The sequence below is a fragment of the Coptis chinensis genome, chromosome 3, assembly GCF_015680905.1.
Source record: "Coptis chinensis isolate HL-2020 chromosome 3, ASM1568090v1, whole genome shotgun sequence".
Lineage (NCBI taxonomy): Eukaryota > Viridiplantae > Streptophyta > Magnoliopsida > Ranunculales > Ranunculaceae > Coptis > Coptis chinensis.
Window position 1 is genome coordinate 17,543,963 of NC_141458.1, and position 144,179 is coordinate 17,688,141.

Here is a 144,179-nt window from a genome sequence, read left to right on the forward strand (position 1 = left end):
CGATCTGAGCATCGTAACTAGGAAAGAGATGAGTCACTCACAGCTGGAACATTGACGGCAGCTACAGAGGTTTTTTTTCCCCTTCGGCGTTGGCTGAACCTGACGTAGCAAAGGCCAAGGAGACCACTACACCTGACCTATAGATTAGAATGAATCAAGATTCTGAAGAATATAACTTGGCCTCTCCAAATAGGTTTTGGGTTCTTGAGGAACTGATTTTCTGCTATAAGGAAATTGGGCGGATCAGGTGGAACAGGATGAGGCACAAGCCAGTTCAAAGAAAGATATAAGCCTAAGTGGCAAGTGCAGAATCTGTCTGCACCGAGCACCAGGGAGAAGGCTAATTCATCAACCCGCAAATGAATACATTATACTGGAATGCTAGGGGAGTCAAACGACAAGAACCTTGGTACCATATTGAGGAGCTTGTCTTATCTCACCACCCCGACTTTCTCTGTATAGCGGAACCTCTTATCAAGCAACCAAACATGCTTCCGCCATTGTTGAGAAAACATGGTTTCAGTGCGATTTTCTATCACAATAACACCCCTCATAGGGTAGGCAATATATGGTTATTTTGGAGGGAGGGTATGACTCCTATCCTTGTTAATTTATCCCAGCAGCAGATTACAGTAAAAGTGGGAAATTTTCTTCTGACTTTTGTGCATGCAAGCAGTTCTTATGGTATTCGTCGTTAGCTTTGGCAGGAGCTTTCTCTGCTGGGTACAAGCGGACAAGCTTGGGCAGTGATAGGGGACTTCAATATTGTTACTTCAATTTCTGAAAGGAAAGGGGGTGGAACTCCGTGTATATCAGCTATGGATGACTTCAATCATTTTATCCACTCGAATGCTCTCATTGATTCCACCACCCGGGGTTTAAATACTCTTGGTGTAATAAGAGATGGGGTAGCAAACGTAAGCTTCAGAAGATAGATAGAATGTTGGTGAACCAAGATTGGTTGAAAGGAAATGTAGGATGGAGGAGCAAAATTCTCAAATGAAAGCTCTCGGATCATAGTCCAATTATGGGCTGGAACACTTGCATTCCTAAGCCCCACAACATACCATTTTGGTTCAAAAAGGTATGGCTCTCTCATGATACTCTCAGGGAGGTGGTAGCGGACAGCTGGAACGAGCCCCTATATGATGTGCCTATTAGGAAAGTCGTAAAAAAACTGAAAAGGCTGAAGCAAAAGTTGAAAAACTGGAGTTTTGAAGTCTTTGGTAATCAATCCCAGCATCTTAAGCGTCTTGAAAAGGAAATGGATCAGATTCTGCTAGGTCAGGAGCATGACCCTACAGATTCCACCTTACAACAAATGGAATTTGATAAGGCATCGGAAATTGATGAAGTTACAAATGTTCTTACTACCATGGCAAAGGAGAAATCCAGAGTCTCAGATGCTTTACATGGTGAATGAAACTCGGCCTACTTTCACGCCACCATCAAAATGCGACAGGCAAAAGCACAAATCACTGAAATAAAGAACAGAGAAGGTACCTTTCTCACACAACAAGACCATATAAATGGGTTTATTGTGGAGGAATATCAGGAAAAGTACAAGCACCAACTAGTGGAGATGGATGGAGATATGATGAATTTGATTCCAAACCTGGTTACAATGGAAGATAATGCTACACTTTTAGCCATGTCAACCAAAGATGAGATCAGAGATGCTGTGTTCGCTATGGATGCAAATAGTGCTCCGGGGCCTAACGGCTTCCAAGGCATTTTCTTTCACACCTTCTGGAGTATCATTGGATAGGAGGTCAGTCATGCGGTCATTTCTTTCTTTAGAGATAATTTCCTCCCCAAGGGCATGAACTCTAGCTTTCTCGTCCTAGTGCTGAAAGTTCCAAATGTTGTTGAAGTTAATCATTTCCAACCTATTTGCCTTAGTAATTTCTTATTCAAGATTATTACTAAGATTCTTTCCTTGCGGATTAAATTCATAGTGAGTAAGATCATTAGCGGAGAACAGCTGGCTTTTATTCAAGGCAGAACAGGCACAGTGGGCATTGCTCTTGCCTCAGAAATGGTGAATGAATTGGACAAGAAGACTAAAGGTGGCAACGTCGGCATCAATCTTGACATTACTCAAGCTTTTGATTCTATTAGTTGGGAGTTCTTGCTAGAAGTACTTAAAAGGTTTGGCTTCTGTAACCAATGGTGAACCTGGATTTCCACTCTTCTCAAAAGTGCCAATATCTCTGTTATTATCAATGGTGATCCATGTGGTTTCTTTAAGATTGGTAGAGGTCTCAAGCAGGGGGGTCCCCTATCCCCCATCCTCTTTGATATAGCGGAAAATGTCCTCAGTAGAGCATTGAATGGGTTATTTCACTCTAGCAAGATAAAGCATATGGCAGCAGTAGGCAAGTGCCCTAGCCCCACCCACATTTTGTTTGTGGATGACGTTTTCATATTCGCTAATGGAGGCATACGGGGCCTTAGGCTTCTTAAACACTTGCTTAACAGCTATGAATAGTCCGCCGGCCAATATTTCAACCACTCTAAAAGCAAGTTGTTCCTTAGTGCTATGAACAGGGACAAGAAAGCTAAAGTTATAGAACATTTTGATATCTCTGAAGGTTCTCTCCCTGAGAAATACCTGGGCACTCCACTTTTTAAAGGTAGAATAACTCGAGCTAGTATACAACTCTTGGTGGATAAAGTGAAGAGAAAAGCAAGTGGTTGGGCCGGAAGAATGCTTTCTTTTCAGGGCAGGGTGGTTGTGGCCTAATCAATTCTCAATAGTATCCCAGTGTATAACATGTCCGTATACAAATGGCCCTCAAAGTGTATCAAAGACTGTGAAGCAGCTATACGGAATTTTGTTTGGTCGGGGGATCCCACGGTTAGGAAAGGTATTACTCTTAAATGGGAAAAGGTTTGTAACCTCTCAAGGAAGGAGGGCTAGGGCTCAGGAAACTTCGCGAGCTGAATCTAGCCTTACTCATGAAACTTGCTTGGATTTTTCTCACTGGGAAAAGTGAATGGAGCTCGTATATGCAGGCTAAATTCATCATGGCTTCAGGAGAATGACTTTCTTATTTCAAAAGTTCCTCTATATGGCATGGTATTAGATGGGCTCTTAGAGAGATGTCTCCGCATTTGGGGTGGATTGTGGGTTAGGGACAAGGAATTAGGCTGTGGCAGGAGGATTGGGCTGGAATTTCTCTAGTAGATCAGGTTCAAGGCATCAGCTGGAAGCACCTCAAAGCTAAGGTATCCGACATCATTACTGAGGGCGATTGGTCTATCCCTGATCAAGTGAAGCAAGTCTTTGCAAGAGGCGGTATTGATCTTAATTTGTTACCGCCACCTATGGGAGACAATGAAGATGTTAGAATCTGGAAACCTGCGAAAGATGGCAGATTCACTGTAAAAGAGGCATTTGAGGCCGTCAAGAGCAAGGAACAAGTTGTGGGGTGGCACCGTATGGTCTGGAATAAATACTTGCACCCTAAGACCTCAAGTACCGTTTGGAAGCTTATTCACAAGGTTGTCCCCACTGATAATAGGGTCAGGAAGAAAGGAATTCACATGGTATCGAGATGTCGTCTTTGCAAACAAGAGGAGGAGACGACCACCATATCCTATGGGATTGCCTTATTGCTAAGGAGTTATGGGCTTGGCTATTTGGAGTCCACAAGGTAAAGCCAACCATAAGTCTTCAAGGTATCCTTGCTGCCCCCCGAACTCTTAGCCCAATTAGAAAATAGTTATGGAATAATGCAGCTGCCCACCTGATGTCTCAGATTTGGAAGACGAGGAATCGCATATACTTCGAGGACAGGAAGCTAAGCAAGTCGCACATCAAAAATGAAGTCATAAAGGGAGTTTCGACCTCGGGGAAGGTAGCTTCAGGCTACATGTTCAACACTCCAGATGACTTAGCCGTGCTGCATGCCTTCAAAATTAAAGGGAGACAGCATCCAAGCTGCATACAAGAGGTAACTTGGATTCCTCCAGAATCGGGTACTATGAAAGTGAACACCGATGGCTCCTCCATCGAGAATCTAGGGATTGGTGGTGTGGGCATTGTCTTTCGGAACCATGAGGCCCAAGTACTAGGCGTTCAAGCCTACTATCTGCACCACCAATTTTGACGTGGAGTGTTTTGCAATTGTCTTAGCAGCGGAAGTAGCAATTGGCAAGGGATGGTTACACTTATGGATTGAGAGCGATTTAACAGCAGCAATTAAGGCGTACAGTGGAGGCAACATGCCCTGGTTTATTAAAGCTCGTTGGGTTAGACCAACACAAAAGGTTGCACTGGCGCCTGTCCCATACCTTCCGTGGGATCTTCGATGCTATTGCAAAGAGAGGATCTTCTCTGATCCAGGGCGAGACTCTTTGGAGCTCGACCAAATCGAGTTACATCAAGGCCATCGAAATCCCATATAGGCCTTATTAACGGTTTAGCTAGGTTGGATGCATTAACTTAGTCTCTCTATAGTTGTACTCCTTCTCACTCGATGTAGCATTCTTTTTTATAAGTAATAAAATATCCCTACTTGCATGCAAAAAAAAAACCTGGATTTGGTGAGAAAATGGTAAAAAGAAAACGAAAATAAAATTTGATATAGAATAGAAAAATTCTGCCTGAGTGATTTGTATCTCCGTTTAAGAGTTTGCGTCAAATTACAAGTTTAATTCTCTCAATTGACTCATAAACAAGTCGATTTCAAAAATTAAACTCTTTCGATCCCTAATAACCATTCTTCATCTTTGAACGAGCGTTATTAGCATATGGAACCAAGTCAAAACCTCATCTCTGAGCGAACTTTCTTGATTCCTAATCATTATTACTTTAACAATCGAAACACCCTCCATAATGGAGATAATCTCCAATCGAACAGAGTTTCTACACCTAAATCATTTAACTACAGTGCAGGTAAATTAAAAAACAAATTAAAAACATTTAATTGGAAAATGAAATTGGCATATTATCTAGGTGCTAGAATTAAAACTACACTAGAACAGCAGTAAACTACTCTACTCATATGATTGAATGTTAACCATTCAATGAGAAAAACTAAAACTAGACCCTTCTATTTATAGTTGAATGGACGGTTATGATCGAATCTCAGAAATTTGATCCAACGGCTGAGATTCGGTCACTATTCAACTTTTTGACTTTAAGGAATAGTAATCACTATTTGACACTATTCATCTTTTGACTTGACAAAAAGTTAAATAATAAAGAATCTAAAATATATATATGTCGTCTTTGATGAATAGTGACCTACTTGGGTTTTTCTTCCATTGCAAACGTACGTCAATCTGTATATGCCATTTGTAGAAGCAATATACCATTACGTAAAGCTTTCTATGCTGATCATTTTGAGTGGTCATATGCATCCTCGACTTGTTTCATGGCTCTTTCCGTGGTGGGGCCCGTAACTTTTAACAGTGGGACCCAAAAGTTGACTTTTTGCAAAATCTGACATTGGATAGAGCATATCACACTGATCTTCTGGGCAGATCACTTGCAGAATTTGGAGTTCAGAATAAGAAGGTATGAGCTTTGCAAGTTGGTTGACTTTTTGACACTATTGACCTGTTCTGACCCGTTGAATCTATATATTGAGACAGAAGATTTCAAGACCAAGCTTTATTCGACTGTATTATGTGCTAAAACACAGGTTTTGCTTGTATTTGGTCGTTTGAATGTCGAAACCTGTAAAAGCACGAAAATATAATTAATTTACATTTATTAAACACATATTTAACCAAAATGTTATGTCTCTTCGGGGTTTATATTACAGTTTTGGGTGCTTATCACACCACCCCAAAACTAATATTTTGCTTGTCCTCAAGCAAATAAGTGACAAAATGTGTAGTTCTGACTAATTCCCGTTTCGCAGAGTGCGATTGCATTGACCATATGCAACAAGGCCTTCAACCACTATGAATTCCCTAGTAGACAAGTTATAGCCTCGTGAGAGTTTTTCAGAGAAAATACTCACAAGCTTCATCTATATACTACAACAACTCAGTAACAAAGGCTTATTCCCTTAATTAATCTCATATATCTATACATCTCACTAGCGGGGATCGAGGATTAATTCCTTTGAAACTCGTGTTAATATACATACAATAATTAAAACATCTACATAGGAGCATGCATGGGATGAATTTTTGCAATAACTGTACAAGCAAGGCCTTTTCTGGATCCTTTGGAAAGCGTTCTTAAATAGGTTCTCATGGGTATATGTCAAAACACAAATTCTCACTACACCAAAAAAAGCATTTACTAATGGTTATATCCATTACTTATATTTTTACTAACGGTTATATCCGTTAGCTCTGGGGCGTCACTCTCACTTAGGCCAAATTTAGTAACGGATATAACCGTTACTGATAATAATTTTAGTAATGTTATATCCGTTACCAAAATTCTTTGTAATAGATAGCCAACTGTTGATGGCCCAATTAAATTTGTCATTTCTAACGAATATATCCGTTAGTAATGAATGTGTTATGTACTAACTATTGTTTGTAACAAAAATATCCGTTAGTAAACTGTAGCCACTAAAAAAAAAAAAAAAACTAGGTCAAATAATGTCCACCATGCACATCTAGTTCTAGCAAATATGATATAAATATCACATTCCACAAATTTAATCAACAAATGAATAACAAAAAAGGTTTCTTTTCAACATAAGAAAAGAAGGTTGGAAGCAAGACTTGTTCCAATCAAGCAAATATGAAAGTAAGCAAACAAAAATGAAGTAAGCCAAAGTAACAAAATATAATTCATAAGACCAAATAAGAACATACGGGTGTCTTTGATTTATTCTCGAAAATGCTTAACACCTGGACACTTACCAGACTGAAATGTATCATGATGGTGTCTGTTCTACCATATTCATCCTTAATATCTCATACCAAAAATCACTAGAAGCAAAAACCCCAATTACAATTTGCATTATCAGTTTTTTCATTTTGTTCCTAAAACAATGAGGGAAACCTCATCCTCAAGCATCAGCAAACCTGAAAATAAAGCATCTCGTTAGCAGCTTGAAAACAAGATAAAAGTAAAAGTGAACTTTGCAGAGCGATAAACATAACCACAAAGCAATAATTTCCACTCACCCCAGCCCAGAGAGCTTCAAATGGGCTTCAACATAGTCTGCAAAGAAGGCATCCTCATCCTGAAAGTAAACAAAAATCCATTATAAACCCACCTAGAGAATAAAAACACACAAAATATTGATCAGCATAGACCATTCAAAATAATGGAGCACACAGTAGATGGAAAAGAAATAAGCAAAACTCAATCAAAGAAAAAAATTATCTCGAAGCCGAAAAATTCTTACTTGAAATAAGAGTTATCAAAGATTAGGGGGTCGACAGTCCAGGGCCCTTCAAAACCATAGAGCTCCTTGTGGCACCTTCCTTATTGGATACTAATAAGAGCCCAAAATTGTAGTTTAAACCCTTTAATTGTATTTCTATGTAACCAATTATGTTATTAATAATATATATTTATTACTAATTACGTACTTTTGAGTATTTCAGGCTTCGGAGTTGAATAAATGTCAATTCGTTACTAATTAGGCGCTAAAAGGAGCTAAAGTGATTGCTATGGAAGTTCTATGAAGAAAACCCACGTTTCAGTGAGAAAAAGCCCTTAAAAAGCACAAGTCAAAACTGTTAAGTGAAAGTCAAACCGGATTAGAGAGCTGAAGAAAAGTCAATAGAACTTTAAAATGTCATATCTTTGGACTCATGCCTCATATTTGGGCCCATTTTATATCAAAATGACCGGCTCATAAAGCCCTTTCCAATGGTCCAGGTCTTGACTCGGTCAGAGCAACATAAGTCAATGAAAATGCACACTACAGTAACACAACTAGAATTGAAAGTCTTGGATTCAACCAATTGGGTTATGGACTTGATTTTTGGGTCCATAACCTAGCCTAAAAACACATGCACGATTTTGTATCATTATATAAGAGATTAAAACCCCTAAACCCCATATCTCTCCCTACCATTAGCTAGAATAATTTCTCTCTCTCTCTCTCTCTCTCTCTCTCTCTCTCTCTCTCTCTCTCTCTCTCTCTCTCTCTCTCTCTCTCTCTCCCTTTTTAGTATAGTTTAAGTAATTAGGGTTTATATATAATTGTAGCCTTCATTAGAATCTTTTAATAAAATCTTTAGTTTATTCAATTTAATTAATTCTTCTTTACATTATGTCTTCCTTTCATTATTTTAGTTTAATTAATCCAATGATATTAGGCTAATCCCCCCCATTAGAAGGAGTGATTATGAAGCCTAATGAGGAATAGATTGCTTAGTAGAATTATTGAATTGTGTATGTATTTCAATGAGTTTAGGTTATTGTATGACTTCCAAAATAAGCATATAGTAAACTAAACTAGGGATTGTTATAATTAAGTCTAGAGACTCGGTTGTAATAATCCTTTCATGCTAGTAATAATGACTATATATAGAGATGTAGGTTATTGCTAGGGATAATAAAGTTTGAGATTTTAGGTTGGATCATTGTGTGAAAACCTAAAGATGATCTCTTTTCAATGAATAATTCTATTCTTGCTTGAAACTAATCATTAGGTGGATTGATTACTCTTCTCTATAACTTTATCTTCCATCAAAACCCTATTTATATTAGTTTAGTTAATTTAGATTTATTTGAATCTGTAGTATAATCGTAGAATAGAAATCTCTCAACATAATATTACTTTCTTCATTGTTTCTTTGTGATTTAAATTAGTTGAATTTCTTTTATGTCTTGGTAGTTTAGGAGTAGAACGAATCCGTACTCTTTATATTACTTCATTATTACTTGAGAGTATGAATACTGATATAAGCACTTGTTTAGTTGATTGATTATTTGTGTTTACGCATAAATAGTTAGCTAACAAATAAATTTGTGATTATTAGATACATAACATATGTAAACAAAATTCAGGAAGTAACAAACTAATTGTTACAGCACAGGAAGCACAATTGCTTCAATCACCACAGTAGAACTAAACAAGCTAGAAAATAAGAAATAGAGATAAAAAGAGTATATTATCAATGAACCAAGGTGTGGCCACCAAAGAGAGCAACAATATCTTGATCACTAAGACCCATTTGTTTAACGAAAACATCCGTCAGATGATCCAAACTTGAAATGTTAACATATTTCATCAAGGAAACAAACAATTCATCAACTGTAGAAAAACAATATAATAAACAAAACCTAATATAGAAACCAAAAGAAGTCGGGTAACACAAAGTCCCTACAACCATTTAAAACAGGTTGATGCTAAGATGATTCAGAGGACAATGTAGGGAGTGTGGGACTTTGTTCGTCTCTAGATATAAACTTAGTTAACATACTCTTAATAGTAGAAAATGGCTTAGGGACAGTCTATATTAGATTGTAATTTCCTCTGATTAGTTCCTAACCCCAGATCACTTTTTGAAATCAAAACAGAACATACAAACAAACAAACAAACCAATCTTCTAAAATATTCAAATAAAATTAAATAAGAAAGGATTCCCAAATCAGTAAAATGCTACTTAGTACAACCTGTGACATATTTAGAATGGCATCTCAACTCCTCGACAATTGAAGGTGGCTAGGAGACGCTGCAAACTGTCAAGGTTCTGTTAGATGCACCATATGCAAGGAAATCCAAACTCATGCACCCAAACTTCAAGACCGTCACTGAAAATAACACCATATTAGTTTGCATTATTTGAAACAATAACTTGCCCATCACATATGATCCAGCCTTAAGAAAAATCGACAATGAAAGAATTAATAGTTTCCAAATCAATCAAAATAGCACCTGAAGATTTACAGGTACCAAAAATATAGTGCATTCCCACAAAGGAATAAGCTGGTTCAACCTTCCGAAGTAGATGATCAAAATCACTTAAACTCGAGCTGAAACTTGTACGGTGACTAGAAGCTTGGTTGAAGCCACGTAGATCCTGCATTGAGGGGCACAAAATTATTAAATACATGACAGAGGAAAATACAACTACTATCCACAGGTTCAAGGAAGACTAAAACAACATGTTAGTCAAAGTCTTGTCAATGGAAGGATTCTGATGAAAACACACGTACACGTAACAATGCATACATACCCTGCTAGAGCTCCAACTTTCTCACCCCAAATATGTGTCGTACTGGAGTCGGGGTCAGTGTCTGGACTTAAGGGAAATTCCAGCGTACCCAGGCTACGCCCATTGGGTGATACAGGTAAAACTAACCTTTATAACGGATGGTCTTTAGACACCACCCGCCATAGTGTGTTAAAGCCATCTTTGTGTTTAAAAAGAGAAGCTACAAGCAGTAAAAAAGAAATGGACATTTTAAGCCTTAGGGAGTTAGGGGGATGACGTAATGCAACCGCTATTATGCCTTTAGCAACTATTATAACGGTTTCAAATGAGCCTTCTCTAAAACAATGTGTCAAACAGCTGAAAGTAAATCTCAACAACTCAACTAAGCAAATAATGGATACAGATAGAGATGTCTCACAATACATCACAATCCCATTTCAAGCAAACAATAACGAGTAACAAGACGACAATCTATAATAATCAAAATAACAAGCATAATATCTAATAATTACATGTGAGAAGCATTGTTTACACTTTACCTGTGTGCATGTGTCAAAGAAACAAGGGAGATTGTCATACTAGCATTTCTCCCTCTAATAGAGCTTCAATAACTTTAAACTCAGCACCTTTATAGCTTAGTGTACGCCATACATACATACCCCTGAAAAGTGAAAAGGAAAAAAAATCAACACCTTCAACACAATATTCATTTTGTCTACAAATTGTTATCCTTAAAATCACCTAGATCAATCCTATGGCGCCTCTCACAGTCTAAAAAAAAAAAAAAGTTAAACGGCCAACACCACCACATCCTTTGTTCACAAAATCTACGGTAACTTTGATAAGCAAAAGGAAAACTCAAAGTCAGGTTATATATATTCAAGCAAGCACAAAAATCATATCCCTAACTATTCATCATTTTCAGAAATAGGATAAAATTTAAAAGACTTGATTACTTTATAAAACTAAAGCAACAAATTACAGTACTGAAAAAAAAAAACCCCATCTACATCTTCATTACCCTAATTTGTTTTCAAAGCCTGCTGGTAATCAAAAAGAAACTAGAGGCAAATTATACACAATTATTAGAGTCGATATCCTACCAATTGAAAGAGCAAGACCGAAGTCCTCCCCATTATGCCCTTAAAGTAGTGTCAATGAACGCAATGCTGTAATACTTAATTCTTTGTCGTAATACTCTTGGAGATTGAAGAGGAATTCAAATTGAGGGTTTTTTTAGGAAACCCCATTAAACAGATTGGTGCTCCAAGCGCATGGCGGTAGGTTGAATAGCCGAAACTTAATAGAAGTGAAATTAAAAAATATATATATATATATTTAGACAAATGAGATAAAACAGATCGAGCGAGAGCTTACCTTGTCTCCACCATTAAAGCTATATAAAAGAAACGCCTTTTACCTGAAAAATCCCTAAAATCTATGAACATTTTTTTAAGAAAACCGCATGGGATTAAATCTAAGAACAATAAGGAAATCAGAGGGTAGAGTACCTCTGTTCTTCTGAACAAATGATGAGGCTTTCCTCTTCGAGTGATAGATCAGGAAGGAAAACATTGTCTTCCTCGTTAAACTTTACTTTCTTTTTTTGTTCTTTTGTTTTATTTTCTTTTTCTCGCTAAAACATATATTAAAAAATAATTAAAATATCTTATTTGGGATATATACTAACGAAAAACTTGATAAGTAACGGATATATTCGTAAGAAAGCTGGTAACAGATATATCCGTTAGAAATGAAAAAAGTGGTATATTAGGAATTGACCATTATGGTGTAGTGTCTCACATAATTTTTCCACTCAAGTTTCGCTAACTCCAGTGTACAGTGGACACACGTTTCTTCACATTCTCAATGGCATCCAAGGAAGACGAGGTCGATCAATCACATCTACATCTTATTATCACACTAACATATTCCTGTTTGAGCTAAAGGACTTTTATTAGGTATTATGGGGCTTAGGAAGTGGTTTAGAATGAATGGAAGGGATAACAAAATAATGAGTTAGAGAAAATAGGGTCTTCAAATTTAAATACTGGAGAAAACCTAAATACTGGAGAAAACCTAGCTAGTGTTCTTCTGTTCCAAAACTATTCCATACTTTTTTCCTTTTTTGGTTTTTCTACTCCATGTTTTTGGAGTTTATAACATTGATTTTTTCTTCTTTATGGAATTGTCCTTTTTTTTGTTTTGAAATAGTTAACTGGATTCATCAATCGGCGCCAACTGATGGAATAAATTTTCATATTTGTATAGGTCTTTCTCTTTTCTTTTCTACTTTTTATCCTATTTCTCAAACTCATTAGATAGGTGGGATAAAAAATAGGGGTGAACAATGAAATGGCTAATATAAAGGTTCAATGGGAAACACTAAGGAGAATATATTTTTTTGGATTTTTTTTATTTGGCTATATCGGTCCAAAGAATGCCTAAATTCTCTCCTAGGATATGGTATATTAATCAAGCAAGTGGACGATTTCTTTCTACTCGGAATGACTTCATCCTTAGGTCATTACTTAGATTCACTTATGTTGAGGCTTTTTGGCTAGATTCTCACTAGATTTGGAAATTTAAGTATTCTAACTGTGGGTCCCAGAAACTTACTGCTATGCACAGTCAATGACACTCATTATATGAATATTTATGAAAAAATGTAAAAACTATTACGTACGTATTAACCTAAGTTTCTAAGAACAAATCCTAATTCTAATGCTAATGTGAGATTTCTAAACAATTTTCATCACAGAAAAAGACCTTGTCACTAAATATGACTAACTAATTTTTTTTGTTTTGTTTTATTTTTTTTTTTCTTTTAGAGAAAGAAAGAAAATTGCAAATAAAGACCTAAAAATGTCTAATTTTTGCAAAATGTTTCTCTCCCACCCCCCAAATAGATGGATGCTTTGTCCTCAAAGTATCAAAAGAGATGGGGAAAGAAATTACCTGAGAAATGTGAGCAAAAATTCAGCTGAAACTTTATAACAAAAATTACAACATGCACTGAGAAAATTGAAAATAGCACACCAATCAATGAAAATAGCACATATATATACACACATAATAATTTAGGTCGTTTACAATTAGATCCCTAAGACTTTTATCATGCAGAAGGTTTGTAGAAACCCTTGTCATTCGCACCCAGATGGTGGAATGATGTAGCGAATATAGATTATTCGCTAGAAGAAGGAGAAAGAAGCTCGCGTCGTTAATGAACATGACCTTACCAACCACGTACTAACCACCAAATAAGGTTTTTGATTGAAATACGCGAGGTATGTGGACTAAAAGTTTGGCACTTACATCCACACACTCCAAATTGAGGGCCCGATTACCGTAATGGTGCATTTCAATGAGAAAAGAATATAATGGAATACACCGAAGAAAATAATGAGTCTTTTATAGTCAGATACTCGAGACTGTTTAGGATGTATCTCATTATTGAGATTCATCAAACATAAGAGATTGTAAAACCATTGGCATTCACACCCAGATGGTGGAATGATTTAGCGAATACAGATTATTCGCAAATATGTTGAACAAATAAACTCGCGTCGTTGATAAACATTACCCTACCACCCATCAGGTACTAAATTGGAATCCACGAGTTATTTGGATGAAGGAACCGATGCCTATGACTACCTCTCTAAATAGAAGGGCGTGGTTACCTTATTATGGCATTACTTGAATGCAACGAAAAATGAGTTGTTTAAAGTCAGATTCTCGAGAATATATGTTGGGTCTTTTTAAGTCAAATACCCAAGACTTCATGTGTGATCGTTTTAAGTCAGATACCCTAGACTTCATGTGTTGTCGTTTTAAGTCAGATTCCCTAGACTAGGTATGTAGGGTCTTTTTACGTCAGATACCCCAAGACTTTGCACATCCCCAAACAGGATGAAATTGAGATTACATGTTTCTCGACCAACTATTAATAGTTGAAAGATTTGGGGGTTTAGTGAGTACCCCTGAAAAACGGTATTTTTACATACCCGTGTCAAGATAGAAAATGCATAAGAAGTTATCCTTTATGAAGTTTAGATATGTAAAATAAGACAACTAGCATTTTTAAGATGTTCAATTGAAAGATTGTTCTCAACTATGGGAATGATTGAATTATCTCTTGTATGCCGGGTAAAGGTTCGTTACTCTTAGGTTGGTCTACATTTTGATTTACCGTGATGATAGCATTTTTTTTGCATGTAGTAGATTCCCTAAAAGTATGTTTCAGGTACCCGATATAAAAGCATGTGTTTAAAGTTGATAATGTTTGCAAAATTATTAAGCATTCATAAAATTTGAATTCTACTCATGTTTGCTAATCATATGTTATAAACATGCATTAACGTTAAATCACGATTCTAACATCTTGTCATATCATTTCCAAAAGGCTAAGATTGATTTTTGTTTAAGTAGCCTAATCATGCTTAGAAATTGCATATAACCCTTTGACTGAGATTCAAGGAAGAGATAAAAGAAAAGTAGAAAACGTACCTTCCCAAGTTGTACGTGCTTACACGCACTTGGGGTAGAAGATCGATAACTTGAGTGGTCATTGACCTGTTGATAGTTCGAGGTCAATGCCACTGATCTGTTTTAGAAAATTTATTTACAAACATATAGAAGCCCACAAACCAGGCCGAAATGGGGCACAAGGCCAATAAGTTACAATTTGTGCCTTCTTCAGCTTGATTACACGAATATAGTTACAAAATATAAAAACATTTACATAAGAAAAAAAAATCTAACTAAATATTTAACACTTATTAACTTATTAATTAAGTTTATTTTTTATTTTATTTATTTATTTATTTTTAATTGTTTACAAATTATGCAAATAATAAAGACAATTTTTATTATTATTTATTATTATTTTTAAGTTATTTACGAATTACACAAATAATAAAGACAATTTTTTTTATTTTTTATATTTTACTTTTACTTTTTTTTTTTTTTTTTTTTTTTTTTTTAAAAGTTATTTACGAATTATGCAAATAATAAAGACAATTTTATTTATTTTTTTTTTTTTTTTAGGCAGGAAATATATAAGCATGAAAACACAAAGCATGCAATATATCAATAAGTTGAAAATGCTAAAAACAAGTATCACGCAACATGCTATAAACACCCCCACACTAATCATGCAATTAACAGGTTCCTATCACGGATAACAACTTAATATTAACCATGCAATATAAACATTTCCACTAAATATACGACGTATGACAGTCCTAATATAATATTATCCTAGACTATACATGTATTATATAAAAATTTGATTTCGTTAATACTCAATGAGATTACAAATGTCATATAGAGAGCAGCTTCACCCCGAAAGATTTAGAAACAACTTACCAAACTCGGATTTTAACCCTCGTTGGAATGTTCTCCTCTTTCTTGACAAGATCAAATTATTATAAAAAGCATTCCACTCATACTTATATATAAACATAAATATGCAAATCATAATCACTCAAATGTATAAATACATTAATATGTGTACATACGTCATTCATACATAAATCTATCCTAACATATAATTAATAGTCCATATCATGCTATATTATACATACGAGAGAAAACACAGGCAAATCATGCAAATATTATATTTAAAAAAAAATTAGAACCTGTGAGCGCCCCGCAATTCCGCCAAAGAAATTAAACATCCGATCGAACTCCCAAAACGAGTTGAACTCCTTAACGTACTTGTTTTTACGGAATAGTGTTCTCTGTATTGTAATAGTGATCTCTGTACGTTAATAGTATGTTTTGCACACAATAAAATGAGCAACAAATTAGATACTCTAAACACAGTTCGAAAAATCACCAAATTTTTACTGGAGTATCCTGACATATCAAATATGTTTCTGTAAAAAATTTAGATCGATTTGAATTTTGAAGATCCTCTTTATCATTTATTGTTCCAGAAACTTGTGTTATTGAAAAACTGTTGTAATATGCTGGAAACAATCAACTGGTTAGGTGGTAAAAACATGTCCAAAAATCACAAATTTTGAATGGGGAACTCCTGACACATCAATGATCTTCCAATAAAAAAAATTAGCTTATTTGAAGCTTGCCAAGTTGCTCTGCTCGACTGGTTGCTCAGAAGCTTGCGTCCTGAAAACTTAAGCAGTGAACAGGAAAAAGTTGGTGTTAGTTGACTTTGTAAAACAACTAAGAAAAACAAGAAAATATTCCAGTAAATCAACTGATACATTACAGATTGTCCTTGTAAAATTTCAGCTGTGGTTTGGCGTTCCTTAAATCCTTAGGCTGGTAGCAGCGCCATTTGATCTGTTGTAAAAAATCGATCAGGTTTGTCATTTCGTTCACATTTCAATAAAACTACAAAAGTTTATTTATAAACAATAACTAATTCAATCATGTGATGTTTGTGAAAATGGATTTGGTGAGAAAATGGTAAAAAGAAAATGAAAATAGAATTTATATAGAAGAGAGAAATTCTGCCTGAGTGATTCGTATCTCCGTTTAAGAGTTTGCGTCGATTGCAAGTTTAATTCTCTCAATTGACTCATAAACAAGTCGATTTCGAAAATTAAACTCTTTCGATCCCTAATAACCACTCTTCATCTTTGAACAGGCGTTATTAGCATGTGGAACCAAGTCAGAACCTCATCTCTAAGCGAACTTTCTCGATTCCTAATCGTTATTACTTTCACAATCGAAACACCCTCCCTAATGGAGATAATCTCCAATCGGACAGAGTTTTTATGCCTAAATCATTTAACTACAGTGCGGATAGATTAAAAAACAAATTAAAAACATTTGTTTGGAAAATGAAATTGGCATTATCTAGGTGCTAGAATTAAAACTACACTAGAACAGTAGTAAACTACTCTATTCATATGATTGAATGCTAACCGTTCAATGAGAAAAACTAAAACTAGACCCTTCTATTTATAGTTGAATGGACGGTTATGATCGAATCTCAGAAATCTGATCCAACGGCTAAGATTCGATCACTATTCAACTTTTTGACTTTAAGGAATAGTAATCACTATTTGGCACTATTCATCTTTTGACCTTACAAAAAGTTAAATAATAAAGAATCTAAAATATATCTACGTCGTCTTTGATAAATAGTGACATGCTTTGGCTTTTCTTCCATTGCAAACGTACGTCAATCTGTATATGTCATTTGTAGAAGCAATATACCATTGCGTATATGTAGAGCTTTCTATGTTGATCGTCTTGACTGGTCATATGCACCCTCGACTTGTTTCATGGCTCTTTCCGTGGTGGAGCCCGTAACTTTTAACAGTGGGACCCGAAAGTTGACTTTTTGCAAAATATGACATTGGATAAAGCATGTCACACTGATCTTCTGGGTAGGTCACTTACAGAATTTGGTTAACTTTTTGGCACTATTGACCTGTTCTGACCCGTTGAATCCATTAAGACAGAAGATTTCAAGACCAAGCTTTATTCGACTATATTATGTGCTAAAACATAGGTTTTGCTTGCATTTTGTCGTTTGAATGCCAAAACCTGTAAAATCACGAAAATATAATTAATTTATATTTATTAAACACATATTTAACTAAAATGTTATGTCTCTACGGGGTTTAAATTACATCTTTGGATGCTTATCAGAGTACTTCCTAATAGGACAATCATTCAATGAATCACCACTTAAGGCTAACACAAAGAATACTTCTCTAACTCTAAATAACTACACTACTAGAAGAAAAGTAAAGATCAAACACTAGCATGATATTAATATTGCAAAACATAAACCATATTCTTTATTTCCATCCCTTGGTGTGGGCAATAGAACTAATAACTAAAAACATAAAGAACAAACCTGATTGGAGAACCCCATGAACCAAAAGAATCACCAAACCCAAAGCACCGGCTTCATTTCCTCCCTTGAAGGAGAAGATTAGCCTTCTATGAAGAAGGAAGAACACAAAGAACAAGAAAAAGAATAATATAACAAAAGACTAGGGAGATTAATTTATTAAGACTCAACTATTGAAAACGAATCTTTTTTTATTAACCTCTCTTTGCCTCAAGTTCCGGAGACAAGAATGAATATATGTGAATTGGCGAATACAACTGGCACTGAAGTGCTCCTTATATAAGGGTTACAATGAGCTCTAGAAACATCTAAAAGCATGGGCTATTGGACCTAATTTCCTATTACATATCAACCTCATTCCGATTCCAACTTTGTTTCCAAAACTGTAAAAGAGGTGGATTGCACTGTCGGTGGACAGTGCGAATCCATGCGTCCCAGACGCATGACATTGATTTTCCTTTCTTGTGTCATCTTTTGCTCTTCTTTTGCGGGCTTTGGTCCAAGTAACGGGTCCTTTTGCCATGGGCTTCCAAATAAGCTTTAAAACATGTCAAAGTCCTATCTTTTCATAGCTTCAAATCCTTTGGCCTTCTTCATGATTATCTATGAGCTTCCCATGTGATACTTAATGCTCCAAATTGCTCGTTTTTGTCCCTTTAACTCTAATATTCTACAAAACTCTCTTTTTCACCTATAAAGTCATAAAACATAACTTACAAGTACTACTAGTCCACTAAGAGAGCCAAACAAGAGGTATAATCAAGGGTTAAAATACATTTTTTGAACACTTATCAGGTTTGATACTCACTAGCCTAGCAAGGCTTGGGATTTCATTCCATGTAATTCTTAGCTGGTGAAGATTGTCATATCCTACCTAGCTGGTGAAGATTGTCATTATGCATGCCTGGTTTCTCCAGAGTAGGTTTTGGTTTAAAGGACATTGACCTTTCATTCCTCGCGGGTGACGTTAGACTCCGGGCCAATGAAAGATGATGTGCCCCTTAACCACAAGGTGGTAAGTGGTACCTGGTAAGTACATACTCTTTGAGTCTTGTACGTGGTATATGTGGAGAAGGGTAATTAAGTCTACATGGTTGAATTGCCTGGCCTTAGCAACAAAACCTTCAGTCATAGTCTTCATAGACTATCGTATATACTTACCCAAAAAAAAAAACCCCTTCATTATATCTTTGGTTAATTATGAAACCCCTAAGATCATGTTGTTTAATTTGTTTTGGACTTAATTTTAAGCTTAGTTTAGATAAACACAAACAACAATTTTCACATTTTCTTATCTTGAGTAATTTGCATTGAATGATTGGAAACCTAAACCCCCACGACTACTGTGAGGGACTAATATACACAACCAATGTATATTATACACGTGTCCAGCACAACTCATTAGAGAACACTTCCTCCAACGACCTCATTACAGCTCGCTTCATAGCAAACCAACAGTCTCTCCATGAGATCGCCAAGCAGGTCACACGAATGCTTATTCACGAACTGCCTCCACGAAGTGCCATCGTAACAGTCAGTAACGTACGAGACAACTATCTCCATCAAAGAACACTTCCCCCGACGACCTCATTACAGCTCGCTTCATATCGAACCAACAGTCTCTCCGTGAGATCGCCAAGCAGGTCGCACGAATGTTTATTCACGAACTGCCTCCACGAAATGTCATCGTAACAGTCAGTAACGTACGAGACAGCTATCTCCATCAAGACCAGATCTTCAGCCACCACTACAAGAAAAAAGGTTTTATATCACTGTTATAAACGGTGACAAAAAGTCTTTTGTCACTGTTTTTTTTTTTTCCAAAACCGTGACAGAGTGGGGGTCATTGTTTTTTTCCCCAAAACTGTCACAAATATTTCCTCTAGATAAGGCTATATCCACCATATTAAACAGTAACAAATACTTAAAAACCGTCACAAAAAATCATATCTTTTGTGACCGTTTCAACAAAACAGTAACGTAATCATCTTGTAACCGTCACAAAAGAAAAACTAGTCATGACGGTTTGGTTAAAATCGTGATAAACAAGTGTTTTTTTATTAAAAAAAATACTAAATATATGTGAAAACAAAACATCAAATGGAATTGATCATGCAATAAACTACTATACACACCTAAATATTATCCATTAAATTTCAAGTAGCAATAATAAAGTGTTATAACCATTCAAACATTTCAATCCCCTTAGATAACCAATATATATTCTTAAAACATGAAGATATGAAAAATAAATATTCTTAAAACACTAATTCAATTGTAATGGATATAATATTAGGAACAAACTAAGTTTTCTTCTTTTTCTAATCTTCTTTATGTTTCCTCTGCAACTTTGGACTTCAAACCATTAATATATATATGCATCCTTGATCCTCACTTTGGAAGATGAAAATAAGTTATGGGGAATATTCTTTGATCTACTCCACTTCTACCACGACCATAGACACCACAGAACTCAGCAGTACCAAATGTCAAGGGCATGGACGTCATTACAACCCTCGATTTCCATAGGTCCCTCCTCAAAGTGCTTTCTATTAAAAGAAGTAACAGTGATAGTAATACTAAGATCTACCATTTCATCATCAAATATTTATGAAACTACAAGAAAGAAAGCTAATATAATATTTTGGGAAGAAGAGAACATACCTGCCAGCCGGATCGTATAGTATTATGAACCACCATAGTAATTTAAAGACATTGTCGAGCCCATTTGAAGTTACTACGAGAGAGCAAGTAAATAGAGACAGAGACGATACAACCTAGTTGAAGTGATAGCGAGTGAGAGTAAATAAAGATGGAGACGATACACCGACAGCATAGAGATGGAGATGATACACTGGTAACATTGCTACTATCTGAATTGGTTGATGGTGAGCAATCCATGCATATTAACTAAGCCATCCTACACTTCTCATAATAAAACCCTGCCTCAGTTTTTTATTGTTGATACAAGGTACCTAAAAAATCGGTGTCCACTATTTTTCTCTTGGCAAGACAAACTACAAGCAGTTCAAATCCCAACTTTCCAATCATTTGTGTTTTTCAACAACCGCTATCATAATTAAATTGCACTCCTTCCCTTCATCTCCTCCCCATACCAGATAAGCCTCCGTCCTTCACATAAGCAAATCAACATTATAAACGTCATGTTGGAGCAAAATCCTAGATTCCTTGTAATACAATTTACCATTTAAAAGATTCTAAATAGTTGTAATTAGGCACACTAATATCCTAAAAGATACCTTTAAAAAAATAGTCGCATTTAAACTTTAGCATAGAAGAGCAAAAGTGCAGTTAACAGAAAAAGAATTTCATACTAACCATTTATCTACCACAAAGACCTTAGCATACCACGACAAAGCATGAACGCACCTAGTAACCAATTTAGTTTTTCTGGTTTTCTTTAATAAAATTTCCAATTTGTTTTGATGAACGAGAAAATATCCAATTGGTCAACCTGATATCCAAGCTTTGAAGCTTACCTCTAACTAAATTCTCACCTGTTATGGTGGGCATGCCCCAAATGAAAGAAGAGAGCTAAAGTAGCGTTGAGCGTGATGGAATGAGATCCGAATCAAAGAGCTTTAATCAGTCGTCAACTTCGAAATTAACGAACCTGATTAAAGAGAAACCAGCAAGAGAGTTTCTAGATCGAACATCATTGAGGTGGAACTAAAGCTTTCGGGAAGAGAGAGAGCTTGAACAGTTTTGAGAAAGTGTAGATCATGGGGTATGGTGTACTGTTTAAACTTTAAGAACCAACTTACAGTTTCTCAATACGCCTTAATTTTAGTATTTTACTAGTGATAAATAACAAGAAGCTCTCTAATGAAGAAAACCGCGTACCAAGTAGGATCATTCTATCTATCTTTACATGTATTCCTAATATTTAATGTGTATAGTACAATAGATTGACCAACATACATGTACAAAGGATCAAGGAAAGGAATCGATGTACAAAGGATCAAGGAAAGGAATCGATTCCTGATATTAAAGACATTTATGAATGCCCTGCACCATGGATTGATCAAGTACGTGTACACGGAAGTTTAAAAGTCAAAACCATGAAGCTGCAATGCCATTTTTGGGTTTCTAGGGAACTCCTAAATCAGTACAAATTTCGGACTAGTATCATTTGAGCACAAACCAAGATTAAAGCACTGATAAACATCCAAAACTGTAATACTAAACCCTGTAGAGACATAGTATTTTGGTTAATTATGTATTTAATAATCACGAAATAATGATATTTTTGTACTTTCGCAGGTTTTCACAGTTAACGTGAATATGATATTAAAACATGCATCAAAGTACGAGAATATTGTGCATATTTGAAGTCTTCACACTCAGCCCAGTGAAGCCCAACAAAGCCCAGTGAAGCCCAACAAAGCCTGACTAGAGCCGAAGTTTCCAAAGAGACAAAACCAGTACAGAACGGGTCCACATGTAAAGAAGCAGCAAACTTCCGAAGCTCACATCTTTCAAATCTGGACTCCGACTTTGGCTAGTGAACTGCCAGAGCAACCAGGGAGATGAACTCTACGCAAAGATAGAAAGTAGTAAAAATGACAAAATCAGCGCCACCACTGGACACACTACGTGGACCCACTCTGCGGGCCCAAAAGGCATGACGAGTCAGCATAGGCAGGTGGCAAGTGATGGTCACAATTTTGTGCCACCTTCCAAAAGGAAAAGACGGATCAATTCAATATTTGAATTGATTTGGCAAAAGGACAAAACAAAATTAAAACATATCAGGACAAACTTTTACAAAGTTTGGAAGTTATTAAGTAAGTAAAAAACAAAACTATTAAAGGAGTTCAAGGTTTCACGTGAATGGGCTGGAGGCTATATATATGAGAAGTGGTCTTCAACTTATTAGTTTTTAGTTTTAGCATATCGTTTTAGCTTTTCATTTGTTACTGTTTCATTCCAGTACGTAGCTTTCCTTTCCAGTAGCTTTCATACCAGCTTCAGTACTGTAAGTCCTTTTACTTAATAAAAGTAATTTTTTTTCAAGTTTAATTTCTATTATGCATTTACTTATTTATTGGATACAACAAGTTTAATTAATCATCCAATGACCATGAGCTAAAACCCCCCCTCAGGGGGAGGGTTAATAATGCTCGTGTGAGGATCCAGATTGACACTTTGATGTTCCAGAATTACTACTTAGGAATTAGGTGTAGATTATACATCCGGTCCCAAAATGATTGAGACTGTCCAAGTTTGGAGTGCTAATGCCCCAGAACAGTCTCACGAGAGACCCAAAATGTCTCGCGCAAGACTCTATGGTGTCAGACAGCTCTCTGAATTGTCCAGCTGATGTAGAATCGAACCAGGAGCTAAAATGATATTCTAGAGATGGAATATTAGTTCAACTCCTTATGTTTGTGAGATGAGCTCAGAGATGCGTGCATCTCACTAGGGATCAATACTCGACGTCGTCTCGGGTTTGTCTATGAACTCGAGACGGATTAGAGCTGTAGTTATGTGGCCTTATAACTGTGGAAATTGATTCTTACATGAGTACGGTTAACCATTTCCTCTGTTTCTCTATCTCTATTTATTTACGTCGAAATCATCGTTATTAATTTACGTTACTTGCATTACCGTTAATTTACTTAAACCAACTAAATAACCTAAAATTCTACTCACCAAAAATCCTAAATCCAGTTATAAATCTTGTCGAGCCCTAATGTATGGACGATCTCTTACTCGACCTATCCTACAAACCCACGTGAGAAAGGAAACTTGACTAAACGGACGACTAACGGATTTTGGACTTTGGACTTTGAACTTCTTCGGACTTCGGACTTCGGACTTAAGTAAACCAAACAGGAAAATAACATTTTATCAAATGGCTTGTTAATAATGCTCTCAGGTATTGTGATATTAGGACGTTGTTAAATCCGTATTGGTAACACCAGACACCTCTTTTATGAGCAAGTAGTTGCTATGGCTTTGGACCTTTCTCATATTCAGCTAGACACCCCCATTCAATACATCATACAAAACAACTTTAATGACTATTCTTGGAAAGATTTCGCTACCCGTTATGGCAATGGCCTTGCCCAAGTCATTGAACGTGCAGAAGCTGGCCGATGGCCAGACAACACTATTCCACTAGCCAGTATGACCATGAATGTTGGGACTACCTTGTTGTTTATCCTTCTGAATATCATGGGGGATTGTCATTTCTCCACTGCCTCCGAATCAGCTTGTACTACCTTCCATGCTCTGGCCCAGCAACATACCGCTTTCGACATCACAAACCTAGTAATTGAGAACCTTAAACGGGCTCGTTTTTTGGCAAAGACTATATCACTTTGCCGCCATAAAGATGCGGGTTAATGAGGATGTACTTCCCACAGTTTGCAGCCACTTTTCATGACTGGGTACGGGTAGACTCTATGTGTCCAACAAACAAGATAATTCGTTCTTTGCGATTTCGGGTATGGCAGCGCCCTTCAAGGTATCTAAGGAAAGTTCATTGCTTCCCTAATGACGATAACATGATAGCTCATCTGGACACTTCTAGAAAAAGGAAGTGGAGTTAAGTCTGGAAGACTATGATAGATTGGTGTGACGCAAAGGAATGGCATTTCTATAAAGATGAAGCAAGAATAGACCTACCCCCAGTTCGTAATTGGGGCAATGTGAGTTGATGTACACATTTTTTTTACATTTTGATATGAAAAATAAATAACCTAACAGTGTGCTTTCACTTTTATGTTGTATAATATATAGTGTGTTACCATAATTGTCACACCCCGAATTTCAACAAAATTGGAGAAACAATATTTGTTCCCGACTCTTCGACTTTCGAGGTGTGATGCACTCTCAACTTCCAAAAACCCATAACCTGTTTAATTATTCCCATAATTTGAAACCAATAAAAATTTTAAATAAACAAAAATTCTCTTCATTACAACATTTTCATAAATATGATTAAGTTACAAATTTCCTTTCAACAACTTTTTAATTATAATAACCACTCAAAATACAAAAACATTATATCAACTGAAAATCTATTACACCTCAAAGGAAAACAAAGCATATCCTGTAATGAGACGATAATGCAAACCACAAGCAGCAACCAACCTTCTTCAACACTAATCATGTCAAGACTTATCAACTATGTTCATTTAATGAACACACCCGATAAGCAAACATGCAAATCGGGTCAGCATTATAAACAATATTGGTATGAGTAGCCCTAAAATACAAATCATACTAATACATATATATACCCAATAAATAAGGCAGTTAGTTCCTCCACTGAGGCACCTTAACTTGCAACGACTAATACAACATTCTTAATTACAATAATTAAGGCAGGTAGTGTAGGAACCGTTATTTCAGAATATAAATTTCTACAAACCGTGAAAACCATGCGCAGCGAAATTAATGGGGTTCACGATTTTGATTGGAAAACATACATATAGATCGGCTAAGATAACTCTGAGAATCCAATAGCTATGAAATCAACAACATCTTGATCTTCTGTTGTATTCCTATCAATAGATTGGACGTTGTGTGGGCAACGATCTACCAACCTTTTTCTTTCTCTCTTGGCCTATCTCACTCACAAAGCTAGAAATGAATTCAGGTCTACTTTTCTTGCCTCTCTTTTTCAACCAATGAATAGTGAATTTGGCCGAGAGAGAAGGGTTTGTTTTTATAGGCTACACCAGATACCATGAGGAGAAATTAGGGTTGGGCCTCCTGATGGGCTTGGGCCTCCTGATGGGCTTGGGCTTCGCATGTTCGCCCAGAACACACGGCCCAAGTCCGTCAACAAATGGCTTAATTCCACTAAAGGCCATTGTTGCACTACCGCCCTAATCCCAAATTACGTGTTACGTTTATGGGCTCCATATTATATGCTTGTTAATCTCCCCGTGTTTAAGATATCGAATGCCCGTTGATTAAGTCAAGTTACTGACAACTACATTAATCAACTTCTTATGTCCTTGAGTAGTACCACTCAACCTCATTGTCATGTCGGATTAAATCCACCTGTAGGGTTTACATTACAATCCTTATGAGCTCCTCAAGGGGACATCATTAACCCGACTTCTTGCGGGTCACGGATTCCTTCTATAATCAACAGTACACCTTACATACAATGTCATTACCCAATCCATCGAGTTTGTTGATTCACAAATGAATCTCACTCATTGATGATTTAAAGCAATGTACAATGCACGTAGGTACCTGTTATTATATCCGGATTAAGAGAACAAACATCCATAATAATAAAGGTGTTTGTTCTCTTATATAGTCAGTATAAAGAGAAACAACCTCACTTGGTCCTATTCAATACACACAAAGTGTACTAGTGTAATCCTATAGTCAAGATAGACTAATACCAGATTATACTGCAACCATACCAATGGTTTGTCCAAATCCATTTAGGTTGCGAACGTTTACTTATACTTTATAAGGTACTAATGATATAATCTTCTGTGTGTCAACACACACCATATCATCTGCAACATAAAGTATTAGACACATGCATATAACTAATAACATATTTAATATGCATAACATTTGCCCATATGATTCTCATTCAAAATATAAAGAATAGAGTTAATACAAAAGTAATGCTTTTAGTATATAATCCTATCAGGTAGTTCCTCCACTGATGCGCCTTAGCTTCCAATACAATACTAATAAGGCATTTAGTTTCTCCACTGAGGCGCCTTAGCTTCAAACAGTACTAAATCAACTAAATATAATAATAAAACTAAAACTTACTCTATCTCTACACGAGTGTAGGCCTGATCACAGAGTGGGTCACACCTGCATAAATAATCAATTCAACCCACCTTTCTGCAAAACCTTTGTGAATGCAACATAAATTACAATAAAACAAACATATCATATACATAATTCCAATCATCTCATTGAACCAATTTCACAACCACCATCAATCATTTATTATAGATTTAATGGAAACTTTGATATATCATCACAATTATTGTTTAGAGTTTCTTCAAGTGTCTCTTGAATCACGTCGTCTCTATGTCTTACCTAGTTTCCCTGGCCACAATCGCTTCCCAACGCCGAACATGTACATCCACATGCCTCCCCTCACATAATGAACCACTCTATGCGTAGCTACCCTAAGCGGGATATCGCATACCAGGTAACCCTCACACGAAAGTCATTATGTGAGTACTGCCACTATTCGGCATAAAATATCGCGCGTCTCGTTCTAATTTTGTGAACGGAATAATCAAGCCACTATTCGGCTATGCCAGAAAGGCCATTCAGATTTACTGAAACACTAGAAGGGCCATTCAGATTCACTGAAACGCTAGAAGGGCCAATCAAATCACATGCGCCCTTCACATGGGCCAATCACATGAGTTGTGGTAGCTAGGTTCCAGGATTTTCGTTACATAATTTATTCAGGTGTCATACATTTGTATCTCATAACCATCTCAATTTATCACATGCATGCCAAATATATTATTGCACTAAGCCACGATATTTAGAAATGTCTCAATACATCTCATAACAACTTTCATTCTTTTACGTGCCAATATATTATTGCACTAAACCACAATCCCGTGGGAAATATCTACAAATACTATACTACCTCATAGTAGCATCTCACAAATATAATAATGGAGCATTTACATCTATTTCTCCAAAAATATTGCATTTAATATATATATCCCGACATATCCTATAATATCACAAATTCTCCAAACGTACCGCATAACATTTTTATAGCGTTTTAGGAATATTATGTCTCCTAAGATTTCTATTTTGTCACGTGTCAAAATACACAACATCAACGTCAAATCTTTCTTAGATAATGACAAACCAATTTAAACAAGTTTTCACAATATTCTATCATTGGACTTGTCCATACAATTTACAACATAAAACGTAGCACAATTCAATTGGTCAAAAATCCACAATCAAAGCCCAAAACCAAAACCTAAAAGTCCAAATATTTAAAGACCCCATTTGGATCTATATTAAGTTATATGGACCGGACCCAAAACAAACTTGAAACTGGCCCAAAGAAAGCTAATTGGTTTCAGCCCAAGCCAACTAAAAAAATGAAACTTAAACTGGCCCAAAACTTTAATTGGTTCGTGATAAGCACCCAAAACTGTAATACTAAACCCCAAGAGACATAGCATTTTGGCCGATTATGTGTTTAATAATCATGTAATAATTATATTTTTGTACTTTTGCAGGTTTCCACATTTAAAATGAATATAATAATAAAACATGCATCGAAGTACGGGAATACTGGAATTTTTGAAGTTTCTCACTCAACCCTAGTGAAGCCCAACAGAGCCTGACTAGAGCCGAAGTTTCCAAAATAACAAAACAAGTGCAGAACGGGTCCACATATAAAGAAGCAACAAACTTCCGAAGCTCAAACCGAATAAATCGGGGTGCCGACGTTGGCTAGTGAACTGCCAGAGCGACCAGGGCGACAAACTCTACGCAAAGACAGAAAGTTGTAAAAACGCCAAAATCGACGCCGCCACTGGACATACTAAGTGGACCCACTCTGCGGGCCTAGAATGCATGACGAGTCAGCATAGGCAAGTGGCAAGTGATGGTTTTAATTTGGTGCCACCTCGCAATATAGAAGACGCACTAATTCAAACCGTAGTTTGAATTGAAATTAGCTAAAGGATCTAAACCTTAATAAGGTAAAAGACAAAATTAAAAGCGGATAAAACAAAACTTTGATTCTCAAAGTTTTGAACGTTCAATTAGCATAAGGTCAAAACTCAATTAAATCATTCACGCGGACATCACCTTTATATATATGAGGGGGTAGCCTTCATATATTTTCCTTTAGCATTTTATGCTCTAGCTTTTCGCTAGCAAGAGTTAGTTTTAATTCAAAGACTTACATTCCGTCATTTACTTTCCAAAGAGCCTTAAATATTGTAAGTCATTTTACCCTTAATAATATCCATTTCTTTTCTAGTGTAATTCCTGTCCCGCATTTATTTACTTAATGTATACAAAGAAGTTTTATTATTCCTTCAATGACCATGAGCTAATCCCCGGGGGAGGGTTATCTTTTCGTGTGAGAATCGGATTGACTTCGTTAATATTCTAGAATCACTACTTAGGAATTAGGCATAGATTAGACATCCGGTCCCAAAATGATCGGATCGCATAAATTTGGAGTGTTGATGCTCGAAACGTATCAGCCTTAGCGACCAAAAATGTCTCGCTAACTCTATGGTGTCGACATGCTCTCCAATTTGTCCAAATAATGTGGAATCGAGCCAGAGCTGAAATGATATTCCGAGATGAAATATTAGTTCAACTCCTTATGCTAGTGTGATGCGTTTCGAGAGATGTGGGCATCTTATTTGGGATCAATATTTCGGCGCCGCTCCAACACGGGACCAATTAGAGATGTAGTGATGTGGTAATATAAACTGTTAAAAATGATTCTTGCATGAGTATGATTAACTCTCTCCCTGTTTCTCTATTTTGGTTTATCTACATATAATCACCATAGTAATTTACATTATTTGCATTACCGTCAATTTAATTAAAACCAACTAAAAAACCTAAAATCCTACTCACCAAAAGTTTTAATTCCAGTTGTGAACCTTTTCCGAACCCTAAGGTTTGGAAGATCCCTTACTCGACCTATCCTACCAAACCCACGTGAGTAAGGTAACTTGACTAAAACGAACGACTATACGGACGTTGGACTTTGGACTTTGGACTTTGGACTTGGGTCTTTGGACTTCGGACTTTGGACTGTGGACCTCGGACTTAAGAAAATAAGTAACTTAAAACAATAAACGTTCGAATAAATGCGTGTTTATCAAATGGCGTCGCTGCACGCCGAAGGACTCTGGACTTAACGTAATAACTGGAACACATCACGTAAAACCCCCTTTCCTACCTCTTCATTTTTTTAAATTTCCATTTCTTTTACGATACTAACGTGTTACGAATCGTTTTTTAACTTTTTCTACTAACAAATATCTCGTGAACCAAGTTTTGTTTATTTTTATTAAAGACAGCTTTTAAGTATTCCGTAGGAACTTGAAGATCTTGAACTAACAAAAGAGTCTCGGGCCGACTAAATTAGTAGCGAGAGACTAACCCGGAGTATCAACACTCCGATTTTCAGGTACTGAGCCACTTTCCTTTTCAAGATTTTTTTGGACTCTCTTGTCGGTTTTTAGCAAATAAGTTCACAAGCTTCTGAGTTAGTTCGACCGTGATATCTGAGGAATCACGGGACACCGGGTTTCAAATCCTTAAACTCCTCAAACTTTGTCGAGGATATTATTTGGTTATTGCTATAACCCGTTTTACCTTGCATGTTTGTGTGTGGCATAAGAACTCTTTTGCATATAAATGTGGTTCGTCATTACATATTCACGTTAACACGATCAATATGATTCAATATATTTGGATGTATGTGTAGTTTCAAACCACCGCTTAGAATATTTTTGTATGTGTATGTTATATCAATTCACGACGTGTATTCATTTGTATGAGTTAAGTTTCTCGACATTCCCCTAGCTCACATATAACTTACATATAGTTGCACGTATAATAAATAATATAGATTTGCATGTGTAAACTTTCTCGCATAAACTAGTATATGTTAGTTAGTTTCTATTTTGGCATCTATCGCTTTAATTGCATATTTAAATAATCACGCCTCCATAATACATTAATTACGTAAACTAAAAAAATAAAAAAAAAAAAAAAAATAGTAATTAAAAATTTCATCTAAATCATCTTAATGATACCCCGCATAATACACCATCATAAATCATCATCCTATTCCATCAGTACCTAAGAAACTTGAAAAAAAAATTGAGGTTACCTAATTAAGGAACGTGTTAGCAAAAACAACTTTCCTCAATTCTCTCAGGTGACTGTCATTGAATATTCACACGCTATCCTAGCTTACCTTCTCCGAGTTAGCAAATGTAGGAAGACGTGCTTCACCTCCCTCTTTCCTTAATTCTAAAACCTCTAGTCATAACTCGTTCCTTATGAACCTTAAATTAAAATTTATATTTGTATGAGACTACGGTCTGGTAAAAATAAGGAATTAGAACTTACATATCAGCGTCGGAAATACAATAAACAACTGCTTATGCTATCTCCTAGACATAGTTCCTCCTCCGTAAACCAATCTCGTCAAACATCTCCGTTGTCGTCATCTCCCATAATTATGGCCCAGGAAAATCCCACAGTCGAGAAACCCCTTTCAGATTTCTATACTGCCTTAGAAGGACCTGCTTCTTGCATTAAACTCGATGCTATTGTAGGTGATTTTCGAATTCCGCCAAACATTTTCGGTTTGTTACCTATTTACCATGGTCTAGACCATGAAAAACCGTACAATCACCTTCGTCGGATGCAACAAGTAGTCACCACTTTCCGCCATCCAACTGTTACCAACGAACAAGTCTTGCTTAGGTTGTTTCCCTTCACCTTAGCTGATAAAGCTTCAGTTTGGCTACCAGGCGAAGCGCCGCAATCCATTGACACATGGGCCAAACTCATACAAGCATTCATGATAAAGTTATATACTTAGAAGAAAACTATAGAAATGCTTCAAAAGATTCAATTCTTTCGCCAGCACCCCCAAGAATCCTTTTCGGAAGCATGGAGCAGATTTACTGATCTGCTTCTCGAATGTCCCCATCATCAACTCGACACTGCTGTATTAGTCCGTTCATTCTTTAAGGGTCTCTCTGACCATCAAAAGGAAACCTTAGATATCATGAACGGCGGTTGTTTCATGGGCAAGGGCGCTACTAAAGCAAACACGTTTCTTGAGAAACAGGCTTCACGAAGCACCCATTGGGGAAACACTGATTCTTCTAGATCTTCTAAAGACGCCCTACCAAAGTTACGCCTATGTTCGAGGTCAAACCCGATCCGAATTAAAACTCGATCAAGTCCCTAAACAAAAGGTCGATGCTCTTTTCGGTACAAGTAAATGATCAAAACCCAAACAGTCATGGTTGCCAACGCTTCCCCATGTCCTCTTTGCTTAAGTCCCGAACCGCGCCGATTCTTATTGTCTTTTGGTATACGAAAGTGCCCTCCCCAACCTTCAAGAGGCTTGTGTTTTCAACATCCCTAATGCACCTTGGCGACAACATCCGAATTTAGGTTGGCCAACCCCCGCCTAACAACAACAAGCTCCTCCGAGGTGTCAACAACGTTCTGTCATTTTACCACCCACTTAACTACAATTCCTATCGTCAAGGAAATCCTTTTGCAATTCCAAGCAAAGGGCAAAGTAATTTTCCCAACAATGCAAATATTGGGTACCAAAACAACCGCAACCTTGTTCCCGCTTAATCAAAGATATGGCTACCAAAATCAACCCAGAAATAATAACCGTGAACTAGTTTCTCTTTGTTCATTTGTATAATCCCCATCCGAGAAAAGCAAATGAAACTTTTCTTCATACATGAATCAACATAATCAAATCCTAGCTTCTATCCAACAGTCTCTTCAACTGTTAGCTCAGGATAAAAGTCAAAAGGGCGTATTCCCTGGCCAAGCAGTTCCAAACCCTAAGCCTACAAACACTGCCTTTGAACTCAACAATGCACTAGGATCTAGTAATCCAAGCCAGGGTGAGGTAAATGCCATTACCACTCTTCGTTCTGGCCGAACCATCGACAATAAAATACATATGCCAAACGAGGAATCGACGAAAACCACGGCTGACGTCCTTCCAACTCCTACATCGCAACCTATAACAGACGAAGTTGTACCTTCCAATTCTACACCCACGTCCCTAGGGAAAGACGCCACTGATCCTTATGCGCGATTCCGCCCAAAAGCTCCGTTCCCTGCCCGTTTGGTAAAGAACAAACGTGACGAACATTTCGATGAGATCCGTGAAACCTTCAAAAATTTGACCATAAACTTACCTTTCCTAGATGCGCTTAAGCATTTACCCAAGCATGTCAAGTTTTTGAAGGACATGTGCACCACCAAACGACGTACAAATGTTCCTCAACAAGCGTTCCTCACTGAGCAGTTTCTCTCGATTACCACTACCAATGGTGTGGTAAAGTACAAAGACCCAGGTCAACCAACTGTACCATGCACATTGGGCGACAAGTATACCCCTACCGCACTTTTAGACATAGGTGTTAATGTTAACCTACTTCCCTACTACTTATTTAAGCAGTTAGGTCTTCATGAATTAAAACCTACCAATATGACTCTGCAACTCGCATATCGCTCCATCAAGTACCCAAAGGGCATAGTAGAGAACGTCATAGTCAAGGTCCAAGATTTTTACTACCCAGTTGATTTTGTAATTTTAGATACTGAAGTGGCCTGTGACTCCATTCCTATCATCTTGGGACGTCCTTTTCTTGCAACTGCTAACGCTCTCATCAATTGTCGGGACGGTTCAATGACATTGTCTTTTCGAACCTTTACGTCGAACTCAACATATTCAAATTAATGAAACAATTTCCGATCCTATAATGGAGGCGAGATTAGTTTGGTTGATAATCTGAACATGATTATTTCACAAACTCTTTTCCCCATCTGAGATACACCAATTTCTTTCTTTTGATAATCCCGAGTTTTGATGATGACTCATACATAAAGGATGTCCACACATTATTAGAGTCGGTACCACTATTCGATCCTACTATCAAGTTGCAAATTGATTCGTAAGAAACGGATTAAGCTTTTTCCATTGAAGAGATGATCCCTCATGAATCCTTGATCCCCAATCCTCCAACTCCGGTTTAAAACATGTACCCTCCGATTTGAAATGCGTGCATCTCGATCTCGATGGTAGTCACCCTATAATAATTTCTGCTCCACTGACTACCGACGAAGAGGCACGCGTTTGATTCATGTCATTCATGAACAACGCTCGCTATCGGATGGTCCTTAGATGATATCAAGGGAATAGACCACAGCATATCTTGCGCCAGATCGCGACATCTCGATGACGCACAAAAGACATCGCGAGAACCACAATGCCTTTTTAATCCCGCCATGAAGGAGGTGGTGAGAGAGGAAATTTTATGTTTACTTGATGTGGGTATCATATACCCTATCTCTGATAGTGATTGGGTTAGTCCTGTCCACGTTGTTCCCAAAAAGTCATGCATTCAAATTGTACAAAATGAAAATGGTGAGTGCATCTCCACTCGCATTCCATTAAAATGGAGAATTTGCATTGACTATCGCAAACTTAATGCCAGAACACGAAAGATCACTTTCCTCTCCCATTCATTGACCCGGATGCTAGAACATTTAGCCGGTCATGCTTACTACTGTTTTCTTGATGGCTATTCCGGATATTTCCAAATTGTCATCGATTCCGCCGATCAAGAAAAGACAACTTTAACATGTCCCTTAGGAACCTTTGCATATTGATGAATGCCTTTTGGTCTTTGTAATGCCCCAGGCACCTTCCAACGCTGCATGCTTCACATTTTCAGTGATATGGTGGAACGTTATATGGAAGTCTTCATGGACGATTTTTCCATCTACGGAATTCCTTTGACGACCGCCTATCCAACCTTTCTAAAGTATTAACGCCATTACAAGAAGAAAAAATTTGGTACTTAATTGGGAGAAGTGTCATTTCATAGTTACCAAAGGACTTGTTCTTGGTCATATTGTTTCGAAAGACGGGATAGAGGTCGATAAAGCTAAAATTGTTAAAATTTCTTCGCTACCTTTTCCCGCGCATCGGTTAAATGATATCCGCCGTGCTTTCTTAGGCCACTGGTTTTCTGAGGAGATTCATTCAGGATTTTTCTAAAGTTGCTTTCGACCTTTAACCAACCTCCTACTTAAGGATGCGATTCGACTTCAATTTCAATTGCAAACAAGCTTTTGATACTCTAAAACCGCTCGACTACCGCTCCTATCATTCAACCCCTTATTGGTCTCAACCATTCGAACTAATGTGTGACGCTTAGCGATTTTGCTATTGGCGGCGCCGTATTAGGCCAACGACGTGATGACAAACCCATTGTCATTTACTACGCTTAGTAAAACTCTTAATGATGCTCAACGTAATTACACAACAACCGAGAAAGAGTTCCTAGCTGTTGTCTTTTGCCTTGGATAAGTTTAAGCCGCACCTAGTTGGAACATCCACTATCGTGATATATCTTGACCATGCAAAGACTTCGGTACTTCGCTCGCGAAAAGGCGAAAACAACGATTGTTCTCATTGGATCCTTCTCTTGCAAGAATTCACCCCGGAAATCAAAGACAAAAAAGGAACCGAAAATTTAAATGGGGGTCGACCATTTATCAAGGCTAGTTGGTGACATTGATAGTGATTAAAAGCCATCCGTGATTCCTTCCCGCATCGAATATTTGTACTCTATTTTCTCATCTCCATGGTACGCAGATATCGTTAACTACCTAGTTACTGAGGAAGTTCATTCCTCTTGGTCACGCCCCGATCATAAAAAGTTCTTATCCACATAAAATATTATTTTTAGGATGACCCTACCTCTTTAAGTATTGTTCCAACCAACTCATTCGTTCATTTTGCATTCCCCGACCGAGCACAATCGATATTATCCTTTTGCCATGAACAATCTTGCGGAGGTCATTTTAGTGGAAAGAAAACTGCGGCCAAGGTATTACAATGTGGTTTTTACTGGCCTACCCTTTTTCGCGATGCACATGAACATTGCATAACTTGCATTCGTTGTCAGCACCTAGGTCGAATTACCAAACAAAATATGATGCCCCTAAATCCTATCTTGATTGTGGAAATTTTTTATGTTTGAGGCATTGATTTTATGGGACCTTTCCCTATTTCTCAAGGTTTTCTATACATTTTAGTCGGCCAGAGACTATATGTCCAAAATGGATTGAGGCACTCACATGTCGCTCAAATGACCATAAGATCGTGAAATTTGTTAAAGAAAACATTTTCTCGTTTTGGTGTCCCCAAAGCTATCATCGATGATGGGGTACACATTTTTGTAATAAAATTTTTGGGTTTTAATGAAAAATATGGAGTTACTCACAAGGTTGCTACTCCATATCACCCACAAACGAGTGGCCAAGTAGAAGTCTCCAACATAGAGATAAAGTCTATTCGAGAAAAAACTGTCAACCCATCAAGAAAGGATCGGTCTCTCCGCTTCGGATACCTTGTGGGCATACCGAACAGCATTTAAGACGCCTATAAGGATGTCTCCTTACCGCATTATTTTTGGAAAACCTTGTCATCTGCCGGTTGAACTTGAGCATCGTGCCCTTTAGGCCATCAAATGCCTCAATTACAATATCATCAAGGCAGGCGAGAAGCGAAAACTGCAATTAAATGAGCTTGAGGAGATTCGGAGTGATGCTTATGATCTCTCGAAATCCTACAAGGCTAACATGAAAAAAGTGCATGACAAGCACATTTTGCGTAAGGATTTTAAAATTAGCCAAAAAGTTTTACTGTACAACTCCAGATTACACATTTTTCCTGGTAAATTGAAAACACGATGGTCTGGTCCTTTCATTGTGTCAGTTGTGAAACATTATGGGGCAATCTCTTTGCTTAATCCACAAGATAACAGCGAATTTCAAGTTAATGGACAACGCCTAAAATATTACCACAAATTACGCTCACCAGATGTTGAATAGACTCTTCTTCAGGATCCGGTCTACACAGACTAGATGTTTCATTTGGCGTACTCAATCTTGTTTCTATAAAGGGTACGCCATTTTGGTAGCCGGGCCATCTTCTATCTTATGATCTCTGATAAATGTAAAAATGATAGTTTACCTACGAAATGAACGATGAAACTCAAAACGTAAGTAAACTAAAACTTATTACGAGCCTATATTTATCAAGTTTTCTACTCTCAATTATATCGAAATAGAGTGGAGTAACAAATTCGTTCCACTCCTAGTTCTCTAGCATGGAATGTTTTCTAGTCAACTAATCGGTCTTAAGTCTAATGAGAGGTTTACGAGGGAACTCTATACTACTTAGGTGAAATTCAATTAATAAGTTACTTAATAACAAAATGATAGAATGCTAAGGGGTTGAATCTAGATAAAGAATTAAAGGGAATTGAATCTACCTTAACTTGACTTAATCCTACTAACAAAGACTCGTCGTGATCCAAATTGAATGCTTCGCGATATCAAAATAGTAATTATAATCCCTAATTGTACATGGCATTTCTACCAATTCATAACTAAGATGTGAAATGATTAAACCCATTCTCATGGTGAATTAATCGTTTCTAAAGTGGAATAATTATCACGACGATTTCTAAGTTTAACAAAGATCAAAGCGTCATCATCAAGCGCTTCTTCAACCCCTCTAATGGAGGTTTAGCCTTGATTCATACTACTATCATTTTCCATTGATTTAAAACTAGACATCATATAAAAATTCTATTCTTATGCAATTTATCTAAACAATGATTGAAATCTAAGGTAATAATTAGGAAATGAATAACAAGTAATAAAGAAATTTAGATCTAAACAATTGTAAATGACAAAAATCGAAATTGACAAACTAACTATTTTATTTATCAAACTAATGAAGAACAATGATTCTAAGAGTTTAATCTAAAACAAGAATTGAATTTAAACTAAACTTAATTTTATTTAATGAAAAGTAGATCTAGAATTATCTATAGTTTTAGGTCTAACTAGCTACCATTAACAAAGAGCTAAGCTTTTGTTTTTATATGTTCAGATCCAAAAATCGTGCATGGGCTTGGAGCCATGTTTTGGGCCAAGAAATCAGGCCCAAAACCCAATTCTTTTAGTCCAAAAAGGCCTCTTCAGCTGCAGTTGACTTCGATAGACTTTTCGTCCACTTCTGCTCCTCTGATTGGGCCAAGGCTTGGACCATTGGAAAGCTCTTTCCGAGCCGGTCGTTTTGAATTAAGGTAGGCCCAATTCCGAGGTCTGAGTCCAAAGATATGGTCTTTGGAAGTTCTGCCGACTTTGTGCACTGTTTCTGCCCGCGTTAACTTTGACTTTTCAGCTTTGACCGGGCTTTCGAAAGGCTTTGTCTTCTTTAATCTTGGCCTTTAATCACGTAACTCCTTAGCAACCAACCATCGCCCTTTATCTCATCAAAGTGGTACATTTCTCGCACATAATTGACTTTGAAGCTCTAAACGCATAAAACACGTGTCGGTATTAACTCTTAATTATTACTCACATAATTGGTCTAAAAGTATGGTATTCTGCATACGGGTTAAAAACTACAGTTTTGGCTCTTATCAATCTCCATAATTCTTTGAAGTATGTGGTTGCAAAAGCCCGGAACCTTAGTCCACAAAAACTCTATTTCCTAACCGAGTATAAATGTCTTACGCAACACGAAAGCAAACGTGCTTTTCTATTAAACGATGGGTACCTAAAATTTCACCTCCTTCCTTCTCTTCCCTTTTCTACTCTCTACCTCGCTAACTTCAATTTAATCATTTGGTGTAAGTCTCACTCATCCGCGAATAGGGAATGGTTGTAGAACATTTGCTCGTAAACGGCGTCGTGAAGGATGGGGTTTGGTGTATGCATTGTCAAACACCCTTCGCCTCTTGTGGTCTTGACTTCCTATCGATACTAGCCGGTTTAAGGTATACTTTTCAAATCGACACCACCAAGCGGGGATAATCTTCGTCGCCCGCCGCCGTTTCTCCCCACGAGGTTGGGATTTGTCTTGAGAATCGACATTAAAAGACTTCGACTTCGTCTTGAGGATCGGCGTTAAAAGACCCGACTTCGTCTTGAGGATCTGACGTTAAAAGACTCACCTTGTAGATATGTTTATATTGTTGCCTTTTCCCTTTGCATTAAGTTTTGCACATGAGATTAGTGTCCAACCTCGGATGTTGCATACTTGGAACACAAAACGGGCAATGGATTCCACCGCACCAACCCCTAGAATTGGTTACTTTGAGTTCCCTTGGGGTGGTTTGAGGATAGCCGTATGTAATAAGTAAGAATTTTATTAGGCCGTAAGCGCCGCCGCGGTCTAGGATGGTATCGTCCTGCCCCTAACCCCATAATACATAGAGATAAACATGACAGTTGTCTATGATTTAAGATGGTGACTCTTCTGGACATCCAGTGTTTTTCACGTATATCTCCCTTATATATAAATAAAACCCTTGTTTATAAATAAAACACTCTCCTTCTTTTCAAAAACTCTTGTGGCCTTCAAGAATGACTCATACAATTGGATAGCATTTTTCGTGCCAATCGTTTCGACATATCATTCGTCCAATTCGGAGTCCAAACAAGTCGTGGGTAAGCATTTAGATTTTTTATTTTTAAATCGGGATTTAGGCTTGATTTAGGCTTGGGAAAATTTTTTGGCCCAACCAAAATATCGAATTCTCGGTCCATTTAAACACGAAAAACCCGAAAACACGCGTCACCCTTACATCCTTCTTCTTCCAAAAAAACCAGATCTTGCCCCCTTTTGCTTTAGTCTCGCACGAGACAGGCCACATATATCCGTGTCTCGCGTTTTACAACTCGACCCACTTCCGCTTCCGTCGGCAAGTCTCATTTCTCCCCTCATCATTAATCAATATATACCTCTCCCTAAGACCCGGTGATGGCCAAGAATAAAGCGTATTTGTGTGGAGAAATTTTTTGGAAATTTGTTTGAAAACGGGATGTTTGCTCCATTCTTTGATAATGAAATTCACTCTAGAGGATGGGAGTACTTGTTATATGCTAATGGAGGGCTTTATTCCAAGGATTTGGTGATGAAATTCTACGATAATGGGAGCTTTAATGGCGACCATTTTTGGGTTACCGTCGAGGGTGTGCGCCATGAAGTCACACCTATTTTGCTCTCCGGGATCACGGGCATTCCTCTGGTTGACCACGTGCTAACTCAGCAGTAGTCCGTGTACCCACAGAATTACGACCTAATGCTTGACACGCTAATCGAGGGAGAGTACAACATAGACAGGAAATGCGCGTATCAACGCTTCGGTCGAACGGAACCAAATTTGGTCGTGGACGCGAATGGTCGGGGGCCAAGCGTCATCGGCACCTCGAAGCCCTCAAACATCAACAAGACCTTCCTCCACCTTCTCTAGATCCTCCAGGAGCGAAAAGGGTAACTTCGCATCGTTACCTTTCTTTTTTATATTATTACACATGCCACTCTTAGATCGCCCCTCTTTAACGTTACGGTAACACAAGTTATGATTACCTTGGGTTTTCTCGTCCGCCACCCCGCTTACTCCCTATAACCTGATATGAGAATATGCTTGTCTTCAAGAAATGCATACAGGACCCTCGGGAACCCACAACACCTAGGGGCTGCCGAAAGCACGCTTAGCATAAAGCTCCTCTCACTCACCCTACTTTGATGAGATCGCCATGAGTAAGATCACCCACCCCATAGAGGCCTTTACGTGTTTGTGAATGATTAGGTCCGAGAGACATGTACACTTTCGCCGGTATCGATGACGCTGCACCTTGGGCAAGTTAAGGACGAGATATGACCACTTGCCACGAAGTCGATGACGACGGCATGGGAGAATTCCAAAAGAAATGAGAGCTTATATGATGCATTTCAAGATAATATGCTTACTCGCCGTAACCAATTCAATGAATGTTCATGGCGATCCAAAGATCGATTCCGAGCTCGTGTACTCTTGGTGATATCCGGGGAGCGCTTAGCCTCCACTGAGCTCAGATCGCACGACGTCGCAGACTCCCGGTTCTTCTTCGCGACCCGAGGATAATCGATTAGCTAGTTTATTTTTCCAGTCTTGTATAATATTTATGTCAGATATTTGATTTACGTGTTTGCATTTCTAGCTTAATAGTAGGTTATTTCCTAAAACTTCTTGCCTGGATATATTAGTTGTCTAATATTATATTATATAGGTAGGAACATATATAATAATATTAGTAATAATAATTTATATAAATATATATACATATATATTTTTAGATGTCACACTTATCAGCAAATTTTACCGTAAACTAACATTTTACAAAACGGTCAGAAAACGGTCATGAATCACATCTAAAAACTGTCAGAAAACGGCTCAATTTTCTTCTATAAATAAGTTCAACACATTCTTCACATTTCACTCATTTCACTTTCTCCCCTCTCCACTTTTTATTCTAAAAAACGTTTTTAGATCACTCCAAGTTTCAAGATTCATGGATGCACTAGAAAAGTTTGAGCAGCAGCAGATTGAATATGCTACTCAAGTCTTTATGCTCGGTTGTTTTATTATAGTCATGTTGTTAATGTGGCATATAGTTCTATCTAATATTTAGGTTTGTATTTTATTTTCCGTATCATTAGGATGTGTTTCCACACCTCTGTATGTTCTTACATCTTATTGTAATATTATATTTACATCTTCTTTTGCCTTCTACTTACGTTATTTCTTTTTAAAGTTAAAAATAAAAAAAAAAAAAAAAAAAAAAAAAAAACACACACACACACACACACACACACACACACCTAACTGTGTGCTAATCTAACAATGTGCTTTCACTTTGATGATGTATAATATATAGTGTGTTACCAAAAAAATAAAAAAAAAATAAAAAAAAATCTGTGGAAGATGTCAGCTATATTTTTGCTCAAAAGCCTCTCGTGTATACTCTTTTCTTCCTCTTAACAATTTGAGGACCACATTAATACCGACCAATGGGGTGGTGAGAACCTTTTGCAAAAATTAGGCATGCGATAACAGATATAGTTTACTTAATGTCTAAATAAACGTATTTAATGACAAATTCTCGTTTCCCTTTCTATGATGAAAAATATTTAGAAATCTCACCCTAAAGATCGAATTAGAACTTGTTCTTAAACTTAATTTAATACGTTATGCAATAGTTTTTACATCTTTTCATGAGCATTCAATGCGACTATCATTAAATGTACTGCACGCTAGAGAAGTTTAACCCACCGGTTAGACAACTTAGTTTCCATATCCCAGTTAGAATCTAACCAAAAGCCTCAAAATGTGTGATATATGAGTAATGACCGCGGAGAAAGTAGTTCTTCCAAATAGAAAAGTTCACACGCCTACTTACTTGATCACACTACCCAAATTCTGGCGAGAATTTAGGCCTTCTTTGGATCGATATAAGCCAAAAATTCACACCGTAAAAAAAAAAAAAAAAAAATTACTAATCGCCTCCATCCAACCTTTCATTAATCCTTTCTCGCTTCACCAAAAAAAATCATTACCCATCTATTAACCACAAATAACTAAGCTACTAGATGATGAGTATGAGAAAATAGGATGAAGTCTTGAGAAAAAAAGAAGAAAAAACCTTCATCACGATCAAAATCGGTTACCTATTTCGTAGAAAAAAAAAAAGAAAAAATAGAAATATGTTTCAAAAATCAAAAAAAATATAAAGGTTAGAATTCCCCAAAAAAATCAAATCAAAAGGGAATACAAAAAAAGCTTGAAAAATCCAAGTATGGAAACCCATGTTAGAAGCGGGGAAAAACTAAGGATTCTCTAAAGATAAATATCTCAAGACCTTATTCTCTCATACTTATCATTTTTTAATTTTCCATTCCATTTTCTTCTACACTACCACCTAAGCCCCATAACACCTAATAAAGACCTCTAGCTCAATTAGGATTAGAGTGGTATGATAATAAGTAGTAGATGTGAATTTTCGACCTCGGCTCCTCTGACTGTCATTGAGTATGTGAGGAAACGTGTACCCACTGCACACTGGAGTTAGCAAAACTTAAGTGGAAAAATAAGAGAGAAATTGTGTTTCGACACATACCTATGAGAACCTACTTAAGGACGATATCCAAAGGATCCAGAAACGGCCATGCTCGTACATGTCACTGTAAAGATCACTGCATGCATGCTCATATATAGATTTTTTTTTTATTATATGTATATTAACTTGAATTTCAAAAGAATTAGTCCTTGTTTCCTCCGCTAGTGAGATGTATAGATATCTGGGATTAATTAAGAAAACAGGCCTTTGTTACTGAGTCGTTGTAGTATAAATGAAGTTTGTGAGTATCTTCTCTGGAAAACTCTTACAAGGTTATAACTCGTCCACTAGGAAATTCCTAGTGGTTCAAGGCCTTGTTGCATACCTGGTCAATCTGACCGCGACTCTCGCGAAATGAGATTTAGCTTAGACAACACATTTTGACCACTTATCATTTTGATGTCTCTTTTTTTGCTTGAGGACAAGCAAAATGTTTGTTTGGGGTGGTGTGATAAGCACCCAAAACTATAATTTTAAACCCCGGAGACATAGCATTTTGGTCGATTATGTGTTTAATAATCATGTAATAATTATATTTTCGTATTTTTTGCGCGGGTTTCCGCATTTAAAATGAATATAATGATAAAACATGCATCGGTATGGGAATATTGGAATATTTGAAGTTTCCCACTCAACCCTAGTGAAGCCAATGAACAGAGCCCGACCAGAGCCGGTTTCCAAAAGAACAAAACCAAACCAAGCGACGTGTCCACATATAAAGAAGCGTAAAACTTCCGGCTCAAATCGGATAAATCGGGTCCGACGTTGGCTAGTGAATCTGCCAGAATTACCAGAGGCGACAAACTTCTACGCAAAGACAGAAATTTGTAAAACGCCAAAATCGCATACCATCTGGACATACTAAGTGGACCCACTCTCTGGTCCGTAAGGCATGACGAAGTCGGCATAAAGCAGGTGGCAAGTGATGGTTTTAATTTGGTGCCACCTCATGAATATAGAAGACCACATACCAATTCAAACCAGGTGGTTTGAATTGAAATTAGCTAAAGGACGAAACTTTAATAAGGTAAAAGACAAAATTAAAACGGATAAAAACAAAACCTCAAAGTTTTGAACGTTTCAATTAGCATAAGGCCAAAACTCAATTAAATCATTCACGGGACATCAGCCTATATATATGAGGGGTAGCCTTCATATATTTTCCTTCAGCATTTTATGCTCTAGCTTCCTCTTAGCAGTAGTTAGTTTTAATTCAAAGACTTACATTCCGTCATTTACTTTCCAAAGAAATTAAATACTATAAGTCATTTTACCCTTAATAACAAATGATCATTTCTTTTTCTAGTGTAATTCCCCATCCCGTTTTATTTACTTAATGTATCTGAGAAAGTTTTATTATTCCTTCAATGACCATTTAGCTAATCCCCTCGCGGAGGGCTATCTTCGCTTCGTGTGAGAATCCGGATTGACTCGTTAATATTCTAGAATCACTACTTAGGAATTAGGCATAGATTAGACATCCGGTCCCAAAATGACTGAGACTGTATTCCCTTTTGAATTACAGGTGTGAATTTTTGGCTATATCAATCCAAAGAAAGGTCTAAATTCTCTCCTAGGATTCGGGTACTGATCAAGTAAGTAGACTTGTGAACTTCTCTATTCGGAAATACTACTCCTCTGAGTCATTATTCACATATCACACATTTTGAGGCTATTTGGTTAGATTCTCACAGGATATGAAAATTAAGTTGTATAACCATGGGTCCCAAAAACTTACTGCTATGTGCATTTAATGATAGTTAGTGCATTAATGTTCATGAAAAGATGTAAAAACTATTGCATATGTATTAACTTAAGTTTCTAAGAACAAGTCCTAATTCTAATGCTAGGGTGAGATTTCTAAATGTTTTTCATCACAGAAAAGGAAACGAGACTTTGTGACTAAATACACTTATTTAGATATAAAATAAAACTATATACAACTATGAATACTTAATTTTTGCGAAAGGTTCTCACCACCCCCAAACAGTCGGACGATGTGTCCTCAAAGTGTCAAGAGGAAGAAAGAATATACCTGAGAGGCTTTGAGCAAAAATATAGTTGACATCTTCCACAGAAAATTATTGTAACACAATATATATTATACAACACAAAAGTGAAAGCACACTGTTAGGTTATTTATTTTTCATATCAAAACGTAAAATAAATATGTACATTAACTCACATTGCCCCAATTATGGGAACCCACAGCACCTATGGCAGCTAAACACGATAACGTAGGTCCAACTCACCCACCCTTCTTTGATGAGATTGCTATGAGCAAGATGAGCCATCCTATGGATGCCTTACGTGCTATCAACAGTGGCATGAGAGACATGTACACTCGCCAGGTATCAATGAAATATACCATGGGCGAGTTCAGGGAGGATATGACCACTCGCCACGAGTCCCTGACAGACAGCATGGGAGAATTTCAGCAAGAAATGTGAACTTCCATGAATACATTTCAAGATCATATGACTACTCGACAAAACCAGTTCCAGCGAATGCTCATGGCAAACCAACACCAGTTTCAGGCTCAGGTGATAGATACTCTAGGCAATATCCAGGAATAGTTAGCCTCCATGGGAGCTCAGATCTTTGCATCGCCGTCGTAGGACTCCCCGTTCTTCTTCTTCAGCCCCCGAGGATTCTCGATGAGGCGGTTTATTTTCCTGTCTTGTATATTATTTATGTCGGATATTTTATTTACGTGTTTGCATTTTAATTTTCCAACCTAGGATGTCTGTTATTTCCTACATTTTCCAAAACTTCTGCCTTGTCCAATATTATATTATATATAGGTCGAAACATATATAATAATATTAGTAGCAATATAAATATATATATAACGAAAATACCGTATTGTTAAATCTTATTGTGATATTATATTTACATCTTCCTTGTCCTTCTACTTACACTAAAAAAAAAAAAGGCACTCCTTGTAGTCACATGCCCTATTCTTCCCATCCACACTTGATAGAACTATTTTAGAAGATACACATGCTCTAACTACCCTGTGACACCTCGATCCGTATTTTCTACATTTTTGGATTGGTGCCTATTTATAGGTAGGATAGACACCTCTAAAAATCCAATTTTCCCTCTTTCACTAAATTATTTTCACCACTCCTTTTCTTCCATCTTTAATGGCCCTCACTCGAATTTTTGTGCCCGAGCAAAATTTTATGAAAAATTTCCAAAACGGTCTTTTTCATCCATTTTTTTACACAGAAATTTTACGTTAAGGATGGTTCCCTCTATTACATCATAAGCAGGCATTTTATTTCAGAGAATTGGTCATGTTATTCTATACACAGGGTTATTTCCAAAACGGGCAATTCTTTGTCCGTGCAAATGAATGCGAGCGCAAATTGACTCCAGAAATCATCTCCAAGGTCCTTCAAATTCCCATAACAAACCCTGGGGTACATCTTCAGGATTCACCATTCGACAATTTAAGGCATTTAATATTTGCAACTATCCTTCACGGTGAATATAACCGAAAAATCCGCATTGTGTATCAGCGATCCTTGCAAAGGAACCAATTATCTGTGATCCAATGGCTAGCTCATAATGTGCTCGGCACATCCAAGATTTCCAAAATAACAAAACCCCTCCTCCATTTACTCTGGGTCTTGCAGACTAAATGCAATGATTTTTGCATAATTAAATTTCTCTGGAACGCGATCGCACGTGCTAGGAAAAAGTCAGCTCCTTTGCCAACCATTGTGACACTTATCACGATGCTTTGGGGTTTTCTTATTACCACTCCTAATATACCTCTCAGAACAGCTAACATTCTCACCATTCACTCAGTTTGTATGAACGGTTTCTCGACTCCGGACGTTGCAAAGAACCATGCCGGTGCAGAAACCGGCGAAGCTTGTTCTGCTGTCAACATCTTCACTGAAAATGCAATACACAACGTATTTAATCCTATGGAAGGCCTTCGTTTAATTCACCAAGGACTAATGACATTATACAAATGTCAGAACATTATCATCACTAGTTTTCTTGAATTTCACGACCTACGGACAATACAAGAAGAGGAACAAGCACAATTCTTGCATAGCCACAACCAGTTCTTGGCAATTCACACTCTCATAATGGAGAACCAAGCCGAGATTTGCCACACACAGAGCGCCCTATTGCAATGGGATGTTGCACGGATTGACTGTATCGAGAATCTTATAAATGGATTTCTCTCACCAAAGAATCCTTGCCGTTACTTGGGCCCATGACACAAAATAGATTTTGCAAATTTATATTCTTTGTCATTTTCTTTTTAGTTTTTAATATAGTGCAATTTTCCTATGGTAATAAATATAATTTGTTTTTACTTACTTATTCCCATCGTATTCTAATTTTGGTTTATCTTTGTCTACAGGTGGTATCTTTTTTCACACGTCTTATACAATGGCATCTCCAAAGATTATTCCAGAACAATCTTCCCATGCTTTGCTGAATTCTCCTGCATATGGACATTTTTTCAGATACTTCATCACACAAGTTGGTTGGAACTCCTTCATTCTACACCCTGAGCAGACATATTCTCAAGGTTTGGCAACTTATTTTTATGATCATATAGATGATCCACCTGTTGAACATGGCTTCGCGTTGAACGGCTTTTATGAGCCAGCAGTTGCTATCGCTTTGGACCTTCCTTATATTTAACCAGACACCCCCATTCAATACATCATACAAAACAAGTTTAATGACTATTCTTGGGAAGATTTCATTGTCCGTTATGGCGATGGCCTCGCCCAAGTCATTGAATGTGCAGAAGTTGACCGATGGCAAGACAACACTATTCCACTAGCCAGTATGACCATGAACGTAGGGACTGCCATGTTATTTATCCTTCTAAACATCATGGGAGATTGGTATTTCTCCACTACCTCCGAATCAGCTTGTAAGACCTTCCATGCTTTGGCCCAGCAACATACCGCTTTCGACATCACAAACCTAGTAATTGAGAACCTTAAACGAGATCATTTTTTTCGGCAGCACTATATCACTTTGCCAGTTACAGCATGCAGGTTAATGAGGATGTATTTTCCACAGTTTGCGACCACTTTTCATGACTGGGTACGGGTAAACTCTATGTGTCCAACAAACAAGATAATTAGTTCTTTGCGATTTCGGGTATGGCGGAGCCCTTCAAGGTATCTGAGGAAAGATTGTTGCTTCCCTAATGACGATGACATGATAGCTCATCTAGACACTTCTAGAAAGTGGAGCTAAGTCTGAAAGACTATGACAAATTGGTGTGACGCAAAGAAATGACATTTCTATAAAGATGGAGCGAGAATGGACCTACCCCCAGTTCATAATTGGGGCAATGTGAGTTGATGTACATATTTGTTTTACATTTTGATGTGAAAAATAAATAACCTAACAGTGTGCTTTCACTTTTATGTTGTATAATATATACTGTGTTACCATAATTTTCTGTGGAAGATGTCAGCTATATTTTTTCTCAAAGCCTCTAAGGTATATTCTTTCTTCCTCTTGACACTTTGAGGACATAGCGTTTGACTGTTTGGGGGTGGTGAGAACCTTTCGCAAAAATTAAGCATTCATAGTTGTATATAGTTTTATTTTATGTCTAAATAAGTGTATTTAGTGACAAAGTCTCGTTTCCTTTTCTATGATGAAAAAATATTTAAATCTCACCCCAAAGATTAATTAGGACTTGTTCTTAAAACTTAAGTTAATACATACGCAATAGTTTTTACATCTTTTCATGAACATTCGCAAGACCGACTATCATTAAATATACATACATGAGAAGTTTCCTGGACCCACGGTTAGACAACTTAATTTTAATATCCTATGAGAATCTAACTAAATAGCCTCAAAATGTGTGATATGTGAGTAATGACTCGAGGAGTAGTTTTTTTCGAATAGAGAAGTTCACACGCCTACTTACTTGATCACTACCCTAATCCTAAAGCGAGAATTTAGGCCTTCTTTGGATCGATATAGCCAAAAATTCACACCTATAAAAAAAAAACCGCTTAATCGCCTCTAATCGAACTTTCATTAATCCCTTCTATTTCACCAAAATTCATTACCCATCTATTAACCACAAATAAATAAGCCCACCTAGATGATGAGTATGAAAATAGGATGAAGTCTTGAAAAAATGAAGAGAAAAACTTGTCACAAATCAAAATCAGCACCGCATTCTTAAGAAAAAAAAGAAAAAATAGAAATATGTTTCCAAAAATCAAAAGAAATATCAAATTTAGAATTTCCCCAAAATCAAATCAAAAAGAGAATAATAAAAAGCTTAAAAACCAAGTATAGAAACCCATGTTAGAAGCGAAAGAAAATAAGGATTTCTCTAAGTATAAATATCTCAAGACCTTATTCTCTCATATTTATCATTTTTGAATTTTCCATTCCATTTTCTTCTACACTACCACCTAAGCCCCATAAAAACTAATAAATACATCTAGCTCAATTAGGAGTAGGGTGGTTTGAAAATAAGTAGTAGATGTGAATTCTCGACCTCGGCTCCTCTTATTATCATTGAGTATGTAAGGAAACGTGTGCCCACTGCATATTGGATTTAGCAAAACTTGAGTGGAAAAATGAGAGAGAAATTGTGTTTCGACACATACCTGTGAGAACCTACTTAAGGACGCTATCCAAAGGATCCAAAAACGGCCCTGCTCATACATTTCATTATAAAATATCACTGCATGCATGCTCATATGTAGATATTTTGATTATTGTATGTATATTAACTTGAATTTCGAAAGAATTAGTCCTTGTTTCCCCTGCTAGTGAGATGTATAGATATCTGAGATTAATTAAGGAAACAGGCCTTTGTTACTGAGTCGTTGATAAATGAAGTTTGTGAGTATCTTCTCTGGAAAACTCTCACGGGGATATAACTCGTCCACTAGAGAATTCCTAGTGGTTCAAAGCCTTGTTGTATACGTTCAATGCAACCGCACTCTGTGAAATGAGACTTAGCTTAGGACAACACATTTTTGGTCACTTATCATTTTAATGTCTCTTCTTTGCTTGAAGACAAGCAAAGTGTTGTTTGGGGGTGGTGTAATAAACACCCAAAACTGTAATACTAAACCCCGTAGAGACATAGTATTTTAGTTAATTATGTGTTTAATAATCACGAAATAATGATATTTTTGTACTTTCGCAGGTTTCCGCAGCTAACGTGAATATGGTATTAAAATATGCATCAAAGTACGGGAATACTGTGCATATTTGAAGTCTTCACACTCAGCCTAGTGAAACCCAACAAAGTCTGACTAGAGTCGAAGTTTCCAAAAGGATAAAACAAGTGCAGAACGGGTTCACATATAAAGAAGCAGCAAATATCCGTAGCTCACATCTTTCAAACACGGACACCGACTTCGGCTAGTGAACTGCCAGAGCAACCAGGGCGACGAACTCTACGCAAAGACAGAAAGTTGTTAAAATGCCAAAATTGACGCCGCCACTTAACACACCACGTGGACCCACTCTGCGGACCCAAAAAGGCATGACGAGTCAACATAGGCAGGTGGCAAGTGATGGTCACAATTTTGTGCCACCTTGCAAAAGGAAAAGACAGATCAATTCAATGTTTGAATTGATTTGGCAAAAGGACAAAACAAAATTAAAACATATCAGGACAAACTTTTACAAAGTTTGGAAGTTATTAAGTAAGTAAAAAACAAAACTATTAAAGGAGTTCAGGGTTTCACGTGAAGGGGCTGGTGGCTATATATATGAGAAGGGGTATTCAGCTTATTAGTTTTTAGTTTTAGCTTTTCATTTGTTGCTGTTTCATTCCAGTATGTAGCTTTCCTTTCCAGTAGCTTTCATACCAGCTTCAGTACTATAACTCCTTTTACTTAATAATAGTAATTTCTTTTCAAGTTTAATTCATGTTCTGCATTTACTTATTTATTGTTTACAGCAAGTTCAATTAATCATCCAATGACCATGAGCTAAACCCCCCTCCTCAGGGGGAGGGTTAATAATGCTCGTGTGAGGATCCGGATTGACACTTTAATGTTCCAGAATCACTACTTAGGAATTAGATGTAGATTATACATTCGGTCCCAAAATGATTGAGACTATCCAAGTTTGGAGTGATGATGCTCTAAAACAGTCTCGCGAGAGACCCAAAATGTCTCGCACGAGACTCTATGGTGTCAGATAGCTCTCTGAATTGTCCAACTGATGTAGAATGAACAAGGAGCTAAAATAATATTCCTGAGATGGAATATTAGTTCAACTCCTTATGCTGGTGAGATGAGCTCATAGATGCGTGCATCTCACTAGGGATCGATATTCATGTCGTCTCGGGTTTGTCTATGAACTTGAGACGGATTAGAGCTGTAGTGATGCGGCCTTATAACATGGAAACTTATTCTTCCATGAGTATGGTTAACCATTTCCCCTGTTTCTCTATCTCTGTTTATTTACGTCGAAATCATCGTTATTAATTTACATTACTTGTATTACCGTTAATTTACTTAAACCAACTAAATAACCTAAAATCCTACTCACCAAAAGTTGTAAATCCCGTTGTAAACCTTGTCGAGCTCTAAGGTATGGACGATATCTTACTCGACCTATCCTACAAACCCACGTGAGTAAAGTAGCTTGACTGATTTCGGACTTCGAACTTCAAACTTCAGACTTCAGACTTAAGTAAACCAAACCGGAAAATAACGTTTTATCAAGCACCAACTTTAAAAAATAAAAAAATAAATAAATAAAAACTTCACGTACAGTAGAGTCAAACAAACTATATGATGAAAGCCGTATCATCTACCTTCCTAGAGTTAAGTTGAGTGTGTATCTGGCTAAATTCCTCCTTGTAGATTTGTTCTGTTGAGTCAAATAAACCTAAAGAAAAATTAACATATAACTCAAAAATCATCAACCTGACTTTTTTGTTGACACATTCAAGGTTAAAAAAAAATAATAAAAAAAAATATATAATTAAGGAGCGCGAAAGATGCATAGCAAAACAAAATGTGTTCACAACTAACACTAATTTTAGAAGCTGTCACAACTTGAAAGGACTGAAATTTGCTGGCCCAACCACAATTGAGGGAAAGGGAATAGATGGGTTGTTGTGTGAGCGAAATCCAATTCATTTAACATATAAACCCCAACCACAATCGAGTTCATCGACTCTGATTTTCGAAGCCCCAACAGGAATACAAATTAATCAACGCTGACTTTGGGAGCCACCCCATTTCCCCAACTAGAACGGACTTCAAACACAACTAAAACTTGAAGTCCTAATGAGTGTCAGTGGCATTCAAAACCTGTTTCCGTAAGATTCACCAAAATAATTTCAAAGACCCACCCATTAGTTATTCACTTACCATAAATCTTCAAACACTTCAACGCCAACTCAATGAATTCTAAACCATACTTAGTTGTATCCTTCACCCAAAATTCAGTTAGTACGCGAACCAAATTACTTAAAACCACACCAAAAAACATGCCAAGTGCTCACTATAACTAAGGAAAATTTGTGGGCATAAGAGAATCAAAAGATGATTCACGTACAACTGGATACTCATGAAGCTAATAAATAAACTTCAATTTATCAAAAAATAAGTCATACCTGGTCCCCTTTTAATCAGATTCCAAAATCTCAGCAACCCTAGGTTTCTTCGCATCCATCGCCATAATAACCAACAAGATTCTCGGCACATTTCTCAAATTTGAAATTCTAGAAATTAGAAATCAAAAGTGTAATTAATGCAGCAAAGATCATAGAGAAAATCGGCCCTAACCCTTTTGACCCTAAAAAACAAAATAGGGCACTGGGTGAGATGCGACTTAAATCAGGGTTAAGAAGAAGAAGACCGGAGATTTTGTGTTTGAAACATGTGGGAGTTTGTAAGAGGCACGATACATGTTGGTGTTTGCAAGAAGCGAGAGAGTGAGGGAGAGAGAACGTGGGCGAGACCAAAATTAGTTGTGTTTCGGAGTAGTTGTGTTTTAGTGGAGTTGTGCACGTGGGCCTAGACCAAAAACATAGATGGGTAATGTGTGACTGTCACATAAGGTCCCGGAATATGCAACTGTTTTAGTAGAATAGTTACAAATAGTACTTCATACAAATATCTTTTCATAGAAAACCATTTGTGACAGTTTAGAATCCAACAGTCACAAAAAAATTTTAAAACAATCACAAAAACCCTTTTATGCCATTTGTGACCATTTCGAATACGACGGTCACAAATAACATTTTAAAACAGCCACAAAAACCCTTTTTTATACTAGTGCACGCCCATCAATGCTTCGCCATCAATACTCCATAAAATCTCATATCAACGAGACCTGACCTAACGGAAGAGAAGACTAACAGTCACTAAGAAGACTATAAAAGCAAACTTCACTCTCCATCTGAGGGGTGGATGGACTCCATCCGCGAGTCCCCATATCGACTCCATTATCTTCCCCTCACGCTCTCCAGAAGAGAACTCTCTATCTGCCCTAGGCTCTACACCCCACACACCACATCAAATCACTCAACCCAGATATGAACTACGTCTGACTTGATTCAAGTTCCCCCAGAGAGAACCTGATACGTAGGCAGTTATGAACTCAATCAAAATCAATACAAACCCGCATCTCCCCCAAAATTCCCTACACTTGTATGGTTCAACCAAAAAGAGCTTTCACAACTACACTAGTGAAGTAGTGAGTGTGACCACGTCTTTCATGTCAGTTTGAGAGTTTGAGACAGCAAACATAATAGCTTGACTAGCTTCAACATTTCGATTGGGACTTTTTGACCCCTAGCTAAAAAGTAAAGTCATCTTGTAAGATTTAAGAGCGTACTTCTCCAAATGATTGTCATATGATACACAAATGCACTGTTAGTTTGGTACAATCTAAAGTCTAAACTACTTTAGAAATCGCGGCCATGAGCTACAGTCTCAGCAACAGTATTTTATTATTATTTTAATCACTATTTTTGAATAGTTTTGTCCCTATTTTATATCAATAGTATTTTATTATTATTTTTTTGCAAAATCTAGAATACACAAGCTGCATATTTACTCTCCCACAACAGTTGCATGTGACTCTCCTATTTGGGACCCACAGCAGATGCATGATGCATGTGACTCTCTTATTTGGGACCACAGCAGATGCATGTGACTCTCCTATTTGGGACCTCCACCAGCAAAAGATGAGGATCCAACGCACCGGTGCATCCAGCCCACTCTAGAATCGCAATTATTTTTTTACGTAACTCTTCAACCACTTATTTTGACAGTTTTGTCTTTGTTTTATATCAACAGTATTTTATTATTATTTTTATGTTTTATTATTATTTTTATGTAACTCTTCAACCACTTTTTCTGACAGTTTTGTCCCTACCTTATATCATTTATTTATTTCTAGAGCACTATCACATATAACAATTATAATAACTGATTTATTATAGGGTCCAGGGTTCGGTTCGGTCGGCCCGGTTCCAATTCAAAATACAAAACCTGGGTATCCTAAGAACCAGTTACACAAACCGAATCGTGAAATCGGCTCGGTGCAGTTCAGTTTTGGGAATTATTGCTTCACCATTCAAAAAGCAGCAAACGAATCTAATGAAAAAAATTGGATTTGTACAAATTATCAATAACAAAGATCATAGATCAAATTGTTTTGATCTAATAATTCATTTAGAGATGAAAATACAAATGAATATATGGATCATTAATATAAAAGAAAAGAATTAATAAATTTGCAAGGGTTGTCGGATCTAAGACCACCCTTTTGTTTTCTTTCGAGATGGCGACGAACAGAAAAATGAATGAATAAGTGATACTTATTGAAAATGAGTTGTTGGACTGGGAGAGAGACATACAAAAGAGGGCGGCTAAGGGATAAGATCTAATGTTTATAACCAAAATAGTTGGTAGCTGAAATAATATATTTAAATCCAATGGCCAGAAATTTATTTGAAGATCTAATGTTTATAACCAAATCTTAGTACATAGGCTGAGATAGAGAGGGACCCACTAATGTGTCAAAAATCAAAATATAAGAGAGAAGGCCCACACGTGTGCCACGTGCATCTTATACACTTATACATGTCATTGACGATTAAAAACATTAGTATTAGTATAACCAAAATACTAATGATGGCCATATGCAAGATATTTTATTAAAAATTAAATGAATTATTATCAAATTTAAACTATTTTAAACTACTTTAAAAATCCCTGACACTGAGTCCAATAGCTCCCTATCCCTTTAAAAAGTAGAAATTTAAAAGTCAATCAGATTTTTACTTCTATCATCATTAATTTCATCTTATATATATATAGAGAGTAAAATAGATATAGAGTAGAATCTTTTATATATATATACGTAGAAAAATAATGATAGAGAGTAAAATATGTTGACTTTTAAATTTCATTTTTGTTGACTTTTAAAATTTCTTTTATTGACTTTAACACTACTTTTTAAAGGGATAGGGAGCCATTGATTTCGACTCAAATTTCTAAGAACGCTATCGCAAATGGTTTATTATTTGTTTATATGTAACTCTTTAACCTATTTTTATGTATAATGCATGTATTAGAGCATGTGTACCAGACAGAAATAAAACATATTGAGAAGTTAACAAATATATTATCATAGCAGTTATACACTTATACATGTCATTGACGATTAACAACTTTATTTTGTATGTAGATATGCTAATCAAACTTGTTTATAGAGGAAGCCAAGTTTTTTTATTACATCAGGAATTATACTTAAAAAGAGTATACAAAGCCCCAGGTTTAATACCAACAGAAGGTAAAAACATAAAGAAACTTCAAAAACTTGCACATTTTATATCAGAAGGCGGAGAGACTTACTATAATATGCAGTCTCTGATCTAATGATTTAACAGCTATAGTACACATGGTTTACACATAGGTTACCTATATAGAAGTTTGCAACCGTATTAAAACTTGCAACTTTGACCCTTGAATAACTCTTTAGCTTCCTATCATAAACTGATAGCAAACACACTTCAGGAGCTCATAACGAAATGTACATAACTTCCAATATCTCCATGGCGTTTACAGGGATTAAGATGGGCATTGGTTCTAAAAACAAGAACTCCCAACATTTTCTACAGCATGGATCAATACTACAACCCTCAAAATGCGAAAGTTATCAAATCACAAACCTTAAACCCTTTAATAGATCAATACCCATATCTAAAATCATGAAAAAACCCTAGATCTAAATCAATACTCAAATACCCAACATTCCAAATCAACCAACAAATTAGTTCAAAATGATATGATACCATATATCAATAAACAAAATGAACAATTAATAACTGATTACTAATACTACAATAATAAATAAAAGCATTTGAAAGATAAAAATGGGAAAAGAGAATATACCCTTTGGAAATCTCTAGGCGCAACACCAGGTAGGTAGAAGGAATGTGTTGAAGGGGTATGAAGAAGAAGAAGAGGGTTGTAATCCATAGTGAGTTACCCATCATTGCGCAGAGAGAGAGAGAGCAGTTGAAAGACAATGACGCACACTCACAAACATCAATACAAACATAACTACTCAAGCTAGACATTGACATTTCATTGAAAGGCGAGAAAACTAAAAATAGTTTACAAAAGCTCTTCTCACCATTTGGGATAAGCTCTATATGGTGATGATGGGGAGTTGTATTGGGTTCTTCCTAAGCGGTGATAAGGTTTATATAGTTGGGAAGGACCAAAGAACTAACACTTCACCACCTACGTACTACGAAAAATGAATCCTTACCAACCTTAGTAGTGGGGATTCTACTCATATCACTTCTTCATGAAGTCCTTTGAGGACCCCCCCCCGTAGATGTCATAAAATGATATGACAATCAGATGCAAAGAATCACACAAAAATATGGAAGAGAAAAGCTACATTCATTTTGATTTCACAGTCTAGTATCGCTTTTATTACATCATCCTCTTCTTCTTTCCCTATTTATAAATTGTAAATAACTATGAAACGAACTAAATAAAAAATAAATACAATATAAATAGAGGAACAATGCTGGAACATTGATTTTTAAAAAATCTCACTTTCAAGCTCGAGTCCAAACTATTGTAAATCAACTTAAAATTGCTAAATAGCGTTATCTTAAAAAAAAAAAAAAAAAAAAACAAACAAACAAACAAACAAAACAAAAATCCAACATGAACGTCATGAAAATAGTTAGTTATTATAATTACCAGTACTTGTCTGTGCTAGTTGAGATGGGTGTCAAAGGATTATTAGCCAGATCCGTGGCTATGCCAGTCCTTCATAGACCCACATCCATTATTGTCATCCCTTGTGTAATATCCCCTTGCCCCTCGGTAACCATGTAAAAACCAAATGAGACACTAATAGACAAAGACTCGACTACTACCCAATTTTTGGGACTTATACTTGGGAAATATTTAATCTTGTTTGCAATTCAAATTGCTAATCTTACCATTGTTCATCCTAACGTATTGAACAACTATGTCCAAATTCAGTCAACAATGTTATACCGTTAAATAAATTTTTATGAATTAACTCTACTGATTCGTTAGACTCTTACTGCATTACTGAAGGCCATCAACAAAACTGTGACAATAAATTGAGGCAACTAAATATGCTTGAGACCATACACATTCTACTAAAAATCAATTGAATAAAAATGATAAAGGTCCCAATCCCAAGCAAATTACTAAGAACAAAATTGAAATAAACTCCATAGAATAATATATAATTTTGTAGTTAATTAAAAAGACCCGAACACACTAAATTAGAAAATGAATAAATTTTTTTTAAAAATGGCTTTACAATCACCTACAATCAAGGATCAAAGCATTGTAGTTCATCAAACAACTGTCGAATATTTTTAAAAACTATCTACTTGTTTTCATATCCAAATGCTCTATATAATTAACTTACCCGGCACAAAGCAAATGACCACACTTACCCGACACAAAGCAAATGACCAAAAAAAAAAATATATATATATATATATATATATCAATATCATTATGAATAAAAAAAAAAAGTCAATCTGTCGATAAATACGTAAGCCGTTTTCAAGAATAGTTTCACCAAACAACAAAGAGTCTAGAATATGAGGGAAGATGGCTATTTTCAATGATAAAAATTGCACAGTAAACATTAATACTACTTGGCGGAAACTAATCAAAATAAGCAGGAACCTTAGCATAAATATTGTGTTTTCTCTTAAAATAAATAGATAGAAAATAATGCAAAGTGGAAAAAATATAGATTTAAGGAATTGATTTAATTCGAAAAATAAACCAAGTGATTATAGACAATCACAATTCTATGTCAAAGGTTTAAAATTTTGCTAATCTAAATAAATTAGGAATTTTAAATTAAAGAAGTAGATTAGAGAGAGAGATTTACATGTAAATCATTGTTTTTTGTTTATTAGATTATCACCAAAACCAAAATCAGAAGAGAACACAATAATAGTCGATTGTAGTACACCCAGATTGAGAACGGGGAAATAAAACCCTAGGATTTTCAGTTTATATGTGAACAATACTCGAAGATTGAAGATAGAGCAAAAGCAGAAGACGAAGAAGAAGGAGAACTTGCACACACACGGTGAGAAGAATATTCGAGAATGTAGAGATAATACTAAAAACGCCAAAATACCCCCCACAATAAAAAGAGAAAAGACTAATTACACAAATCCAAATAAAAAAATTCAAGTAAATTTAAATTAATATTAAGGATAAGTATGTCATTTAGATTCAACAAAAAAGAAAACACCTGTGCTCGCATCATGCTAGTTATTTAAAGGAGTGCTCACTAATAATGGCATATCCCATATTTCTTTTCTCCCCTATTTCCCCTATTTCTTTTCTCTTACCAGTCTCTTCCATCATTAGCTATTCAGCATATTTGCCACGAACAAGAACATCTGAAAATTAAAATGATAGTCACAGTCCAAGGAACAGCCGTAGTCCAGCCCTTTGAAGAGACACCCAAAGAGACTTTATGGACTTCTAATGTGGATCAGTTATTTAGAGTGCACATTCCAAGTGTGTATTTTTATAGACCAGATGGTTCTTCTAACTTCTTTGATGCTAGTGTGTTAAGAGATGCCCTTAGCAAGGTCCTTGTTCCATTCTACCCTGTAGCTGGAAGGTTAAAGAAGGATAAAAATGGTCGACTTGAGATTGAATGTAGTGGCGAAGGTGTACTATTTTTTGAAGCATATACTGAATCTATTCTCGATGATTTAGGAGACTTTGAACCAAGTATGGAACTCATGCAACTTATACCAAGGATCAGTGAGGGGTATGATATATTTTCGTATCCTCTCATGCTACTTCAGGTTTCTCCTTCAAACCTTAGACTAATGATCTAAGTACTTATTAATGTTTTCTTGTGTTCTGCTTGAAAGGGTTCTCAAAGGTTTTGTTTATTCAAACTCTTTTTTTTTGCTTAAGATAATTGTATTAATATAAAGTAGAAAGATACAAAGAATATTTCGACTTAAAGCTGAATTCAGCATTACAAGTTTTCTTTTTGTTTGGAAAAAGAGGAAACAAGACACCCAAGGATTACTTTTTGTTTGTTTATTTGTTTGTTGTTTAATTTATTTATTTTTAAGATTTGAGCTACCGTATGTAGCACGTACCATTTTTTATTTTTTGAAGAAACTTCCAGTTGGAATCAAATTTCTGTTAGCATCAGGTCCAAATTGGAACTCAACTTCAAGTTCATTATAATCAATTCGTTCTTAGTAGCAAAAATTAAATATATATAGTGAGTGAGCTGTTCAATTATGGATAATAATGAGAGGAGGAAGGCGAGTATCTTCAAGCTTTAATTTTGGTTGACATGACATGAAACGTTCGTGCAATTTAATATCAAGCAATAACTTTGAATGATAGTCCATTTGTTTCATGCAGGTAACATATTTTAAATGTGGTGGGGTTTCTCTTGGTGTGGCTGCCCAACATACTCTTGTTGATGGTGCTTCCGGGACACATTTCTTCAATTCATGGGCTAGAGCTGTACGAGGTCTCGACGTTAAAATCCCACCCTTTGTGGATAGAACACTCTTACTTGCGCGAAAACCACCCACCCCGTCCTTCCCTCATGTTGAGCATCAACCACCACCATGCATAGAAAGCAAAAATCAAAAGCTAGAATGTCAAACTAATCCTAAGTGTGCTGCTGTTGCTACGCTTAAGATATCTCGTCACCAAATCAACCTTCTTAAGGGCCTATGTAGAGATGAATCCAATCTAGTTACGTTCAGCTCGTACGAAGTTTTGGCAGGACACATATGGCGATGCGCATCCAAGGCGCGTGGTCTAAGTTATGAACAAGAGACTACTGTATCCACTGTTGTTGATGGTCGAACACGGCTTAATCCGCCGTTACCGTTTGGGTACGTAGGCAATGCACTTTTCCATGTGACACCAAAGGCAACATCAGGTGACCTAGTATCGAAGCCGCTGATCTATGCAGTCCAAAAAGTACATGAAACGCTTGTAAGGGCTGATGACAAGTATCTTAGATCAGCTATAGATTACTTGGAATTGCAATCGGATTTGTCGGGCCTTGTTCGAGGCCCGCACACTTTTGGAAACCCAAACTTAGGGTTCACTAGCTGGTGTCGGATGCAATTACATGATGCAGATTTTGGGTGGGGGAGGCCTTTTTACGTGGGCCCAGGATCAATTATGCACGAAGGTCTTGCATATTTACTTCCAAGCCCTTCAGATGATGGGAACCTGTCCTTAACCATTTCATTGCAATCGGACACTATTGTCGCGTTCAAAAAATATTTCTATGCTTTTTAGTGAAAGAGGAGAAGCAAAGCTTGTTTTTATCAAATATATGCATGTAGTTTCCTTTTTCAGGGAGTGACTCTTAAGGACAAAATTGTTGAAAAAGTAATTCTCAAGGACACCTTTTTTTTTTCGCAACTCACAAAGACCGGGTAGATGAAAGGTCAAGTATACTCTTGACACGAAATAAAAAACGGATTGGATAGATGAAATGTCAAGTATACCCCTGACGCGAAATAATTAACGGTCTGGCCTAGACGAAACGACCCGGTGTATTTAGTATGAACAATCATTATTCATATATTTAAGCAGATGTGAACACTCATTGCTCATACCCTCAATTACGAACATTAACTATGAACAATGAGTGTTCATACCTATTGAAGCTATGAACAATGATCCAATAGGTATGAACATTGATCCAATTATGAACATGGATTGTTCATACCTATTTGGAAGTATGAAAAATCATTGTTCATACATCAATAATGTTCATATATCAAACATGAACAATCATTGTTCATGACTACTTTTAAATTTTTTTCAATTGGTAGGTATGAACATTGATTGGGTATGAACATTCAATTTTTATACATCAATATATTGTATAAGGTACATTCACCTATTTAGATATGAACAATCATTGTTCATACACCAGCAGAAGGTATGAACACTCATTGTTCATAGTAAAATGATATAAAGGGTAAAATCGAAAAATATTTATTTTAAATCTAGGCTTTTTGTCGTTGAGGGTTATTTTCACGAAATGGTATAACTGGCATTTAAAAAAATGTAAAAAAGCGGGGCCAACTTATTTTGTCCTTGAGGGTTCCTAATTTTGAAATAGTGGGTTCGTGAGTTACTTTTCCCTAAAATTTGTCCTTGTGAGTTACTCACAAAAAGCAGTGTCCTCTAGACTTCATTTTCTCCGAAATTGGACCTTGGAACCAATTTCTTATTCCTTTTTCTCTACTGGTACAATTTATGAATTTCAGACTCGATCAATAAATCAAATAGATCACAATGTTGACTAAGTTTTAGTCCAATTTTTCCTAATCTGGCAAATGTTCATGGCCAAATTCTCAAAACTTTCGAATGCAGAAATGGAACACCTAGATAATGCTTAATGAATAACCACCATTGTAACTTGCAAGTTTTTATTACTCATCAAAAGGCTAGATATATTATTTAAGTTTTTTAGTTAAATTTTACTGTTTACATCACACCATGATTCCTAACGGAATGTCAAAATTCCATTGGATAGGGACATAGGGTCTGGATAGGGACATAGGGTCGAAATATTAATGATTATGAAATTAGTCGAAATCAAAATATGACACGGGTCGAAATATTATCAATTTCGGTTTTCTAGCTTTTTAGAATTCAAAAAATTTTAAAATCCCAAACTATGCTACTACCACAAGATTATTAATCTTGTGAACACCAAATATATATTTGTCTTAAAATGTTTTCTCGAGATGTGTAGACTAGGATATGGGCCATTGGATTTTTTTACCTAAGGCATCTCTACACTATATGATAATTAGTTTGTGTCTTGTAAAACGAACAACCCTTATTTCTTTTGGCTACCACAAATGAACTTTTGCTTAGTTTCCATACCCAATTACCAAACGAGCTTTGGAAATCATCATCATCTAACTTCCCAACATAAATTAGGCTTAGTCAAATGTCAAGGAATTGTTTTACATCCTTGAGTGTCAAGGTGTAGCCAACATTAGTTTCTACATAAACACCACCAATGCCTGTAATTTTCGAGACTCCACTGTTATCCATCTTCACCTCACCAAAATTAATCACCACATCTGTAGGTAGTGAAGAAACTCATGTGCAGTGTGACGTGATAGGACGCTCCGGTATCTATCACCCACTCTATATCCTGACACGAGGTACTAACACAACACTCACCACAATTTGACACAATTCCCATTAAATCATCATCGTCTACTAATGCGGTAGTATCTTCGCTTGTGTTTTTATTCCTCTTTACCATGTCTTCATGTACATAGTTATTCTTTTCATCCCTCTTCAGTGTCCTACACTCATATCTGAAGTGACGACCCTTGGTGGCACAATAGTAATATTGTCTCTCTTTTTTAGGAGTTCTAGATTCACCCCTAGATTTACTTTTGTCATCACTTCTAGAATGAGGTGGTTTTCTACTCCTGCCTCTCCCCCGCTTTTCTGAGTGAAAGGAGCTACTTCGTGAACCCCTTCTTGTCGCCTCATTAAACAATGCACCAGTAACCATTTCCATTGAAATGATTCCATCCTTGCTTAAGAGGCTCCACCAAGAGAAACTGCCAAAGTCTCCCAACTGTCAGGTAGAGAGTTCAATAGTAACAAAGCATCAACTTCGTCACTCATATGAATCTTCATCAAATGCAACTGATTGATAGTATTTTGTACGTCATTAAGATGTTCAGACATTGAAGAACCTTCTTTGTACTTTGAGTTAGCAAACTTCTTAATGAGTAGCACTTTGTTGCCCACATACTTTCTCTAATAGAGATCTTCGAGTTTCTTCCACAAGTTAAATGCGGTAGTTTCTTGGGATACATGGTGAAATACATTTCAATCCACTGTCGATTGTACCCAATAGTTTTTCTATTAAGCGTTTTCCAATTTGCATCGGATAATTCTGTCGGTTTTTCTTCTTCATTCTCAATGGGTTGTGCAAAGTCCTTGCAATAAAGCAAGTCTTCCATTTTGGTTTTTCAAATAGTGTAATTACCTCTATTTAGACTAGTTATGCGAGTGTTTATAGAATGATACATCTCAACAAATTATGTACTATTCCCAAGAGTACATCTGAGTCCTAGACATAAAGTTTCATCAACAAGATTGTCTTCTGTTAAAGACAACAAACTGTCAAAATTTCTAGCTGACCCTTTTCTGCCAACTTTGCTTTTTCTTGCCTTCACTTCCACTTAGGGGTGATAAAAGGGTTGGGCCGGGCTAGCCCGCCCCTCAAACCATAAAAGCCCTCATGATTGAGGGCCGGGTTAGCCCGTCCCTATTTTGTATTGAGGGCCGAGTCGAGTAGGGTCAAACATGAAAACTCAAGCCCTTAACCCACCCCTCGACCCTCATTTTTGAGGGCCAAATGAGGGCCGGGTCGGGCCCGATCTAATTATACTTTATTAGTTTACTTTTTTTTTTTTTGATTTTATATTTATTTTTATCATACTTTGATTATGAATATTAATTTTAACTAAGTATACAAAACTAATTCTTATGTCTTTAGAAAAAAAAAAAATAGATAGAGATGGTGGAAGAGATGATATTCTTAAAACATTTACATTTTTCATATTTAACTATGTTGTTAGGTTAGATTTGCTTTTATGTATGACTTATATACATATCATTAAATCAATTACAAAAGCGCATATGTTATATTATGTTCTAATTTATCCCATATTGAAAACTAATTTAATGATTTTTTTATACAATTTAGATAATTATAATATAATACATAAATATAATGTAAAATAACAAGAAAACGTAGTTTTCTTTTAGAGTTTATACAAATATATATAGTATAATACATAAATTATCACCCCTATATTGAATTTACACAAAATAATCATAGTTCACGTTTCTTTTTATATTTGACCTCTTTTACTCAAATTACAAAATATCTCATATGATATGTGGTAAACTACCATTATTAAATATCATTTGTTGTGAAAATATTTAGTTCAAATATAGATAATTGTAGTACCCTACATATATAATGTAAAAAAATAAAATATATCTTATAAGTACTGAGGGCCAAATGAGGGTTTAGAAGGGCCAAATGAGGGGCGCCCCATGCTCCAGAACCTAGACCCTAATCCGCCCCTAACAAGCACCTCAAATTTGTGAAGGCCAACTTTTAAAAGTTTTGACACGTATTTTTAAGAGCCGGATTGAGCCGGGTTGAGAGCGTGAGGGCCAAATTATTACCCCTACTTCCACTAGTTTGCCAACGAGCTTTCTAGAGTGATGTGACTATATGAGTAAGTAATCCCAATTTCCAAAGTACTAAGGTTCTGCCTAATATTAATATTATGGTAAATTTACTTCTTTGTATTTCCATGTGGAGATTCTCGAAAACACAATTTTATTTTCTGTGCTGTCACAGACGATACACTCTCAAATGACTTTTCCCTGCAAATCTTTCGCATCATACCAAGCCAAGACAATAGTCTCAATTATGACCGTACTGTTACAATTTTTTGACAGACTCACCTGGGTTTAAAAACAAATAACTTCACTGTCGGGTAAGTTAACTCAGGCAAATAAGTACTCTACATTCTAGAATGTCAATCGTCTTCCATATCTAAAATACTTTAAAGAACGCGACTGTTAGCTACAGTCCCGCAACAGTAGTTTATTAATTTTTTATGTAACTCTTGGTTATTTCGTCATTTGTTATTTGCCCCTCTATTTTTTATTTATTTACCTAATTTACCCCTATCTAAAAGAGAGAAAAGTTGTTGGGGGCTTTTGATGGACACGTGGAAGAGAGAGAAATGGTAGGATGAGAGGAGATATAAAAACGTGCATAGCACGTGCACCATTCTAGTATCATTAAAAATGCTTGTGCCACTTGAATTTTTGTAGAACACATCAGTATGAGATCCATACTAACAGTACTACAGTATGCTCGTACGTGATTGCATTCAGAAAGGCCTCTCATCCTACAATCCACGTACTACATATTATGCTGAAAGGTTTTCTTTTTCAGCTTGTCTTAGATTTTAAATATTTAGAAAATCAGAGGCATACAGAAAACACCAATAAACAGAATTTCTCCCACAGTCAATGAAGCAATAAGTGAAGGAACATAGAAGATATTAGATGACACTTAATATTTGGAAATAAGTGAACTTCTGCCCATCTCAAAGTATGAATTATAGGACACGTTGTGGAGAGGAAAAGGGGAATATGTACGAAGAGAAGGAGAGTTGGAAGAAAAGGATAGGGAAACAGTAAGATTGCTCAATATTAACTCTGTTGCAGATTTGAACTTTTCCTTGGATAGCTTCACAGTAGATAGAAATAGGGGATGCTCTCTGGTGCCAAGTGCATATGCAGTAATGCTTGTTTCAAGTTTGATATATATAGTGCAAAGATATGGCTTGTATGCGCAAAAAGAAACAAATCTGAAGCGACCAGTCCACCTTGTCTTTGAATTATTTATCACAAATTTTCTTTCTTCGGAGACACTCTTTCATTAAATCATAGCCTGATATCAGTGTAGTAAAAGCATTAAAGCGCACCTAATGCGCAACACCCTCTTGTGCTTTAGGCGCAAGACGTGAGGTGTGGCGTGCGCCTGATTGAAGTGAGGCGTGTAGTAATAAAAAAAATAGATATATCAAATAAAAAATAAAATAAATATTAAATATGACATGAATTATCACTGATTTGCTTAGCAAAATTTTAAAATTAATTTTATGTCATTGTAAACATAAAACCATTGTAGTCATTTAAAAAAAAAAAATTAAATAATAAGTAAAGAGTAAAATAAAACTCGTATCTCTCAATACAATCTAGCTCAACTTTAATAAACTAAAATAATGAACCAATCGAATTGAGCCAAATGAGTTCTTTATAAAATAGAACACGTGATTCAATTTTAGAATCCCGTAAAATTTTATTTAAAATTTAATACATCTTTGTGTCTTCTCTCAATCCATATAACTTAACAAAAACTAGTCAAAATTAAGTTTAAAGTGTACTCCACAATGAAACTTACTAAAATTGTACAATTTTTTATATCATACAACAATTAGATTGAGTGTAAATGTGTCACGTATAACAAAAATTGTAAAAAAAACGAAAAATTGTAAAAGTTGATAAAACGCGCGCCTTGTGTGCCTCACATCTCGACAAAAAGCGCAAAAAAACACTAAAAACGCACACCTTATGTTACCTCTCGCGCCTTAGTTAAGGCGAGGCACTAAAACTGCGCCTTGCGCTTTAAGCGCGCCCTGACTACACTGCCTGATATGTCTAATACTAAGAAAATGGCGGGAAAATACGAGCCTGATGTTTGAGTTTATCCATGACGTTGTGAAATGACCAGGCTGATTTGTTGGCCATATCAGAGTTGGCAGAAAAACCCATTGAGTGTGCGGTAGTGCTAATCTACCATTTTAGCTCTTCACCTTGAGGGGCCCCATATTTTCACATAACATGTAAGCCATCGGATTTATGTTTGCAGTGTATATCTGTTTCTTAAATAAATTTTCAGGTGTTCAAACTTGCAAGTTCTTTCAATCAAGAGATGCCCAAATGTGAGGGACACATCCATTGCTAAGATAGCTTCTGCTTGCCCGATTCTTTTAGAACTGGACATCAGCTACTGTTATGAAATATCTCATGAATCTCTGGGGCTGATTGGGAGGAAGTGCTTAAACCTTAAGATCCTTAGGCGAAACCTGATGAATTGGCTTGACCCATCTCAACACCTAGCTTGGAATTGTTCCAAAAGAGTATCTAGATGCTTGCCCTCAAAATGGGAACGAAGAGGCTGCTGCAATAGGAAAATTCATGCTGCACCTGAAGCACCTGGAGCTTCGTTTCTCCAAGCTGTCAGCTCATGGTCTCGTTTTGATAACCGAGGGGTGCCCATGCCTTGAATATTTGGATCTGTTTGGGTGTGCGAATTTAACCAGCCGTGATATGGAAACTGCATCAACCAATTTGAAGAACTTAGAGAGGCTTGTGAAACCAAATATTTACATCCCTAGGTCTGTATTCCACACAGAAAGGTACGGTCATTGGAGATTGTATGATGAGCGTTTTCAAACAAATGTCTTCCAGATTTGAGAGACAAAGGTTGTTCCAGGTGAATCCTTACGGCCAATTGTTATGAGGTTATCATTGCAACAAACCGAATGACACTGTCAAGTGCCAAAACTTACTTCATTTGCTGTTCTGTATTGAAAATAAATTATCGCTACTACCATTGTAAATTAATATTGTGCATGGAGGTGGTGAATTTATGTATTGATTTTTGAGGATTCTGAAAATTGTTCTCAGGTCTAAACATTGAATAACTGGGAATTTATTACTATTTAGTACCACGAACTTTCATTTTTTTTGCTATATGGTATTTGAACTTTGAAACTTGACTATTCGTACTACGAACTTTCAATTTGTTTCAATTTAGTACATTAGTTAATTTTCCGTCCAATTCCGTCCAATTTCACTAACGCCAAGAAAGCACTATTCACACAAAGACTATTCACGTTTACACTATTCACATAAAGACTATTCATTGTGAGCGTATTTTTCAAAAATTCAAATTTTGAAAAAACCAAACACACTATTCACGTGAACAGTGTTTTCACTATTAGCGTGAACAGTGATTTTTCAAAAAATCAAATTTTGAAAAAACCAAAAAAATACTATTCATGTGAACAGTGTGTAAGCACTATTCATGTGAACAGTGATTTTTCAAAAATTCAAATTTTGAAAAACCCAAACACACTATTCACGTGAACAGTGTTTTTTTTCAAAAAAAATAAATTTTGAAAAAAAACCAAAAACACTATTCACATGAATAGTGATTTTTTTTTTTTCAAATTTCAAAACTTAAAAATTATTTTTAAGATTGGTTAAAGATAAATTTTTTTTAAATCACTATTCACGTGAATAGTGATTTTAAAAAAAAAAATCATCTTTAACCAATCTTAAAAATAATTTTTAAGTTTTAAGATTTGAAAAAAAAAAAAAAAAAATCACCATTCATGTGAATAGTGAAAACACTGTTCACGTGAATAGTGTTTTTGATTTTTTTTTCAAAATTTGATTTTTTGAAAAATCACTGTTCATGTGAATAGTGAAAACACTGTTCACGTGAACAGTACTTAAACACTGTTCACGTGAATAGTACTTAAACACTGTTCACGTGAACGGTGTGTTTTGGTTTTTTCAAAATTTGAATTTTTGAAAAATTACTGTTCACGTGAATAGTGAAAACACTGTTCACATGAATAGTGCTGTGTGAATAGTGCTAACGGCGTTAGTGAAATTGGACGGAAAATTAACTGATGTACTAAATTGAAATAAATTGAAAGTTCGTGGTACGAATAGTCAAGTTTCAAAGTTCAGGTACCATATAGGAAAAAAAATGAAAGTTCGTGGTACTAAATAGTAATAAACTCAATAACTGGCGTTCTTCATCTTCTCTTATGTTATGATCGCTTTAGATTCTATTTCGGACTGGTACATTTTGAACACCACAAACTCTACCTATATATGTATTTAGTAAAACGCTTAAATACAAACTTGAAACCCTTCCACAGTCCTCTTGTACTCTTGTTACCTATCCATCATTCCATGGTATATTATGGACTAAAGTTGCACCTGTTTTCTCCTGACAATGCCAAATTTATTGGAGAGTTTGAAAATTTTCTCTTAGGCTGAGTCCAATGGCTCTCTATCCATTTAAAAGTAGAGCTAAAGTCAATAGATTTTACTCTCTATCATTAATTTCCTCTTTATATATACAAAAGATTCTACTCTTTATTTCTATTTTACTCTCTATACACTACACCATTTGGGCTATTTTGCAACCATTGGGATTTTTCATTACCAACACATATACATCCGTTACTTAATGGACCAACATTTATTAACCGTTAGTAATACAAATATCCGTTGGTAAATACTATGTAACGTTTCTTGTATATTTTCTAACGCTTCTGTATATGTTACTAAAGATAAACAAAATGGGAAAATAATTAAATTGTCAAAAACAAAAATTACTTTGCCCTAAAAATATAACGAAAACTTAAGCGGGAAATAATGAAAACTTAAGCGGGATTTTTTTTGCTCTAGCCCCTCATCTAAATCCCGATGCCCTAAGAAGGAGAAATCAATAACATGTGAATGAAAAGGAAAACAACAAGAAAAAAAGAGAAAACATTGGAGTGGTGTTGCCGCGCCGACCAAGGTTTCGATTCAGGTAAGTCGTCCTCTCTTCCTCTCTTTTCTATCCTCCCCTTTCAATAATTGATATGGGGTTCTAATTAAAAATTTATCTATGTTCAAGGTAAATTTACTCAGAGATTAACAAGTTGTCGTTGCTTTTGTCATTCGATCTGCTCAAGGTAAATTTACTCATCAATTGTTTTTAAAAAAGTGGTGTTCTTGCTTATGTGTTGTGACTTGATTTACTTAGGCTATGTTTGGTTCGCAGAATTCTCTTTCAACAAGAAATTGCATTCCTGGAATCTGCTTGACCTAAATTTGATTTCCAAAAATTTGTTTTCCAACTATTTTTTTCAAGTTTTCAACGATGAAAGCTATTTTTTTTTATTATAAAACTCATATGAGATGACAAGAGACTGAAGAAAAGAAAACAACTTCTATTCTATTTTTTAGGAAGTTGTTTTCACCCATTCTGAGGTACTTTGAGAATCCATTTTCCACTTTTCTGTTTTCCATGGTTCAGCAAACACTCGTAAGATTTTAGATTCCATGAAAACATTTTCTTTTGCTCATCTTTCCGTGAACCAAACGCAGCCATAGTGTTAGATTGAAGTTTAGATATTTTGTCTTGTTTTAGAAAGCTAATAGATTCTCCAGAATATTCATCTTGAAATGACCAAGGAGAGGGAAAATAGAATTTTATGATTAGCTTCTCAAATTTGGAAAGAAACCATTCCAAATTCCACAATGTACTGGAATAAAAGAAACGAAAAGAACATGAAATCTGTAAATTAAATGTGGTTCGTCGACCTTTCAAAATTATACTCATAACAAAAAAGCGTGCCTAGGTCACAAAGAGAACTCATAAACTAAAAGACCTTGCCTTCCCTGTTTGGTCTTAAAAATGGTCATGTGGTGTTTCCCAAGTGTCCGCCAACACTTGAGAATCAAAGAAAGGACCATAAACAAACAAACGCCATAAGCGCTAGGTTGCTCCATGATGAGAAACAAATAAAAGAAAGTGAGTCTTACGATAACAAGATATTAAGTATCACCATTTTTGTTGAAGCGTAGTTTTGTTGAGCGAAATCTGTATCATGTGCCTAAACGTATAGCCCACGTCCATGTCACAATGAAAGTCTCGCGAACAAATAAATGGTTTCTTACACAAGTTTTCTATTTGACAAAAGCTTGAAAAACAAGTAGTGATTTTAGCCTAGTCTAGTCCCACACCTTGAATCTCGTATTGCGGACTTCAAAATGATCTTGAAATCGTTCCATTCCAAAAACAAAACAACAACCAAAGCTCTTTCATGTAGGAAACCCAGGTGCCTTCAACAGATACCAGTTTGAAGGTAGACAAAAGGTGTTATCATTCAGATTTCAGACTTTATCAACATTTTGGAAAGTGCCCTTAAAATTTGAAGTACAAATCTCATGTAGGAAAGATCAGCTAACTTGAACAGACGCGAGCTTGAAGATAGCCAATGCTTTCATCATTCGTAATGTGTATCAACATTGTGGTTGAACAGTAGCTAGACATACAGACAGACTCCATTGGGAGGCACAAGGTAGAGGAGAACCACTCTGTACAAGGTGTTGATAGAAGCCGCCGCGCACACTGCTATACTTGATTGCTTAGTTCCCTCTCTCGACAGAACTCGGGCGGAGTCAATTGGCTGGTCTATCCTCCCGGGACTTCTTTATTCGTCAATATCTATACCCCGTGACTTTCTTGCTCGAAAGAGATTGCCAGTGGAGCCTCAAAAGTTGCTATGAAAGGGCAGCGTGGCAAGCGATATCTTGTTGGTTATTTATCCCATGGGACACCTCCCCGCAACAACCACGAGTTCATCACCAACCGAGTCAACCTATCCTCGACTTCTCATTTCGAAACTCCCCCCCCTAATCGGGAAGGAGTCCTCCCCATCAATGGGCAACTAGGCTAGGAACATTATCTCTTCCTTGCTGTGAAACCCACCCACGCCTTTGTGCAAAACAAACACTCTCGGAGGCGCGAAATAAATAAAAGGTAAGGCTAAGCTATTTTCATGGCAAAATCCATGGAACCCTTCCAAACTTGTAGTTTCTCTACTTATGATGACGGCAAAGTGAGTTCTCATCAAGAAGGAGTGGAACACTCTCCAATTGATTAGACTACCTTATCCGCATCGAAGAAGAGTATCGAGAAAAGGTTTGGAACCCCGAGTTCTTCTAATTGCCACCCTATTTATTCAGAACGCCGCATTCGATCGATCTTCCTATGAAGTCGTACCTCGAGCACGCGAACACGGCTTGAAGGCCGCTAAATGTAAATTTATATCCTTTCAGGAAGATTACAGATTTGATCCCAAGCTATTAGATGAATTCGATTTAGACCCAAAGGTAGCTTCCTTCTTTGTCAATCTTTAATTGATTCTTGCTCATTGTAGCGTACTGTATCAGTGGCCCGCCCTTTACTTTGATCTTTCATTGCCGGGCGTCAAGTCTTCTTTCTCTTTCTTGATCCTAGATCTCACACGAAGGCAGTCGAATCGGTCGTCTACGATCATGAACGGGCCAAAGGATATCATCGGTCGCCACTGTCCAAGCTCTCTCTTCGGTCTCCTAGTATGCCTCGGTCTACTTGCCTCTTGGCGTGCTCCTACCTTTCCTTCTCGAGGAGTGGCTAGCTCGGTTCGTGAGTCTAGTTTACGTTGAGTAGTTCAGGAAGTCCTTTCGTAGGCTGATCTTCTTTAGTCACAAAACTTCTTCCAATAGATCGAATTGGTGGAATAGGGTTGATGAGTAGCCTACCCCGACCTTCCTTAACGTTATTCCGATCCAGGCCTTTTATCGGGCGATTCAGGTCTTATTTCGAATCACCACAAGAATCAAATTCTCCATCTAGTAGGAGGTTTTATCAAGCAAGAAATGCCCAATCGAGAAGGGATAAGCCCGTAAGACAGTACAAAAAGAGATTTGACACAATGGGGAGAACGCAAGGCCGGCTTGCTTTAGATGCTCCTCCGAGGCAAATACAATTGAGCAGCGGGTGATATACGACATATAGGACCAGCCCCCTTCTCTCCGTTCTCCTAAAGGCGAAAAATGTGGAAGGAAGGCGGTTGGCGTCTAAGTTTTCCCCGGTAATCACTTGGCACCCCTTTCTTCCTTACTATATAGGGTTCGATGCCTTCCGATAAGGTTTGTGTACCAAGAGATCCAGATGCAAGCTCGGCCTTGTCGTTAATGGCTCGCTTGAAAGACCCGTGGAGGCCTCCCCGAAGTAAGTGGTGCATGCGATGCTACTATTCCCAAGCACCCGTGTTTAAATATCCATTAATAACATGGACCTCTTTTCCTTGCCTAAGGTAAGCTTTGCTTCTCAATAGCAAGCCCTCGTTACCAAAGCGATAACGGAGACTCTCTCGAGGGAAAGAAATAATTTCTGTACTAAAAGCTTTCAAGTGGCGAAAAAAGAATTAGTCCAATGCCTTAGTTTCGACGCAGCAAGGAGAAGAGGAGGGAAGCAAGTCACGCCAGCATCCAACCTCGCTTTGGCTTACTCTTCTTTGCCTTCGGCGAGGATACCCTAGTTCCAATCGTTTTAGGAAAGTCGGCATTCTTAGTTGAAAGGACTTATACCATGAACGGACTCTTTGCCTTGAGGCAATCGGTTCCTTTGCTTACTAATGATAATGACCACCGAGAAGAACCTATTTGAAAACAGTCTAATGCCACATCCGACTCAATAGCTCCTTCTTCCTTTTTCTTCTTCATGTGCACAAGCCCTTCTTATATATGCAACCACTTATCTTCCCGAGAAAAAGTAGCCCAAGTAAGGAAGCAAAGAGGAAGAAGAGGCTCGGACATTAAGTAAGTTGCTTTCATTAGCAGCCTTTTTATCCTTGCCCCCTATGTACTTGTAGGCTAAAATGGGGTAATCGGCTTGATGGAAATAGTATATGCCGCTTTGTTGATGCTAATGGAGGCAAATAGGATTCTCCTCCTTTTGATGGCATTCGGTTTCATGTCGACGAATCGGCTTCATAGGGGATTCTCGCTTTCATGGCGGCGTGCCCTTCCTTCCTTTTACCTTTATTCCATCATCATTTATTCCCACGAATTCCATCGACAGACGAGCAACCCGGCACCGTGTTGAATATCTAGAGCCGGACCGAATGGCAACAAGATGTCCAAATTCAAGTCCGGATCTCAACATCTCCCTCTTTTGTGTTGTCGGCGAGCACTATGGTTCTTTCCATAGTCGATATCGCGGACGACTCGACCTTGGGCTTAATCTCAAGGTCAATGGCGACATGAATTGCTTTCGGGAACTTTAGGAATGGATCCAGGGTTACTTCGATCACTCATCCATTAGCGTATACTCTACAAAGCAAAAGAATCGAGGGAAAGGGCAGCGAAAAATGTAAAAGTCTTCCCCCCAAAAATGAGATATCCGGGCTGCTCTCTCATCAACAAGAGCCTTTGTCTTGGTTCAATCCTTTGAGCTCTCCCTCATGCTTGCTTTGTGGTGCCTAGTCGATCGGTCAAAACTCATCTTTGGCGGCCGCTGATCCAAGTCAACCACTTTTTGTAAGGAAGAAAGCCTTTTGCTCATTGGTCGCCTTCGCTTCAAGTACTCTCGTGCACCATCGAATGAAAGCACCTCTTGCCCAATGGCTAGAGCTATGCATAAGAATTTTTCAAATGAAATCACATGAAAGAGCATTTCGAGAGGTCTCAACAAGATAATCGACAACGAAAACTTTTCCAATTTCGTTCTCATTCTACCAAAGAAACCGGTATTTTGGACCTACCATAGAAAGGAAAGGGGATAATATAGTGCACTCTTCGCTTTCCTAGTCAAAGGATATCCCGCTCTGCAAAACAACCCAAAAACTCTTTTTCTACCGAACATATCTCGAGTAACATTTCCATTGACACTAGACGGACTATGGGTACCACAAAGCTCTAACCAGCCCCACCCTACCTCATTGAAAGAAGATTTTCTTCATCTAATGTTGATACCGACGCGAAAGCAAGGAGATGAAGTAAAGGTGTCGACGGATAGACAACTTACTTAACCTTTTTGAGTCGATGGGACTTACCAACCTCTCAAAGGGTGGACTTCCTCGAGAAGGCTTTTTCTCGCAACTAGAAAATGAGAATATGACCTTCCACCGAACGGGGTCGGTGCGGGAAAAAGTGATTTCACGCTTTAAAGATCGGTCCCGTCGAGAAAGTGTTCAATGCTAGGATAAGATAACCAAAGCGGGCATAGTTCCATGTAGTGAATTCTAGTAGTTTTTCTTGCAACTTCTATTGAAACCACTCCCTTTTGTGCTCTTTAAGCCCAGCTAGATATCAAGATCTCAAAGCTGCATTTCCTTTCACGGGCATAGGCTAATGCTCAAAGAAAATCATATGCGCGAAAAGAAAAGATTGACCTCTACCGTAAATAAGATCTCTAGGTTTACCAAATCCTTCTCAACAAAATGTCTTGTGAAAGATGGCATTAAGTCAGTCGGGAATCTTGAAAATGAAAAAAAAGGTGGGGTGATCCCTCCGCTGGAAAGGAGACCTAAAAGTGATATCTGAGGCCATATGCACAATGAAAGGTCAATTTTGATTCTCTACGACACAAGCCGATACTTGATCATCGACGATTTAACTTTCCATTATGTATCGATGACTTGTGAACAAGAATTTGTATAAAAAGTGTTTGAAGTGTATCCCGTTCCCAACTACTTAAGGTCACCGACTTTTTAGTCGATGTTACGCTTCTATATATGAGACTTATAGCCTAATTTTTTTTTGCTACCTAGTTTTGTTTTATTTTTTCGTCTTCTTCTTTGATATATGGATTGTTGGTGGCAAGAATAATCTGATTTGGTAGAACCGTGGGTAGACACATAATGTGGCGTAGCATCACAGGGATTGTCTTTGTCTCACGTTAGAGGTTTTTTTTACTGTGTATAAGCATGTAGGCTATCTGGTTGTACCTTTTTTCCCTTCTCTTTTAACATGCCATTATGTTATCTTTAGAATGAGAAGGCAGTCAACACCAACACATATATCTTAACTTTCCCAATTTGTTATAACCAACTAATACACAATGGTGACATGTTTTAATTTACATCAGATCTTTACGTAAGATATATTATTGATTGTGTCCTTTTAATTTTATATTTATATATTTTGGATTGATATATAATTGTTGTTATTATTGTTAGTATGGGATGTGTTTGCTTGAAGCAAAAAGAGTGCTACTTAGCCAAAATAATTTTTTTACTCGAATCTTTACTTTTTATATGGCCTTTCACTTTTGGGTTATATATGTTGTATCAATGTGCTTTCTTTGCATAGGACAGGGAATGTTAAGAACATATTGCTTTATCTTTTTTTTTTTTGCCGATTATTCTTCAATGATATGACATAAATTATAGGTATCGTATAATCAAGTCATTGACTAGTATGACTAAATGTGCCATTTAAATTGGACTAATCTAGATAATTGGAACTTGAGTTGTTGAGTTCGGGATTGTTTGAGAACATCAAGGTTATCTTAGTAGTGTTCTTCATATGAAAACACTTGTGTCCGCTTTTGATAGTCGGATGATTGGAACTTATTTGCTTATTTTGTCTTAAATTTCTTAACTATAAACATGTTAGAAAGTGTTTTGTTTTATTGTAGAATGAGTGAGCAAATTCAGAAAGCTTGGATGGACGAAAAAGACAGGAGGTCCACACTTTATGAAGATGGGGCTAGGGATTTTGTTTCATTTGCCAAAACAAAGTTGGGCGGATCTGCTTGTCCTTGCCCATGTAAAAACTATAGGAATAGGTTCCGACTAGAATATGATGTGGTCGAAGATCATTTGAACCTAAACGGTATAGATCTCTCATACCGTGTATGGGTTTTACATGGTGAAAGACACTCACAGACTTCGATGGAGCATCCGGTGGTGGGAAACATGGAAGAAAAAAACATCGAGGAAGATGGGCTTGGAATAGAGAACTTTGTTGATGCTTATATGGGCCATGGTATTGAAACAGGAGATATTGAACCACCATTTGTTCTTGAACCAGACTTGGGTAAAAGGTATCTTGACTACAAAAGAAAAGTGATAGAAAAATTATACCCTTCTTGTGAGGGACCCGAGACGACACTTTCAGCAGTTGTTGAACTTCATAATTTGAAAAAACAGTTTGGGTGGTCTGGAAATAGTGTGACAGCATTGTTGTCCGTGTTGAGGAGATGGTTACCCAAAGAAAACACATTGCCAGTGAAGTATCCTGTAATGAAGCAAATGTTGAAAGACTTAGGGATGAAAGCCAAGTGCATTCATGTGTGCGAAAATAATTGTATGTTATACTGGAAACTTGATGAAGAATTGGAGAAGTGTCATCATTGCAAAAAACCTAGATATAAAGTCCTAGCGGGCAAAGGAGGGAAGGTTTCAAAAGAGCCTAACAAAGTGTTGAGACACTTTCCTCTCATTCCGAGACTCCAAAGGTTGTATACAATACCATGGATAGCACGTGACATGACTTGGCATGCTAGATCAGAATCTTCGTGGGATTATATGAGGCATCCAGCTGATTCTGGGCAATGGAAAGTATGTAAAGAGAATTATAAAGAGTTTGCAGATGAGGAGCGCAATGTTTGGCTTGCTATTGCAACGGATGGATTTAATCCACGTGAAGTTCAATCTACTGGTTATAGTTGTTGGCCTGTTATCACGGTGCCTTATAATCTCCCACCATCATTATGTATGAAAGCAGAATTCCAAATGTTGTCTCTGTTAATTCCTGGGCCGAAGGCACCGAGTCAAGACATTGATGTTTTTCTCGAGCCACTGTATGATGAGTTGAAGCAGTTATGGGATCATGGAGTGCCCGCTTATGACATGTATAAAAAGGAACATTTCACACTGAGAGCTATGTTGATGTGGGGGATTCACGACTTCCCTGCTTTTGGGAACTTATCCGGTTGTGTAACCCATGGATACAAAGCTTGTCCACGATGTGGTGACAACACTCCATCTCTTCATCTACCTATCAGCAAGAAAATTGTTTATACTAACTATCGGCAGTTTCTTAGAAGTGATCACCCGTTTAGAGATGGGAAGTACTTGGGGCTCAAGACAGTAGAAGATAATCTTCCTCCAGAACCGCTAAAAGGGGAAAAACTTCTACAACATTTAGATCGTATCAACTTTGTAACTTGGAAAGACAGTGATGGCAAGAGAAAAAGAGCTGATGTGAATGTCGATGATGCTGGTGATGGTGGTGAAGTTACTGCAGCATGGTATAAGAAGTCTATCTTTTTTAGTATGGGGTACTGGATAGACCACGAAGTCCGCCATGTTATTGATGTGATGCATACCGAGAAGAATGTTGCTGAACATTTACTAAACACGATCCTTTGCTTTAGTAAAACAAAAGATACTGTAAATGCACTGGAGGATATGAAGCTTCTTGGCATACACAGTGGGCAGTGGATGCAAACTGATTTGAACACCGGGAGAACAGTTAAGCCACATGCTTCTTTTGTTTTGGATAAGAGTGAGAAAATGAATTTCTTAAAAACTTTGAAGTACTTAAAGCTCCCTTCAGGTTTTTCTTCTAACTTGAGCAACATTGTTAGTCTCAATCCACCTGGTTTGCTAATAATGAAGTCACATGACTATCATGTCATCATAGAGTACTTGTTACCTGTATTGCTTCAACATGCCTTCCCAAAACACCGCGATTTAAAGAAAGCTATATACCAGATAAGCTTATTCTTTAATTTACTCTATTCGAAGGTCTTGATCAGAAAAGATATTCAAGAAGCTAAGTACATGGTTGCCGAGGCATTGTGTGTTAGAGAAACACTTTCCGCCATCCTTTTTTGATATAAGCATCCACCTTATGGTGCATCTAGCAGATGAGGCGTTGTTTTGTGGACCTACCCAAGATCGGTGGATGCATCCATTCGAACGGTAAATCACTTTTATTTCAATTGTCTTTCACTTTTTTTGACGTGTATTTGAACTTAAAATTTACATATGCAAGTTTGGAATATTTCATTCCATTAGGTCGATGAAAGAGTGTAAAGACATTCCTAGCAACAAACGATATGTTGAAGGCTCTATTGCGAATCCTATCTTGTTCTTTGAATCCGTTAGGTATGCCATGGAGTACATGTCCAATCCACGAGCCGGTAATCACAAATACAGTCAAGAAGTCTTTTTAGATGAAAATGGTGAGTATATAGTGATGAAGGGCCTATGCTAGATGGTAAGGATGTGTCATTATCCCTCATCAAATTTGTACGATATCGCCGATGGGTGCTTTTTCGACTTGAAGTCGAAGAATGCGATACATTTTACAGGTCTGAATTCTTGACTATGTAGGCATGGAACATGTTGTGTTATTATGTAGATATACTTATATTAAAGCTTGAATGAATAAAATGCAGTGAGTATTGTGACTCGTTGCAATCTGGTTCACGTGCTAAAGGAAAAGGGATTGCAAAAATAGAAGTAGAGATACAAACAAATTTCATTGATTGGTTATATAAAAAGGTATTAATTCTTACAAAAACAATATAATTTAGAAATACTATGATAGTTCACTTACTAGTGATGTTTTTAAATTGTTTTCTTGTGTACTGTTATAGTTGTTGGAGGACGATGCCACGAATTCTATGTTATGGCATTTAGTTAAAGGGCCAACTAAAGCTAAGACATACAAGAAGTACCGCGTCAATGGCTTTGTTTTCTCTCCCAAGTCTCATGATGATACTGTTACCACCCAAGACAGTGGTGTTTTTATGAGGGCGCAGTACTTTTTTACTGCAAGTAGGAAAGATAAGAATCCTATTGATGCGACAACGATGTGGTACGGGGTCATTAAACAGATAATTGAGGTAGACTATATTGACTTTCAAGAGGTGGTCTTTTATTGCGATTGGGTGTGGGTGGAGGACAAGACTAATGGCTGTAAAATTTGTCCAGACTCGGGCTTGGTGATGGTCAACCTCAACAAACTGAAAAGTTCAAGTAACTTTTTGGATGAGCCAGCTATTCTTGCTCGAGAGGCATATCAAGTGTTTTATTCACAAGATTTGAAACATCCTGATTGGTCGGTGGTTATACATTCTCCAAGACGATTGACTTGTCGAGTGGATGAGCTAGATGTACCAACTGACTTCCAATCTACTCTTGAAGACCAACCCAATTTGAAACCCTTGCTAGAAAGACGACGTTAACTTAATGTCTAATATAACTTTTTGCTATGGATGCATCTATTTGTGTATAGTTTTATATTGCGTGAATTATATGATTTTGTGCTGCAAGTTTGATAATTGTATGCTGTAATTTGATGGTTGTGCCTCAAAGTTGAATGCGATTTGTTTTACGTTTTTAAGTGTAGTCATTTCACTTAAAGATTAACATATGCAGTACCTACTATATGCATTCAGTTGTCACTATTTGCAGGATAGTTTAATGGCATCAAGTGGTCAATCTTCAGGCCCTAGTGCCTTGCAGCCAAGCAACCCCCCATATATCCATCTGTCAAGAACAACACCCCATCTCATTTTCTCAAGTGAAGCAACACCCCTAGTGGGAAAGGGTAACATCTTAATCATCCTCTTTGACCTTTATTAAAAACCCCGTTAAGGCTAAGATGCTTGTCGTGGTGTCTTAGTAAGGCTAAGATGCTTGTCTTGGTGTCTGGTCCCTTATGGGGCAAATGGGCAACCCCGCTTGGGGCATTTTATTCGAGTAACCATCCCTTTGAATTACAAGGATTGGAGGCTTATGAAACAAACCTTTAAGGATGCAGTGTGGGATGCTTTGGCGGTAACATTCTATTCTTGTTGATAATGTTATCATTTAAACTTTACCAAAAATGAATTTCTAACCTTTATAATTCTTGATAGGGTGAGTTTGAATATGATGTGCCCATGGCTTTGGCTTATAAAAATCTTTAGAGGGAGTTTTCCTGTAAATTCAGGACTGCAAAATGCAACTACCGAATTGAAAACATATCATAAAGAAAGCCTTAAACAAGGAAGCTGCTATTGCCGCATGTCCTGATGGTATGAATCCAACATTTTGGGCCGAGTTTGTGACCCGTGAATTTAGACCTGAAGTCGTACGAAGGAATGCAATAAATGCAGCAAATAGGAAAAAGAACACCATTGGTCATACTCTTGGGCGACAAAAATATGCCCAAATGCGTTACAAGAAGGTACCGTCCTATCTCAATATCTTTATTATTGGAAGTGGTCTATAGTAACATTTGATATTCTTTTGTGTAGAAACAAAAGAATCCTAATGTCAAAGTCCGTAGAGAGGACGATTGGCTAACAGGTCACGAGCATTGTGATGGATCTATTTTGGAGAGTGCTCGTGTAGCATATGTAAGTATTTATACTTGTTACATTTAAATGTGTTGAGGACCATAGTATAAATTCTTGGATTTAATCATGTATCGCTTGGTGAATCTTTACTCCCAAAATGTATATATACATGAGTGTCTTTATTTGGTTATGCTTGTTGTTTCAAGAACAAGTGAAGGCTGTTAAAGAAAGGAGAGCTACTGAAGCAAGCAGTAGGGGAGAGAATGATATTGACGAGATCATAGACCTTGAAGGCGATGTATTAGTTGAAATCTTTGGGAAGGACAATAAAGGGCATACTCGTGCTATTGGCTCTCAAATCTCACCGAAACAAGTTGAACATGCTGCGGTTGGTGAATACTTACTCGACAAAGCATTGGCGTCATCTGCTAGTGCTAGTCCCAAAATCGAGAAAAGAGTTGGCTAAGGTTAAAGCTTCCTAGCCAATTTAACTAACTTGTTGATGGTGAGTTTGTAATTCCTATAATTAGGCATAATTATAACTTGTATTTTTCCTTATACATGTGTTTTCTATTATCACAGACTCACATTGCACCGGGAATTGTCCCCCCACAGTCTGCGATGAATGCACCTAATGGTTCAAACTCACCTCATCATCTATCTCCAAGTTCTCATCAAAACTTGGCTTCTCCGTTGAGGCAACAAGTGCTCATGTAGGATTGTCGACAAGCCTAGAGTTACCTTATTGGACGAGAAAGGTAATGAAGTAGCCAAGGGGTTTGTGGTGACCGATCCTATTCACAAAGATATTTGTCATGGCAGAAAAGTGCTTAGAGGTGAGAAAAAGATTAATATTGATGAAGTGCTTATGGGTGATCGTTAGTCTATGATGGTCCCCAAGTATGGAAATAAAACCCTTCATGGTTTTGTTCTTTGGAGGTTGTTGATTTGGGCTGATGGATGGTTGAAATATGATTAAGAATAGTTGATTAGTGCTAATCTTTGTGGACATATTGTTTAGCAAATTTTTTTGGACATATGGGCTGAAAGAAATAGTAAGTATGGTTAATGTTTTAGTTGTAATTTTTAATCTTTTTGGACATATGTGCTCACAGAAGCATTAAGTACGGTTAATGTTTTTGTAATTTGGTAATCTTTTTGGGCATATTGTATAAAGGTTATAGTTGTAACTTGCTGAACTATTTTGGATATATATGTGTAAGCTTTGCTATTGTTGAATGTATTATATATATGCTTGTTTGTTTTGCAGGTTTGTGAGTATTCTAACCCCTTTTTAACTCCGCCAATGCAAACTTGTGAAAGTCTTTGCATTGCCGGTTCCCAGCTCGAATAAAGGAGGAGGAAGAAGGGGGTCCCTTGGAAGTCTCTTTTTGTACAAAGGTAGACGTGTATACAATATGTTGGGCTAGCGATCCATTTCAAGAAAGCTTTTAGTGTTGGTCACTTTGCAAAGGTAAACATGCCTTGTCTGATTTTATTGGTTTTTATTCAGCATATCGGCTTTTAATTACTATATCTGAGATGTATTTGATGAACTTGAGTGTAGGCATTGAAGGGTAGTGGCTGTGTTACTGTCTCTCTGTACAATGCTAGCAGGTGACATTCATTCTCTTTTTTTTTTTTTTTTTGAAACCAAGTTCTAATTTGTTTCAGCTTTTAATTGCATGACAACAGTAAAACTTTTACAGTTTTATCTTGTAGACTTACAATTTTAGGCGTAAAAGTATGAAACTTTTAGTTGCATGACATTCCTTCTCTTTAAGCGTTTTTATCCATGCCTTTAGGACCAAGAGAAGTCACGAAGAATCCTATCAACAACTTTACCAAAGAGAGATGTGTGATTTTTACGAGCATCGATTCCTCGTAATCTAGTCTCCCTGTTCTTGATCTCTTACTATAATAAACGGACGATCGTACTCATCGAATGCCAACGCCATTTTTAGATCGATCTAGAGAGATGTGATGACTCGCGAACGATGATTAATGAGAATATATTTTTCAGAAACTACTCTCTCTCTCTTTTCGCTAGTGTTTTGTGTGTTTTGTGAGAATATATGTCTCTTTTCGCTTGTTCTTCACAGCTACCCAATTTTTAAGTGTATAGATACTTATGAGTGCTCCTTGCCCCGCAGCTCGCTTACGACTTAGACGAGACTCTAGTATGTGCTTATTTTAGACATCTAGCTTGCCCGTCATTCTTCGCAATCAAGCTACGAGGTAGGACTTAGTTGGTTTGAGTTGGAATGCGATCTTGAGGACAAGGTTTGCCTTTTGTACTTTCTGATCTGGTTTACTTGTTAATAACTTGTTTTCATAATGAAATCCCACTTAAAAGATTATTTATATATAATTGAAGGAGTATGACGGAAAGCCTAAGGTGAATTATGTGTATCCAGCCCGGTAAGAACTGGACCTATGTGTTCCAAACCAAGGACTAGATAGGTAGCTTCTTCTACTTTCCCACACTGAATTTCCAAAAGGCCGCTGGAGGTTTTGGGCCTTTAAGGGTCAACAACTGAAACGTCATCCTAGTACCCTTCAACAAGCCAGAAGCTGAATTTGATCTTCTCATTGGTGATTGGTATTCCTATGACTACAAGGTAATTTCTTACACTTTTATTCTTTCTTCTTTTAATCTTCTTGCTATCTAACTTCTAAGAGTGTTAAGCATGCATGTGTTCAACGAAAACCAATGAACAAACTGTGAAATAACCAGTAAGCGGATTTGGGCTAAATTTTATCTAATTTGTTGGGCTCATACTTTATTGTTACGACCCACCCACCCAACTAAACCAAGGCATGAGCAATTCTACTGAAAAATGGTTACCCAGAACTCCCTCATTAGTGTGATCTCATTTTTACTGCAAAAAATATTGTTAATGTACACTTTCACGTATGAATTTGATTTTAATGTGAACTTGGTAAAATTTAACTCGAATTTTTGTTTATACTATTTTACCGAGATTTGAGAGGGCGTTTACCGCCAAGTCCGATTATGATGAGCTCTACCCTACTGCCTCCTTATGAATGGAAAATGAGTCAAGACTTGGACAAATTTAATGATCGGCACGAGTCGTTTAACGTTACACAAGGTCAGATACAATTTTCACCATCAGTTCAATATCAATTGCCTATTAGACTCCCCAAAATACTTGATCAATTTGCTCATTTTGATGGATTTGATTTTGTCACATAGGAAAAATGTACCGATTGAGAATATCGAATGTGGGTACCTCGATGAGTTTCAATTTCAGAATTCAGGACCATCATATGGTGTTGGTTGAAACTGAGTGATCTTACACTAATTAGCTCCTTATGAACGGAAAATGAGCTGAAGACTTGGACAAATTTAATGATCGGCACGAGTCGTTTAACGTTACACAAGGTCAGATACAATTTTCACCATCAGTTCAATATCAATTGTCTGTTAAACTCCCCAAAATACTTGATCAATTTGCTCATTTTGATGGATTTGATTTTGTCACATAGGAAAAATGTACCGATTGAGAATATCGAATGTGGGTACCTCGATGAGTTTCAATTTAAGAATTCTGGACCATCATATGGTGTTGGTTGAAACCGAAAGTGATCTTACACTAATCGGATCACTTTGGACTCCTTAGATGTACATATTGGCCGGTCTTTATTCCGTTCTTGTCATAGCCAATCAACTCGACACTATGGACTACTTTATGGTAGCAAATCCAACACAATCAAATAGTAGTATCATTGGCGTAGGAGTGCTACATTATGCCAATTCTACAACCCCTCGCTCGGGCCATTGCCGGTTGGACCCAATCCAATGGATCGAGAGTTTTCGATAAATCAAGCTAGATCAATCAGAGACATTTTATTCTTTTGAGACATTTTATTCTTCTTCCTTTATTTTTTTTTTCCTTATTCTTTATTCTTCCGCACTTCTTAACACGGTTAAAATTGAAAGGTTTGATCCCCCTGACAATTTCTTGGGAGAGTGTTCCTAGTATGAAGACAAGCGGAGGCCATTCCGTGGGCTGCTTTTAATGAAAAGATGTAAGTTCCTTAATTAGATAAATATGTTAAGTATTGGTTTGCATGTCCTCTTTGTTATAGTTATATTATGACCTTGGTTTGCGGTTATTGTCACAATGGCGTAATTTCAAAGTCGAACAATTGTAATTCAAAGATAGTGTATCTTTGGGCAGATTGTATTGATTAAAGTCCAAATATCGCTGAACATGGCTATGACCGTGTGTGCTTGTTATGTTTACAAGTATTTAAACGCATACATTTACAATATTTTCATAGGCTTTGGTTGCCTAGGGACCATATAATATATTCATGAATCGACAAGATATGATGAACAATTTGCACCGCAGATATGCCTTTGGGGGTTTTGACGGAACTAGAAATGTTTCGTGAGGTCGAGGTATTGATCCTCGGTTTTGGCTCTTGGACGATGGTGATTCGATGCATCAACCAAGGGTATCTGGCATTGGAGCAAATTGTGATCGGTGAATCAATTTATGTAATTGGAGGGGTATAGTCGTTTCAAACTTTATTGACACCGTAAGTTAGAGCCATCAATTTCTTTTTAAAACTCGTCTATCTCGCCAAAGCATCATCACAACCGGATCAATTTCATGTCGATGTTCTAGTGATGTTGGCTTACTTATCTCAACCCGGATCAAAGGTATGCTTGTTGTACCATTTATTTCATCTTTCATAACTATTAAAGTCTAAGGAGCATGCTTTTCATGTTTTTATGGTGCTCGAGAGTTTGATGCCTCATTGTTCATCTTTTATCCTTTAGTACCTAACACAAAATGCACCTTCAAATGCTTTTAGAATTAAATAATTTACCACCCAAAGCGTATACCAATCAGAAAATAGTGTTACTCAAAGCATGGAGATGTTTACTAGCACATGATATTGTTCTCGATTGGCATTGCCCAAAGTAAATTCTTGTGATTATTGTTTTTAATTGCGTGGTTCTCAATTTTAAAATGGAGCAGGAGGTGTACACAAAGGAGGAGATTGACTGGAGCTACATCGAATATCTATGAATCTAGTGTGACACTTGATTTCAGTTTAACTTAAGGAGTTTTCTTTCTTATGTGCAAATAAATTAAATTTACTGTGTTTCTCTAGGGAATGCAACTGAAGTCACTGGTGACAATGCAATCTTGTCCATAATGCCACAACCAATGGCTGAGATTCAGAGGTAATCTCTGGGATTTACATAAACAGTTAGAAGATAGACTTCTTTATTTGAGATGCATAAGGTTTTCTCCCGTAAGCACTAGTTAGTTAGTAGTCAACGTCCAAAGTTTGGTTAAATCTATGATCTCCTATATTGTTTTGTGACTCTTGTTTCTATGTAGGGTACTTATAATTTTCTGAGATGGTCTTATTGTATTATGGGGACTTGAAAAAAGTAAGGGAATTCTTCTTATGGGTGGAAACATGCTGTCATAATCGAATGAAACAAAGAAAGTTACTTCTTCATGTTGGGCATGCCCCTTTGGAAGTAAAGTCGATGCTGGATATAGTAATGGAGAAGTATACCTTTGAAGTGTGCCACCACTTTCAAATCCAGGTGCAATAATATCAGCAAATAGGGAACTAACTTCGCCGCAAAATGTCCCTCTGTGTAAACTTTGCTATTTTACTTGGTTGGCGGGGCGGGGTGTTTAGAACATCTATGTTGTTCTTCATTACTTTTCATTGTGGATGAATAGAAAGAATTTAATTGTTAGATCAAGTTATTGATGAATGGAAGAATTTAATTGATACATTGTAGACTGAAAAGGGTGCAGGTGGCCCCACATATAAAAGGGCCAGAAAAACCATTTTTTTTAATAAATGAGAAATAATTAGTAACGGATAGGTAATCGTTAGGAATGTAAATAATAAGTAACGGATAAGTAACCGTTAGTAATGGAAAATTAGTAACAGTTAGTAAATGTCAGAAACGGAAAATACCAACACTTTATCAGTTGCAAACAAATGTTGGGCGAAATTAATAAACGTTGGAAATGAATTGTAACGGTTTTTATATGTCACTGAAATTAATTTCAGTAACGTATATTATCCGTGACTAATTTTAGTAACGAAAAATAAACGTGACTAATATCCGTTACTGTCGATTGTCACGCTTTTGTGTCAACGCAAGATAACCGTTACTAATATTTTTAGTGACGGATGCATATCCGTTACAAATCAATCCATATGGTGTAGTGATATATAGAGAGTAAAATAGAGATAGAGAGTAAAATCCTTTGTATATATACATAGAAAAATAATGATAGAGAGTAAAATATGTTGACTTTAGCTCTATTTTGTTGATTTTAGCTCTACTTTATTGACTTTAACACTACTTTTAAAGGGATAGGGAGCCATTGGACTCAACCTTACTAGTTCTCAGCATTTACTTGTTTTCATTGTTCGGAGATTGTTTGTTTGTTTGGTTTGGTTTTTCAAATTACTAGAGTATTCAGCGGTAGTCTTGAGTCACATTCTGCATTTAGCACCAACTTTGCGCTTGTGACTTGAGAGCAAATTGTTGGAATCCTTACAATGAAACTTTGAAACTTTAAATTGTTCGATGATATTATATAGGGAATCTTTTCAACCTTAAAAACTTCAAAGTTTTTGGAGAAAGTATAGGGAATTTCTTCACCTAAGAATCATTTTGGAGACAGGGATTCAACTCGTCATGTGTGCTGTTCAGGACTTCTTCTGAATTATGACAATGTACAAGTAGGCAGGGAATCGGGTCGGGTTTGACCTGAATCTGACCCGACCTGAATCCGAATAGTTCGGTTCAGGTTGATTTTCATATCCGTTTATTTATTCAAGTCGAGTTCTAATTCGGGTCTGTCGGATTCGGATTCGGGTTTGAATATAATTTTTGGGTTTTTTTTTTTTAAAAAAAATTTAGTGTTATCCGATCGGGTTGGTCGGGTTCGGTTCGGGTTGGGTTCAAATAGAAGATTTCAGTTTGATTCGGGTTCAGGTTCGGATATTGCCAAAGTATTCGGGTATAGCCGTATCTGACTCATTCCCTGCCCTGTGTACAAGTGTGCAATAGCAACCCTCGTGGAGAGAGAGAGAGACGAAATGAAGTTTTTCATGGCTAGTGATTAAGGCTTTGCGATTGAACACATGAAATGTTTTGTTCTTGTTATGATGAATGGAAGAACGGAAGGTGGGTGTCGGATTTTTGAGAAATCAAACACAGACGACATTAAATGTAAATGTCTAAATTTATCCTAAAGGATTATTAGGACATTACACCAAATTAAGACTTAGCTCTTAAGTTAAGATGGAGAAAGGGGATGATTTTGGTTGTGGTTAATGGCTGTTTTTCATAAGGATGGAGATGCCTATCCAATCTATATATTGGAGATAGTAGTGAGGTATGAGCTAAGTTTTAACTTGGTGTAATGTCCTACTAATCCTTTAGGATAAATTTAGACATTTACACTACACATGGGGTTTGGGGTTTGATACTCACTAGCCTAGCACGGCTTGTGATTTCAGTCCATGTAATTCTTAGCTGGGGAAGATTGTCATTATGCGTGCCTGGTTTCTCTAGAGTAGGTTTTGGTTTAATGGATTGTAAGGGACATCCCACCAATCACGTGATGTGCACAAGACTCACACACAACGTGTAACGCCCGTATTTATAATATGTATTTATTTAAAATTTGTTGGATTGGATTTAGGATATGTGGGCCTGATTTATGGGCCCGAGTCTGTGTTGGGCTTAGGTTTCAAACCCAGGTATATATTCATTTTTTTCAGAGAATAGGGTTTTTTAGATAAAATTGAAATAAAATGGAGGCGGAGATAAGGAAACTCGATTGCTAAAGAGTGGAGCGCAACGATTCGGACTATGATGGATTCGTGGAGCTTATAATATATGTGAGTAGTTGTGTTTTTCTTTTTCATAAAAACTAGAGTTTTAGAATAAAAACATTTACTGTCAGAGTTTTTGTTCTAGCTCAGTTTTTCTGTTTTTCCTATATCGGGTTATTTTTCTCATCCTGTGGAATTCTTGGGACTAGTTAGATGTTAGTATATTTATTTACTTAATCATTGAAACTCTGAATTTAATCTGTTAGAGCTCGGACGAGGCTGTTAATGGCGGCATTGAGAAATCGCCAATAAAATTTATGTGAACTGTTATTGTTGTTTTGTTGTTGATTGAAGATTGGTGGTAGTAAGGGGATGAATGTTGGTTGTTGTGGTATATTGGTTGAGATGGAGGGGGCTGTCGAAGCTTTAGAAAAGGGATGTAATGGCGTCAAGATTAATTGGTGTGGAGATCAATTTGGTGAGGAGTGAGGATTTTTGGGTTTGATTAGAATTAGGTGTTTGGGTGGAGATCAAAACCCGCACCGATTGGTGGTGGTTGGAGGTTGGCAGTGGTGCGGATGAAGCTTCGACAGGTGTTAATGGCGACGCGATGGAGTTTTGGAGCAGCGAGGGTTTTGAGTTTTGATGGTACCAAAGTGTTGGGTTTTTCATCATGAGTCAAACCGCTGGAATGGAAGTGGAGGAGGAGAACTCGTGGTGGCTGGTGGAGGAAAGCTGGAAGAGCTGCTGTGAGGAAGAAAGAGGAGGAGGAGATGATACTGTGTCTGTTTTTAGTTGGGCTTGGGCCTTAGTTAGTTTCCTTTGGACTGGGTTATAAACTTTTGGATATTAGATTGTTTAGTTTGGGCCCGGTTTAGGTTAAGTTGTTTGGGCTAAAACTAATTGGTTTTCCTTGGGCCAGTTCCTCTATTTGGTTGTTTCGGGCCGAAACTTATTATTTGTTTTTGGGCCGAACCAATTAGTATTCTTTGGGCCAGTTTCTAATTTTATGTGAGCTGGTCCTTATATCCCCAATTGGGTCAGGTTGAATAAATAAGTTGGTTTTAGACTTTTGGGCTTGGGCCGAAACTAACTAGTGTTTTCTTTGGGCCAATTTCTATTTTGTTTGAGATATGTCCATATAACTTAATATAGATTCAAGGTCTTTAAAAATGTAGACTTTTGGGTTTGGTTTTGGGCTTTGACTGTGGACTGTTGACTGTTTAATTGTGTTACGTTTTATGTTGTAAATTGTATGAACAAATCAAATGCTAAAATGGTGTGGAAGCATGCATAATTGGTTAGTCATTATCTAAGAAAGATTTGAGGTTGATGTTGTGTATTTTTGACACGTGACGAGATTGAAATGTTAGGAGACATAATATTCCTAAAATGCTATAAAAATGTTAGGCGGTACGTTTAGAGAAATTGTGACATTAAGTGGTGTGTGAAAATTGTTGTTATGTTAAATGATATCATATGTTATGATATCTATTAAATGCAATATATTTGAGAAATGGGTATAAACGCTCAATTATTATATATGTGAGATGCTACTATGATGTAGTATAGTATGTGTGGATATTTTCCCACCGGATTGTGGCTTAGTGCAATAATATATTGATATGCACGGGATATAGTGAAATGGTTATGAGATACTAAGGTATGACACCTAAATAAATTACGTAACGAAAATCCTAGAACCTAGCTACCACAACTCATGTGATTTGGCCCTTGTGATGGGCGTATGTGATATGATTGGTCCTTCTAGCATTTCAGTGAATCTGAATGGCCCTTCTGGCGTAGCCGAATAGTAGCTTGATTATTCCGTTCGCAAAATTAGAACGAGACGCGCGATATTTTTATGCCGAATAGTGGCAGTACTCACATAATGGCTTTCGTGTGAGGGTTACCTGGTATGCGATATCTCGCTTAGGGTAGCTACGCACGGAGTGGTTCATTATGAAAGGGGAGGCATGTGGATGTACATGTTCGGCGTTGGGTAGCGATTGTGGTAGGCAGGGAAACTAGGTAAGATATAGATACGACGTGATTTTAGAGACACGCAAAGAAAGCCTTAAATAATATAATTATGGTAACATGTTGGTTAATGATATATCTTTAAATATATGATTGTATATGGTTTTGCAGAAGGGTGGGTCAACCTAATTACTTGTGCAGACACGACCCACTCTGTAATTGAGCATGGAATGCGGTAAGTATAAAATATGCTTCGCTGGTTGTTAGTTTAGTTATAACCTAAGGCGCCTCGGTGGAGGAACTAAATGCCTTTGTATTATTGTTGGGAAGCTAAGGCGCCTCAGTGGAGGAACTACCTGCCTTAATTTTTGTAATTAAGAATGTTGTATTAGTCGTTGGAAGTTAAGGCGCCTCGGTGGAGGAACTAAATGCCTTATGGATTGTGTATATATATGTATAAGTATAATTTGTATTTAGGGCTACTCACACCAGCATTGTTTATAATGTTGACCCGATTTGCATGTTTGCTTATCGGGGGTGTTCATTAAGTAAACATATATAGTTGATAAGTCTTGACAGGATTAATGTTGAAGAAGGTGGGTTGCTGCTTGTGGTTTGCATTAGCGTCGCATTCAGGATATGTTTTGTTTTCCCTTAAGGTGTAATAGATTTTAGTTGAGACAAATGTTGTTTTGTATTTTCAGTTGTAATTATAATTAAAGAGTTGTTGAAATGAGATTTGTAATTTAATCAGATTTGTGAATTTTTGTAATGAAGAGGACTTTTGTTTATTTGAAATTTTTATTGGTTTTAATTATCTGCAAATTTAAACTGATGTTGGGTTTTTGGAAGTTGAGAGTGCGTCACACCTCGAAAATCGAAGAGTCGGGAATTAATATTGTTTTTCCGAATTCTGTCGAAATTCGGGGTGTGACACAACGACTTCCCCAGTATAATGCGACCGTCAGACATACGAGTGCCCCTCATACTCGCAAACAACTCCAAGCACTCGCCATATCAAAAGACTCGCATAATCAGCAACCCAACAACTCGTCACTCGACCCCATCTCGTGACGTCATTACCTACTAATGTCATAATTACTAACTTTATCCTTAAGCCCATTTTCTGCCGTAATACATGCACCATTACAGTTATGCATCCACCATCAATACGGAAATTAAACATCATCATTACACCCTATGCCAACTTAGATAAACCTAAACGACTACAACTACTACCTGCGTGCCTCTCATAGACACATGTCATTCATCTTGACCGCACATATGTACTCACCAGTACATGTGTCGCATCCGATGCACACTCCTAATGCCTATTGCACGTATCTCCACATTCGTACCCTAGCTAACGAATTCATTAGGGACTTAGTCTTTACATTAAGTTTAAGTGACCGATCCTCGGTTACCTGGACGACTCATAGTTCCAGTTAGCCACTTGGACGGCTCACATGTCCACTTAGCCACCTGGACGGCTCACAGCTCTAGTTAGCCACTTGGACGGCTCACATGTGAAGTTAGATATCTGGACGGCCCACAGATCCAGTCAATCACCTGAGCCAGTCACATGTTCAGTTAACCCGTCCTATCTAGTGAGAGTCCTTGTGCTCTCAGGACTCTTATTTTCTATTTCTATAAATAGGACTCTTCACTTAACAAAGAACTACGTTTTGGAGACTTGATTCTGGAAATATATTCTGGATACGTAGGTAACCATTAAAGGCATAGTCTCACTCTTTATACGACATCTTCCCTTGTAGATTCAATAGTGTATCTGGGTGAATTCTTATCCAAACATAATTGGCGACGTCTGTGGTTCTTATTAATGTTCCCTCTTCCACGTATCTCTCCCAATCTTTGTCAATGACTACTATAACAAGATCTCTAGCGAACAAGCAGGCTAGAGCACAACCATCCGAGGGAAACACTCAGAAAAATGCTGAAGTTCGTGTCGATCAAGTTGCATCAAACCAACAGACTCCACCTTTGTTGCTTCAAGTACCAAGACAACGCAGATCTAAATTTCCAAGGTCACAGGCTCCAGTATCTTCTCCTCCTAATGATACAAATTTGCCAAATGCAAATCTAAATATAGATCCAGATGCAGATGCAAATATAGTTGCAGATCCAAGTAATATGGAAACAGATGATGAAAACTTGGCCCTGGAAGCTCTGCGTAACAAACTTAGAAAAGAAAAGGAGCATAATGCGGACTTGCATAAGCAAATAAATAAAGAGAAGCAAGTGCAGATAGACAACAATGATACTGCTTCATCCATTCCATCAAGAATCCCAAGATCTGGAGAAAACCGCAGTGTATTCCACCGATTGCAAAGCAATAGCGAAAGATTCCGAACCACTGATGTTGTCCCTGAGAATTGACCAAATCAATCCAGGCCAAGAAATATTTCAACAAATTTATTAAGGTGATTGAGGACTCCTGATGTCTATAGCACTGGTCATAATAGCAGGCGTGATGGACAACATCATAGGTCACATACTAGTCGTCGTATCTCCCCAAGGGAGTCTGATTCACACCCAACAAGCTAACAGCCATACTACCGAGGTAATATAAACCTCGTAAGCCAGGATAGCAGCACATTACAGCGGTCAGATTGGATTATACCACCCAACAATAGAACTCACTGGGGGCAATCGAGCTGTGACCTCAGGCAAGATCTGAATCACGACCTAAGACTTGACTTGAATGAAAGGAATCAGTGCAGAAGACAACTTGGAGACCGACATAGAGATAACACTCATCATATAGATTACCTTCCAGTACACTGAGACATTTCAAACTTCCGTCATAGGTCTCGCAGACCAGATCACCCAATGTTTCCAGATATGAGCAACAACTGGGGGCAGGCGCATGTGACACAAGGTCAAGAAGTTCAACCACAAATCGTCCATCGCCAAACAAATGTAGGAATAACATATACGGAATAGCAGATTAAAGACATCGTTAAAAAGGCAATGAATAATACTGATCTGAAGGAAAAACGCTGGAAAGACTTAGTCGTAAATGAAGACATCGTTGGACGTTTTTCCTGGCGTATACAAAATGCAGAACATCAGGAAGGATTCAAACAGCCAGAGTTGCCTAAGTACGATGAAGCAGAAGGTGATCCAAACAACCATGTTATGGAGTTCAAAAGCAGGCTAGTTCTTTGGCTTAAGGATGACGCTCTCTTGTGCAAACTTTTTCCGGCAACCCTAAAAGGGGAAGCTTTGCGATGGCTATCGGAAATTCCAGCTAGATCTATCGAATCTTTCCAGGAGTTAGCAGATGAGTTCACAGATCGTTTTCAACATAATTGGACTCATCCAAAAGATGTCAATATCTTGCTAAACACAAAACAACAGAAGAATGAAAGACTTGCAAAATTCGTTGTCCGATTTTGCCAAATCTAAGTAGGTGTCACAGATATGCCAGCTATGATGATCATTCACGCATTCAAAGAAGCTCTCCGTTTTGATACTAACGGAATATATAACTCACTGGTAAGATATCCTCCCCAGACGAAATCTGACTTGTTCACACGGACACTACAGTTCATCAATGTTGAAATAGATGCGGCAGCAAGAACTTCAAGGGACAAAGATTTTAGAGGTAAAGAATCTACAGAGACCAAAAGCAAGCATAAACAAATCACAATGGAAACTCAACAACCAAAGCAGGATCTTAAAAAGACCAACAATTTTCGTGAAGAAATGAAGCTCACTCCACTGAATACCAAATACGCCTCGATCTATGACAAGATTAAAAGTCGCAATCTGCTTTTCCCTCCAATGCCTTTACCCGAAGACACAAAGTCTAGGCGTGATAAAAATCTATGGTGTCTTTTCCACAATGACTTTGGTCACAAATCTTAACAATACAAATCCTTATGAGGAAAGATACAAAAGATAGTAGAGAAGGGACAGCTAGAGGAATTCTTAAGCACCAAAAGTTCTCAACAGAATTTGTCGATCTTGGTCACACCAGAATCAATGACGTGTCACGCACAAAACAAAAATGTGAGCAAAGAGAAAAGTTGGGATTTTTACGTGAGGTATACCACATAAACAACTTCGATTTTATTGAAGGAACTCGCATAGAAACTATCGAACCTAGCCCACTGTGTTTTACTGATAGAGACCTAATTGGCATCCATCACCCTCATTACTATGGTGTTGTTATCACAGCTTAGATTGGTCTATGGCGAGTGCAGCGTGTCATGATAGACACTGGAAGTTCTGCTAGTGTAATTTTTGCAGGTTGTTACAATGACATGAAACTTTCAGAAAATTTGATTGTCACGGATAACAACCCAATAATCGGTTTTGATGGAACAACAGCAACTCCAGTCAGAAGAGTTTCTTTACCAATCAAACTCATGGATAAAGCGGTCAACATTGATTTTCTTTTAATGAACTACAAATCTTCCTACAATGCAATTTTAGGTAGGGATTGGCTCCACTATATAGGTGCTATTGTCTCTACCCTCTACCAAGCAGTGAAATTTTCATCTCTAGACAAAATTTGCAAAATACAAGGAGACCAGATTACTTCTAGCCGTTGTCATCAAAAAAATATTAGATGATTACCGTCAATCTGATATGCATGGAAATACAATTTTAAGCGATTCACAAGAAGTCATTCAAGCACAACCCAGACCACAAATAATCTGTTCTACCATATCATCAAGTGAAGGACCACTGACTATAGACCGCCTCTTAGAAGTTCAAATTGGAGACTCTAGCAGAGAAACAACCTTCATATCAGCTGAGCTGTCAGAAAATGAACAAAGGGAAATGGTTACTCTACTCAGAAAGAACAAAAGCATTTTTGCTTGGTCTTTGGAGCAAATGCCAGGTATACACCCAAATGTTACCTGTCACAAGCTTGACATTGATACAAGTGTTAAACCTGTACGACAAAAGCCCAGACGTATGGCTCCTAATAGAAAGATGAAGGTTAAAGAAGATATTGATCGTTTGCTCTCTGTTAATTTTATTCGCCCAGTTTCATACCCTAGATGGTTGTCCAATGTGGTAGCAGTGCCGAAGAAGAATGGCAAGATGAGAGTATGCATCGACTTCACCAATTTTAACAAAGCATGCCCTATACATCCATTCCTTCTTCCGCGGATATCAAAACTTGTTGATGCTACATCCGGATTTCCACGCCTATCATTTATGAATGCTTCTTCAGGATAATATCAGATCCCATTGTCTGGTGAAGATTAGGAATTAACATCATTCATAACTAATCAAGGTATTTTTTGCTATCAAGTGATGCCTTTCGGGTTGAAGAATGTTGGTGCCACTTACCAGCAAATGATCAATACTATATTTGGAGACATGCTAGGCAAGATTATGGAGGCTTACATTGACGACATGGTTGTTAAATCCAAAATCAGTAGTGATCATCTGGTAGATTTAAAAGAAGTATTCATAAGAGTGGAAAAGTTTAATATGCGGCTCAATCCTTCAAAATGCTCTTTTAGCTTGATCTTAGGGAAGTTATTAGGTTACTTGATGACTCGCAGAGGAATTGAAGCAAACCCTGAACAAATCAGAGCAATCCTCGATATGCCATCACCAAAGAAAAAGAATGAGATACAACAACTCACGGGGCGCCTGACAGCAATAAATCGTTTCATCTCTAAATATTCTGATAAATGTCGTCCTTTCTTTTAGACATTAAAAGTCTCAGCAGTATGGAATGATGAATGTGAAAATGCCTTCTAATCAATTAAAAAATATCTGGTTTCACCACCCATTCTGGCTAGTCCAGCTACAGGGGAACTTGTAGGAATTTATTTGGCTGCCACAGACAAGGCGGTAAGTGCCGTTTTGTTTGTTGATGGTGAAGATGGCCATCCAATTTTTTTCATTAGCAAAACTCTAACTAGGGCGGAAACTAGATATTCAAGAATTGAGAAAATTGCTCTCGCTTTGGTTCACTCTGCAAGACGCCTTAAGCCGAACTTTCAAGGACGATTGGTCAAGGTATACACTGAGTACCCTCTTCACAAAGTGCTCCATAATGCACAAGAATCTAGTAGACTGGCAGAATGAGAAAGTTATTTGAGTGCATATAGCATTACTTTCGAACCGAGCACTTCCAAAAAAGGTCATGTTCTTGCATCTTTAATGTCGGATTTTCCAATCGATGATATGGTCACATAAAATAATCAAGACAAAAGCCCATCCGTTGATGAGGTAACAATTGGGGGCGGGTAGGTACCATCCACATCTATTACCCCGTCCTCAGACGTCTGGATAGTCTACACAGACATTTCACATAACAAGTTTGGATCCAGGCTCGGGTGTGTTTTTATTAAACATGGTGATTCAGTAATTGAACGCTCAGTTCGTTTCAGTTTCAAAGCATCTAACAATGTAACAGAATATGAAGCAGTCCTTTATGCCATGCGTACCGCTTTAGAATTTAAAGTTCGAAAGCTTCAGGTTTTTACAGACTCTCGATTAGTGGCAAGTCAATTTGAAGGCTCTTTTGAAGCACGGGATGATAAGATGGCAGCATATCTGGACTTAATCTATAGGCTTGCTCGTCAATTTGATGTCATTTCAATCATTCAAAGACCTCGAAACGACATAAGACATGCAGACGCCTTAGCATACCTCTCTATAGCAGTCGCTATTGATGGCCCAAGAAACGTCAGCATTGACTTCCAACAAGACCCAAGTATTGACTTGTCAGTTGAGCTGCTCACTGACATATACATTAACGCGTGCTATTTTTTCACTGCTTCTTCAGAGCTATCACCTTCAAGTATTCATGTTGTAAACACCAGAAAAAGAAAGTATAGCTCGTCTAATCCACTACCAGGCTTCAATGTAAAGACAGTATGACAAGAAACTTTGCTTAAAAGTTTTCCAAGAAGGAGATTGGGTGTTATGCAGAAAACCTAAAATCATCGACATGGGGAAGCTATGTGAAAATTGGGACGGACCGTTTGTGGTTGATCATTCTGCCTCTAAAGGATCGTATTTCCTTCGCACCATTTCGGGAACACCTTTCCTAAAACCATGGAATGCACTCCATCTTAGGCATTTTTATCGTTAGGTTCTGTTTGGTACTTACCATATCAATAAATTAATTGTTTCGTTTTCTAGTTTTCATGGTTCATTGGAAAATGTCATCGAACATATTTTCATGTTTGTTCAACATATCAATGCTTAATAAAAGTTCAGTTGTTAGCATTTATTTTGATCATCGCTTACACTCTGCAGTATACATTATTACTGTTATTTTTATTATCAGAGTTTGCGTTTGCAATACCAAACTCTGCGCATTCAAAGTCATGGAGTTTGCGTTTGCGATACCAAACTCTGTGCATTCAAAGTCATAGAGTTTGTGTTTGCGATACCAAACTCTGTGCATTCAAAGTCATGGAGTTTGCGTTTGCGATACCAAACTCTGTGCATTCAAAGTCATGGAATTTGCATTTGCGATACCAAACTCTATGCATTCCAAGACATGGAGTTGGCGTTTGCGATACCAAACTCTGTGCATTCAAAGTCATGGAGTTTGGGTTTACAATACCAAACTTTGTGCATTCAAAGTCTTGAGTTTGCATTTGCGATACCAAACTCTATGCATTCAAAGTCATGAAGTTTGCGTTTGCGATACCAAATTTTATGTATTCATATCATGGGATATGTATTTGCAGTAACATACTATATACATTCAAGCCATGAAATTTGGTCTGTGATACCAAAAGATATATAATTAACGCCATAAAACATGTTAACATTTCATAGTTTATGCTTGAGTCAATTATAAAAGTTGTATGAGCATTACGTATTCTATTTACTGATTTAAACAAATCAATTTAAACAAATCAGTGATAAGATTCCATCTTCGGCATACGTTCAATTGGATATAACGCTAAATGACGTCTTAGACTTTTTTAGATACATGATCAGTGGGATATCCAAGTTAATTTGCTTATTCATATCAATCTCTCAAACAGTAACAACTTTGAGAACCAGTAACCAAAGCCAAAATCACAATAAAAGTAATTTCCATAATTCCAGTGTGCTTTTAAACAAGTACTAGAGTATATGTTTCTTCAAACAAGGTCTCAAGCAAATGCCTCAAGGATTTTGTTGTGCATCTCAAATACAGTGGATAATAGACAACACAAAGATCCCATGCAAACATTGCATTAAGCAGCCATTCCCAAGGGATGTAAGCAAAATCTACAGAGAATGGCAGAATAAAATTGTCACTTCAGTTGAGAATAGGCTGGTGTGACTAGAACTACAAAATTTTTAAGACATAGTCAATGTCATTCTATACAAAACTTGCAACAATTATTCCGTTAAGTGAAAGATGATCAAACCTCTGTAATTAGAGAATGATATGTCAAGTAGCTTATGAATTTGACAGTACCAATGGAGCTTTCCAATATTATTGCTGGCATTGGTACACTATGCACAAGTGCACAATAGTAAAGTTCCATCCCAAATATTTGGCAGCGTAAAATCCCAATTAGAATTCTATTCACTCTATCAAACAGCTATTCTAAATTGTAGAATTGAAGGTTAAATCTTCCTGTCACAATACCCCTTGAATCTTTTGACTACCAAACTTGAGGAAAAACCAATAAGATTCACTCCACTAAAATTATGTTAACTCTAATGTGTTGAAAAACAAACATGGACGGAGCATAACTGCACAATTATAGTCAAAGGCGTTTGGGTTGGGACTTCCAACATTCCACTCCAACTTTGCATACCTTGAAGTAAGTCTGACAAGTTTCCACAGTGGTGAGTTGGTGACAGCAGCTTATATCCATGAAATATTCATTGATTGTCATCAAGAATGAAACCTAAATTCAAGGTCTACTCAAACAAGCATTCCGCAAGACATTAAACTGTACTTATTCTCATACATTGTACAAGTTAGAATTCTGACTCCAAACCCATATCCAACATTCAACCTAACTGTCCAAAGTAACCACAACAATCTATGAGGTAGTGTGTGCCATTATTTCAGTATCTATAGTGGACTTCCTTTTTTAATCAATTCAAAACTAGAAAACAAGGCTTTGGTATACAGTGGATACCACAAAATTTTAAATCAATTTCGGGCAGCATACATCACAATACAAAAGCTGTACACTTCCAATTTCTCAGGAGCTTTATTACTGTTTGCATGTTCTGCATCGCAGTTAAGCTCTTCAGGTGCTTACATTATTGAAAGTAATACAAACTTTAACGCATAAGAAGTCGAAAAAAAAGGAGTAAAGTTGTTGTCTTATTAATCTTGTACTAGCTTCAAAACACACTAAAAAAAAAAAAAAAAAAAAAAAAAAAAAAAAAAAAAAAAAAACTAGCGCCTACTTCCTACCTCCACCTCTTTACGAGATTTTATTAGATACATCTGGTTAACTACTAATTCTACGACAAATAGATAACAATTTAGGACGATTGTTTGTCTTCTTAAGGGGTAGAATCTCCTCCTAAATCATCTTCTAAGCCGAGATCTTCAATGATGTCTTCTATAACACTAGGAAGAAGTATACCATCATTCTCTTTTAATGGACGAGAATCATATAGCAAAGTATAATGTTCCAGAGCATTTTTTAGCACATCACGCGTTCCATTCAGCAAGTCGACATTCTTCTTAGTTGAAGACTCCAGCTGAGCATTTTCAAGCAAAGCTGTGGAGAGCTTTGATTCAATGCAGCTAGGATACCTTTTTCAACGCGCAATTCTCGTGCAATTTTCTTATAATCTGTCTCTTTCACTTTTAATGCTTTCTCCATAGCCATTTTTTGCTGCACCAAACAATCTTTTTCATGCTCTAGAACAGACACTCATTCTTTTAAAACCGACAACTCATTACTGACTTTGGCAACCTCAGTTGTAGCCTCGTCTTTATCGTTCTGAAGCTTCTCTATCATCAGTGGTGATAGACCCCGTTCTTTTTCTTTACCAAGCATTATCATTTCTTTAGCAAAACTCTCCTTAGCCTACAAAAATAAATTTATTACTACAATAAACTATGATAAATCCTTTAATTTAAGTGCAATGGAATACTAACCTCTTGCAACTTTTGTATCCCCATATTACAAAAATCTAAAGTATCACCTATACAAATCAAGTTACCAGATTGAATGTTTTATCCAGAGTTGGGCTGCATCAAATGTTTGTTAACGTAATCATCGAGCAGATCAAAGTCAAGAACTTTGGTAGTTCTTAACGCATCTATCATGTCTTCTTCCAGAAAACCAATTGAAGTGGGTGCAGTAGCTTGCATTATTGTGGTGTTTACAGCTTGTAAAGGGGCAACAACATCTTGCTTAGAGCTATCAACAATAGCATGAACCTCATTGGCCTGGGAAAGTCCACTCCTTGAAGGCTGCAGTTGGGTATCTTCAGTTTCTGAGCTAATTTCTATAACAGGTGAATTAGTAGTTGCTGCATCTTTGCTAGTTGCGACGATGAGTGCTTTAGCAGCACTTTGAGGAACATTATCTTCACATGCTTTGGGCTCCACAACATCAATAGAATGGCTTTGTGAGATTGTGGACTCAACGCTACCGTTAATTAAGTTTTCGTTAACTTTTTGTTCGTTCCTTCTATCTTCCTCTGCGGATGCCTTAGTTGACACTTCAGGTGTTTTCCAATCTTCCCAATCATCATCTTGCACTTCATTGGTTAGTTTTCGCTTTTTTTTTTTTGAGCCCTCCCCATAATTGAGCGATAATTTCCTAGGCAAGCAGTCACTTCTAAGATTCATTCCATTACTTCGGCACCTGATAACCCATAAAAAAAAATGTAGTTTACCTACGAAATGAACGATGAACTCAAAACGTAAGTAAACTAAACTAATTTTATGGGAAGCTATCAAGTTTTCTACTCTCAAATCTATCGAAATAGAGTGGAGTAACAAGTTCGTTCCACTCCTAGTTCTTTAGCATGTGATGTTTTCTAGTTAACTAATCGGTCTTAAGTCTAATGAGAGTGTTACGAGGGGGAATTATACTACGATGCAACTACCCACAAGATACAAACTATAATTGATTCAACTACGGAAATACTACGTTGATTCTATAATAAGGAATTAGGGGGGATTGATTCCACCTTAACTCAACTTAACTTCACACTAACGATTTAATCGTCAGAATCCGAATTGAACTGCTACGCAGAACAATTGGTTCTTCCTAATCCCTAATTACACATGACATTTCTACCAATTCATAACTAGCATGTGAACAATTAAACCCATTCTCATGGCGAATTAATCGTTTCTAGAGTGGAATAGAAATTACGACGACTCTACGATAATCGGAATCAAGCTTTCATCAAGGCTTCTCAACCCCCTCTAATGGAGGTTTAGCCGAGAATCATTCCGCAATCATTTCCATATGAATCTAAACTAAACATAATATCAAGATTCGAAATTTACTAATCTAAATTAAACAATAATTAAAATCTAATTAACAACTAAGAAATGGTAACCAACAATAATTAAAACTAGATCTAATAGATTGAAATAACAAAAATCAAAATGACAAGAATAATAACTATTTTATTTATCTAATGAATGATATTCAATGATTCAAGAAATTAATCTAAAACAAGAAATGAAATTCTAAAACTAAGTTCTAAAACTCATTAATGGAGGCTAACTAATCTCATTCTAATCTAGGTCTAACTATCTACCATTAACAAAGAGCTAAGCTTTTGTTTTTATACTTTCAGATCCAAAAATCGTGCATGGGCTTGGAGCCATGTTTTGGGCCAGAGAATCAGGCCCAAAACCCAATTTCTTTAGTCCAAAATGGGCTCTTCAACTGCAGTTGGCTTCGACAGATGTTTCGTCCACTTTTGCTCCTCTGATTGGGTCAAGGCTTGGACCATTGGAAATCTCTTTCCGAGCCGGTCGTTTTGACATAAGGTAGGCTCAATTCTGAGGTCTGAGTCCAAAGATATGGTCTTCGAAAGTTCTGCTGACTTTGTGTGTTGTTTCTGCCCGCGTTGACTTTGACTTTTCAACTTTGACCGGGCTTTAGAAAGGCTTTGTCTTCTTGAATCTTGGCCTTTAATCACAGAACTCCTTAGCAACCAACCATTGCTCCTTTATCTCACTAAAGTGGCACATTTCTGCACATAATGGACTTTGAAGCCTGAAATGCATAAAAACACGTAATCAGTATTAACTCTTACTTATTATTCACATAATTGGTCTAAAAGTATGATTATTAAGGGGTTAAAACTACAGTTTTGGGCTCTTATCAACCACCCCCAAACAGCATTTTGCTTGTCCTCAAGCAAATATGAGAAATTAGCATAAGCGACCAAAAATGGAGTTCTATCTACTCTCATTTTCAGAGTCGCGATTGCATTGACCATATGCAACAAGGCCTTAAACCACTAGGAATTCCCTAGTGGGCCGAGTTATAGCCTCGTGAGAGTTTTCCAAATGAAGGTACTCACAAACTTCATCTATACTACAACGACTAAGAAAGAAAACTATTGTTTCCTTATTCATGCTCCAAATTATCTATACATCTCACTAGCTATGAACAAGAATAACCAAGTAAAAAACCTAAGCTAATATATGCATAATAATCAATCATCTACAATAAACATATATACAATGAGTAATACTATGAAATGCAATAGCAGGTCCGTTTATGAAACTTGGAATAGCGTCCTTAAGTAGGTTCTCACAATAATAGTCAAGATACAACACTCTGATTTTTCCACTCAAGTTTCGCTACTCTAGTGCGCAGTGGGCACACTTTACCTTACAATCTCAATGACACACAAGGAAGCCGGAGTCGATCAAACACATCTGCCACTTACTATCACACAAACATATTCCTAATTGAGCTAGAGGTCTTTATTAGGTGTTTCGAGATTAGGAGATGGTTTAAGAAGGAAGGAAATGGATATTCAAAAAGGACAAGTCCGAGATAATAGAGTCTTCATATTATGTAACTAGAGAAAACCTTGTTATTTACTTTTTTGCTTCTACACTTTGTTTCCATCCTTAGCCATATTTTTTTTTTTTTTTTCTTTGGCTTTTGACTCCTTTTATTCTATTTTTTTGGAGTTTTTATTTTATTTCTATTTTTATTTTTCTTTTCTTTGGATGGAAACTTCTTTTCTTTATTTTCTCGAAGCAACTAACTAATTTTTGTTTACACGGTTTTTCTCTTCTTCTTTCTTCCTCATTCTATTCTCGGACTTATTCTAAATTGGGTAGGTTGATTTTTTTTTTTGTTTTGTTTTTTAACAACAGGATAAAGGATTTGTGGTTTATGAAAGGCTAAAGAAAGGCTCGAGAGGGGCTTACTAGCGGAAAATAATTCATAGGTTTGAATTTACTGGCTATATCGATCCAAAGAGGGCCTAAATTCTCGCTTAGGATATGGTTTAGTGATCAAGCAAGTGGACGCGTGTGATTTCTCTATCCGATTTTACTTCTCCCTTGTGTCATTTCTCAAATGTTTCACTCTTTATAAGGCTTTTTAGCTATATTCTCACGGGATTTGTAGAATAAGTACTCTAGCCTAGATTTTGAAAACTTATCAAGTAACAATCATAGATACTCATGTAATATATTTATAGATAGATGCAAAGATTATTACCTACATATTAACCTAAGTTTCTAAAAATTATTCTAATGCAAAAGCTACGTGAGACTTCTAGATTGTTAAGAGCATAGAGAAAGAAAACAATACCAATATTCCTAAGTGTATAGCATAACTTATTTATTTATATTTTTGAATTTTTGAAATTTTAACTAGAAAACAAGTGCATATTATACATATCTATATCCTAACAGATGCCTTAATTACACGTGTTTCTATGCCCACCCCAAACAAGAAGCATGCTTTGTCCTCAAAGCATTTAAATAAAGAGGGTAGAAAAATACCATGGAAACGCGTGAAATTCTGGAACATCTGCAAAACAAGGTTAAAACATACTAATTTAAAAACTGATGCAACTCTATAAGAGTTCCACCCATTATGGGGTTAACAGAATTAAATTGCTTGGGATATAAGTAGACACTAAATGGAATTAAAAACTTACCTTATCTCCCGGACATGGATATTATCTACCCAATAGCACCATGGGTCTTGTATTTCAGCGGGCATGGCAAGTCCAAGAACAAATGCTAGCAAGAACCATAAGCGGTTCCCAGCCTACGTGTGTGATCACCTCGCGAGACTAAGCACCATAAGTAGTACTTTAGAACAAATCTTCGAAAGATTGTTCTGGTATTATTGTAGGAGATGTCATCTCGAAACTACGCTCTAGAACAGCTGCAAATGACCCGGGAACAACCCGCAGAAAACTGGAAATTTTCTGGTCTACGGAAGTCGAGTAGCGGCGCTCCACTTCCAGGCGCAGTGCTTTCGGGGTTTTTTTTTTTTTTTACAGTGTTTTGGCGCCGCTCAACTTGGGCCAAGAATGCGCTCGATGCTAAATTTCAGAAAAAAATGTGTAGAAGCGCGAGTCGCTCTGCTTAGGGGTGCTTAGCCCGAGGTGCTGATGGTTGAAAATTGAGACGAACAATGGAAAACGTGGGAGTGAAAGGTGAGTGATGGAAGTTAGTTGTAGTGTGGGTTGTGAGTGTAGAATGAATGAAGTTTATATAGGTTTTAAGTTCCTAAAACGAATCGGAAAGTTGCCAAAAAGCTTTTCCGGCAATTTCCGGAAATACTAAAATTTCCGAACCCGAAAACGGAAACAACTCATATTCTTGATTCTAAAACAACCCTAATATCTTTTAGGTTGAATTTAGGATAGAACCTACCTATTTTATCGAGATTTCATCCTACCATGATATTTATTCATAGATATGCCTATTCGGCAATATTCTCACCCTGACTCCGAAATAACTTCTAAAAAAAAAAGGAGGTCATATAAAAATCATGCTGGACTACATAATACCACCCCCAAACAATTTGGGAAAGTGGGATCAACATTAAACAACCACGCACAATGAAAATAACCACATTATATTAATATTGTCATTCAAACAACATTTCACCACAAAAGTCAAAATTAACTACGGAATTTAACAACGTAATATCCTATCTACTAAATATAATAAAAAACAACATCAAAACAACAAACAAGAAGAAATCTAGCTACTCTTCAAGGGAGCGAGGTGGGGGTAAGAATAGGAATTTGAGTGATCAAGAATGGAAAAACTAACACCCCACCCCCAAACAAATTTTTGAAAACAGATTTGTAAAAATTTGTTTTAAAACGTGGGTCTTTTAAAGTCAGATTCCTGAGACTTGCTAGATTACTATTTTTTATAGCTTTAAACCTTTTTACTTTTTATGAATTAGGTTTAATATAAAGGAAAACAATAAGCAGTAAAGACATAATTCACACCATAGAGAAACATGACTCAAAAACCAAGAAAACATGCAAGAGTGGAAAACGTGAATTATGTGAAACGTGGACTTAGGATCCGGTACTTACAACCACACACTCCATAGGGAGATCCCGGTTACCTGAATGGTGCATTCACCAATATATGGAAATGAAAGGAAATGCACCAAACACAAAAATTGAGTCGTTTATAGTCAGATACTCGAGACTTTATCTAAACATATGTATGAATATGGAGTTTATCATATATCAACAACCGAAATAGTTGTGGATCGTTCCATAAATAAATATCACAGAAAACATATCCAAACACAATCAAGCACCAAGATTTCCTACGACGCAGCATAGTGGAATGAAAGCGAAGTCGGATAGACCTATAACATAACCGAGCATGCACCTTATGTTTCTTCTTTGAACGAGAGGGTGTCCTAGTGAATAAGTGTGGAAAAGTGAATGGTTGTGGAAGATATGGTGGATTGGGATAAGTTTTAGAGGGAAAACATGGAAAAAATGAGGATGTGGGTTTAGCACAAAACTCATTCATGGTGTAGTTAGGGGACTCTCTCAAAGTCCGAAAATGAAGGTGTCAAGTGGTTTATCCTTGGGAAGTATTTGTTTACTAGGTGGATTTAAAAAATCATGAAGCACAGGAGAAACTAAAGGATTGAGTGCAAACTCGAGGTTCCTTTGAAAAGGTGGAGGGTGGGGAATATTGGTGATGGAAGGTGAATGATTCTCAGCTAGAGCTCTCAAGTCCATATCATCAGAAATCTTGATATATGCAAGACATTCCTTAATAGGTGGGTCAAAAGGATCACTGGGATAGAGATTGAAAAATTCATCTTCCGTCATAGCATCAAGGGATGAATAGTTGTTGGCAAGGGGGGACTCGCGAAGTGGTAAAGAAGCGGTACAAAAGAGTTGCAGGAATTCTTCTTCGATTTCGTCTACTACCAGGGAGTCATTGTTAAAGTCGGAATTTCCAAAGGAAAGGAATTTGTTAATCTGTTTCTCCGGAAACATGTTTTTGAAGTAATCTTGAGCTAAGCTCTCGATCATGCTAACCTCTCCATCCTCATTTTGAAAACATTTACCTCAACAGAAAAAGATGGCCAAAGGACAAGGACATCGAACCATCGCGGCAGTTTATGAGTGCGTTGGCAGTAGCCAAGAAGGGACGCCCTAAAATGATAGGTACAGAGTCGTTAGTGACTTCTGTGTCGAGGATAACGAAGTCGGCTGGGTAGTAAAAATTTTGGACTTTAACCAGCACGTTTTCAACCACACCCTTAGGATACTTAATAGACCGATCAGCTAATTGCAATGTCATTTTAGTAGGTTGCATCTCCTCTAGACCTATTTGTTTATACAAATAAAACGGGAGTAAGTTAACACTAGCCCCCAAGTCTAGTAGCGCGATCGTCGTGTGAGAATCTCCTAAGGTGCATTGTACAGTAGGACGACTAGGGTCCTTGTACTTAACAATTCCATTATTTTCGGATAAAGTTGGGAACTGTTCAGTTAGAAAGGCGTCTTTAGGTATGTTGGTCTTACGCCTAGTAGTGCACAACTCCTTAAGAAACTTAGCGTGGTTAGGTAGCTTTTTTATAGCTTCGAGAAAAGGAAGGTTTATCGTTAGATTTTTGAAAACGTTCATAATCTCCTCAAAGTTAGTATCCCTGGTTAGCATGGCTAATTTTTGAGGGAACGGTGGTTTCGCTCTATATTTAGCCTATGGCTCGACTTGATGTGTAACCTTGGCTTTCTGTTTCTTAGGTTGTGGTTTAACTGGTACCTCTACAGTGGTAGGTTCTTCAGTTTTTATTTCGGTATCTAGTTCGATATCCGGTTAGTAGAGTCTTGATGGGGTAACTATAGGCATAGTTACTTTGTTATCAACCACTCTTCCAGAACGGAGAGTGGTGATGGCATTTAGCTTACCTACGGTTGTAGTTTCCGTACTAGTATTACCGTTTACCTCAAAGGTTGTGTTTGTCGTTCTAGGGTTGGGTATCGCTTGGCCTGGAAATACGCCTTTTGGTTGGGCTTTCTCTTGGGCTAACTGTTGGTTTAAATTATTAACGGATTGTAGAATGTGTTGGTTAGATTGATCCATGGTTTGGAAAAGTTGTTGGCTCACTTGTATGAAGGTGTCAAGACGATCCGGTTGTGTGGGTGTAGTAGTCACAGGTGGTGTGAGTGGAACTATCTCGCGTTGATTATTTATGGGAGGATTGTGATAGTTATTATTTACCGGAACAATACCTCTATTAGCATTATAATTATTATAACTACATTAACCTTGTGCTTGACCTTGTCGAGGTTGCGCTTGGTTGTTATAATTATTATAATTACCCTGATCCTGTCCTTGTTGTGGTGGAGCTTGGTTATAACCGGTAAGTTGGCCTAATATATTGATTATTGTACCTGTGGGGTGTGACTTGTTGGTTATTTCTCCAACCGAAGTTGGGATTTTGTCTCCAAGGGCGTTAGGTTCACTATTAATGGAATAAGAATGTTCATAGGTTATAGGGCCGATGGGAGTCGGGATGCTCGGGACTCAAATGAAAACTACATGGATTTGAATTTACATTCATGACGGGATAGGCTTTTGTTGTACGAAATGGCCTCTACCTTTTGTGAGGAATTCAATTAGAGTTTTAAGCTCATGATCTGATTTAACCTCAAACATATCTTGGTAGCCTTAACTGTTGAAGAAGAACTAAGCGAGGCGGGAGTAATCGTCACTACCCCCAATTATTATTACGCTTTAGTTTGATCTTCCAAAAATTTATATGCCTATGAGGCTCCTTTACTTAGGAAACTACCCCATTCATTATGTCTAGGACTTCTTTATGGTGGTGTAGAAGTCCTTTGAAAAAGGCACCTAACTAACGTGTCTTTTGCTAGGTGATGGTGTGGACACTCTATAAGGAGATCGGTGAAAGCGATTCCAAGCCTCTGAAAATGATTCATGAGGATTACATCCGAAAAGAAGTGAATCTTGGAAAGCATTTCATCCGCCTTTAGGGGTAGGTAAAATGTTCCATAAACAGTTGAACAAGTTTGGCCCACGAAGTCCACGAATTAGAAGCTTTGGGCAGTTAACCAAAACGCCTTATCAGCTAAGGTGAAAGGGAATACCCTCAATTTAATTTGTTCCGCACCAACCGTAGGATGGTGGAATGTTATAAGGACTTGTTCAATCCTACGCACGTAATTGATAAGGTTTTTCATGGTCTAAACCATGAAAAGCGGGTAACAAATTAAATATATTTGGGGGATCGCGGAAATCCCCCACTGGGTCTGCTAGAACGATGCAAGATTTAGGGCTATCGCTCAAGGCTTTATAAAAGTCAGAGAGAGGAGTCTCTCTTTCTTCAGCCATAATATCAGGTGGTGTGTGTGAAATAGTAGCTAAAGGTGTAGTGGGTGGGAAACTAGATAGACTTGTTTGTTAACGTTGCCGTGTAATTACGTTAGTTGTTTTTCTTCGACCAGACCTTAATCTCATGCAAGACTAAGTCTAAACACGACAACCCTCCAAACAATCTTGATATATTAGTATAAACCTCTAACTGGAGATGCGAGGTATGGAAGAAAGGAATACCTGATTGCGTCCTTGCTTCGCTTATGAATAGCGTCTTGTTTACGCGTGTTCAGTGTATATAACAAGTTAGAACACTGAAAAACTTAAAAAATCGAAGTTCGAAACAAACCTGTAAAAATTCGAAAAAATTTATTTAAGCTTAGGCGCTTCGCTTTGAAGCGCTGTCGCTCCGTGTAACTTCAAGTTACAGTGTTTTAGGGTGGGTCGCACTCGATATGGGGGCGGTTCGCGCTCAAGGTCCCAGGCGTTTGGGCGCAGGTGCGCTCGCTTTGGGCGCGGTCGCGCTCCGTGTTATTTTTCGCGGAACTTTTCAATGCTGAAAGGGACAACCACAGTATGAATCAAACAAGGGTGGGTGGGTTTAATGGGACTTAAAAATGACTAATTATACTATGAAAACAATGCTAAAGTGAAACTAAGATGGCAAACACCATTTGATAACCCATAAAAAAAATGTAGTTTACCTACGAAATGAACGATGAACTCAAAACGTAAGTAAACTAAACTAATTTTATGGGAAGCTATCAAGTTTTCTACTCTCAAATCTATCAAAATAGAGTGGAGTAACAAGTTCGTTCCACTCCTAGTTCTTTAGCATGTGATGTTTTCTAGTTAACTAATCGGTCTTAAGTCTAATGAGAGTTTTACGAGGGGGAATTATACTATGATGCAACTACCCACAAGATACAAACTATAATTGATTCAACTACGAAAATACTACGTTGATTCTATAATAAGGAATTAGGGGGGATTGATTCCACCTTAACTCAACTTAACTCACTAACGACGAATCGTCGTAATCCGAATTGAACTGCTACGCAGAACAATTGGTTCTTCCTAATCCCTAATTACACATGACATTTCTACCAATTCATAACTAGCATGTGAACAATTAAACCCATTCTCATGGCGAATTAATCGTTTCTAGAGTGGAATAGAAATTACGACGACTCTACAATAATCAAAATCAAGCTTTCATCAAGGCTTCTCAACCCCCTCTAATGGAGGTTTAGCCGAGAATTATTTTGCGAACATTTCCATATAAATCTAAACTAAACATAATATCAAGATTCAAAATTTACTAATCTAAATTAAACAATAATTAAAATCTAATTAACAACTAAGAAATGGTAACCAACAATAATTAAAACTAGATCTAATAGATTGAAATAACAAAAATTGAAATGACAAGAATAATAACTATTTTATTTATCTAATGAATGATATTCAATGATTCAAGAAATTAATCTAAAACAAGAAATGAAATTCTAAAACTAAGTTCTAAAACTCATTAATGGAGGCTAACTAATCTCATTCTAATCTAGGTCTAACTATCTACCATTAACAAAGAGCTAAGCTTTTGTTTTTATACTTTCAGATCCAAAAATCGTGCATGGGCTTGGAGCCATGTTTTGGGCCAGAGAATCAGGCCCAAAACCCAATTTCTTTAGTCCAAAATGGGCTATTCAGCTGCAGTTGGCTTTGACAGATGTTTCGTCCACTTCTGCTCCTCTGATTGGGTCAAAGCTTGGACCACTGGAAAGCTCTTTCCGAGCTGGTCGTTTTGACATAAGGTAGGCCCAATTCCGAGGTCTGAGTCCAAAGATATGGTCTTCGGAAGTTCTGCTGACTTTGTGTGTTTGTTTTTTCGCCCGTTGACTTTGACTTTTCAGCTTTGACCGGGCTTTAGAAAGGCTTTGTCTTCTTGAATCTTGGCCTTTAATCACAGAACTCCTTAGCAGCCAACCATTGCTCCTTTATCTCGCTAAAGTGGCACATTTCTGCACATAATGAACTTTGAAGCCTGAAATGCATAAAAACACGTAATCAGTATTAACTCTTACTTATTATTTACATAATTGGTCTAAAAGTATGATTATTAAGGGGTTAAAACTACAGTTTTGGGCTCTTATCAGCACCTATCTGTCAATTGATCTTTGGGTGCAACATATTGCTCTTGATGCGTTTTTGGTCCAGAAAGTTTCTCACAATCATTTTGTCTCTCACTACGCCAACCCCAATAAGCAACATCATTAGGCCAAGATAAATCAAGAATGTGTTCCTCACGGTCACTTCTAAAATAAAATTGTAAGTTCTTTGCAGCTCGTTTTCCAATCTCGATATTCACAATAATAGGGTGTTCATCTATAGAGCATCACAAATAAATAACATCATTTAAACATACAAATATACAACAATGCAAAATCAATAAAACTCAATGTGAGAATTTAATGCTTTACGTACCTCGTATTTTATTTGGAACACGTATTCCATGGGGATTCCATGGTCCTCGGAGGAGAAAACAATATTTATCCCAGTCTTTGTAACCTTTCAGTAAGCTTTTAAACTTCTTCTCAGTCTTCCAGTCCACGGTAAAATATGACGATCCATCTTCCTCAATGTGACGTTGCGGTCGCAGCAAAAGGAACAATTCTTCAAAACCAAAGGGACGCTTGTAGCTTTTTGCCAAGGCTTTAGCTCGTGCAAATACCAACCATAACGGCATCCCGATTTGTATTGGTGCAATCTGCCATAAAGACAATAATCATGTAGCGTCATAATCTAGCGGGATTGTTAAACCTTGGTCCATTTGCGAACACGTTACGACCATTTCTCCCTCTTCCACGGGATGATTTGTGCTGAAATTTTCAAGTTGCTTAACATCGAAGTTCTTCAGCTGAAAAAGACCCTTAATTCCTTCCGTACCAATTACGCGAATAATAGATCTTGGCACAGGCGAACGCTCTAACCATCGTCGTTGAATAATTTCACCAGTACATGTTACCATCGTCATTCTCACATCTTCATGGCTACTTCGGACTTTCGTGTCACACTTATTTCCGCTCATAATTACCATATGTAAGGAGATGTGTACTCTTACTTAAACAAAAGTGTACGTAACCTTTTATAAAGATTGAAACAAGATATTAGTTACCTCCTGGTAAAATGGGATACGTACTCTTACTTCAAGCCTTGAAGTAATCCAATTTTTCACAGTCCCTATTATTCAAAACACCAATTCCACTTTGATCCAGATTAATCCTTATCTATTTAATAATCAACATATACCACCAGACCAACAAATTAGTTTAGCCGACCCAAATTAATAAACCTTGGGCTTTTCATCACATCAATATGTTTATATGTCAATGATGTTTCTTTAGAATGCATGGTCTAATCACTATACCAGTTATTATGGTTCAATTTCTTTTCCCTATTTTTTCTTTGCCACATCCAATCAATTCCATATGGCAAAGAGGGGGCAATGTACGTACCTCCACATTCGTACCCTGGCTAACGAATTCATTAGGGACTTAGTCTTTACATTAAGTCTAAGTGACCGATCCTCGGTTACCTGGATGGCTCACAGTTCCAGTTAGCCACTTGGATGGCTTACATGTCCACTTAGCCACATGGACGACTCACAGCTCTAGTTAGCCACTTGGACGGCTAACATGTGAAGTTAGATATCTGGACGACCCACAGATCCAGTTAATCACCTGAGCCGGTCACATGATTAGTTAACTAGTCCTATCTAGTGAGAGTCCTTGTGCTCTTAGGACTCTTATTTTCTATTTCTATAAATAGGACTCTTCACTTAACAAAGAACTACGTTTTGGAGACTTGATTCTAGAAATATATTCTGGATACGTACGCAACCATTAAAGGCACAATCTTACTCTTTATACGACATCTTCCCTTGCAGATTTAATAGTGTGTCTGGGTGAATTCTTACCCAAACACCTATAAAAGCCACCCATAAAAACTACATGTGGCTTGATTCAAGTCTGCCCGGTTAATGAATCCTAACATGAGTTATTGACTCTCAACTCACCACTATCTCCTAAGATACATACTGGATTCGTAGACATCTTCATCCACATGAAGATTAGCCACTAACACTAAACAAAACCATCCCCTTTTTATTATCCTAACTTAAAAGCTAAGTTTTAACTTTGGTGTAAATTTATACATTTACAGACATTGACCCTTCACTCCTCACAAATGAAGTTAGAGTCCGAGCCACTGAAAGATGATGTGCCCCTGTTACGGTCAACCGGAGGAAATTTTTTTTTCTTAGGCAATTCTGGACCACTATAAAGAGAAACTCCGCTGAAAACATTGTCGTCGGCTAATAGTGGTACCTGGAAAGTACGTACTCTTTGAGTCTTGTGTGGTATATGTGGAGAAGGGTATTAGTCTACTTGGTTGCCTGGCCTTCGTAAACAAGCAACAAAACTTCAGTCATAGTCTTCATAGACTACCGTATGTGCGTACAAAAAAAAAAACAAAACCTTCTGTTTTGACCCCACCTACGTGGCAAACGTCCATTAGTAGGGGTCTCCATTTTTATTCGTTTAATCGATAGGGCTAAAGCCCACTTTACAATACCATGGATCAATGTACATGCCCATTAACTCATGTGTCTAAGGCCGAACCTTAGCCACATGACTTGCCATGAACGTACATTAATTTATGTCCAAATTCGTTTCTTATCAAAGAGATAATTATCAGTTGAGAGTTATATTCAATTACAATTACTTGAGCTACAAGAAGTCTCTACTCTACCTATATAAATACCAAACTATTTTTCATACAAAATTACGTTCTTGAGACTTGATCCCATCGATAATTTGGGTACATAGGTAACCGAAAGGTACAGTCTCATCATTCTCCCAATCACCATCACTTTTCTAATTACTTTTCTACGTTCTTCATCTCTTTCGTCACTACTTAATGTTTTGATCATATTTGGTCGAAACATAATTGGCGCCGTCTGTGGGGACCTAGCGAAAAACTCCTTGTGAGTAAGAAAGATAATTTCAAGTTCATCAGTAAGTTATCTGTAGCAATCTGCCAAGACAATTTTTCACTCAGTCAGGTTGCACGCGACCCTACTGCCGTTGCACCAATGCGCCAAATTATTCAACATGAGGTTATTGCCTTTGACGATTCTCCATCCTCTGATGTGGATAATATAAGTCAAATGCCTTGAGAAGCACTTCTTCGAAAGTTCAAGCGTGTACGGATCGGAAATAGAACAGTTACCACAAACGTCGTCTGAAATGAACCATTCCTCACAAAGATGATGTGACATTTATCGAACCACAACATAACACACGCTAACGACATCGTAGTGTGTGGGATCATTTACGTGGTGAGGATGAGATTCTCGTTGTTCCCAACGTTCGGTAATCCACGAGTTCTCGAAAATGGTGTTGTATCTGTAACACCTCAACGTAACACATGCCAATAACATAGTTGCGTGTGGGATCGTTTACGTGGTGATGATTAGATTCTCGTTGTTCGCAATGGTTATCCACGAGTTCAAGATGGTAAATACGGACTTCGCACTAGTTACTTTTCACGAATCTCAGCAAAACATTTCCAATTCATATTTGTTCATTGTCGTTTGATAGTACCAATAGTTGTCTTATATTTTTTGTTAGCAAGACTCTTATATCAGCTGAATCGAGGCATTCTTGCATTGAGAAAATTGCATTGGCCTTGTTTCTTGCTTCCATACGTCTTAAGCTTATTTCCAAGAAGGAATCATCGAAGTTTATACTGACTATCCGCTGCGCAAGTTTTTTTGCAATGTCTACGAATTGAGTCGCATAATGGAAAAATTACTTTAATGCTTACAACATTGTTTCTGACACTCGTATAGTTACACAGAGACAAGATTTGGTTTCGCTAATGACTGATTTTCTTATTGATGATATTTCTATATCGAACGCATTACTCGATGAGAAAAACATCGATCCCTAATTGTCATTACCTCCCGAGGGCGATGACTTGAAATACTTATTGGATATATCAGCTGATTGCTAGATTTACACCGATAGTTCGCATAATAAGTCTGGCTCCAGTCTTATTTTTGTCATCTTGAAGCTGAATGAAGATATAATTGAGAGGTTTTACGTTTGGGTTTTGACATTTCAAATAATGTGGCCGAGTACAAAACTGTCATTTGCGTATCCAAGTTATGATATGATTCCAATGAGCTTGGCACTGATAATGTCTCGGTATCTACCGATGATGATCATGCAGCTGACAATGCTTCGAAATTCCTAATGACCAAAAACTCTATCACAGCCGCACAAATCTCAATCTTATCCTTCGTTGTTTGGGCATAACGAATGATTTACTAGGCCTCGAAAAAATTTATTCAGGACTATGTGAACACCACTCCCGAGGCGAAGTCTCACTCACATAGTAGTTACCCAATGGTATTGGTGGCCATACATGCCAAATGATGTTAAGCGTTTATCCGAGAAGTGTGTGCCTTGTCAAACACATGATATATGATATGGGTCAAACTTCCCACGATGAAGCGTCATCTAATCCATAAACCTTGGTCATTTGCAAAATGGGGCCTTGACATTGTTGGTTTATTTTCGACAGCCCCTGGCAGTGTTCGTTTCTTGCTCGTCGTAACATATTATTTTACTAAGTGAGCGGAAGCCCCGATCCATGATTTAGACATTAACCATTTCTTATGGCATGACATTATTTGCCATTTTGGTTTTCCAACATCGTTGACTTCCTACAATAGCAAATAATATGACGCCGAAGAAATTTGACAATTTTGTTTTGACTTTAATATAAGTCACAATTTCTCATCACCATACCATTATGAAAATAGACATGCTGAACAAAAAAACATACACAAATTTGTTAGTTTGTTTCCAGTTCAGTAGTTTCTTTTCCGTTATTATCTTTGCACTTTTCAAGCTTTGGTGATCAGTAAAGAAGTATTTCTTTCACTTTAGTTCTAATGGTATAATTTTGTTTCCATCGCTACATTATTATCGCTACGACAAAATCTGGCGAAGTTACTACGTTTAGCTTCGTCAGTCTAAGTTTTGAACGCTTTTATGCTCGCTTAATATATTACTATTGCTATGACAAAATATGACGAAGTTACCACGTTTAGTTTCGTCAGTCTAAGTTTGAACGCTTTTACACTCACTTAGTTCGTTACTATCGCTATTGATAAGATCTCAAAACTGTAGTTTTAACCCCTTAACAATAATACTTTTAGACCAATTATGCGAGTAATAAATAAGAGTTAATGCAAATTATGTGCTTTTATTTATTTCAGGCATTGAAGTCAATTATGTGCAGAAATGTGCCACTTTGGCGATATAAATGAGCAAGGGTTAGTTGCTAAGAAGTTATGTGATTAAAGGCCAAGACGGGCAAAAACAGCACACAAATGTCAGCAGAACTTCCGAAGATCGTATGTTTGGACTCAGGCCTCAGAATTGGACGTACCTAATGTCAAAACGACCATCTCGAAAAGAGCTTTTCAATGGTCTAAATTTTGACCCAATCAGAGGAGCAAAAGTGGACGAAAAGCCTGTTGAAGTCAAAGCCAGCTGAAAAGGGCCATGTGAACTGAAGAAATTAAGCTTTGGGCTCGATTTTCCAGCCCAAAACATGGACCCTCAGCCCATACACAAAAATGTGGATCTGGTCTCCTCCATTTCCACACACAAGACTTATCTCTTAACTATCAATTAGCTTAGGATAGAAAGTAGCCATTAGAGTAGCCATTAAAGCGTAGTTCTAGATCTAGTTTTTCAATTAATTAATTAGTTGTTATTCTTGTTTTAATTTCAGTATTGAATGATTGTTATTTAGTTGTTAGATCAATAAAATATTTAGTTCTTGATAATCTAATTTCGTTTCTATTAATTATTAGTTTCAATTCTTAGATTTACTTATTTATCATTATTAGTTTAAATCAATTATTGCATGAGTAGTTTCCATTTGAGTTTAAATAAGCAAAGTTCCAATCTTTTTATGATGTCTAGTGTTAATTCATATGGAAATGATAGTTTGATGAATCAAGGCTAAACCTCCATTAGAGGGGTTTGATGAAACTTTGATGAAAACTTGATTGTGTAATGTAGAATCGTTATAAGAGTCTATTCCACTCTAGAAGGTCATTAATTCGCCATGAGAATGGGTGGACGTCCTCACATGCTAGTTATGAATTAGTAGAGATGTCATGTATAATTAGGGATTAGAACGACCAATTCTTACCGTAAGAACGTAAGAATTGGATTACAACAATCGATGCTAGTCTATTAAGTTGGATTCAAGGTGGATTCAATTCCCTCATAATTCTTATTCTATATTCAAACCTTAGTATCCCGTAGCATTTTGTAGTTGAATCATTATAGTTAGTATCTTGTTCTTAGAATTCCCTTTGTAAAACTCTCGTTAGACTTTGGATAGATTCGCAATTATAGAAAACTTGAATGCTATAGAACTAGGAGTGGAATGAATCTTCTATTCCAACTCTACTTCAATAGTATCGAGAGTAGAAATCTTTGATAATCACGAGTATAGTTCAGTTTTAGTTTTACTTGCGTTTAGAGTTTTATCGCTTTATTCATTAGTAAAAATATATCAATTTTATCGTTTTATCAGCTATAACAAAATATGACGAAATTACCACGTTTAGCTTCGTCAGTCTAAGTTTGAATGTTTTTACGCTCGCTTAGTACGTTACTACCGCTACAACAAAAAACTGACAAAGTTACCACGTTTAGCTTCATCAGTTTAAGTTTGAATGATTTTACACTCGCTTAGCACGTTACTATCGCTACGACAAAATCTGACAATGTTATAACGTTTAGCTTCATCAGTCTAAGTTTGAACGCTTTTACGCTTGCTTAAGACGTTACTATCGCTACGACAAAATCTGACGAAATTACCACGTTTAGCTTCGTTAGTCTAAGTTTGAATGCTTTTACGCTTTGCTATGTTACTACTATTGCTACGACAAAAATCGACAAAGTTACCACGTTTAGCTTCGTCAGTCTAAGTTTGAACGCTTTTATGCTCACTTAGTTCATTCATATCGTTACGACAAAATCTGATGAAGTTACCACGTTTAGCTTCGACAGTTTCAGTTTGAACGTTTTCACGCTCGCTTAGTTCGTTCCTATCGTTATGACAAAATCTGACAAAGTTACCACGTTTAGCTTCGTCAGTTTCAGCTTGAACATTTTTACGCTCGCTTAGTTCATTACTATTGCTATAACAAAATCTGACGAACTTATTGATAAAAAATTTTAATTGTACGTTTATTGGTTTTCTTGATTAAGTCCGAGGTCCACAGTCCGAAGACCAAAGTCCAAAGTCCAAAGTCCGTTTAGTCGTTCGTTTTAGTCAAGTTACCTTACTCACGTGGGTTTGGTAGGATAGGTCGAGTAAGAGATCGTCCAAACCTTAGGGCTCGGAAAGGTTCACAACTAGAATTACAACTTTTGGTGAGTAGGATTTTAGGTTTTTTAGTTGGTTTTAATTAAATTAACGGTAATGCAAATAATGTAAATTACTACGGTGATTTATATGTAGGTAAACAAAGATAGAGAAACAAGGAGAGAGTTAGTCATACTCATACAAGAATCATTTTTCAACAGTTTATATTACCATATCACTACATCTTTAATTCGTCTCGTGTTTGGAGACGACGTCAAGTATTGATCCCTAGTGCATGCCCACATCTCTAAGCCGCATCGCACTAGCATAAGGAATTGAACTAATATTTCATCTCTGGAATATCATTTCAGCTCCTGGCTCAATTCCACATCAGCTAGACAAATTGGAGAGATGTCTGACACCATAGAGTCACGCGCGAGACATTTTGGGTAGCGCACGAGACTGTTCTGGAGCATCAGCACTCCAAATTTGTACAGTCTCAGTTATTTTGGGACCGGATGTCTAATCTATGCCTAATTCCTAAGCAGTGATTCTAGAATATTAAAGAGTCAATCCAGATTCTCACACGAGCAGCATAACCCTCCCCATGAGGGGGGGATTAGCTCATGGTCATTGAAGGAATAATAAAACTTGTTGTATACATTAAGTAAATAAATGCAGGACAGGAATTAAACTAGAAAAGAAATGATCATTATTAAGGGTAAAATGACTTACGATTTTAATCTGCTTTGGAATGAAAATGACGAAATGTAAGTCTTTGAAATAAAACTAACTAATCTCTAAAACGGATGCTAGAGCATGAAAATGTTGAAGACCGAATAATGAAGACCCCCCTTACATATATATAGGCTGATCTCTCGTGAAGCCTTTAATTGGGTTTCGTCTGTTTGCTAATTGAGACATTCAAAACTTTTAATAACAAAGTTTTGTCTCCATGTGAATTAATTTGATCCAAAGTTTTGTTACGAAACAAAACTTTCATTTAATGTTTTGTCCTTTTGTGTTTTGTCTTTTAGCCAATTTCAATTCAAACCACCTGCTTTGAATTGGTACGTGTCTTCTCCTATTGCAAGGTGGCACCAAATTAAGACCATCACTTGCCACCTGCCTATGCTGACTCGTCATGCCTTTTGGGCCCGCAGAGTGGGTCCTCTTAGTGTCTCCAGTGGCGGCGCCGATTTTGGCGTTTTTACGACTTTCTGTCTTTATGTAGAGTTCGTTGCCCGGGTCGATATGGCAGTTTCACTAGCCAACGTCAGCATCCAGATTTATCAGATGTGAGCTTCGGAAGTTTGCTGCTTCTTTATATGTGGACCCGTTTTGCACTGGTTTTGTTCTTTTGGAAACTTCGGCTCTAGTCAGGCTTTGTTGGGCTTCACTGGGGTTGAGTAGGAAACTTCAAATATTCTAGTATTCCCGTACTTCGATGCATGTTTTATCATTATATTCATTTTAAATGCGAAAACCTACAAAAGTACGAAAATATAATTATTACATGATTATTAAACACATAAACGACCAAAATGCTATGTCTCTCGGGGTTTAATATTACAGTTTTGGGTGCTTATCACACCACCCCCAAACAGCATTTTGCTTGTCCTCAAGCAAAGAAGAGACATTAAAATGATAAGTGGTCAAAAATGTGTTGTTCTAAGCTAAATCTCATTTCGCATAGTGCGGTTGCATTGACCGTATGCAACAAGGCCTTGAACCACTAGGAGTTCCCTAGTGGATGAGTTATACCCTCGTGAGAGTTTTCTAGAAAAGATACTCACAAACTTCATTTATACTACAACGACTCAGTAACAAAGGCTTGTTTCTTTAATTAATCTCAGGTATCTAGACATCTCACTAGCGGGGGAAACAAGGATTTAATTCTTTCGAATTTCAAGTTAATATACATATAATAATCAAAACATCTATGTATGAGCATGCATGCAGTGATCTTATAATGAAATATACGAGCAAGGCCGTTTCTGGATCCTTTGGATAGCGTCCTTAAATAGGTTCTCACAGGTATGTGTCGAAACACAATTTCTCTCTTATTTTTCCACTCAAGTTTTGCTATCTCCAAATAATTATGCGGTGGGCACGTTTCCTCACATACTCAATGACAGTCAGAGGAGCCGAGGTCGAGAAGTCACAACTACTACTTATTATCACAATATCCTACTCCTAATTGAGCTATGATAAAAGATAAAAGCTAATTTACCTACGAAATGAACGATGAAACTCAAAACGTAAGTAAACTAAAACTTAGATCGAGTCTATATTTATCAAGTTTTCTACTCTCAATTCTATCGAAATAGAGTGGAGTAACAAATTCGTTCCACTCCTAGTTCTCTAGCATGGAATGGTTTCATAGTTAACTAATCGGTCTTAAGTCTAATGAGAGGTTTACGAGGGGAATTCTATACTACGAGGTGAATGAAATTAACAAGTTACGAATAACGAAATGATACTGAATACTGAATGTGAATCTAGATAAAGAATTAGAGGGGAATTGATTCCACCTCGAATCCAACTTAATCACCTAGCATAGACTGTTGTAATCCCATCCTTACGTTCTTACTGTAAGGATTGCTCGTTCTAATCCCTAATTAACATTGCATTTCTACCAATTATAACTAGCATGTGAGGTCGTTTACCCATTCTCATGGCGAAACACGACCTTCTAGAATGGAATAGACTCTACAACGATTCTACACTTATACAACTAAGTTTTCATCAAGGCTTCATCAACCCCTCTAATGGAGGTTTAGCCTTGATTCATCAAACCATCATTTCCCATATTATTATAACTAAACATCATATCAAAATTCTAACTTGACTAATTTAACTAACAATACTTCAATATAATTTCACAACTCAGAAATGATAATCAACAAGAATTAAAACTAGATCTATAATTTGAAATGACAAAATCAAAATTGACAAATAGCTATTTTATTTATCAAACTAATTAAGAACAATGATTCTAAGAGTTTAATCTAAAACGAGAATTGAATTTAAACTAAACTTAATTTAATTAATGAAAACTAGATCTAGAATTATCTATTATTTTAGGTCTAACTAGCTAGCATTAACAAAGAGCTAAGCTTTTGTTTTTATATGTTTTCAGATCCAAAAATCGTGCATGGGCTTGGAGCCATGTTTTGGGCCAGAGAATCAGGCCCAAAACCCAATTCTTTCAGTCTAAAAAGGCCTCTTCAGCTGCAGTTGGTTTCAACAGACTTTTCGTCCACTTTTGCTCCTCTGATTGGGTCAAGGCTTAGACCATTAGAAAGCTCTTTCCGAGCCGGTCGTTTTGACATAAGGTCGGCCCAATTCCGAGGTTTGAGTCCAATGATACGGCCTTTGGAAGTTCTGCTGACTTTGAGTGTTGTTTCTGCCCGCGTCGACTTTTCAGCTTTTGACCGGGCTTTAGAAAAGCTTTGTCTTCTTGAATCTTGGCCTTTAATCACAGAACTCCTTAGCAACCGACCTTTGCTCCGTTATCTCGCTAAAATGGTATATTTCTGCACATAATGGACTTTGAAACCTGAAATGCATAAAAACATGTAATCAGTATTAACTCTTAATTATTACTCACATAATTGGTCTAAAAGTATGACTGTTACAGGGTTAAAACTACAGTTTTGGGCTCTTATCAAGCTAGAGGTCTTTATTAGGTGTTATAGGGCTTAGGAGGTAGTGTAGAAGAACTGGAATGGAAAATTCAAAAATGATAAGTATGAGAGAATAAGGTCTTCGAGATATTTATACTAGAGAATCCTTATTTTCTTTTCTGCTTCTAACATGGGTTTCCATACTTGGATTTTTCAAGTTTTTGTATTCCCTTTTGATTTGATTTTTGGGGGGAATTCTAACCTTGATATTTCTTTTGATTTTTGGAAACATATTTCTATTTTTTTTTCTTTTTCTTTTCTTCTAAAACAGATAACTGATTTTGATTTGTGACAAGGTTTTTCTCTTCATTTTTCTGCACTTCATCCTATTTCTCATACTCATCATCTAGGTAGGCTTATTTATTTGTGGTTAATAGATGGGTAATGATTTTTTTGGTGAAGTAGAAAGGATTAATGAAAGGTTCAGTGGAGTGATTAGCGGTAAATTTTTTTTACAGATGTGAATTTTTGCTATATCGATCCAAAGAAGGCCTAAATTCTCGCCTAGGATTTGGGTAGTGATCAAGTAAGTAGACGTGTGAACTTCTCTATTCGGAAGAACTACTCCTCTGTGTCATTACTCATATATCACACATTTTGAGGCTTTTGGTTAGATTCTTACAGGATATGGAAACTAAGTTATCTAACCATGGGTCCCAGAAACTTACTGCTGTGTACATTTCATGATAGTCAGTGCATGAATGCTCATGAAAAGATGTAAAAACTATTGCATACGTATTAAATTAAGTATCTAAGAACAAGTCCTAATTCTGATGCTAGGGTGAGATTTCTAAATATTTTTCATCATAGAAAGGGAAACGAGAATTTGTCACTAAATACGTTTATTTAGACATCAAGTAAACTATATACAACTATGCCTACCTAATTTTTGCGAAAGGTTCTCACCACCCCCAAACTGTCGGACGCTGTGTCCTCAAAGTATTAAGAGGAAGAAAGAGTATACCTGAGAGGCTTGAGCAAAAATATAGTTGATATCTTCCACAGAAATTTATTGTAACACGCTATATATTATACATCATAAAAGTAGAAGCACACTGTTAGGTTATTTATTTATTTCACATCAAAACATAAAACAAATATGTACATGCATTAACTCACATTGCCCCAACCTTGAACTGGGGGATGGTCCATCCTTGCTTCGTCTCTATAGAAATGTCATTCTTTTGCATCACGCCAATTATCATAGCTTTCCAGACTTCGCTCCACTTTCTCTTCTTTGCATTGTCCAGATGAGCTATCATTTTATCATCATTAGGGAAAGATCGAACTTTCTTTAGATACCTTGCAGGGCGTCGCCATGTCCTAAATCGCAAAGAATGAATTATCTTATTTGTTGGACACATAGAGTCGGCCTTTACCCAGTCCTGAAAGGTGGCCGCAAACTGCGGGAAGTACGTCCTCACTATCCTACATGCTGTAACTGGCAGGGTGATATAGTGCTGCCAAAAAGACCGAGCCCTCTTAAGATTCTCAATTACTAGGTCTGTAATGTCAAAGGCGGTATGTTGCTGGGCCAAGGCATGGAATGTCTTACAAGCTGACTTTGATGCAGTGGAAAAATGCCAATCCCCTACGATGTTCAGAAGAATAAATAACATGGCAGTTTCAACATTCATGGTCATACTGGCTAGTGGAATAGTGAAGTCCAGCTTCGGCACGTTCACTGACGTGGGCAATGCCATCGCCATACCGGGCAGCAAAATCTTCCCTAGAATAGTCATTAAAGTCATTCTCTATCATGTATTGAATGGGGAGGTCTGGCTGAAGAGAAGGAAGGTCTAGAGCCATAGCAACTGTTGGCTCGTAAAAAGAGTGTCAGGTGTTACCAATACGGATTGTAAATCCATTCAAAGGGAAACCCCAGATTGCGGTAGATCTTCCATGTGATCGTAAAAATAAGTTGCCAAACCTGGGGAATATGTTTGTTCCGGGTGTAGAATAAGGGAGTTCCAACCAACTTATGTGATGAAATCTCTGAAGAGATGTCCATACGCAGGAGAATTCAGCAACGAATGGAAGGATTGTTCTGGAATTATCATTGGGGCTGCCATAGTAGAAGACATACAAAGAAAAATGCCACTTGTAGACAAATATTAATAAATATTAGAATAAGATTAGAATGATTAAGTAAAAAAAATTACCATAGGAAAATTTCACTATAATTAAAAACTAAAAAGAAAATGACAAAGAACATAAAATTGCAAAATTTAAATGGTGTCATGGGCCCAAGTAACGGCGAGGATCCTTTTGTGGGAGGGATCCATTTATAAGATTTTCTATGCCGTCAATCCGCAACAGCAACCCGTTGCAACATTTCGCTTTTGTCCGTAAATCTCGGCGTGGTTCTCCATTATGAGAGTGTGATTTGCCAAGAACTGGTTGTGGTTCGTGCAAGAATTGTGCTTGTTCCTCTTCCTTTATTGTCCGCAGTCCCGAAATTCAAGAAGACCGGTGATGATAATGTTCTCGACGTTTGAATAATGTCATCAGTCCTTGTTGAATTAAACGAAGGCCTTCCATGGGATTAAATACGTTGCATAATGCATTTTTAGTGAAGATGTTGTCGGCGGAACAATCTTCGTCGGTTTCTACACCGACATGGTTCTTTGCAACATCGGGGTTCCAAAATCCATTCCTACATACTGAGTGAATGGTAAGAATGTTAGCTGTTCGAAGAGGTGTATGAGGAGCAAGTACTAGAAAAACCCCAACGTATCATGATAAGTGTCACAATGGTTGGTAAAGGAGCTGCCTTTTTCCTGGCACGCGTCGCATCGCGTTCGAGAAAATTTAATAATGCAAAATCATTGCGATTACTCTGTAAGACCCGTAGATGGAGGAGGGTTTGGTTATTTCGAAGTCTTAGACGTGCCGAGCACATTATGAGCTACCCATTGGATCACAGATAATTAGTTCTTTTGCAAAGATCGCTGATAAACAATACGGTTTTTCCGGTTGTATTCACCGTAAAGGATAGTTGCAAACATCAGATGCCTGATATTGTCGAAAGGTGAATCCTGAAGGTGTACTCCTTGGTTTGTAATAGGAATTTGAAGTACCTCAGAGATGATTTCCATAGTCAATTCACGCTCGCATCCGTTAGCACGGACAAAGAATTGCCTATTTTGGAAATAACCGCTTTTATAGAACAACAAGACCAATTCTCTGGAATAAAATGTATGCTTATGATGTAAAAGAGGGTACCATCCTCGACGTAATATTTCTGTGTCAAAAAAGGGATGAAAAAGACCATTTTGGAAATTTTCCATAAAATTTTGCTCGGGCACGAAACTTTGAGTGAGGGCCATTAAAGATGGAATGGTGAAGAAAAAAAAATTTGGAAAAAGGGAAGTCAGATTTTTGAGGTGTCTATCCTTGTTATAAATAGGCACCAATCCGAATATGTAAAAGATATGGATCGAGGTGTCACAGGGTAGTTAGACCACGTGTATCTTCTAAGATATGCGCAAAAGTGGATGTAATGTGGATGAGAAGAATGGGGCATGTGACAAGGAGTGCCTTTTTTTTCACGTTAATAGCGTAAGTAGAAGGACAAGGAATATGTAGATATACTACCACAATAAGATGTAAGAACGTACAACGGTATGGAAACACAACATAATGATACGGGGAATGAAATACAAACCTAAATATTCCACATTAACAACATTACTATAATGAAACAAACAAACATGAAGACTTGAGTAGCATATTCAATTTGCCGCTGCTCAAACTTTTCTAGTGCATCCATGAAGCTTGAACTTTGGAGCGGACTAAAACGATTTTTAGAATAAGAAGTGTAGAGGGAAGAATATGAAATGAGTGAATGTGGAGGAAGTGTTGAACTTATTTATAGAAAGAAAATTGCCGTTTTCTGACCGTTTTTATATGCGATTTCATGACCGTTTTTTGTGCGTTTTCATGACCGTTTTCTAACCTTTTTTTTGTGCGTTTTCATGACCGTTTTCTGACCGTTTAATAAAACGTTAGTTTACGGTAAAGTTTGTTGTTAAATGTGACATCTAAAATATATATGTATATATATTTATATATATCTATATAAATTATTATTACTAATATTATTATATATGTTCCTACCTATATAATATAATATTAGATATAACTAATATATCCAGCAGAAATTTTTAGGAAATAACCTATTATTAAGTTGGAAATGCAAACACGTAAATCAAATATCTGACATAAATATTATACAAGACTGGAAAAATAAACTAGCTACTGATGATCCTCAGGAGCTGCAGAAGAATCCTCGGGGACTGCAGAAGAAGAACCGGGAGTCCTGCGACGTCGTGCAATGAGAGCTCGTGGAGGCTAACTGCTCCTGGATATCACCCAGAGTATCCATCACGAGCTCGAAATCGATGCTTTGGCTCGCCATGAACATTCGCTGGAACTGGTTCTGGCGAGTAAGCATATGGTCCTGAAATGCAGTCATGGAAGCTCTCATTTTCTGCTAGAATTCACCCATGCTGTCTGTCATCGACTCATGGCGAGTGGTCATATCTGTCCTTAACTCGCCCAAAGTACGTTTCATCGATACCTGGCGAGTGTACATGTCTCTCAAACCACTGTTCACAGCACGTAAGGCATCTATGGGTTGGGTCATCTTACTCATGACAGTCTCATCAAAGTAAGGTGGGTGAGATGAGCCTACGCTATCGTGCTCGGTAGCCCTAGGTGTTGTGGGTTCCCAAGGGTCCAGTATGCATTTCTTGAAGACAAGCATATTCTCATATTGTGGTATAGTGAGTAGCGGGGTGGCGAACAGAAAACCCAAGGTAATCATAACTTTATGCTACCGTTACGAAAGAAGAGGGCTGATCTAAGAGTGGCATGTGTAATAATATCAAAAAGAAAGGTAACGATGCAGAAGTTACCCTTTCGCTCCTGGAGGATCCAGAGAAGGTGGAGGAAGGTCTTGTTGATGTCTGAGGGCTTCAAGGTGCCAATGACGTTCAGTCCCAGCCATTGAGTCACAGCCAACTGGTTCCGTCGCACCGAGCGCTGATACGCGCATTTTCTGTCTATGTTGTACTCTCCCTCGATTAGCATGTCAAGCATTAGGTCGTAAGTCCGTGGGTACACGGACTGCTGCTGAGTCAGCACGTGGTCGACCAGGGAATGCCCGTGATCCTGGAAAGCAAAACAGGTGTGACTTCGTGGCGCACACCCTCGACGGTAACCCAAAAATGGTCTCCATTAAAGCTCCCATTGTCGTAGAATTTCATCACCAAATCCTTGGAATAAAGCCCTCCATTAGCATATAACAAGTACTCCCATCCTCTAGAGTGAATTTCATTATCAAAGAATGGAGCAAACATCCCGTTTTCAAATAAATTTCCAAAAATTTTCTCCACACAAATACGTCTGTTTCCGGCCATCACTAGTCTTAGGGAGAGGCTGGCTATTGATTAATGATGAGGGGGAGAAATGGGACTTGCTGACGGAAGGGAATTGTGGTCGGAGTTGTAAGAGACTCGCGCGAGACCTGGATTTAGTATGGGCTTGTCTCGTGCGAGATTTAAACGAGAGGGGGCAAGATCCGAAAATTTGGGAAGATGAAGTGGGTGATGGTGACGCGTGTGGTCGGCTTTGTCGGGTTTAAAAGGCCTGAGATTTCGATATTTTGGTTGGGCCAAAAAATTTCCGAAGCCCAAATCAAGCCAAAAACCTGATTTAAGCCTAAAAAAACTAAACACTTACCCACGACTCGTTTGGACTCCGAATTGGATGAATGAGATATTGAAATGATCGGCACGAAAAATGTTATCCAATTATATGAGTCATTCTCAAAGGTTACAAGAGTTTTTGAAAAGAAGGAGAGTTTTTATTTATTAACAAAGGTTTTATTTATATACAAGGGAGATATACGTGAAGAACACTGGATGTCCAGAAGAGTCACCATCTTAAATCATAGACAACCGTCATGTCGGCTCGGAGCTTAACCCAATCCATCCGGATCGTGGCTTTACCTTTATGTATTATGGGGTTAGGGCGGAGGACGGTACCATCCCCGGACTATCGTCTTCTGGTCTAATAAAATTGCCCTTATTAGATACGGCTATCCTCAAACCACCCCAAGGGAACTCAAAGTAACCAATTCTAGGGTTAGTCTGGTGGAATCCATTGCCCATTTGTGTTCCATGTATGCGACATCTAAGGTCGGACACGAATCTCATGTGCAAAACTTAATGTAAAGGGAAAAGGCAACAATATAAACATATCTACAAGGTGAGTCTTTTAACGTCAGATCCTCAAGACGAGTCGAGTCTTTTAACGTCAGATTCTCAAGACGAATCAAGTCTTTTAACATCAGATTCTCAAGATGAATCCCAACCTATGGGAGAAAAACGGCGGCGCGCGGCGAAGATTATCCCGCTGCTTGGGGTGTCGGAACAAAAGTATACCTTAAACTGGCTAGTATCGGATAGGAAGTCAAGACCTAGATAGAAGGGTGTTTGACAATGCATACACCAGCCCATCCTTCGCGCACGTCGTTTACGAGCAAAAGTACTACGACCATTCCATATTCATGATGAGTGAGACTTACACCAAATGATTAGTTGAAGTTCGCGAGGTAGAGAGTAGAAAAGGGAAGAGAAGGAAGGAGATGAAATTTTAGGTACCCATCGTTTACCGAAAAGCATGTTTGCTCGTGTGTTACGTAAGACATTTATACTCACCAAATAAAGTTTTCGTGGACTAAGGTTCCAAATTTGCTTGCAACCACACACTTCAAAGAACTATGGAGATCATAAGATAGAAGATGGCCCGCTACCAAAATGGCGTACCTCTATAGAAACAAGATTGAGCACGCCAAACAAAACATCTAGTCCGTGTAGACCGGATCCCCGAAGAAGAGTCCGCTCAACATCCGTGGCGTAATTAGTGGTAATGTTTTAGGCATTGTCCATTGATTTGAAATTATTTGTTATCTTGTGGACTAAGCAAAGAGATTGCCCCATAATGTTTCACAACCGACGACACAATGAAAGGACCGGACCATCGTGTTTTCAATTTACCGGAAAAAATGTAATCTGGAGTTATACAAGAAAAAACTTTTTGGCCAATTTTAAAATCCTTATGCAAAATGTGCTTGTCGTGCACTTTTTTCATATTAGCTTTGTAGGATTTCGAGAGATCATAAGCATCACTCCGAATCTCCTCAAGCTCATTTAATTGCAGTTTTCGCTTCTCACCTGCCTTGATGATATTGTAATTTAGGCTTTTGATGGCCCAAAGGGCATGATGCTCAAGTTCAACTGGCAGATGACAAGGTTTTCCAAAAACAATGCGGTAAGGAGACATCCCTATAGGTGTCTTAAATGCTGTTCGGTATGCCCACAAGGCATCCAATAAGCGGAAAGACCAGTCCTTTTTTGATGGGTTGACAGTTTTCTCCATATTAGACTTTATCTCTCTGTTGGAGACTTCCACTTGGCCACTCGTTTGTGGGTGATATGGAGTAGCAGCCTTGTGAGTAACTCCATATTTCTTCATTAAAAACCCAAAAATGTTATTACAAAAATGTGTACCCCCATCACTGATGATAGCTTTGGGGACACCAAAATGAGAGAAAATGTTTTCTTTAACAAATTTTACGACAGTCTTATGGTCATTTGGCGACATGCGCGAAAGTGCCTCAATACATTTGGACACATAGTCTACAAATACTAAAATGTATAGAAAACCTTGAGAAATAGGAAAAGGTCCCATAAAATCAATGCCCCAAACATCAAAAATTTCCACAATTAAAATAGGATTTAGGGGCATCCTATTTCGTTTGGTAATTCGACCTAGGTGTTGACAACGAATGCAAGCTATGCAATGTTAGGTGTGCATCGCGAAAAAGGGTAGGCCGATAAAAACCACATTGTAATACCTTGGCCGCAGTTTTCTTTCCATCGAAATGACCTCCGCAAGATTGTTCATGGCAAAGGATAATACGTCCGGGTGTGCTCCCGAATGCAAATGCATAAATGAGTTGGTCGGAACAATACTTAAAGAGGTAGGGTCATCCCAAAAATAATATTTTACATGGATAAGAACTTTTATGATCGGGGCGTGACCAAGAGGAAGGGACTTCCTCAAGAACTAGGTAGTTAACGATATCCGCATACCATGGAGATGAGAAAATAGAGTACAAATATTCGATGCGGGAAAGATTCACGGATGGCTTCGAATCACTATTAATGTCACCAACCAGCCTTGATAAATGGTCGGCCACGACATTTTCGGTTCCTTTCTTGTCTTTGATTTCCGTGGGTGAATTCTTGCAAGAGAAGGATCCAAATAAACAATCGTTGTTTTACGCCCTTTTTCACGGTAAAGTACCGGTCGCGGCATGGTCGGTATATCACGATGGTGGATGTTCCAACTAGGTAAGGGCGAAACTTATCCAAGGCATAGACAACAGCTAGGAACTCTTTCTCAATTGTTGTGTAATTACGTTGAGCATCATTAAGAGTTTTACTAGCGTAGTAAATGACAATGGGTTTATCATTATGTCGTTGGCCTAGTACGGCGCCAATAGCAAAGTCGCTAGTGTCACACATTAGTTCGAATGGTTGGGACCAATCAGGAGGTTGAATGATAGGAGCGGTAGTCAGAGCGGTTTTTAGAGTATCAAAAGCTTGTTTGCAATTGAAATTGAAGTCGAATACTGCATCCTTAAGCAGGAGATTGGTTAAAGGTCAAGCAACTTTAGAAAAATCCTGAATGAATCTCCTGTAAAACCCAGTGGCCTAAAAAGGCACGGATATCATGAACTGCACGTGGGAAAGGTAGCGAAGCAATTTTTAATAATTTTAGCTTTATCAACCTCTATCCCGTCTTTCGAAACAATATGACCTAGAACAAGTCCTTTGGTAACCATGAAATGACACTTCTCCCAATTGAGTACCAGATTTTTCTCTTCGCAACGCGTTAATACTTTAGAAAGGTTGGATAGGCAGTCATCAAAGGAATTTCCGTAGATGGAAAAATCGTCCATGAAGACTTTCATATAACGTTCCACCATATCACTGAAAATGTGAAGCATGCAAAGATTGGAAGGTGCACCGGGCATTACAAAGACCAAAAGGCATTCGATGCGTATGCAAATGTTCCAAATGGACATGTGAAAGTTGTCTTTTCTTGATCGGCGGGATCGATGACAATTTGGAAGTATCCGGAATAGCCATCAAGAAAACAGTAGTAAGCATGACCGGCTAAACGTTCTAGCATCTGGTCAATGAATGGGAGAGGGAAGTGATCTTTATGTGTTATGGCATTAAATTTGCGATAGTCAATGCAAATTCTCCATTTTAATGGAATGCGAGTGGAGATGCATTCACCATTTTTATTTTGTACAACTTAAATGCCGAACTTTTTGGGAACAACGTGGACAGGACTAACCCAATCACTATCAGAGATAGGGTATATGATACCCGCATCAACTAAACGTAAAACTTCCTCTCTCACCACTTCCTTCATGGCGGGATTAAGGCGGCGTTGTAGTTCTCGCGATGTCTTTGTGCCGTCATCGAGATGTATGCGATGCGTCCATATGGTAGGGTATATTCCCTTGATATCATTTAAGGACTATCCGATAGCGGAGCGGTGTTCACGAATGACATGAATCAAATGTGCCTCTTCGTCGGTAGTCAAGTGAGCAGAAATTATTATAGGGTGACTACCATCGAGATCGAGATGCACATACTTCAAATCAGAGGATAGAGGTTTAAATCCGGAGTTGGAGGATTGGGGATCATCTCTTCAATGGAAAAGAGCGAATCCGGTTCTTCTTAATCAGTTTGCAACGCAGCAGTAGGATCAAATACTGGTACCGACTCTAATAATGCGTGGACATCCTTTATGTAGGAGTCATCATCAAACTCAGGATTATCAAAAGAAAGAAATTGGTGTATCTCGTCTGGGGGAAAAGAGTTTGTGAAATAATCATGTTCCAGACTATCAACCAAGCTAATCTCGCCCTTTATTATAGGATCGGGAAATTGTTTCATTAATTTGAACACGTTGAGTTCGACAAAAAGGTTCCTGAAAGACAATGTCATTGAACCGCCCCGACAATTTATGAGAGCATTAGCAGTTGCAAGAAAAGAACGTCCCAAGATGATAGGAATTGAGTCACGGTCGCCACTTCAGTATCTAGAATGACAAAATCAACTGGGTAGTAAAAATCTTGGACCTTGACTATGACGTTCTCTATTATGCCTTTTGGGTACTTGATGGAGCGATCCGCGAGTTGCAGAGTCATATTGGTAGGTTTTAATTCATGAAGACCTAACTGCTTAAATAAGTAGTAGGGAAGTAGATTAACACTGGCACCTAGGTCTAAAAGTGTGGTAGCGGTATACTTATCGCCCAACGTGCATGGTACAGTTAGTCTACCTGGGTCATTGTACTTTACCACACCATTGGTAGGTAATCGAGGGAAACTGCTCAGTGAGGAACGCTTGTTAAGGAATATTCGTACGTCGTTTGGTAGTACACATGTCCTTCAAAAACTTGGCATGCTTGGGTAAATGCTTAAGCGCATCTAGGAAAGGTAAGTTTATGGTCAAATTTTTGAAGGTTTCACGGATCTCATCGAAATGTTCCTCACGTTTGTTCTTTACCAAACGGGCATGGAACGGAGCTTTTGGGCGGAATCGCGCATAAGGATCAGTGGTGTCTTTCCCTAGGGACGTGGGTGTAGAATTGGAAGGCACAACTTCGTCCGTTATAACTTGCGAGGTGGCCAGGGAACACGCCCTTTTGACTTTTATCCTGAGCTAATAGCTGAAGAGACTATTGGATAGAAGCTAGGATTTGATTATGTTGATTCATGTATGTCAGAAAAGTTTCAGCTGTTTTATCAGCTGTGGATTGTACCAGCGGAGCAGCAGGAACTAGTTCACGGTTATTATTTACGGGTTGATTTTGGTAGCCATATCCTTGATTAGCGGGAACAAGGTTGCGGTTGTTTTGGTACCCTATATTTGCATTGTTGGGAAAATTACTTTGCCCTTGATGGAATTGCGGAGGATTTCCTTGACGATAGGAATTATAGTTCGCGGGTGGTCGTAGAGGAACGTTGTTGACACCCAGAGGAGCTTGTTGTTGGGCAAGGGGTGTCCAAGCTAAATTCGGATGTTGTTTCCAAGGTGCATTAGGGATGTTGAAAGCACAAGCCTCTTCAGAAGGTTGGGGAGGGCACTCGTATACCAAAGGACAATAAGAATCGGTGTGCTCAAGACTTAAGCAAAGAGGATATGGGGAAGCGTTGGCAGCCATGACCTATTTGGGTTTTTTATCATTTACTTGTACCGAAAGAGCATCGACCTTTTTGTTTAGGGACTCGATTAGAGTTTTTAATTCCGGATCGGGTTTGACCTCGAACATAGACGTAACTTTGGTAGGAGTGTATTTAGAAGATCTAGAAGAATCAGTGTTTCCCCAATGGGAGCTTCGTGAACCTGTTTCTCAAGAAAAGTGTATGCTTCAGTAGTCCATGAAACAACCACCGTTCATGATATCTAAGGTTTCCTTTTGATGGTCAGAGAGACCATTAAAGAATGAACGGACTAATACAGCGGTGTCCAGTTGATGATGGGGACATTCGAGAAGCAGATCAGTAAATCTGCTCCATGCTTTCGAAAAGGATTCCTGGGGGTGCTAACGAAAGAATTGAATCTTTTGAAGCATTTCTGTAGTTTTCTTACGGTATAGAACTTTATCATGAATGCTTGCGAGTTTGACCCATGTGTCAATGGATTGGCGGCGCACCGCTGTGAGCCAAACCGAAGCTTTATCGGCTAAGGTGAAGGGAAACAACCTAAGCAAGACTTGTCGCGTTGGTAACGGTCGGATGGCAGAAAGTGGTGACTACTTGTTGCATCCGACGAAGGTGATTGTCACGGTTTTCATGGTCTAGACCATGGTAAACGAATAACAAACCGAAAATGTTTGGCGGAATTCAAAAATCACCTACAATAGCATCGAGTTTAATGCGGGGAGGCGTGTCCTTCTTGTAAGGTAGTATAGAAATCCGAAAGGGGTTTCTCGACTGTGGGATTTTCCTGGGCCATAATTAAGGGAGATGATGGCAATAGAGATGTTTGACAAGGTTGATTTACGGAGGAGGAACTATGTCTAGGAGATAGCATAAGCAGTTGTTTATTGTATTTTCAGCGACGATATGTAAGTTCTAATTCCTTATGTTTACCCGACCGTAGTCTCATACAAATATAAATTTTAATTTAAGGCTCATAAGGAATGAATTATGACTGGAGGTTTTAGAATTAAGGAAGGAGGGAGGTGAAGCACGTCTTCCTGAGCTTTTGCTAACTCGAGCAGGTAAGCTAGGATAACATGTGAATATTCCAGCAGCCAGGTCACCTGAGAGGATTGAGGGAGGTTGTCCGTGCTAGCACATTTTTTAATTAGGCAACCTCAATCTTTCGAGTTTCCTAGACACTGATGGAATAGGATGATGATTTATGATGGTGTATTATACGGGGTATTATTAAGATTATTAAGATGAAATTTTTAATTACTATAATTTTTTTTTTTAAACTAGAAAAGAAATGACTGTTATTAAGGGTAAAATGACTTACAGTATTTAAACTGCTGGAATGAAAATGACGGAATGTAAGTGCTGAAATAAAACTAACTAACTGCTAAGCGGATGCTAGAGCATGAAAATGTTGAAGACCGAATAATGAAGACCCCCCTTACATATATATAGGCTGATCTCTCGTGAAGCCTTTTAATTGGGGTTTAAATCTGTTTTGCTAATTGAGACATTCAAAACTTTTAATAACAAAGTTTTGTCTCCATGTGAATTAATTTGATCCAAAGTTTTGTTACGAAACAAAACTTTCATTTAATGTTTTGTCCTTTTGTGTTTTGTCTTTTAGCCAATTTCAATTCAAACCACCTGCTTTGAATTGGTACGTGTCTTCTCCTATTGCAAGGTGGCACCAAATTAAGACCATCACTTGCCACCTGCCTTTATCTTTGACTTCGTCATGCCTTTTGGGCCCTTGAGTGGGTCCTCTTAGTGTGTCCAAGTGGCGGCGCCGATTTTGGCGTTTTTACGACTTTCTGTCTTTGCATAGAATTCGTCTCCCGGGTCGCTATGGCAGTTTCACTAGCCAACGTTAGTATCCAGATTTATCAGATGTGAGCTTCGAAAGTTTGTTGCTTCTTTATATGTGGACCCGTTCTGCACTGGTTTTGTTCTTTTGGAAACTTCGGCTCTAGTCAGGCTTTGTTGGGCTTCACTGGGGTTGAGTGGGAAACTTCAAATATTCCAAAGATTCTCGTGCCGATGCATGTTTTATCATTATATTCATTTTAAATGCAGAAACCTGCAAAAGTACAAAAATATAATTATTACATGATTATTAAACACATAAACAACCAAAATGCTATGTCTCTCGAGGTTTAATATTACGGTTTTGGGTGCTTATCAGTTATCACGTTTCATTTCGTCAGTATAAGTTTGAACACTTTTACGCTCGTTTAGTTTGTTACTATCGTTACGACAAAATCTGACAAAGTTACCACATTTAGCTTCATCAGTCTAAGTTTAAACATTTTTACGCTCGCTTAGTTCATTACTATCGCTACGACAAAATCTGACAAAGTTACCACGTTTAGCTTCGTCAGTTTAAGTTTTAACGCTTTTACGCTCACTTAATTTATTACTCTCACTATGACAAAATATGACGAAGTTACCACGTTTAGCTTCGTCAATCTAAGTTTGAACATTTTTACGCTCACTTAGTCTAATTTTGCCAAGTTAAGTTAGCATTGGGGGCGTTTTTCTCTACATGGAGGCGTCTCGTTCTATTTCATTTCAACTATATAAATCAACAACATTATCAATTTTCCGCAGGTATGTTATCTGACACAACACCAATGTGCAATAGCAAACCCATACTTTCTTTTTATTTTTCATCAAAAGAAGTTTTAGCTCAATAGTATTACATTTACACAATTACCTAATCAATTGTCTCTATCAATTGTCTTACGATCACTCGATTAAATCTTCATTTTCTTCTTCGAAATCTGCAGTCGCTACGCTTAGCGCTTTCGGTTAACTATCTTCCAAATTCATTATTTTTTATAAGGCTTTTGTAAGACCCCATATTATTTTTCCATTATTTCGTAACAATATTCAGCATTTCAAAATTTGATATTTATTTCTTGGTCAACGAGCTAGTAAACGTGGGCTAAATAGTTTGTTTGGTTTGAAAATGGTTTAATAGGAAAGTTTTTAAGTTTTAAAATAATGTGTAGAGATTTTATTAATAAGGAAACAGGGAGAGAATAATTCTGAAATTTATGGGAGAAAATATGGAAATGTTTTGTGTTTGTTTTAGAAAAAAAAAGAAAAGAAAATAAGGTTTTTCTTAAAACAAAAACTAAACAGCTAAAGCGCAAAGAAGAACGGAGACACGGATTGTGCATCGGAATCGATTCTCGTTCATATTCTATATACTTTTTCACGATATAGGTGAGTAGTTATGTTTTTTTTTCTTTTTCATCGAAACTAGAGTTTTACGTCTACGAATTAAAACCTTTCCTGCCGAGTGTTTATGATCAGTTTTTGTTCTACTTGTTTATTTCTGTCGATATCTTTTAGTTTTTATTGAAACTGTTGAAATTCTTAATTGAACTGTTGGACTGCTCGAACTCCGGAGGTCGTTAATGGCGGCGCGAGTTCAGGAATCGTACTGTTTTCTTTAACTTATTTTTTGTTATTGGGTTGTTGTTGATTGAATTGTGGTTGGGGGAAGGGTGATCGAGTTGTTGGTTTATGGGGCTGTTTGAAGCTTTGAATAGTTGTTAACAACGGATGAGATGTTGATCCAGTTTTGAGGAAGGGTTGTTGATCAATGAATTGAGGTTTTTTGTTATGTCTAGGGGTTGGGTTTTCCTTGGGGTTCAAAACCGAATTGTTTCGGTTAGGTTGGAGTGCTGGATGGGTAGATATTCGTGGTGGCTGGTGGTGGAGGAGAGGCTGCTATTGAGGAAGAAGAAGAGAGGACGACGACATGTTTGGTTGGTTGGGCCTTGGGCCGAAATCTATTAGTTGGGTTGGGCCAGTTTCTATTTTGTTTTTGGATCGGACCACATTAGTTTTCTTTGGGCCGGTTTAGTTTAAGTTATGTGGGCCGAACCAATTAAAGCTTTGGGCCAGTTTAATTTCATTTCTGTTTTTGGTTTGGTCCAGTTTATATTTTTATTTTGGGCCGACCCATTTGACTTAAAATGGGTCAAGATGAATCTTTAAGTGTTTAGACTTTTGGGCTTTGGTTTTGGGCCTTGGTTTTGGGGGCTCTGTCTTGTTTAATTTGATTAGGACAATGGGTTGAACTGTTTTAAACATGGGTTTGGGTTAGGGACTGTTTAGATGACCACCGGTTTAGGACTGTTGACTATTGGGCTTGACCAGTTGACCAATCAACCTTTTGACTGTTGACTGTTGACTTTGTTTATTTTATATATATTAAATTTTATGGATTAATCTAATGGTAGCATGTTATAGAAGCCTATATAAATTGGTTTGTCATTATCTAAGAAAGATTTGACGTTGATGTTGTGTATTTTTGACACGTGACGAGATAGAAATCTTATGAGACATAATATTCCTAAAACGCTATAAAAATGTTATGCGGTACGTTTAGAGAAATTGTGATATTATGTGGTATGTGGAAATTGTTGTTATGTTAAATGATATCATATGTTAGGATATCTATTAAATGCAATATCTTTGAGAAATTGATATAAACGCTCCATTATTATATATGTGAGATGCTACTATGAGGTAGTATAGTATTTGTGGATATTTTCCATGGGATTGTGGCTTAGTGCAATAATTTATTTGGCACGTGAAAGAATGAAAGTTGTTATGAGATGTATTGAGATATTTCTAAATATTGTGGCTTATTGCAATAATGTATTTGACATGCACGTGATATAGTTATGAGATATAAATGTATGATACCTGAATAAATTACGTAACGAAAATCCTAAAACCTAGCTACTACAACTCATGTGATTGGCCCTTGTGATAGGCATATGTGATATGATTGGCTCTTGTATAAGGTGTATATATAAGATGTTGATTGACCCATGTGTTGGGCAATCGTAGCCGAATAGTGGCTTGATTATTCCGTTTGCAAAATTAGAACAAGACGCGCGATATTTTATGCCGAATAGTGGCAGTACTCACATAATGGCTTTCATGTGAGGGTTACCTAGTATGCGATATCCCGCTTATGGTAGCTACGCATGGAGTGGTTCATTATGTGAGGGGAGGCATGTGGATGTACATGTTCGGCGTTGGAAAGCGATTGTGGTAGCCAGGGAAACTAGGTAAGACATAGAGATGACGTGATTCTAGAGACACTTGAAGAAACTATAAACAATAATTGTGATGATATATCAAAGTGTACGTTAAATCTATAATAAATGATTGATGGTGGTTGTGAAATTGGTTCAATGAGATGATTGGAATTATGTATATGATATGTTTGGTTTATTGTAATTTATGTTGCATTCACAAAGGTTTTGCAGAAAGGTAGGTTGAATTGATTATTTATGCAGGTGTGACCCACTCTGTGATTTGGCTTACACCAGTGTAAGTATAGAGTAAGTTTTAGTTTGGTTATTCTATTATTAGATACAGTTGATCTAGTACGGGTTGAAGTTAAGGCGCATCAGTGGAGGAACTAAATGCCTTATTATTATTGAATTGGAAGCTAAAACACCTCAGTGGAGAAACTACCTTCCTTAATTATTGTACTTAAGGATGTTGTATTAATCGTTGGAAGTTAGGCGCCTCGGTGGAGGAACTAACTGCCTTATGGATTGTATATATTTGTATAAGTATATTTTGTATTTTATGGCTACTCGCTCACACCAGCATTGTTTATAATGTTGACCCGATTTGCATGTTTGCTTATCGGGTATGTTCATTAAATGAACATAGTTAATACGTCTTGACATAATTAGTGTTGAAGAAGGTTGGTTGCTGCTTGTGGTTTGCGTTAGCGTCGCATTCAGAATATGTTTTGTTTTCCCTTAAGGTGTAATAGATTTTAGTTGATACAATGTTTTTGTATTTTCAGTTGTAATTATAATTAAAGAGTTGTTGAAAGAAAATTTGTAATTTAATCATATTTGTGAATTTTTGTAATGAAGAGGACTTTTGTTTATTAAAATTTTTTATTGGTTTCAAATTATTAGAATAATAAAATAGATGATGGGTTTTTGGAAGTGGAGACTGCATCACACCTCGAAAATTGAAGAGTCGGAGACAAATATTGTTTTTCCGATTTTGTCGAAATTCGGAGTATGACAGCTTTGAGCCGATGTTTCTCAACAAAACTTTTGTCAGCTTCTTTAATTCTTCTACAGTATTAATTGACACCTTTCTGCACGAAACTTTTCTCCGTCGACTTTTTGTGAATATATTTTGTTTATAATACTGTCGCTTCTCTGTGTGGCGAAAATTCGCATTACGTCAAATTTCTGAGCGAAAACTTTCTCCAGCTTCTTTATTGTTTTTAGAAGGCATTGAGATCTTCTTTCCGTTCGAAACTTTTTTCGTAAACTTTTCGTACATATCTTTTGCTCGTCATACCACCGTTTCAACCTGCGGCAAAAATACAAAACTTTTCATCAGACTTTCAGACTTAACCAAAATTTTCAGATAACTGATAAAAAATACTAACATACCTGTTTCATGCTGACGAAAATCATTAACACTGCTTTGTCATACTCTCCGAGCGAATTTTTTTCCGTTCCAAGAGAAAATATCTGTCAGCTTCATTATTTTTTCCAAGGCATTGTGCCGATCTTTCTAGGAGAAATTTTTCGAAGCGAAATTTTTTGACAGCTTCATTATTTTTTCTAAAGCATTATGTCGATCTTTGTACGAGAAACTTTCCGAGAAAAACTTCCCGTCAGCTTCATTCTTTTTTCTAAGGCATTAAGCCGATCTTTCTACGCGCAACTTTTCAAGTTAAACTGTCCATCGACTTAATTATTTTTTCTAAAGCATTGAGCCAATTTTTCTAAGCAAATCTTTCCGAGCGAATTGAGCCTTTCCAACAGTTTCATTATATTTTCTAAGGAATTGTGCCGATTTTTCCGAACGAATCTTTCCGAGCGAATTGAAACTCTCCGACAGTAATTTTTTTTAAGGTATTCTCCTGTTTGTGCCCATCATGTTTCTTCTATTGAGACCTTGTTGTCTGTTTCCACAAAATCTTTCTCCTCTTAGATTAGCTGGATAACCTTTAGGCATCCTTATTCGCTTCTTTCTCCTCTGAGACTCCTCTCTCGCAGCTCTCCGTACTTCAGAACCTCCAAGAATCCGATATAGAAGTTCAGGTAGATCCTTAGAATACCCAAACTCTGGTATCGACTTCACGTTACATGCAAGGGTTCTAGGATGGTGCTTGTGAAGCCATAGTGCCGCTGCATAAAACCCTTCCTTGTCTGATTTCCATGTACCACGAACACCACGCAAGTGGCAGATCAATTTGAGGGCAGTCCAATCGTTGTGTTTCCAAGCTGCCTCTAAACGTTGGACTAGACTATACGAACGGATGTGAAAGAAGAAATCTACACATGGATTACCTGAAGTCAAGGAAGTGGGAGATTGATTTTTTGTGAAGCCCATGGGTGGGTTTACCGGACCTTGAGTTTTGTTATAGTGAGACACCATTAAATTCATGAAATCGTTGCCTGTATTGAAAGAAGACGATGATGAACGTGAATTTTGCTGGTCTTCTTGGAGTTCTGGTGAGCCTAAGAGGCCAAAATTCCTATTCCCATTAGTTTAATGGCTTTATTGCTGATACTCGCCTTTATCTCCTTGGTTCAGAAACCTTACAATTTGTATTCAACAGTGGCATGCCTAAGATGGCACACATCTTAGACACTTCTTTGAAGTTCATGCGTTGTAAATTTTCACATGTTTTTAGAGAGGCCAATAGGCCTGCAGATTACCTTGCAGGACTAGCCCCTTCTCATTGTAATGAGCTAATGCATTATGGACCTCCAATAGGTAGTGAACTTAGTAATCTCGTAGAGGAGGATGCATTAGGTACCAGATATGTACGTTTTGGATAATATATGCAGGTGGGGGTCAGCCTAACCCTAGCTTATTGTTTAAAAAAAAAAAAACAGTGGCATTCCCCCACTGCAATTCTAATTCCAAGACCAAGTTAAGGTTGGAGTGGGATACGTACTACTAGCTTATAAATATATCAGTTTATATAATATTTCTTCCATCTAGTTTTAAATTGCTGGTTGGACTATTATCTAATCCGAATTCTTATCTAATCCAAAATTAGCATTCAATTTTAGTCCTAAAGCCTTCACCTTCGAATCTAATTCGTATTTAACTTCATTTTCTTCCTATTATTACTAAAATGTCCTTACATTTAATTTTAACTGTCTAATCCTAATATAAATCTTCCACTGGCATGAGTAGTCCAAATCAATTTTATTATTACGTAATTATTTCGATACAATTTTTGCCATCAATTTCTTTTGCAATTTTTTCTGTGCCACCCATTTCACTTCTCACTTAATCCATCTTTCATTTAATACATTGCATCACATATAAGTTAGTTTGACATTATTTCGTTCACAATAATTCATGATTTTTTCCCGACAGTCCATTTTCCTATCGTTTACATTCACACGACACTTTGTTATACATTCCGCTCATTCTTTTCTTATTCCCTTTTTTCCTTAATTTTTCTTTTCTTCTTTGCCATATGAACTTTGTTCGCATGCCAAAGAATGGGCGGTGTTTCGACCCCCACCTACGTGGCAAACGTTTATTAGTAGGGGTCTCCAATTTTATTCGTTTAATCGACAAGGCTAAAGCCCACTTTGCAATACCATGGATCAATGTACATGCCCATTAACTCATGTGTCTAAGGCTGAACCTTAGCCACATGACTTGCCACGAACCTACATTAATTTATGTCAAGATTTATTTCTTATCAAAGAGATAATTATTAGTTGAGAGTTATATTCAATTACAATTACTTGAGCTACAAGAAGTCTCTACTCTACCTATATAAATACCAAACTATTTTTCATACAGAACTACGTTCTTGAGACTTGATCCCATCGATAATTTGGATACGTATGCAATCGAAAGGTACAGTCTCATCATTCTCCCGATCACCATCACTTTTCTAATTACTTTTCTACGTTATTCATCTCTTTTGTCACCACTTAGTGTTTTGATCATATTTGGTCGAAACACATTCATTATTATATCTTTGGTTATGAAACCACTAAGATCATGTGTTTAATTTGTTTTGGACTTAATTTAATTTTAAGCTTAGTTTAGATAAACACAAACAACAATTTTCACATTTTTCAACCTTGAGTAATATAACAACTCCAATTTTAAAACAACATAAATTACATTATTTGAATTGAAAATAATTATTATATTATGAATTATAGCTTATTCTAGAATTTGTTTGGCTGTTGTTGATTTTTCAAAATTGTTTTTACTTGAATTGTTTGTTAGAACTTGTGTGGGTATTTAAGAATCATTTTTGGGCTTGAAAACATTGTTAAAATGTACCCATTCATATAGATATGGACCTTGGGTGTTTTTAGACCCATTTAAGGCCCATAGGTTAACTTAAACAAACTTAAAACATTGAATAAACAATATTTGTGAATTTCCTTTTTAAAAATATTATTATTCAAAAACAAAACCCTAGCCTCCATTAAAAAGAATATTTTTTATTGAAAGAAATAAAAAGAAGGGGAAGAAGAAGAAAAAAGATTGGAGAAAAGGAAGCATGTGTATTCTTTTGCAAATTCAATTTCATATGAGTAGACATATTTTTATCAAAAAAATATATAAATCATTTTTCTGTGATTTTTATCTTGTTTTTGCTTCATAATTGTTTCATCATCATTTATAAAAGTTTCATCTTTAATTATGAACGTTTGATATTTGTTTTGTAATTTTAATTGTCGTTTGGAACGGTGATATGTTTGCAGAATTCTGCACAAGTACTGATTTGTGACTTGAATTCAACTAATTACATGATGTAACTAGTTTTTCGACAGAACTAAACAATTTTAGTTCTATGAATCATTTTGCATTTCCAATTGGCCTTTACTGATTCTAGTTTATATTCTATTTGATGTGAATTTTATAAGAAAGTGTTTCAGAAAATTTAATAGCAGAATTTAAGTTGTTGGGTCAGTTCCATCACATAGTTTAGGGTAACTACTAAACGAATTAGTGTTTAGGAATTTTTGTATTGAAATGGATTTTCTGTCTAATTTTCAGAATGGTATAATTGATTCAAAACTTTGATTATATGAATTCTCTAGAATTTTTAGAATGGACAAAGGTCAAACTGTCCTAACCAATTTCTCATGCATAGAACAATATACGTAACTTATTAGTGCAGCCTTTAGTTGTACAAGGAAAAAAAATGTAATTATCATGCAATTTGTATCATATTAATATTTCAA

General features: G+C 37.2%; 3 protein-coding genes, 3 long non-coding RNA genes and 1 pseudogene across 8 annotated transcripts; 5 read left to right on the forward strand and 2 right to left on the reverse strand.

Annotated features, from left to right (window-relative positions):
• Positions 1–9,825: 9,825 nt before the first annotated feature.
• LOC147508342 (uncharacterized) lies at positions 9,826–10,725 on the reverse strand. Its single transcript, XR_015216343.1, has 3 exons — positions 10,639–10,725; positions 10,121–10,162; positions 9,826–9,964 (listed from the first exon to the last, which is right to left on the reverse strand). It is a non-coding gene; the product is annotated as an uncharacterized LOC147508342 (long non-coding RNA).
• An 8,473-nt stretch (positions 10,726–19,198) lies between these two features.
• Positions 19,199–56,589, reverse strand: LOC147508343 (uncharacterized). 3 transcript variants are annotated; one of them, XR_015218044.1, is made up of 4 exons: positions 56,129–56,589; positions 51,529–51,602; positions 20,601–22,633; positions 19,199–20,485 (listed from the first exon to the last, which is right to left on the reverse strand). It is a non-coding gene; the product is annotated as an uncharacterized LOC147508343 (long non-coding RNA). The 3 variants fall into 3 exon arrangements; XR_015218043.1 differs by lacking the exon at positions 56,129–56,589 and adding an exon at positions 52,336–52,756 and having other exon boundaries at positions 51,529–51,584; XR_015218042.1 differs by lacking the exon at positions 56,129–56,589 and adding an exon at positions 52,336–52,756.
• Positions 56,590–58,491: 1,902 nt separating this feature from the next.
• On the forward strand, positions 58,492–60,669 carry LOC147508344 (shikimate O-hydroxycinnamoyltransferase-like). Its single transcript, XM_086600893.1, has 2 exons — positions 58,492–59,082; positions 59,663–60,669. The coding sequence occupies exons 1-2, from the start codon at positions 58,678–58,680 to the stop codon at positions 60,560–60,562; spliced, it is 1,305 nt and encodes a 434-aa protein (XP_086457019.1). The 5' UTR covers positions 58,492–58,677; the 3' UTR covers positions 60,563–60,669.
• Positions 60,670–66,636: 5,967 nt separating this feature from the next.
• On the forward strand, positions 66,637–67,519 carry LOC147508345 (F-box protein SKIP1 pseudogene; annotated as a pseudogene).
• An 8,660-nt stretch (positions 67,520–76,179) lies between these two features.
• On the forward strand, positions 76,180–79,742 carry LOC147508346 (uncharacterized). The gene is made up of 3 exons (XM_086597059.1): positions 76,180–78,347; positions 78,951–79,056; positions 79,152–79,742. The coding sequence occupies exons 1-3, from the start codon at positions 76,180–76,182 to the stop codon at positions 79,740–79,742; spliced, it is 2,865 nt and encodes a 954-aa protein (XP_086453185.1).
• Positions 79,743–80,535: 793 nt separating this feature from the next.
• Positions 80,536–81,199, forward strand: LOC147508347 (uncharacterized). Its single transcript, XR_015216344.1, has 3 exons — positions 80,536–80,728; positions 80,799–80,900; positions 81,047–81,199. It is a non-coding gene; the product is annotated as an uncharacterized LOC147508347 (long non-coding RNA).
• A 13,389-nt stretch (positions 81,200–94,588) lies between these two features.
• On the forward strand, positions 94,589–95,900 carry LOC147508348 (uncharacterized). Its single transcript, XM_086597062.1, has 3 exons — positions 94,589–94,753; positions 94,913–95,047; positions 95,217–95,900. The coding sequence occupies exons 1-3, from the start codon at positions 94,589–94,591 to the stop codon at positions 95,898–95,900; spliced, it is 984 nt and encodes a 327-aa protein (XP_086453188.1).
• The last annotated feature ends 48,279 nt before the right edge of the window (positions 95,901–144,179 follow it).

Coding starts and splice junctions, on each gene's coding strand:
- LOC147508344 (XM_086600893.1), top strand. CDS start 58,678: ATGATAGTCACAGTCCAAGGAACAGCCGTAGTCCAGCCCTTTGAAGAG. Junction 59,083..59,662: donor ATCCTCTCATGCTACTTCAG/GTTTCTCCTTCA, acceptor TGTTTCATGCAG/GTAACATATTTTAAATGTGG.
- LOC147508346 (XM_086597059.1), top strand. CDS start 76,180: ATGAGTGAGCAAATTCAGAAAGCTTGGATGGACGAAAAAGACAGGAGG. Junction 78,348..78,950: donor TACATGGTTGCCGAGGCATT/GTGTGTTAGAGA, acceptor AATAAAATGCAG/TGAGTATTGTGACTCGTTGC. Junction 79,057..79,151: donor TTGATTGGTTATATAAAAAG/GTATTAATTCTT, acceptor GTACTGTTATAG/TTGTTGGAGGACGATGCCAC.
- LOC147508348 (XM_086597062.1), top strand. CDS start 94,589: ATGAGGAAAGATACAAAAGATAGTAGAGAAGGGACAGCTAGAGGAATT. Junction 94,754..94,912: donor AGTTGGGATTTTTACGTGAG/GTATACCACATA, acceptor TGGCGAGTGCAG/CGTGTCATGATAGACACTGG. Junction 95,048..95,216: donor ATGGAACAACAGCAACTCCA/GTCAGAAGAGTT, acceptor TTTCATCTCTAG/ACAAAATTTGCAAAATACAA.